The 142569-nt window shown below is 30.5% G+C and overlaps 17 protein-coding genes across 24 annotated transcripts; 8 read left to right on the top strand and 9 right to left on the bottom strand.

The window, feature by feature from the left end:
* Positions 1-1122: 1122 nt before the first annotated feature.
* On the bottom strand, positions 1123-4293 carry LOC8282494 (probable serine/threonine-protein kinase PIX13). 2 transcript variants are annotated; one of them, XM_002523440.4, is made up of 6 exons: positions 4026-4293; positions 3330-3727; positions 2353-2488; positions 2080-2219; positions 1742-1865; positions 1123-1647 (listed from the first exon to the last, which is right to left on the bottom strand). In XM_002523440.4, exons 1-6 carry the CDS (start codon positions 4147-4149, stop codon positions 1325-1327), a joined length of 1245 nt encoding a protein of 414 aa, XP_002523486.2. In that variant the 5' UTR covers positions 4150-4293; the 3' UTR covers positions 1123-1324. The 2 variants fall into 2 exon arrangements, with proteins under 2 accessions (XP_002523486.2, XP_015577448.1); XM_015721962.3 differs by having other exon boundaries at positions 3330-3777; positions 4026-4278.
* Positions 4294-8241: 3948 nt separating this feature from the next.
* LOC112535534 (TPR and ankyrin repeat-containing protein 1-like) lies at positions 8242-13853 on the bottom strand. Its single transcript, XM_048371256.1, is given in 11 exon segments — positions 8242-8726; positions 8729-9085; positions 9349-9462; positions 9465-9654; positions 9727-9926; positions 10013-10645; positions 10980-11217; positions 11546-11890; positions 12050-12623; positions 12753-13208; positions 13390-13853. Coding segments are annotated over 11 exon segments (3747 nt in total). The 3' UTR covers positions 8242-8550.
* Positions 13854-19341: 5488 nt separating this feature from the next.
* On the bottom strand, positions 19342-22345 carry LOC8282497 (regulator of nonsense transcripts 1 homolog). Its single transcript, XM_015721943.1, has 6 exons — positions 22229-22345; positions 21601-22137; positions 20581-21210; positions 20145-20472; positions 19644-19899; positions 19342-19531 (listed from the first exon to the last, which is right to left on the bottom strand). The coding sequence occupies exons 1-6, from the start codon at positions 22343-22345 to the stop codon at positions 19342-19344; spliced, it is 2058 nt and encodes a 685-aa protein (XP_015577429.1).
* A 1024-nt stretch (positions 22346-23369) lies between these two features.
* On the bottom strand, positions 23370-24645 carry LOC8282498 (probable carboxylesterase 18). Its single transcript, XM_002523444.4, has one exon. The coding sequence runs from the start codon at positions 24570-24572 to the stop codon at positions 23451-23453; it is 1122 nt and encodes a 373-aa protein (XP_002523490.2). The 5' UTR covers positions 24573-24645; the 3' UTR covers positions 23370-23450.
* Positions 24646-36525: 11880 nt separating this feature from the next.
* LOC8283260 (2-methylpropanoate--CoA ligase CCL4) lies at positions 36526-38311 on the top strand. Its single transcript, XM_002521696.4, has one exon. It carries the CDS (start codon positions 36559-36561, stop codon positions 38203-38205), a length of 1647 nt encoding a protein of 548 aa, XP_002521742.4. The 5' UTR covers positions 36526-36558; the 3' UTR covers positions 38206-38311.
* Positions 38312-47126: 8815 nt separating this feature from the next.
* On the bottom strand, positions 47127-49179 carry LOC8281337 (2-methylpropanoate--CoA ligase CCL4). Its single transcript, XM_002521697.4, has one exon. It carries the CDS (start codon positions 48928-48930, stop codon positions 47260-47262), a length of 1671 nt encoding a protein of 556 aa, XP_002521743.1. The 5' UTR covers positions 48931-49179; the 3' UTR covers positions 47127-47259.
* A 14396-nt stretch (positions 49180-63575) lies between these two features.
* On the top strand, positions 63576-70930 carry LOC8281336 (probable sucrose-phosphate synthase 4). The gene is made up of 14 exons (XM_002521698.4): positions 63576-64020; positions 64870-64959; positions 65839-66059; positions 66287-66350; positions 66472-66671; positions 66741-67221; positions 67583-67708; positions 68125-68256; positions 68338-68514; positions 68762-68815; positions 68960-69022; positions 69288-70130; positions 70234-70361; positions 70468-70930. Exons 1-14 carry the CDS (start codon positions 63811-63813, stop codon positions 70742-70744), a joined length of 3066 nt encoding a protein of 1021 aa, XP_002521744.1. The 5' UTR covers positions 63576-63810; the 3' UTR covers positions 70745-70930.
* Positions 65718-78548, bottom strand: LOC8281338. Its single transcript, XM_015720948.2, has 13 exons — positions 78424-78548; positions 78170-78256; positions 76812-76945; positions 75973-76031; positions 75834-75888; positions 75694-75741; positions 74464-74503; positions 73113-73153; positions 72933-73037; positions 72129-72176; positions 71669-71788; positions 71356-71514; positions 65718-65971 (listed from the first exon to the last, which is right to left on the bottom strand). Exons 1-12 carry the CDS (start codon positions 78470-78472, stop codon positions 71446-71448), a joined length of 855 nt encoding a protein of 284 aa, XP_015576434.2. The 5' UTR covers positions 78473-78548; the 3' UTR covers positions 65718-65971; positions 71356-71445.
* A 1032-nt stretch (positions 78549-79580) lies between these two features.
* Positions 79581-83099, top strand: LOC8281339 (glycerophosphodiester phosphodiesterase GDPD4). 2 transcript variants are annotated; one of them, XM_002521700.4, is made up of 9 exons: positions 79581-79991; positions 80091-80177; positions 80284-80381; positions 80880-80940; positions 81452-81532; positions 81740-81832; positions 81956-82045; positions 82554-82681; positions 82772-83099. In XM_002521700.4, the coding sequence occupies exons 1-9, from the start codon at positions 79794-79796 to the stop codon at positions 82938-82940; spliced, it is 1005 nt and encodes a 334-aa protein (XP_002521746.1). In that variant the 5' UTR covers positions 79581-79793; the 3' UTR covers positions 82941-83099. The 2 variants fall into 2 exon arrangements, with proteins under 2 accessions (XP_002521746.1, XP_048227329.1); XM_048371372.1 differs by having other exon boundaries at positions 79857-79991; positions 80075-80177.
* Positions 83100-83620: 521 nt separating this feature from the next.
* LOC8281340 (putative peptidyl-tRNA hydrolase PTRHD1) lies at positions 83621-85786 on the top strand. 2 transcript variants are annotated; one of them, XM_048371373.1, is made up of 4 exons: positions 83621-83912; positions 84455-84513; positions 84783-85049; positions 85335-85786. In XM_048371373.1, exons 2-4 carry the CDS (start codon positions 84469-84471, stop codon positions 85515-85517), a joined length of 495 nt encoding a protein of 164 aa, XP_048227330.1. In that variant the 5' UTR covers positions 83621-83912; positions 84455-84468; the 3' UTR covers positions 85518-85786. The 2 variants fall into 2 exon arrangements, with proteins under 2 accessions (XP_048227330.1, XP_015576408.1); XM_015720922.3 differs by lacking the exon at positions 84455-84513 and having other exon boundaries at positions 83625-83912; positions 84713-85049.
* Positions 85787-87628: 1842 nt separating this feature from the next.
* On the top strand, positions 87629-92986 carry LOC8281341. Its single transcript, XM_002521702.4, has 6 exons — positions 87629-88034; positions 88140-88210; positions 88644-88749; positions 89109-89241; positions 91199-91348; positions 92637-92986. The coding sequence occupies exons 1-6, from the start codon at positions 87958-87960 to the stop codon at positions 92688-92690; spliced, it is 591 nt and encodes a 196-aa protein (XP_002521748.2). The 5' UTR covers positions 87629-87957; the 3' UTR covers positions 92691-92986.
* Positions 92987-96229: 3243 nt separating this feature from the next.
* Positions 96230-100113, top strand: LOC8281342 (RING-H2 finger protein ATL7). 2 transcript variants are annotated; one of them, XM_048371419.1, is made up of 4 exons: positions 96230-97143; positions 97256-97341; positions 98484-98915; positions 99609-100113. In XM_048371419.1, the coding sequence occupies exons 1-4, from the start codon at positions 96913-96915 to the stop codon at positions 99613-99615; spliced, it is 756 nt and encodes a 251-aa protein (XP_048227376.1). In that variant the 5' UTR covers positions 96230-96912; the 3' UTR covers positions 99616-100113. The 2 variants fall into 2 exon arrangements, with proteins under 2 accessions (XP_048227376.1, XP_015576380.1); XM_015720894.3 differs by having other exon boundaries at positions 96233-97143; positions 97259-97341.
* A 3184-nt stretch (positions 100114-103297) lies between these two features.
* On the top strand, positions 103298-105463 carry LOC8281343 (phytolongin Phyl1.1). Its single transcript, XM_015720892.3, has 3 exons — positions 103298-103450; positions 103701-103754; positions 103842-105463. The coding sequence occupies exon 3, from the start codon at positions 104224-104226 to the stop codon at positions 105058-105060; it is 837 nt and encodes a 278-aa protein (XP_015576378.1). The 5' UTR covers positions 103298-103450; positions 103701-103754; positions 103842-104223; the 3' UTR covers positions 105061-105463.
* A 2922-nt stretch (positions 105464-108385) lies between these two features.
* Positions 108386-110913, bottom strand: LOC8281344 (squalene monooxygenase SE1-like). The gene is made up of 7 exons (XM_048371079.1): positions 110629-110913; positions 110070-110461; positions 109804-109972; positions 109468-109689; positions 109089-109364; positions 108714-108992; positions 108386-108591 (listed from the first exon to the last, which is right to left on the bottom strand). The coding sequence occupies exons 1-7, from the start codon at positions 110863-110865 to the stop codon at positions 108490-108492; spliced, it is 1677 nt and encodes a 558-aa protein (XP_048227036.1). The 5' UTR covers positions 110866-110913; the 3' UTR covers positions 108386-108489.
* Positions 110914-117499: 6586 nt separating this feature from the next.
* On the bottom strand, positions 117500-123737 carry LOC8281346 (tRNA-specific adenosine deaminase TAD3). 3 transcript variants are annotated; one of them, XM_048371357.1, is made up of 10 exons: positions 123481-123737; positions 122524-122613; positions 122376-122427; positions 122194-122264; positions 121407-121528; positions 120491-120573; positions 119756-119855; positions 118977-119186; positions 118636-118736; positions 117500-117836 (listed from the first exon to the last, which is right to left on the bottom strand). In XM_048371357.1, exons 2-10 carry the CDS (start codon positions 122600-122602, stop codon positions 117635-117637), a joined length of 1020 nt encoding a protein of 339 aa, XP_048227314.1. In that variant the 5' UTR covers positions 122603-122613; positions 123481-123737; the 3' UTR covers positions 117500-117634. The 3 variants fall into 3 exon arrangements, with proteins under 3 accessions (XP_048227314.1, XP_002521753.2, XP_015576387.2); XM_002521707.4 differs by having other exon boundaries at positions 118977-119438; positions 123481-123736; XM_015720901.3 differs by lacking the exon at positions 123481-123737 and having other exon boundaries at positions 118977-119438; positions 122190-122264; positions 122524-122549.
* A 1117-nt stretch (positions 123738-124854) lies between these two features.
* On the top strand, positions 124855-126426 carry LOC8281347. Its single transcript, XM_025157831.2, has one exon. The coding sequence runs from the start codon at positions 125114-125116 to the stop codon at positions 126254-126256; it is 1143 nt and encodes a 380-aa protein (XP_025013599.2). The 5' UTR covers positions 124855-125113; the 3' UTR covers positions 126257-126426.
* A 51-nt stretch (positions 126427-126477) lies between these two features.
* Positions 126478-133591, bottom strand: LOC8281348 (single-stranded DNA-binding protein WHY2, mitochondrial). Of its 2 annotated transcripts, XM_048371204.1 has the most exons (9): positions 133437-133553; positions 133088-133168; positions 132735-132838; positions 132543-132640; positions 132372-132464; positions 132096-132190; positions 131842-131915; positions 129239-129327; positions 126478-126940 (listed from the first exon to the last, which is right to left on the bottom strand). In XM_048371204.1, exons 1-9 carry the CDS (start codon positions 133469-133471, stop codon positions 126824-126826), a joined length of 786 nt encoding a protein of 261 aa, XP_048227161.1. In that variant the 5' UTR covers positions 133472-133553; the 3' UTR covers positions 126478-126823. The 2 variants fall into 2 exon arrangements, with proteins under 2 accessions (XP_048227161.1, XP_048227162.1); XM_048371205.1 differs by lacking the exon at positions 133088-133168 and having other exon boundaries at positions 133437-133591.
* Between the last annotated feature and the right edge of the window lie 8978 nt (positions 133592-142569).

The raw sequence follows: 142569 nt of genomic DNA, 5'->3' as shown, positions 1-142569 counted from the left end.
TTCTTTCTTAGCCTCTTCTTCTACCATGTAAGCTAAGTGAAGGAACTCAGTCCTTACACAATCCATTAAATCCAACTGGAATTCTTGAAATTTCTAAGGCAATGCCTTCAATTCTGCCCACCTCAAGGCAGTTCACTATCTTCAATTCTGCAAATTTGATTCAGTGTAATGGGTAGAAACAGATTTTCGAATTCCACCAACAGATGAACATATTATTGGGATTTTACTAGAAACCTATGAAGAATATGATTTTCTAACATCTAGGTAAGAGATATCAATGGAGTTGGCAGTGAGAAGAGGTATTGGATCAATTTGAACAAGATAAGTTACTTCAAGAACTTTAAGATCTATGTAGAGTGTGTAGCCAAGAAGTGCATCACAAGAGTCACTGTTTGAATATGGTTTTGCTGTGGATTTGAAGGTTACAAATGCTAGCACATCGATAAAAATCAAAGAGAGAAAGAATGAGTCTTGAACCTTGCATCTTTAGGTTCATAAAATGAAGGTCTTTCTTGCTTAAAGAAAGAAATGCTAAAACCAGTGTGATTTTACTTGCCCAAAAGAAAAAACAAAGGAAAGGGAAATCTTTTTAGCTTTGGAGCAGCCAGGGAAGAGAATGCAATTGGTTTTGAAGGTTTTTAGGATTTGGGTTTGCTGCTATTTCCTAAACCCATGATAAAAGCACATTCAAAATAGAGAGACTGGTATAATCTACAATAAAGATGGAAGCTTGCAACCAAAATGATGAATTTTGTTTGGCCAAAGGAGATATTGAATGGGGATTGCATTTTCTTTTGTTTCTTCTTCTCTGTGCAGTGACTTCCTACAAATGGAATAGTGAGAGAGGCAAATTAGATGAGTCTGACTATTTTATTTTTTTTTAAATAAATATAGAGTCAGTAAAAAACACAGTAATTTAAAAATCAGGCGCTCGGATTGTATTTTACAAATAAAATTAAAAATTAGAATTTTCTATAAAAAAAAAGTTGATAGAATTATTTAAAATTGTTAAGAAATTTTTAGGTAATAAACCAAAAGAGTTTTCATGTCAGACATGCGCTTCACAGACTTGAGATCTGCTAACTCACAGGAAGTTTTTTGAGCGTTCTAATGAAGCCCGTGTAATTAAAATTACAGGTTTTTAGATTCATCAATAGTTTGTGTTCTCCACTTCTCATACTAGATTTCTCTTCAATTAATACATTTTGAGGCACCTGAATTTGCATGTGTTATTATTGTTTTATTCAGACATAACAATGGAAGTGCAGACTTAGATCCTAAACTCCAAAACGTAGCTGTTCAATACAGCATACTGTAAGAAATTTTATGCCTCGTCTATTCTATATGGAACTCCAATCTTTTCCAGTCTGTCGACAACTTCGCTCATCGATGGCCGTTTATAGTAAGGATCCACACATCTAAGAGCAATCCGAGCTATCTCTGAAGCCTCTTTGAAAGCATATTTCCCCTGCAACCTGGAATCCATTATATCTTTCAACTCTCTTCTGCTTGACAGATGAGGCTTGATCCAGTCCAGCAGTTTACGTTCCGCAGCTGGACGTCTTTTATCAATTGCTCTCAAGCCCGTAAGCATCTCGATCAGAACAACTCCAAAACCATAGACATCGCTCTTTATATCCACTTTTCCTGACCAGTCAACAAACCCATAAAACCATGTCATTAAGGTGAGGACTTCATGGAAAATTAAAAATACAAACCTTAAAGATTGTGCAGAAATTACCTGTAGCAATATACTCAGGGGCAGCATAACCATTAGTGCCTATAACACACTCCTCTATTTCTACTATATCAGGTGTGCATCTCCGCTTTGCCAAGCCAAAATCTGATATCTTTGCAATGTAAGACTAGAAGGAGATGAGGTTAAAATGGAATTCAAATGTGTATAAATTGCTTAATCAGAATATCTTAATATTAGAAGCTTTTGTTTCCAAGAATAAGCCTCGGTGCAATCATAAAATTGTACATTTCAAATTACAAATTCATGGGTGCGAGTTACGGAAATAGCCTCTCAGCAGAAACAACAAGAACTTATGTTATGGGATAGAGAGCTATATATACCTCATCAAGCAGTATATTTGAAGACTTGAAATCTCTGTAAATTATTGGGTCCTCAATTGTATGCAAGTAAGACAGACCTCGAGCCATTCCTATCATGACCTTAATCCTTGTTTCCCATGGAAGCAGATATTTCGAGTCCTCTGCAGAAAAAGAAAAGAAAAAAAGCAGTGCACCATTGCAGAAAGAATGGAGTACAATCAGTAGGATTCACGCGACTGCAGGCCAATGCTGGTGTATTTAGCCTAGAATTGAATGAGAGTTACAAGCTCATACTTCTGAACAAATGGTAATTCAAGCTTCCATTTTCCATGAATTCATAGACGATAAGGAAACTTTGATTTTCCTGGCAGTATCCTAACAACTTTACAATATTAGGATGAGATAACCTTCCCAAAAGATTGACCTCTGTCTGTACCAATAAATAACAACCACTTATAAGCAAGCGATTTTTGGCCAATAGACAGTTTCCATACATCATTCATCATCATATTCTAATTTAGAAATAGGCATAGTACAATGTTAAACAAATTCTTTCTTACAAAAAAAAAAAAGGTAAACAGACCATAAATAATATAACCAAACTCTTACTAGGAGAGAGAATAGTACCTCAGACTTTTTTGTCTGAAGGCTTCAGCCTAGACCACTAGACTAAAGCCTCATTGCTAACTGAGGCAGACTCGCCTATAAGGGTCATCCTATTCTAGGAACTCGCGTGACATATGACTAACGAGAGAACATGGTGAGTCTCAGGACAGGGTAAACACCACCGATCATCAGTCCTTTAGAATGCGGAGCCCGTGTCTCTCCTTCTTTCGAACACAATTATCCACGATCTATGGGAGGATTAACCTTCAAGACAACTCCTATAAATACCAAGCGACTCTTCAAACACTATTATCCTTAATCTTACTCAAATAACTAACTTAAAGCATTAGAGTAGTTCCCCAAGCACAAAGCCTGAATCGTCTCTAACCTTGTGAATTATAGGTTCTTGACATCCTATAGCTATTTGGCACTCTTGTATCGCGAACTTTACCTAGGTGAATCAGTATGCATATAGTTAAGTTATTATTCAGATTACCATTTTTTTTCCAGCACATTCGAAATGTTTAAAGGGGATAGGAATGTCGGGTTTTGAACTCTTGACTAATAGACTACCAGGCAGTTCTTCCGATCTCTAATATATTAGCCAAATGGTTCATATTGAGTATGAATTATCAAACAGAATATGAATAATCAAACAGAATTACCCGCCATTGTTGAAATCCTTGCCTGCTGCTTGCTTCCAATTTCTTAACAGCTATTGCCAGCATCTTGGCATCCTGACAAGGTATCTTATTCCTGATCCGACCCTTGTAGACGTTGCCAAAGCCTCCCCTTCCCAGAACTTTTTCCCTTTTAAAATTAAAGGTTGCCAACTTTAATTCTTCAAGGGTGAAGACCATCAAGTTAGAGTCTGCAGTTATTTCTCTATCTAGAAGCCTCATATTTTCTATTGGAAGTAATACTTCTTTGTGTTTTCTGGCATTGATGCCTAATTTAGCTGAAATTTTTTCATTTGCTTGAGATGCCCATGTTGTAAGATTTGTAGATGCCATAGAGAACCAGCTTTCCCCAGAAAAATTTCCATCCAAAAATGATGTATCCCCTGAAGACATTTGGCAGTGCTCATAAAATTGAAGATTGGCGTCTTAAATACTGGAGTGGTTTACACAGCATAAATTAGAACAAGAGAAGATCAAGGACACAAAAGCAGTGGAGCCGATTTTAGTGACATGTGTAGGAGGTGAAAACAGAGAAGTAAAGTTCTGATTGTTTTCAGATAGAATGGGAATTGAATGTTAAAGGAAGCAAACTAGCAAATGAAACAAGGCTAAGTCAGGTATTGCTGCAAGAAATTAATAAAACAGAACCCGAGAGAGAGAGAGAGATTCATAGTTCCATACCATCAAGTGGATCTGGGTCTACGATTGGTTCTGCAGCGCTGATATGGAGTGGAACTGGGTCTTGGATTGGTTCTGCAGCTGGGGATGGACTTGGACCAGCAAAACAACTGAAGAAATTTCCCATTACTAATTCTGTATGTGTGAATAAGTGGCTGTCGTGGACTGGAAATAAAAAGGTTGTTCTTTCTTTATGAAGTCTGTGCAGGGAGATAAGAGGGAAGACTTCCTTTGCTTGTCCTTCTTTTTATTTTTTTGACTTGGGGAAGACTTCCTTTTCTGAAAGTTCTTCTATTTCTGAAGTCAATATTTACATTTTCCCATATTTCCTGACGGTTAAAACGAAGTACCCGTTTAAAGAAAAAAAAAAAAGGAATATTAATTAGCTCAGGGAATCAGGCACCCTTGTTCAAGCTAAAGGAGTTAGCTCAGGATAATTTACCATTTGAGAAAGAAAAGAAATGCTAATCTTTCAAGCCTCAAATAAACTAGCCAGGAACAAAATCAGGCACAAATATAACATGGAAATTCAGAGGCTGTTTGCAATAAATAGTACATAGAGAATTTGTACTTTCTAGTACCAGAATAATTCATTTTGGTTAAGTTGTATTTTCCAATTAATACTCTATTTGTTTGCAGAAAATTTGTTTTGATTAAATATTTTTGAAGAAAGCATATTGAAGAAATTAACTTACTTTTTATTGTTTGGCTGTACATACAATAAAATTATTTGTCAGTATCTAACGTATTCTAAAAAAAAATTATTTTGAAAAAAATATTAATTTTTCTCTTAAAAAAAGACTCTTAAGATTTTTAAAACTCATTAAAAATTTTATATTCTTAATTTGTAATTAAATATAAAATATACCACAGTAACAAAGTTAAAAATCTTTTGAATGACTTGTGTTGGTCATTGAAAGTCACTAAAATTAGGCTATGTTTGGTTTGATTGAATACAGCTGATAGTTAATGGCTGATAGCTGGTAATTGATAGTTGATACATTAAATTATTTGTTAAAATTTTATTAATGATTGTTGTTAGTATATTGAATGACCATTGATGATATAATTCATCTTTAAATATATTTACTTTATTATATTATTTCTAATGATATAAATTAATAAAAATAAATTATAATAATTAAAAATATTATAATTAATTTTGTTTAACTCAATTGTATTATTATTAGAAACATTAATTATTTTAAAAGTAGAAATTAAAATTTATAATTTATTAATAAATTATAAATTTCATAATTATTTAATAACTAAGTGTAATTTTAAAATAATAACTATTTATCATAAATTATAAAGAATTAATTATATAAGATCAACTTACAATAAGTTATTATTAATAAATTTAATAAAAATAATATTTTTAAAATAAAAAATATTAATCAACTATCAATTAATAAGAAAAGAAATTAAATAAAATTAATAAAATCATCAGCTAATTGGAACTAAATTAATTTTTATGTTTTATCAAAAAAAATAAGACATAGAAAATAAAAGTACTCATGGGGATTACCTAACTAGAAATTAGGACTCAAACAAATCCCAAATTCGTTAATTAAAATACAAGCTTCAATTGTATGTCTTTTTGGTTCTCTTAATTATATATCTTTTCAAAACTATACATAGAACTCATCCAAAAAAATTATTAATGTATAAATTGACCATTAAAAGTTTTCAAAATATCTTGTGAAAGTTGACCAAGTTTCATAAAAGCAAAAGTATAATGGGTCCCCCAAGTTTTTGGCTAATTATATTCTTAAATTTTAAAATAGTCTAGTTATATTTTTAAAGTTTAAAAATAATATAATTATATTCTTGAAACTAATTATATTTATTTTAAAATATAATAACATAAAATCTAATTAATTTTAAATGCTAGAAGAAATTGTTTTAACTTTTTTCGAATCATGTTTTATTTCTTTTACGCATGAGTAAATATTAGCTCTGTCTTTTAATAAATCAAAATTCAAATATATAATTATTTTTTTTTTCAAAATTTAAAAGAATAATTAAACTATTTTAAGATTTAAGAATTTAATTATACTTTAATCAAAAGTTTAGAAGCTTATCTTTTTATCTTTCATAAACTTTTTAAAATGTGTGCAATAAATAAAATAATAAAGTGTGTTTAAGAGATATAAATTTGGGCAAAGATGATCAATTGTAGGGAGACTGGGAGAACATTCTAGCAAAGGGAAGATCGGTGATTGAGGTCTCTATAATTCTCGGCACCAATCAAGTTTATGCCAATCTCATTTACGTGAAATTGTAGCGGTTGCATGCATGCATGCCCATCTTTTGTTTTTGTTTTTATGTCATCTTTTTATTTTAAAATAAGGTAATAGAAGTGGTCAGATTTGCAAACTGAGAGGTGCTTGGGTCTTTAATATTTCTTATCTGTTGTCTATTCTGATAAATGCCTTTAAGATTCTGTAATCCTGTGATCACATCTACCATCTTCATTCTCCCTGTTGGTATTTCCAGAGAGCAAGCAACTCTGACAAAGCAGGTAATTTCTTTCCCTCTTTCATCTCCAGATGTAATGCTTGGATCCACAATTTTTGTAACTCTATAAGGAAAATATATTTCAACAGAAACATGAAGATTTAGCTCATCTTTTACACAACCATCCATTGGTTTATTTCCTGTAAACTTCTCCAATAAAAGATTTAGCTGGAAGGGTGCAAGGTGTTCTATTAGTTTGATGAATCCAACTCGAACTCCATATATGATACTCAGCTTGATAGGTTCACGAGCCTAATCTAGCTTCTATTATTTTATATATTTATAATTTATATACTAATCAATTCGAGTCAAGTCAAATTCAATCTTATAATATAAGATTGAATCAAGTTGAGCTTTTATTATCTTACAATTTTATATTTTTACAAAATAAATAGATCGAGTCAAATTCGACTGTATCGTTGAGTTGAATTTAAAATCATAAAATAAAACTCGATAAATTTAAGTCAAACTTAGAGCTTCAAGTTTTTTTTTTTTTTTTTTAAGGTTTTAGAAGCAAAACGGGCTGAAGTGCTCTAATTTGGATTGATTCCTTAAAAATAAAAAATTGAAATGAGGAATTTTATCAATAGTAATATTTAATCGATTAGGAACGAAAATGTAAAGATACAAACAATAAAAAGTAAAGAATTTTCCTTTTTCAGGTATAAGATCATTTCATTAGGTCCCTAATAGTATCATATTTTTCCAATAATTTTTACTCTTGAGATTTTATATTTAGTCGAGATTGAAATTCAGAAAGAAAATAGTGAATATCATTTTCCATTACTAAGGTTTTACAAGAAGCTTCATTGTAAAGCAAAAGGGTGCGATTCAATACATAGCCCTTTTAACTCTGAAATCACACACTACGACTATTGCTTTCTTCTAGTCTATTTCTCGCCTCTCCTTCAGCTTGGAAATTCCATTGTCTCTGTTGTTTTGCTGACAGTAGTATTTGAAGCCTCAACCTCACTGCTACGTTTTTCAGCGCTACTGTCAGCACCATCTTTATTACTTTCGGCTTCCGTCGAGGTGCAAGGCTCCATCTTTTCCTGTGCTTCTTTATCACACATCAGTAGTTTCTCCACAAGAGGCTCCATCCTTTCCCTTCTAGGCCCCAACTTCTTCACAATGTTCTGAATTTCTTTGACGTCTTCAAATACCAATTCACTGCTCATACATAGTGTATAGTTTGAGTAACAGATTAGATTCTATAGAACAAGTTTCAAACAAACTAAAGAATTCCTTTTCTTTCTGCAAACATGTAAAACCGCAGGTGGATACGTTATAATTCAGGGATAGCATAAACAATCATAAGAAATGTATAGGCTACATATTCAAACTGACCTTGAACTAAGTGCAGAATAAAGCTGCTGCAGTTCATCCAGAGCATTGTTTAACTCGTCAGAAGGAACTTCACAATCTTCAACAAAATTACTCTGACAGCATTTTCGCATTGCAGCATTTGCAACAAGAATATATTGCAGCACTACTTCCTGAAAAAGAAGAAAGGAGTGAGAAGTAGAAAATTTTCAGCAGCTGGTTTGATCGAGTTAAATCAGACAACAAAAATAGCAGTTAGCATTACCTTGAAAAGTGGAATATCAACCTGGAATTTTGCTTCATAAATGCCTTCAAAATCCAATGATTCAAGCATCAGCCAAAATTGCCTATTACTAAGATTTGCTTCTCTAACTCGGTCTTCATTCTGAAACTTTGTCTGCTCAATTATAGAAACAAAGCTCGAAGTTGACAGCAACCCTTGGTACTGCCCCCTGCCAAATGACTCTGTCCTAGCGTATCTATGATGAGTCCAGTTAGAGGAAACCAAATGGTTCTTAAGACGTAATGCCCTCAGAATACTCCCTCTATGTTGCTCAACATTCAAGTTCAAGAATATGGCATCTGGAATAGAAAACTCTGTTCCTAGATTCACAATAATTAGAGGGTTTCTAATCTTTCTTAGTGCTTCAGCAACAACCTCAATCTTTACTTTTGCTTTATCATGTTACCTTAACTTTCGTAGGGCCTCATAAAATTCCCATGGTAATAAGGAGGTGACCTCTCTCTTCCCCAGCAAATTGAAGAACAAATCAGAATAGCTACCAAAATTGATGCACAGTAGACAAATTATGACAAATAATCTCAGTACCAGCACCGGAAAGCAGTCAATGCTCAAATAATATTTTTGATCCAATTTATGGTGCCTTGCTCTTGGCAAAGGAGCTTTTCAACCAAGCAAGCCACAAAATCAATAGTGCCTTTAAGTGATTCTTCCACTTTCACATCAGGCAGAAATACTAGATTAGGGTTGGTCTTCCATGTCTTTGAAATAAGCAACTCAACCAAAGAAGATTTTGTTGTGAAGAAGGAATTCTTCAAGTAGGATACCATAATAAGGAGGCGATCGACAAGATACAGAAAACAACTTGGTGAAAATTCAGCATAATCAATATCTTCTAGAGCTTTCTGGAATTTATGAACCACTATCACCTGCCTAGAATATTCAGTTGCTTCATTTATCTGAATGAATATTTGCAATGCTACACTATTGCCAAAGCTTTCACCAATCTGCCCATAAAGGTATGATGGAAATTTTCCAGAGAAAAGAATGGTCATTAGCCATCCAGTTTCTTCCCTTGTTATAGTCCTCTAGCTAATCATCCTACTGATAATTTCCTCCAATAAATTCCTACAAAGCTCTATCTCTCTCAGATAAATCATATCATCTGTTGTTGATTTTTGCCAATCCAGAATATAGATTTGGCCTAAGAAGTTCCTTATAGGAATTTCAAGGAATTGTCACCAGAGTCGTTCATGAACTTTGATTCCGTGAGAGACTTTGAAACCTTCCAGATTTTAATTAAAAGCATACTTTGGCATAACAAGGACAAGGCCTTATCAACTGAAAACATGTAAAGTTCTTTAGATTTTCAAGAACCTTCACACCGACAGTAAGCCTTTCTGAAGACCAGTAAGTTGTAGCAGCACGAACAAACTGGTCAGCATCAATCCATATTAAATTCCCATTTCTCTTAATGTTTCGAAGATTAATGCCCTTAACCCATGCTGCATCAGGATATAGCAAAAGGTAAACAGTCTTCTCATTCTTCTATTGTTTATTGACCCCAAAATAGTTCATACAAAATTCAGTATAAGAATCTTCTTTGCTATCACCCTGTACAAACCATAGCATCTTCTCAATCTCCTCATTCCAGAAATCCCAGTAGTAAAGCAGATTTTCAACAGAAGTCTGTTCCCAGGATTTGTTGCTTTGTGCACACTTTATCAAATCACCCTCGAACATGTGCTTTGATCTACTTAGAGGTAGATACACATCGAGGATTTTCGAGCACATAACATCGTACCTCTCAGACTTCCATTCTTCCAAGAAGCATTCCAATAGCTTTTCATTTGAAACAAGTTAACCTGTTCATGTGATAAAATGTTTGCTTCCATGCAAATAAAACCATGGAAGTCACTTGAAGCATTCTTGGCAAATGTTTTAGCTTTTTCCAAAAGCTCCTCCTTCTTCGCAAAATTATTCAGGGACCAACCTTTGCTTTTCTGTACCCAAAGAGAGTTGTAAAACACATAGAATAGTATCACAGTGGATGCCTTTTCAAATAATTGTGCCATCTGTAGCAGATCAGCTTCAAGCAGAACATCACCTTTCATGTTTGCTATATTTGCTGCTTCAGAAAATTTTCTCCATTCTTTTTCCAAAAGCAGAAGTTCATCAAGGCAATCTGCATTCTTTAAGAAAGTTCGCATTAAGTTTTTGTATTGCAAAGCTTTGACAAATTTCATCATGGTCTTGGAATCCTTAAGCTTATTAAAATGAAGTGCTCCTTTCTCAAAGAACCTCTGAACCTCTTTGCTTGCGATCTCCTGCTCAATTATGCAATTATTCTCTTTCCAGAGTTGGAAATATTTGTATCCCGTTTCAAATAATTTCCCATCATCACAAACAGTTGAGCACTTTGAAAATAAGTTGCATTTAGCATATATTTCAGCTGCTTTTTTATAACATCCAGCAAGATGAAAACACTCCCCAGCTTCTTCCATTCTAGATTCACCAAACTTTTCCAAGTAAATTATACCTGCGAAGATGCAGATTAAACAATGGATTGAAATTCTGAAGCTTTACTAAAGCAGTTGTACTATACATGGTAACAAAATTGGATTTCTTAAAAATGATACCAGTGTTTATGTTGGGATTTGGTGCTTTTCTCATATGCAAAGCAACTATTTATTTAGCAACACTTCCACCAGTTACAAGTTTCAATCAAGGGTCTCATAAATGTACACTTGAGAGAGATAATTGTTCGTAATAAAATCATGCTGCTTAAGTTCTAATTAATGCATCCATATGACAACATTAAAAAGAAAATGACATCAAGCAGTCAAACTATAAGAATGTATACACATATATACCTGCTTTTTCATATTCTTTTAACTCGAAGAAACATTGGACAGCAGATTCATTCTTGCCAATGGACTCGAACATATGAGCTCCCTGAGTGAGATGAACACGTGCTATTATGGGATCTGAAACCCTCAAATTGTCAGCAGTACATCTGTGGCCTGCAGCCACTGCCCACTTTTCCCAATAAGATTCGCCTGCCCTTTCAAAGCAGAATCTTGCCTGGTCATAATTCATCTGATGAAAGAACTATAAGATAACCACAAAAATTGTTAGAATTTGCAATTCCTGGCCCTTGGCAGACAGGCTGAACAAGTAGCCCAGAGAGTTTATGGGTGCTATAATGTTGGAAAGCATATAAAAATACTACTAGTCCACACACTATAATGCTGGAAAACATAAAAGAATACTTGTCATAATTTTCCTCATAAAAGAGCTATAAGTAACCACAGAAATTGTTAGAAGTTGTGATTCCTGGACCTTGGCAGACAGGTGAGAGAGTTACATATATGGCGCCATAATGTTGGAAAGCATATAAGAATTCTGCTACTCTACTCTATGTAAACATCAAACTAACCTTAATTCCACGAGCTTTCCACTCCTCTTGACTGCTTGTGACTTGAATCTCTTCTAGAAATTTATCATCCAATTCACGAACATGGACAAGTTGTAGTTTCAACCAATAGTTAAAAACCGGACTCGATACATTCTCAAAAATCCACAACCTTTGCCTTGTGCGGGTGATGGCCACATATAATTGCTTCAGCTCGAAACACAAAGCTGTGTGTTTTCCCTCATCGAAAGTGGGAAAGGACTTCGGATGAGGGGGCACCAGAAGACCTTGTTCTTTCATATATCCATAAATGACATCCCATTGATAATTTAGAGGAGATGAACTGAAAAAGTTGTACAACAGAACATCCTAACAGAGAATAAAAGGTAGAGTTCAATGTCAAATGTGTAGGATGTAGTGTTTGAAGATAAAGAAACCATGTCAAGGAAACAATGATTGGACAGATTAGAAGAAACAACTAGATAAATACATAACCTATCTCAAGCATGAGTAACAAAGGCAACTCACTTGAAATTCCAGGCCCTTGCACTCCATTACTGTCAAGACAATTGCTTTCTCCCCTACAAGGTTAAAAATTTTGTTCTTATCTATTTCATCTCTTACCAAGATAGCCTGTTCTGCTCCAAATTCTAGGTAATTGCTTCCACTGCTTCTGAATAACGATCCTAAAGCATTCTCCTTAGTCTGAATCCAAACTGGTTGTTCCCCTTTCACATGATTTGTTTGAGGTATCAATTGGTCGATGGATGAAGGGAAGAAATGATAAAGAAGTTCAACAACACTGTTAGCTAACTTCAGAACACCAGCATGAGTTCGAAAATTTTGACTTAAATGAAAAATATCAGCAATTTTTCCTTTCTGTTTTCTCTCACACAGAAACTCTGTGTAGAAAAGAGCTCTTATGTCCTCAAATCTAAAATCAACCCCTCTTACAATGGTTTGGGCTGTATCACCTGAAACAACAAATCCTTCCTCAAAATTCTTACAAATATATTTGAAAAGTGAAATTTGTCTCATTGTCAAGTCCTGCACTTCATCTATATACACATAATCCATTTTCTCACCCTCATATGTTTCATCTCTGAGCCAATGATGAAGATCAATTACTAAATCAAACATATCAAACTCACCATTTCTTTTCTTTGTCCTTTCATATTCAAGAAAAATATCATATATTCTACCCCTATCTTGTTGGCTAAGAGCAGACAACCTGCGCAAAGAATATGTGATATAATCCTCTCGACTCAGTATATCATCATTGACACCAATGCGAGATCCTCCTTTTATATGAGAAATGATCTCCGCGAAAACTGAAGAAGGATCAAACTTCTTGGTATGCAAGGGACTGAAATAGTGCCAGTAAGATGAGCAGAACTTTTCATAACTAACTACCCTTGTTATGATAAATGTTTTTAAGACCATGGACTTTGAAGCTTTCCTCTTTCCCTCACAAAGTCCCCTCAATTCAGGGAACTTTTCAAAAAATGATCTGCCGACTGTTCCATTCAGCATCATAAGAAATTTGTTGAATGATATAACAAGAGGATATGAACTTTGTGGAAGATCAGAAAAAGAATCTGGAATGTCTGAAAATTCTAATATCTCATCAAAATCTTCCTCCTCATGGTCAGAGCTTTCTGCTGAAGAATTCCAACCACAAGTTGATCTGTACAATCAAAATGTAATTGATAAAATGTTTACCTGTGCTAGCTCATATATTTATAACAAAGCTAATAGAATTGTTTTCATGATAAGCATAACTACATCTCAGCTTTAAGTATGGTATTCAGCACAAATTAGTTAGAAACCTGAAGAGAATAAAGGAGCGCAAGATTTAACCACCTTGCCTTTTTAAGCGAGAAATGTACTGTTTGACAAAAAGACAAAGTCTAGCATTGCTTGTAACAAAGATTTGGCGCAAAATACATCCATCAGTCTCTTTTCTCAAGCTTACGCTCATGGAGGAATTGCATTCAACTTCATGAAATCCCTCCAAAGATAGATGATGAAGCTGCTCCTTTCGAAGTAACTTCATAATTAAATCAGCAGTTTTCCCGGTCCCTGATCTGGCAAGTATGAATGAGCTTCTGTTGAAACGGATGATCTCCATTTGTTCATCTGTTAGTTCAAATGGAATATCCATTTCATTTCCATCACAACCAGAAAGCAAGTGCCTTATAATACTAGTTGACATGGAGTAGAATTTCATAAGCACAAGACTGTCAACAAAGTCTTGTTCACCCGAATGGCAAGTGCTTGGATTATTCCCACTTCGGCTCTTATAGCGAGAGACATCAGCAACCCAACTCATGGGAACCTTCCAAATCCCTACAGTCAAAAGCAAAGAGGAAATGATTAAAAAAGCTAAAAGGAATGAATGACGTAAACTTGAATCTGAAGGGCCTGTTAGTAAGAATGTTGATAAATTAGAATAACTAATTAGTTTTTGTTTGTTAGAGATATGGATAAACATTCTAATGTTTAGGGATAAGATAAATTATTTCCTATCTAAGTTCTTTTTCTATACTTTAGCTAGTATATATAAGTTGTGTTTCTCCTATGTTTGATATGTATAAAAAAAGTATAAGAGAACATTTCTCTTTTTTCCTTTCTCTATAAAATTCTACATGGTATCAGAGCTTAGTGCTTGATCATGAATTTTAAGGCTGCCATGCTTGGCTATAGTTCAGCCACTTCAGAAGCTAGCAGTGGCGTGACACCATCAGGGGGAGTTTCTCAGCTACTTCCACCTGTGCCTCCTGAAAATTCTCTTCAAATCACCATTCACAAACTGAATGGCAAGAATTATCTTAAATGGTCTCAGTCCATGAGGTTGGTGATTGATGGAAAAGGAAAACTTGGATACTTGAATGGTGAGATAAAACCACAAATAACCGATGATTCGAAATATAGGCAGTGGCGCTCAGAAAATTCAATGGTTACTGCCTGGTTGATTAACTCAATGGATCTGGTTATTGGAAAACCATTCATGTTTTTGCAGACTGCTCGGGATGTTTGGGAAGCAGTTCGAGAAAGCTATTCAGATTTGGACAACCATTCACAGTTATTCGAATTAAACACCCATATGTGGAAAATGCAATAAGGTAATCAAGAGGTAACAGCTTACTATAATGATATGATGGCTGTTTGGCAGGAATTGAACATGTTTGAAGATGAACAATGGGAGAATCCTAATGACAGTGCTCGATACAAAAAGAAAATTGAAAGAGGACGAGTATTTGTTTTCTTGGCTGGTTTAAACAAAGATCTTGATGAGGTTCGTGGACGTATATTAGGAAAAAATCCTTTACCAACTATTAGAGAAGTTTTTTCAGAAGTGCATAGAGAAGAAGCACGACGAAAAGTGATGCTGAAAAATGATGAACCAAAAATAGATGCTGACGAATCTGCTCTTATAACTCGAGGTACAAACTCAGGGGGAAAGCAGAAACCCTGGTGTGATCATTGTCGAAAACCATGGCATACTCGAGATACTTGCTGGAAATTGCATGGAAAACCAAGAAGAAAACAGCAAATGATAACACCAAGTTAGGAGGAGATGTACGAGCTTTTCAAGCTAGCAATACTAATCCAGGGCAGCAGTCTTCTTTTGAATCTCTTCCTTTTACCAAGGAACAGATAAAGCACCTGTATAAAATGTTTAAGTCCCAAACTTTAGAAAAATCTGACTTGTCTTGTTCTTTTGCACAATCAAGTAATTCTTTCATTGCAGCTATAACTTGTTCCAAATCCCATAGCACTTGGATATTAGATTCAGGTGCTACTGATCATATGTCTGGCAATTCACAAATTTTTTCCTCTTATATACCTTGTGCAGGAAATCAAAAGGTTAAAATTGCAGATGGTTCCTTAGCCACTGATGCTGGGAAAGGAACAATTCCTATTTCCTCTTCTCTAGTTCTTAAGAATGTCTTACATGTTCCACATTTGTCATATAATCTTTTGTCTGTCAGTAAGTTAACCTCTGATCATAATTGTCAAGTGCAGGAAATCAAAAGGTTAAAATTGCAGATGGTTCCTTAGCCACTGATGCTGGGAAAGGAACAATTCCTATTTCCTCTTCTCTAGTTCTTAAGAATGTCTTACATGTTCCACATTTGTCATATAATCTTTTGTCTGTCAGTAAGTTAACCTCTGATCATAATTGTCAAGTGATTTTTAAGTCTTCCTATTGTAAATTTCAGGATTTAACCTCGGGGAAGATGATTGGGGGTGCTAAATTGAATGGTGGACTCTACTTCTTCAATGATGAGTCAACCTTTGGAAGGCAAGACCTGCAAACTTGTTTCAATTCTATTTCTGTTTCAAGTGACACTAAGATTATGTTATGGCATTATCGGCTAGGACATCCAAATTTTTAATATTTAAAGTATTTGTTCCCAAAGTTATTCATAAATAAAAAATTTTTGTTTTTCCGATGTGAATTTTGTGAATTAGCTAAACATCACCGAACTGTTTACCAATCGCAACCTTATAAACAGTCCAAGCCGTTTACCATGATTCACAGTGATGTTTGGGGTCCTTCTAGAGCGCCAACATTTTCTGGAAAACGCTGGTTTATCCTTTTTATTGATGATCATACTAGAGTTACTTGGGTCTTTCTTTTAAAAGAAAAGTCTGATGTTGAAAGTGTGTTCAAAAAGTTTTATAATATGGTTCAAACACAATTTCATACTCAAATTAAAATTTTTCAAAGTGATAATGGAAAGGAGTTCTTTAACAATATGTTAGGACAATTTTTTGCTGAAAAAGGGATTATTCACCAAAGTTCTTGTAGTAACACGCCTCAGCAAAACAGGGTGGCTGAGAGAAAAAATAAACATATCCTAGAGGTTGTTAGAGCTCTTAGTTTTACAACTAAAATTCCAAAGTATCTTTAGGGAGAAACAGTTTTAACAGCCATATATTTGATTAATAGAATGCCTACAAGAATTTTGAATTTTAAAACACCAATTAAAGTTTTTAGTGAATGTTTTCCCATAACTCGGCTAACTAGCAACATTCCTTTAAAAAATTTTGGAAGTGTGGCTTTTGTCCATAATCATGATCCAAAACGTTCAAAACTTGATCCAAAAGCACATAAATGTATTTTTGTAGGCTATCCTGCAAATCAAAAAGGTTATAAATGTTTTGATCCAGTTTTAAAAAAAATGTTTATTTCTATGGATGTCACTTTTTTTGAAGGACAATCATACTTTGACAAATTTCATCTTCAGGGGGAGAACACTAGTGAAGATGTCTCAACTGATTCTGGTTATGATTTAAATTCTGATTTAACTTTTGAGTTTTTTTCAAATAATGGTATTTCTTGGGAGTCTGATCATGTTTCAAAAGAAAATGGGTCGAAAAATAAAGAAAGTGTGGAAACAAATGATTTAAATATTGAAAAGTTTAAAGGTCTTGTATATTCAAAGGAACATCAAGCACAAAAAAGAGTCACCATCCTACAGCACCATCAAGAATCTAATCAGAGGTTGGATCATGAAATTTATGGTAAGTCTCCAAAACTTCCTACAAATAATCCATCTAGTCAACTTGGTCTTCCCATTGCTCTTAGGAAAGGTGTTAGGTCATGTACTAAACATCCTTCGTCAAATTTTGTATCTTACAAAAATATTTCATCATCATATTGTGCTTTTATCTCACATATGTCTAGTATGATTATTCCAAATAGTGTTCAGGAGGCTCTAAATGTTCCTGAGTGGAAAGAAGCTATTTTGGAGGAGATGAGAGCCTTGGAGAAGAATGCTACTTGGGAAGAAGTGGATCTGCCAGATGGGAAGACAGTTGTTGGATGTAAATGGGTGTTTACTGTGAAGTACAAATCAGATGGATCTTTGGAAAGATATAAAGCTCGTCTAGTAGCCAAAGGATTTATTCAAATATATGGAGTGGACTACTATGAAACTTTTTCTCATGTGGCGAAACTCAATACTATTCGAGTGCTCTTGTCTGTTGCAGCTAATCTAGATTGGTCCTTGAATCATCTAGATGTGAAGAATGCCTTTTTGAATGGTGACTTAGAAGAGGAAGTATACATGGAACCTCCACCTGGTTTTGCTCAGAAATTTGGAACCAAGGTATGTAAGCTAAAGCGATCTTTATATGGCCTTAAACAATCTCCTAGAGCATGGTTCGAGAGGTTCACAAAGTTTGTTAAAGGTCAAGGTTATAATCAAAGTCAATCTGATCATACTCTTTTCATAAAGAGTTCTATTGAAGACAAAATTTCTGTTTTAATTGTCTATGTAGATGATATAATTTTGACTGGAGATGACATAATTGAAATAAGCAGATTGAAACAAAACCTAGCCAAGGAGTTTGAAATGAAAGATCTAGGCCAGTTAAGATACTTTCTTGGAATGGAAGTGGCAAGGTCAAAGAAAGGCATTGTTGTCTCACAACGGAAGTATATTCTAGATCTCTTGAAAGAAACTGGAACGAGTGGTTGTAAACCTTCTGAAACTCCAATTGAAGCTAATTCTAGACTTGGGGAGGTAAAGAATGGTGTTCTAGTAGACATAGAAAGATATCAGAGGTTGGTTGGAAAACTGATTTACTTATCACATACTCGTCCGGACATTGCTTTCGCTGTAAGCTTGGTAAGTCAGTTTATGCATTCCCCATATGAAGAACATCTTGAAGCTGTATATTGAATTCTTTGTTATTTGAAAAGTACACCAGGAAAAGGACTTTTTTTCAAGAAAAATGAAAAAATAGGAGTTGAGGTGTACACGGATGCTGATTGGGCGGGTTCAATCACTGATAGAAGGTCAACTTCTGGATACTGCACATTTGTTTGGGGTAATTTAGTCACATGGAGAAGTAAAAAGCAGAATGTAGTTGCTAGAAGTAGTGCTGAGGCAGAATTCAGATCAATGGCACAGGGAGTGTGTGAGATTCTTTGGCTGAAAAGGGTTCTACAAGAGCTTAAAAGATCTGTAAGTTTACCTATGAAGTTGTATTTTGATAACAAGACAGCTATCAGTATTGCTCATAATCCTGTTTTACATGACAGGACAAAACATGTTGAAATTGATAGGCACTTCATAAAAGAAAAACTTGAAGAAGGAATTATTTGTACTCCATTTGTACCAATTACACAGCAGGTGGCAGATATTTTAACTAAAGGGTTATTTAGACAACAATTTGAATTTCAAGTTAGCAAGTTGGGCATGACAGATATATTTGCTCCAACTTGAAGGGGAGTGTTGATAAGTTAGAATAACTAATTAGTTTTTGTTTGTTAGAGATATGGATAAACATTCTAAGGTTTAGGAATAAGATAAATTAGTTCCTATCTAAGTTCTTTTTCTATCCTTTAGCTAGTATATATAAGTTGTGTTTCTCCTATGTTTGATATATAAAAAAAGTATAAGAGAACATTTCTCTTTTTTCCTTTCTCTATAAAATTCTACAAAGAAGAATACTGAGATTTAGATTATACTAAAAAACAAAAGAGACATACCCTTCCATAGACTTCTTCTTGCAACGATTGATAAGTTCATCACTATATGATTGGAAGACGGAATAAAGACGTGTAACAAGACATGGGATGTCCTCTAGAGGCAATATATTCCATACCTTCAGGACTTGGACGTACAGTGAATCCTTCAAAATGTCATTTGAGCAAATAATATGCAAATTTTTTACCTTGTATTGTTTTAGCATTTGTGCGAAGTTATCACAATATAAGTTTGCATTCCTTCTCTTCGGCCTCCAGCCGCAAGAAAGCCTCAGTAATAAATTGATAACTAACTTCTTCATTTAAGAACACTTCAACTTTGCAAATGATTTTTGAAAAGTGTGCTGTCTGCATTTAGGACATCATCAAGCTTATCAAGTTCTTGCTTTACCTGTAGCACAACATCAACCAATTCCTTATCCTCTTCAGCATTGTAAAAACACTTGCAATCCTTAGCCTCTTGGATAATGGATTTCCAAACAGTGCTACTATCAGCAAGAGTTCTTCCATTTCCCAAAATCCAGAAACAGTATATGTAGTGTCATCATTTAGAGAGTCATTGCTTCATATGATTAACATAAAAAGTTAAGATACGTGTTAAAAGAGAAATCATACCTTGCTCTTGTCAAAGCTACATTAATTCTCTGCAGATTGGAAATGAACTCACTTGATCCATCAGCACTAGTACGAACAGTAGACAATATTATTACATCTTCCTCACCACCTTGGAAGCCACCTATTGTATCCACTTTCAGTGAAAATCCTTCTAAGTTCTCGTACCTCCGTCCAACTTTTTCATTGATTGCAACAAATTGTGCCGTGTAGAAAGATATGATGCCAACACTAAGCTTTTGTTTCGATTTGCTCCATTCTTTATAATCAAATTAAGCAAAATCAGCAAAATTATGGTAAGTAATTATTGCAACAATAAAAACCACATCTTACTTACTAACTGTACTAATGAGTTATTAAACATCTAACATGATTATAATCCCAGAAAATGTGCTAGTCTTGCTTGTTGCAAACAGACATAAGGCTTGTATCAAAATTGAGCAATACAGAAGATCATAATCCCAAAAGAGCAATGCAGAAGTTATGAAGGAAAAGAATTACAACCTTTGAACAATATTTGCACAATTTTCATCATAGTTGCAAGTTCAGCCATATTTTTGAAGCTACATCTCAGGCTATCCAGCTCTTCATTTCCACAAGAAATATTTATAAATGAATATGGACCAAATACTGGATCAGGGAGAAAGCACTTCAAAAAACTTTTGTTTCTAACATATGGAGCATCCCAAATCTGGTTTGCATAGAATTTGAAATTAGGAAAAGAACTGATAAGAGGATGCGTTCTGTACTGCTTATTCAGAGTATGCTTTGAACAACCAAATGAAGTCAACCTTTCAAACAAACTCCTCCCAAAGCCAGCTCTAGCAGAAACCTATTAGATAAATGAAAGAAGAAAAAAAGATTAACTAATCAAATAATTTGCAACTTTTGAAATTAAAAACCTCTAATTGTGATGAAAAACCGGTTACCATATACTTACATTGCTAGTAACCGTTGCTGCTAGCTGACAGTTATCTCCAATGAGTACAGCATGCTTAAATCCTTGCAATTGCAAAGGTATGAATGATTCGCACTCTCTTAATTGTGTGGCCTCATCAATGATTAACAAGTTTAGGGGCTCTAACCCTGAAAGCAGCATGGATGAACTTGAGGCAGTGCAGAATACCAAGGAAGCAGTTCGTAAGCAACTATCCAGACTTTTGACTTGATGATTTAAATATATCTCTACAATGTCTGTATCAACTTTTGCAACACCATTATCCCCAAAATAGAGAATGCTTCCCAATGAACATGAGGAAGAGTTCTTTACCAGCTTTACAACACGAGATGCCACTCGTTGAACTGCAGTATCTGTTGCGGCACAGATGAGAGTCCTATACTTTATTCTCAAGAGAATGTAAAGCAAGATACTCAGAGTTTTAGGTTTTCCAGTCCCTGGGGGACCCCATATAAGTTCTACAGAAGACCTGTGATTGCATTGCAATTTACAAAGAATATCAACAATTACTTTTCTTTGTGATTCATTCAGCTGAGATGAGATGGTCATAATTGATTCTTTAATTTCAATGCAATTTCCTTGGCAGGTACAAAGCCTATTCTTCCCCTTATCCTGCAATATCCACATTACAATTTAGAATTACGTTGAGCATCTTCCATGCATAAGGTTTGTACAAAATTAAGATAGTTATAGAAAAATGAAACAAAAATAGAAAATAAAATTGTTGTACTGCTACATTAAGAATGATACAAAACACAGGTGAAAAATTGCACAAGAGTAAAAAATTATGAAAAAAAATAATATTTCATATGTCTAGAATTTCAACTCATCCTTTCCAAATTTGTGCTTCATGAATTTTTTATAAGAAACTATGTCTATTTCTTTGAAACATAAAACATACCATATTACAACCATGAACAGATATCATCCCCAGTCAAGTGTAATTACATACAGCTAGTATAAAGTCTACGCAAATCAAGACAAAAGTAGGACATTTCTTACCTGCATAGAAGAGCTCAAGATTTGCTTAATAACAGTCAAATTTCCATTGAATCGCAGAGATTTCCAAATCCTTTCATGTGTTCTGACATTCATCAAGAAAACTACAAATAATTTCTTCCCTAGTGAAAAACTGACATGATCATCACCTCTAAAACCTTTGACTCGAAGACAAGTTGCATTAGCGTTATCATCATCATACCCGTCACTCTCTTTAAGTTTAGCAGCCCATGCCCTTCCGTGCCATCTCAAATCGGAAATAGTTTCAGGTTTAGCTTTTGTGAAAACCAAGATATCTCCAGGCAATGTCTGGTAATAGTCTTTTCTATGTATTCCAAGCCTATTTCTCCAATAATCAACTTTGATATCATATAGCGATGTTCCACCTTGTTTAGAAGTTCCAAGAACTTGAGCATAACGTGCTCTTGATATGTTATCAAGACTTGAAGCAAGTTCAGCCCTTGTTTCTTCCAATAATGGGTATACAAACGATCCAGAATATTCTTCTACTTGTTGAAACGTGTCAGGAATCTTCTCTACCTACGCAAGTAAACAAAGGGTACACTAAGAAACTAAATTTCCATTGACGAAAAGAAAAGGTATACAGTTATGTAAATTATATAGAACTGACCTTGTCTTTGAACAGTTCTTGATCAAGAATTTCATCAAAAGACCAAGAATAAATTTCATCAATCAAACTTTCTTTCATGGCAACTCTCTGTGTGGTTCTTGAACATTCACATTCCATTATTTTGCTTTTTGTAAGTCTTCTTGGTTTCTCTTTGGCATTACCAGTTTTGTTATCTCTCTGTAGACGAGAGAAAGACAAAGTCTGTGGTAAAGGAAAGAGTAATGTAGGGAAAGTGAAAGGTTTTTATGTATATTTCCAAGAGTGGCTATTATTAAATATCCATTATATATTCTATTCTGTCTTCCGTAATTGATATGTCAACTAACTCAGACATGCTCGATCTTTCGTAACATCGGGAAATGGAAGAGGCGCCAAAGTGAATGAAAAACTGTAGACAGGAAGAAAGAGAAGGGCTTGAAGATCGTGAGAAGGTTAGTGTGCACGCGGGAGCATATATGGTGGAATCAGGAGTATTGGACTGGTAATTGTGAGGGACATTCTTATCTTCTTTTTCTATATTTTTCCTTAAATGCTTACTTACGGCGAAGATAACAAATGGGCGGATTCGGATAAAATTATTTTTCATTTTAGGTAATTTTGAGTAGATGGTCATTTCGAGTTTGGTTAATTATGATTTTTTTAGTAAGTTATAGTCTATTTATATTTGTATTTATTTATAGGATGTATATAGCACATCTTTGCTGGTCATACGACGGATGGAACATTGGTCATTCATGCCAAAATGGCTCCTGACCCTTCGAGTGTCAGTAAGAATTTTACCTTTGAAACCAGACAAAGAAACTACCGAACTCGCTCGGGCCCCTTCTGTTACCAGATACAATTCCAAAGCTTCGACTGATCCTCACACATGCTAGAAAGTAATGAGATCAGACCAGAAGGAGAGGAAGCCCAACACGATATCTTCGCCAAGAGAAGCGGTAATAGCAGCAATCGTAAGAATAACTCGGTGGGGGCAACAAGTGGCTAAAATAAGCTCCATTTCCATTGATTCCCAGCAGTAACCATATCAAATGTAAAAGATATAGGGATTGATGTGCCGGCGTAATTCAGCAGATTACTTATTTATTAACTTGGTATATATATGCGTAGTGTAGCTAAGGGTAAGACTTAGATATATATGTCTAGTAATCGCAGTATATTATTCTTGGTTCAAGTACAACCAAATTTATCTTTTTCAAATTACAAAATTGAAAAGAATGGTTCAAATATTAGTTGCTATTGCTGATTGCTTCTGCATAAAATTCTTCACTTCCTTCAAGAACAAAGAAGCCTCCGCCACTTCTGGATAAGCATAAAAAGTATGAAATGCATTCGGGTACTCCACCAAATATGCTTCTTTCCCAAATTTCTTCAATGCTTCGTAGTACCGCTTCTGCCAATCTTGTAGAGGATCAAATCCCCCGACAAACACAATCGTTGCCGGAAACTTAACACCCGAAATATCAACCAAACTATTCGGCCCGAAAACATTAGCCGCCCAGTGGTCCCTGTTCGAGCCCTCTGGCAGGAAGACCTTCCACATCCAATCTGCACGCTCCATGGTCACAAATGGAGCTCTAGTGAGCCTCAATTCAGACTCGGTTCTTTCTTCGCCTCCAAAAAATGACTGGATGACTATGTTGCCAATCAGTTTTATGTTAGAAAACTCATACTCGCTAGCCTTGACCGCTACATGATGCACCAAATTCCCACCAGCACTATCTCCAGCAATAAAACACTGTTTCAGATTGGCGATGCTTGAAATTTGCTCAATTCCTGTACTGTCTATGAACCTCATAGTATCGAAACAGTCTTCGTATTGGGTGGGGCAACGATGCTCAGGAGCAAGCCGGTAGCTGACAGAGATGATGATAGCAGAGAGTTCTCTAGCAAGCTGGTAGCAGAAGTCATTATAAGGCTTCGAGTTAGCTGACATGTAGGCAAAACCACCGCCGTGGAAGAAGAAAATAACAGGAAGACCATCATCAGTGGTGATGGTGGTGGGTGTGTAGAGGCGGAACCAAAGGTTTCGAGCTTTGTCAACGGTGATATCAGCGCTCATGACTCCTTTGATTGGTTTCTTGGAAGGAGATGCTTTTATGTCGAAGAAGCTCATGAGACAACGATTGACAATGCCATCAGAGCGACGGGTGATATCAAGACCGAAGGATAGGGCGTGTATGAAGAGCTTAACGTTCCATGGGATGTTATCAGGCCATTGTTGATTCCTTTCTGCCATTTTTTTATTCTTCTTTCTTTTTTCTTTTTTTTTCTTTTTCCTGGGAAAAATAGAAGAAAAGAAGAAGATAAAATGAAGTATGGAGATGAAATAATGGACCCACATATACAGATGAAGTAAAGTTGATAAGACATGCACAGAGGGCCATGTCCATGGCCATAACCCCTCAGATTTTTCTTTCTTTCACGGCCGAATTTTCAGACGTTAATATTATTTTTTTAAGAAAGATGATCCATGCATTGACGTGTTATGTAGATGGCGGATAATTCTTTCATAGTTTTAATTTATAAGTTGCAATTAATAAAAATTTATTTATTCAAAATTAATCAATATATATTATTCAACTTTACAATTAAAAGAAATTTCAAATTTGACTAACTGATAAAATTTTGTCTTAGCTCTTTTTAAAAATTTATTTATATATATAAAATAATAATAATTTATTTATATCTATAAATTTTATTAATTTTTAAATATATAAATACGTAATAAGTACTTTAAAATTGGACTTTCTATTTAAGTTAATAAACACAAATTAATACAGTAATTTTATAAATCACAGGTAGTTTTTCTTCTAAACAATATGAAATTTTTGTAATAAAAAATTTAGAATATTTAAATAAAAAAATAAAAAATTTGATAAATCCAATAATCTTTTTATGTTTTATTTTATTTTTAATTCTATAAATTTTAATTTTATAATTTTTATGTTTTACGAATAAAATTTATAAATATTAATTAAATGCATAAGAATTTACAATATATTAATTAAATAAAAAATAAAAAATAAACTTAGTTTTATATGTGAAGAAAAGATCTTATTAATAGAATTGGGATTCATCAATTAAAATCAAAATAATTAAAATTAATAACTTGGTTGTATTTTCAGGCATTTAAAATTAAATTCCTTCCTGAAACTTGAATTTGCATTGAAATAAAATTTGGCACTTAACATTTCAATGAGTCTGTTTAATCCTTCTTCTGGCAAAATCGTTCAAAAGCGGCAACAACTATTAATATATTTTTAATAAAATAGAAAATAATTTTTAATATATAAAAATTAAAATTTTAATTTTTAATATTAAAAATTAAAAATTTAATTTTTAATATTAAAAATTAATATTTTTCAAATTTTATTTATTTAATTAATTTAAATAAAGGTATAATAGACACACTCATATTCTTTTAATAATTTGAATTTATTTGATCCTTAAATAGAAATTTTAAATTTATTTATTAAGAAGATGTTTGATTCAAAGATTTGATATTCCCGGTAGCTGTTTTTCACTTAACAATTATATTAAAATATTTGATAAAGACTTAAGAAACAACTGCTAATAATTGATTTAGTCTCAATAAGCTGCTGATTGTATCAGCTTTATTTTAAAGCTTTTCTTATCAGCTGATAGTTAATTTGATTTTATTTATTTATTTAGACACTATTATTCTTATTAAAACTTATTATTAGTAACTTACTTTAAATTGATCTCATATAATTAAATTTTAATATTTAAAATAAATATTATTATTTTGAAATTATTTTTAATAGTTAAATAATTATAATATTTAAAATTATGGTATTTGAAATTAGAAATTTTTATTAGTAGAATTTAAATTTAAATTTTTATTTTAAAAATCTATAAATATTTTTAATAATAAATACAATTAAAGTATAAAAAAATTAACTATAATATTTTTAATTATTATAAGTTATTTTTATTAATTTTTATCATTAAATATAATATAATATAATAAAATAAAAATATTTAATGATAAATTATATCTTCAATTTATCAACAACCGTTAATAATATTCTATCAAACAGTTTAATTTATCAACCATCAACTATCAGCTATCAGACACCAAACAAGCCCTAAAATAGTTAAATTCAAATTTATTTAATTTTAAGCTACGAGTTTGAAAGGATCATTTAATCTTGTATCCGACTATTTAATAGAATATAAATTAATAAATTAGTCCTTACTATTTTAAGACATATATTAAGTACTTACGTTCACTTTTTGGCAGACTCATCCATGTTTTAGTAATCAGGGTTCTATTGAACACCTTTAGTGGTGCATCTTCATGATTTAATTTCTATTATATAATGAAATTTGTTTTGCTTAATTCGAATAACTATATTATATATAGAAAGGGACTTTTATCTTATGCCATAATATAATTTAAGTAACATTAACGAGGTCTTATAAAAATTGTATGTAAAGTTGCCAAGAAACGGCAAAAGAAAAAAGGAAAAAGAAACTATCAAACGTATTTATTCAACATTGGGAATTTTTTTAAATAATTATATAGACTCTATATTGTGACAATAATTATATTATTAGTTATTTATTTTTTGTGAGTTATTTTAAATAATTTAATTTAGAAAGTCGAAAAGATTACAAATAAAAAGACATTTATAAATTATAATTTATAATATATTTGTGACAGCCTGACATGGAGAAGCGGTACGATGAGGGCGGGAAGTGAACGCCGGGATAAAAATAGGATGCTTGAACAAGAAAGGGCTTCTAGCAGCCTTCTAGAATGACAACACTCTAAGGTACGGGAGTACATGAATAAATCAAATTGCACATCGAAATAGGATATGGAATGATTGATAACATATATATAAAAAATTGTAACTAAAGGTGCTTTTTGGTTGTTAGTTGTGAAATTGTAGAAACTCCAAAGTTAAACGTGTTTGGCTCAGAGAAATTTTATGATTGGAAACATTGTAGGAAGTTCTCGAACCCGCCAAAGGGATAAAGTCGTGAGGCCAATAAGGGCCAAAGCAGACAATATTTCATGTGATATGGTTCTATGTCGTTACAATATCAAACCATGCTAAGTTTTTTTCTTATTAAGAAAAAAAATAAATTATGTAAAAGTTTAAAAGGATAATAATATAAATGGTCATTAAATTTTATATTTAATGTTCATAAAATTTTATTTGTTTCATTTCTTTAATTTTTATTTGATTGCGATTCAGTCATTTTTTTCATAAAAGTTTGATATGTCACATTTTTTTTTTTAATTACTCTGTTTTTTATTAGTTGTTTTTGCTGTGTCAATCTTTTACCAATGAAGTAACTATAATTTAAATAAAATTAAAGTTGAATGATTAAAATAAAATAAATAAAAATTTTAAAATTAAAATAAAACTAAATATAAAGTTGGGTGACTATTTATATTATTATTCTAAAAGTTTAGAGTAATACTCTAGTTGGTTGCCATACAAATCCTGTAGCAATTAATGATCATAAAGCATAAATTTAGGTATGTATTATAGTCTAATTAGTAATCTAATAAAATGGGAATCTTAAGTTTAATGGTTTAAGATATAGAGGTTTAAAGTATTATGTATTAATATCTAACATTCAAACTAATTTCATTAAAAATAACACATTCATATTCGTTTGTTATAAATAAAAATATTCTAGCAAGAAATTTATTCAAAATTTAAACCTTAACTAGAAAATTGAGCAAATAAAATCCTCATTTCATGGTTTTACATCTCTTAGGCAAAAAATTGAGATTTTAAAGTTAAATTCATATATATAGAAAAAAGAGTAAAAAATTGAGATGTTAAAGTATTTTAAGGAATATTTTAATATAAAGAGTGAGAAGTTTTATTTAAATTCAATAGACTTTCTATATTTTACATTTTATTTTACTTTTATTTTCATAAGCATTAATGGTTTTATTTCTCTTTTCTTTTTTTAATTTACCAATAGAAAAATAAAAAATATAGTTAATCAATAACAACATCTAAAAATATAGCAAAAGAAATGAAAGTATCAAATTTAAAGAAAAAATAAAAAATTAAAATTTATAATAAAAATTATCAAAATCAACTTCCAAAAATATAGCAAAACATGCAAAAAAAAATACTACTAAAACAACATGAATAATAAAAGTAAGACCATTGGAACATAAAAAATTTTAAAAAATCATACTAAACATATCACAAATCTATATTAACTTAAAAAAGTATATAACCTAGTCTCACTATATCATTTTTCAGTGGCACTTACTTTTTAATAAATAGAATTTATAAAATTTAAAATAAATTTTAAAATATAAAATAGTTGAAGTTTGATATAATAAAGTAGCTAAAAGTTTTTCTAATAATATATATATAAATTGCAATCTTGATTTATTTTAGTATAGTTTTCAATTTGATTACCATTTATAAATATAAATGTAAATTTAATTTAAAATTTTAATTAAATTAAGATTTTTTCAAAAAAAAAAACTGTATGATTCAACACCGACACTCCAGTCTATTGACTCCAAGATTTGAGTTGGACAAATATCAGATATCTAATAACTGAAGAACATGAGATTGAAAAAAAATAAAAAACTTTATGTTAAAGTTAAGATATTTATAAAGTTTCGCAATAATAACAATACCATTGACTATATTAATTTAAACATAATGTTTAATTTTTTCTTTCTACCCTAGTGCTTAGTTAGTCATGACCTATTATATACTAATTAAGATTTTAAAAATAAATAATTTTTTATTAAATTAATATAATTAGGAAATACATTTGAAATATTTTTACACTGGTAAAAACATAATTAAATTTTATAATATATACAATAATTCATAAATAAAATAAAAACTGTATTAATAAATAACTTTATTTTAACTAATTTAAAAAATATTTATTTTATTAAATTGTTATAAAATATATTTATTATTTTTGTTGTAATTCTTGCTAATAGTAATAGTTTCATTTAAATATTGTAATTATATTATTATTATTATTATTAGTATAATTTTAAAATCGAACTCAAATTTATAAACGAGTTTGTTCATGAGTATGCTTGTTAAACTTATAAATGAGTATGTTCACGAATTTATAAACGAGTTACACTGCAAACTTATTCGCAAATTTTATAAACGAACCGAGCTCGGGCTCGAGCTCACGAGCCTGTTCGCAAACCTATTTGCGAGCCAGTAAATGAGCAAGTTTGCGAGCTAACAAACTAAATTCTTTCAAGCTCAAGCTCAGCCGGATTAAATTAACGATTCATTTTGAATAAATCTTTATCTATCCGAATTTCAAATAAGTGGCGAGACGTTTGTTTCATTTACTGTCATAATTCTAGCAGCTTCTCTCTTAGATTTGTTGTGGTGATGGCGGGACAGTTCGATGATTTTGAAATAAAAAGAAGATGGTAGCTTTGACCTTGCTCTTTTTTTTTTAGAAAGAAGACTGTTTTCTTCTTTTTATATATTAACAAAATTAATTTAGTTTCTTATGATATTTTTTAATTATTTTTATAATAAATAATTTATATATAATTCTCAAAACACATTTTTAAGTGCAAGTGTAGAGCACGTGCTAAACAGACTTAATGAAGGGCTAAAAATGACAAAACATAAAAACAGAAGGTCCAATTGAACCTAAATCGGATTTAGGGGACTAATTTCAAAAAACATAACAAATTCATAAGGCTATTTATATATTTAGCCTTCATATAAGTTTATTTTACTTTACGTTTTAATGATATGTAACGTCTAGGTTCAAATCTCAATATCCTATCTTAATATTTTTAACATTTTCAAATTTAGTAATTCATATAAATTTTTATTTCAATTTTATCAAATTTAATAATTCACGTAAAATAAAAAATATGTACAATGATATTTTATATTTAATAATTTTTATATATAAAAATTATAATTTCAATTTAGACCGGTTATAAATAAAAATAAATTTAATAATTCACGTAAAATAAAAAATATGTACAATGATATTTTATATTTAATAATTTTTATATATAAAAAATTATAATTTCAATTTAGACCGGTTATAAATAAAAATAAATCTTTTATTATTAATAAGTTATAAAAAATTTAAATCTCGTTTTAAAAGTATTTTTTTGTATAGCAATATTTATATATATAACGTTAAAAGATATATGTTATATTTTATTATTTGTATAATATAATAAGATATCTACTTATTTTATCTCTAGTTTTTATATTTTTATCGATAAAATTAAATATTAAGTCCAAAAAAAAAGTTTTAATTATTAAATTATAATCTCTTCATAATCATAAATTTTCTTTAAAAAAATAATTCATTAAAAAAAACTTACAAGAGAACAATAGGGATTGAACCTAAAATCTGTCTAACAAACAACAATGCATTTTCACCGAGCCATAATATATTTTATGTTTATATTTGTCAAGTAAAAATCTAATTATAACTATAACAAAAATTAACCAAATCAAAGAAAATTCAATTGAGTTCGGTTCTGTATGATCTCGAATCAATTAGGGTTTGTAATTTTACTCAAATTCTAATTTGACATTTTGGATTCGCTTTGGTTCAGTTTTATTTATTTATTTAAAGAATAGAATAAATTATTAATTCATAATATTTTTTGACTTAACATACTATTAATTATAAGACATTATCTTATAATTTCCTTATACTATTTTATGTAAGGCATTTATTTAATAAAAATATCTTAATACAAATTTTAATTTTTTGGAATTTGTTTTATTAACTTATAATTTTAGCTTTTAGATGTTAAAATAACCAATTAATTTTTTAGATATAGAAGTGATCAATAATTTTATAATAAAATCTAGATTCAAATTTTTATTTTGTTAATAAATTATAACTTTGGATTAATTATTTTAGTATTTTGTAGAGAAATATTTAAATATTGAAAACAGAATGACATCCTAATATAATTTGATAAAATTTAGAGACGTTAATTTTTTTTTAATTTACAAGAGTTGATTAACGAAAAAAATATAATAAAAGAGGTAATCTTAATTTCACCAAATGAGAAGAATGCTATAATTAATTATTAAAAGTAAAAGAACCTAGGTATTAGTGTAATGGGACAAAATTTAAGAAAGTTAAAATAACTAATTTTTCCTATATCTATAATCAACCTTTTTATATACAATATTTAATAAATTAATATTTCTATCAATCAATAAATTTTGGATAAATCAATATCGTTCAATAATGAATAATTGATAATATCATTTTTTAATGATTAATAAATTTTGATAACAATCCTTGTAATTATTAATTTATTAAAAGAGATATTTCAAGGACAATTAAAATATGTGCAAATAAAAATAGTTCCATTATTATTGATGTGAAAAATTAATTTTCCTATAAATATTACATATTACAATCATTTATTGAATGAAAATTAAATATTTAGTTAGAACATAAATTTAATTATATGATAAATTGTTGGTTTTAAATCTATGTAGAGCATTATACTTTGAACAATGGCAGAACTGGGACTAAAGAGGGACATGGCATTTTGATCGATGCAAATTTTATATAGATATTTAAGGGTATTTTAGAGCTTTAATGATATATATTTATATATAATATGGTGAAAATATGTGTTTTTACCTCATTTTAGTTTTTTTATCTAAATTCAGAAAATAATCGCCAAAGAGGAGAATTTGAGCTAAAAATACACTAATGGACTTTAATTGGACTACAGCTATAAAAGACTCGAGAATGAGATACGTGGGCTATCAATAGCTTGGCCTACCTTAATTCATTAAGGTCCAAAAATGGGGTTTAAGTAATCACTATGTAATTAGTGGATAAGAATCTTTTGAGTTATTTAGTTTGTTTAGAACATTGAGGGATAACTACAGTAGTTATGTGTTAAGAAAAAAACTCTAAAAAGGGAATCTCTACAAAGAGTAGAGGTTAATTAAAACAGGAGTTCTTTGGCTACTATGATTCTCTCTGAAGAAGGTTTTTACTATTCTCTGTTGAAATTTCTATAGTTCATTATCTTATACATAGAGCTGAACATGGATCTTTGTGATTCCCGCCCGAACTGAATAACCGTACCGAAAAATACTAGAAGCGAAATAACCGAAATTTTTTATAACCAAATTGAACTGATCCGATTTTTTTTCCTATTACGATATGGTACTGGTTCTTTAGTAAAAACTGCATCAGAACTGCATTCGAACCGATCTGTCTTGTACTGATCCGGACCAAACCGTAGAACCGAATTCTTTATATATATTTATTAATAATTATTTATATTATATAAATAATACCTATTAAAAATAACTATAATATTGTAAAATACTTTATACTATATAAAAATTATTTTATATTTATCATTTTATATAATTCAAGCAATTATTATCGAAATAAAAAAAATACTACATATTTAAAATAACTATAACATTATGATGTACTTTATACTCTATAAAAAATATAAGTTATATATTAATATATCATATAGTATACTGATACTACTATACATTACTCTAACACTAAATTTATAATTTACTATCTACTAACTTAACCCTAATACCTTTTCTTACCACATACTACAAGCATACACCTAACAATTTGAACACACTGTCTTCCTCTTTAAAATATATCGCCGCACCTCCTATTTTGCAATTCAGAAAGACAAAATCCTTAAGATAAATTTCTGGATAGAAAATCATAAGGAAGAAGGAAGAAATTCTCTCGTCGTAGATGTCTTCCTCTTTAGAACATACCGCCGCACCTCTCAATTTTCAATTCATAAAGACAAAATCCCTAAGGCAAATTTCTAGACAAAAAATCAAAAGGAAGAAGGAAGAAATTGGCTCGCCTAGACGTTTTCCTCTTTACCACCATGCATAATTGGCTCGCAAAAATGCAGAAGCAAGAATTAGCTCGCATAGACGTCTTCCTCTTTAGTGCTCTCTTTCTATAACTGTGTTGTCGTTGTTCAGTCCTGAATATTTTTATTTTCTTTTTTACTTTTTTATTTATATTTTTTATTGCTAGATTGTTGGTTGTAACTGTAAAAAAATATTTTATTTTAATGATTGTCATCTGTAAAATATTTTTATACTAGTAGTAACATATAGCTAGCTTAAGTTGCATCATTCTTGGAAGGATCAAAAAAGCTTTTTGAAGACGTGGAGAAAGAGGACCAATTTTCTTCATTCCTTGAAGAGCCCTTGAACTTTGAGGAAGTTTTAGTTTTCTGTTTTATGAATCTTAAATCTTTCTATTTAATTACAATGATCATTGGATTAAGTATGTTAGGTTAAGTTCTATAAGTGTTTAGTTTGGCTTTTTATTTATGTATGTACCTTATATATTTTGAGTTTAATGAATGATTTCTTTACCTTCATATGTTCATTAGTTTCATTTATTGTTATTGGTTGATTGACCATCATATCAATTTAGTAGTAATATTTATTATGAAAATCTTTAGGTTAAAAGTATTAGAAATATCATCCTTACTTCAATCTAGGGAAAAAGGTACATCACCGTCTCATTTGTTAGATTTAGGCTTAAGGGAATTAAGGGGATCAGTAAGTAAAAGCTAGACTAAATGTTATTTTATCATATAGTTTATATTAATTATTCTAGTTGCATATTTATTTTCTGATTATTTAATTTCATTTATTAAACTTAAGATAATTTTCAAAATATTAGCTTAGAGTGTTTATATTTATTTTCAGTATTTTATGTGATAGTTGGTTTTTATAATATATGCTCTACAATTTCTTGTGAGATCGACCTCGTGGTGGGCTTGTTGAACTATCATTCGGTTCATACACTTGCGAGTACTAATTTAAACACATCGCCTTTCTAATTTGGATAAATATTTAAAAATGGTATTTTATTTTTCATATAAAATTATATTTATTTGAAATACATTGGAGTTGAAATTATCTTTTTAAATACGGTTGGACTATTTTAATTTACTCCATCTAAACTTAATTTGATCTATTTATTATAAAAATTAAGCATTTTGTAGAAGAAGGTTACCCCTTTAAAGTATATATAGAAAAAGGTTACACTTTCTAAAATTTAAATAGAAAGAGGCTCTTACATTAAAAGAAGATTAAATATTTTATGTATTATAAAAGTTTTAATGTCATAACTAATTTAAGATATTTTATATTTTAAATATTTTATAGGGTCGTTATATAAATAATATTTAATATTTTATTTACTGTTAATTTAAATATATAAAATTAATATATATATATATATATATATATAGTTTGAAAATTTAATTTTGTTATAGAATTTTATTCTCTCTTAAATTTAGTCATGACTCCGTTATTAACTTCAAGTTTATTGATCAATAATTATCTTAAATTCTCAATAATTACTAAATATTTCTAATATTTGTGAATTTTTAATCCATCAAGTTTATTACTTCATTGTTCTTCAATTGATATTTTTAAGAAAAAAATTTTAAAAATATCTGTCATGTTAGAATTACAGTAAGTCATTGATTTTCTTTTCAATTATAAACTTATTAAAAATAAGAGATAATCATAGTTTGAGTTTTTCTATTAGAAAATGATAATTTAATTATTTTTTTATATTGCAGTCTAATTAGCACTTCTTCCATCAAACTTTGATATTGCTATTTTCAATTTGTACAGAAATTAAAAAATTTATTTTTTTATTAATTAATACCATTAATTTTAACTATTATTTAGTAAAATATTCTTAATAAATTTTTTAACGTGATGGAAGACAATCTAAATATCAGTAGACTTACCAATCCATCCATAACTTTTGAGATTTAAAAAAAAAAAAGAGTTATATTAAAACTCAAAAATTTTGCTTGGTAATTTATAATTTAAAAGTTAAATAAATAAAAATTAATATTTGTATTAATAAATGAAGAACCACACTCACTAACTTGTAAAATCTTAAATTCTCCGAAGTAGAATTAATAGACTTATCTGTTGTAATTTTTTGTAGTTCCGGGTCTTGCCTAATTCTTCTGGCAAACCGAATTAATTATGTAAAATTTTACCTGTTAAGATAAATTATGGCATTAGTAAAATGAGATGAGATTTAATTGAGTTAGTGAGTGTCAGACTTACTACGGGATTCGGTGGCCTTACGCCTACCCATTTCCTAGTGCCGGTCACGGGCCCACAGATCGAGTCATGACAATTTAAAAGTGGTATTTTATTTTTTATATAAAATTATATTTATTTGAAATAGATTAGAGTTGAAATTATGTTTTAAAATAGGGTTGGACTATTTCAGTTTAGCCAATGACATTTAAATTTAATTTGATCTATTTATTATAAAAATTAAGCATTTTATAGAAGAAGGTTACTCCTTTAAAATATAAATAGAAAAAGGTTACACTTTCTAAAATTTAAATAGAAAGAAGCTCTTACATTAAAAGAAGATTAAATATTTTATGTATTATAAAAATTTTAATGTCATAACTTAAGATATTTTATTTTAAAAATATATTCTAGGGTCGTTTTATAAATAATATTTAACATTTTATTTACTGGTAATTTAAATATATAGAATTAATATATATATATATATATATATATATATATATATATATATATATATATATATTTAAATTTAATTTTATTATAGAATTTTACTCACTCTTAAATTTAGTCCTGACTCCATTATTAACTTCAAATGTATTAATCAATAGTTATTTTAAATTATCGATAATTACTAAATACTTTTAATATTTATGAATTTTTAATCCATCAAGTTTATTACTTCTTTCATTTAATACTTTTAATAAATATTTTAATGTAATGCAAGACAATCTAAATATTGGTAGACTTACCAATCTATCTATAATTTTTAAACTTTCAATAAAAGAAATTTATATTGAAATTCAAAAACTTTGCTTGGTAATTTATAATTTAAAAACTAAAAATAAATAAAAATTAATATTTATATTAATAAATGAAGAATATTTTAAATTAATAATTAAAACAGAAGAAATAATTTATATTTTTAAACAGACTAAAAAAATAGCCTATCAAAATTGGAATGCAATACCGAAGAGAGAAAGGTCAAACAAAAAAAAATGGAGATATCAATGAAAAACTGAAGGCCATAAACTATTAAATGTTCAATAAATAAAACTCAATAACAAATGTATACAACTCTCTCTTTTCAGATATTAATAACTCAAAAACTTAATCGAGTGTTAATTGATTAAAATATTAAATATTTAATAACGTGTTCATTCAATTACTCCTTTATTTTAACATCAAGAAGCACAATTTTCCAATAATTAAAAAAGAAAAAGGAAGAAAATGATGCCAAATTCTGCTAATTCATCTCCTCTAACTCCATTATCCTTTCTTGAAAGAGCTGCAACCGTATACGGCGACTGCCCTTCTATCATCTACAACACCACCACCTACACCTGGTCTCAGACCCACCGTCGATGTCTTCAACTTGCATCATCTCTCTCATCCTGCGGCTTCACCCCTGGCCACGTCATCTCCGTCATTGCTCCCAACACCCCCGCGATGTACGAGCTCCAATTTGCTGTCCCGATGTCTGCTGCTGTTCTTAACAATATAAATACTCGTCTTGACGCGCATACCGTCTCAGTTTTTCTGCGTCACAGCGAATCAAAGCTCGTCTTTGTTGACTGTCTCGCACGTGATCTTATTCTTGAAGCTGTGTCTTTGTTTCCGTCTGATGTTAAACGTCCTATGCTAGTCCTCATTGCTGATGATAGTGAGGCACCAGCGTCATCGTCACTGACCGTTGATTTTTGGTGTAGTTATGAAAGTATGGTGCAGAGAGGTGATCCGGAGTTCAAGTGGGTCCAGCCGAGAAGCGAGTGGGACCCAATAGTGTTGAATTATACATCAGGTACAACTTCATCTCCCAAAGGTGTGGTACACTGCCATAGAGGGACCTTCATTATTACCGTTGAATCCTTGATTGATTGGAGTGTTCCTAAACAACCTGTATATCTGTGGACCCTACCAATATTCCATGCCAATGGATGGAGCTTTTCGTGGGGCATGGCAGCTCTCGGTGGGACCAACATCTGCATCCGTAAATTCGATGCGTCTAGTATCTACGGCTTGATCAGGAGACACAGAGTCACTCACATGTGTGGTGCACCTGTAGTACTAAACATGCTAACAAACTCTCCCAAAAAGGCACCACTCAAGAGCCCCGTTCATATCTTAACAGCCGGAGCTCCACCTCCAGCCGCTGTGCTACTCCGGACCGAGTCACTGGGCTTTGTGGTGAGTCATGGCTATGGGTTAACAGAAACGGCAGGAGTTGTTGTGTCGTGTGCCTGGAAACCAAAATGGAATATGCTCCCAGAAAATGAAAGAGCTAGACTAAGAGCAAGGCAAGGAGTGAAAATTGCAGGGTTCACAGAGATGGACGTGATTGACCCAAAAACAGGACTGAGTGTTAAAAGAGATGGGCTATCACTAGGTGAGATAGTATTAAGAGGTGGGTCCGTGATGATGGGTTACTTAAAGGACCCAGATGGGACATCAAAGTGTTTAAAAGAAGATGATGATGGGTGGTTATACACAGGAGACGTAGGAGTGATGCACCCCGATGGCTATTTGGAGATCAAAGATAGATCTAAAGATGTGATCATTAGTGGTGGAGAGAACATAAGCAGTGTGGAGGTGGAGTCGGTGTTATACAGCAATCCGGTGGTTAATGAGGCGGCTGTTGTGGCTAGACCTGATGAGTACTGGGGAGAGAGGCCATGTGCGTTTGTGAGCTTGAAAGATGGAGTAACAGAGAGAGTGAGTGAGAAGGATATAATTGAGTATTGTAGAGAAAGGATGGCGCATTATATGGCACCTAAAACGGTGGTGTTTCAAGATGAACTGCCCAAAACTTCCACTGGGAAGATACAGAAGTTGGCGCTTAGAGAGATTGCGAAGGCCATGGGAGCTTCACAGAAATGAGGTTCCATGAAATGATGCCTTTGTAATATTTATTGTTCGAAGGAAATAAAATCTAGACATACATTTGTCGCAGAATCCATAGTTTATAGAGGGACAAAGGGTCAAATATCCTGAATTTGTTTCAAGAGGTGAAATAAGTTAAATTTAATTTTTTTAACAAATAGTTCATAAAAGAAAACAAACAATACCAGAAAATAAAACATTTAAAGAAGGACAAATAATACCCATATTTGATTTCTTCACAAAATCAATAATCAACCATCACTTCCTCCATTCTACCATCACCACCATTGTTGTCTCTCCATCACTACCGCCATAGTAAACCAATCAGTATCAGTAATATTCATGTTGACTCTTGAAGAAGTAGAGCTCCATCGGCGGCAACATCAGAAAGACTGTTGATGCTATCTGGATCATGGCTATTGCATTCAGCAGTGGCTTATTCGTGCTCTTCGCCTGAAATTGAATGCGATGGCAAATGGAGTGTTATGAGATGGCGGTGATAAGAGTATAGAGGGGGCAGTAATGATTTTGAGATTGGTGGGATGGAGTTTGGTGCAGAGATGGTGGAATAGGGAGGAGGCCGTGATAAGAATTTTAGAGGATGATGGTGAGAAGTGATGGCGGTGGCTGTATTGATGTGTAATGCAGAGATTGTGGAACAGGAAGGACGCAGTGAAGAGTAGGAATTGTTAATGACAGTAAGAACCGATGGCAAATGTAAATAATGTGGTTTTTTTTTTTTAAAAAAAATTTGATTTATGTTGTTCACGGCGATTTTACTGTTCGGAAAGGAAAAAGGTTAAAATTTATACTTTTTATTATTTTATTTCGTTTATAGAAGTGAATATGTGATTTCACTTATTTATAAGTTTTAGTATGTAGTTTTTGTTTTTAGATAAGAAAATGTTGGCAGCGATTTTGAATGTATATTTAAGTGTTTTTAGAAATTACGGCACTGAAAGACATTTCAATTAAATCGAAAATATACTAACTAGTTACAGAGACTAGTGTGGAGAAAGGGAGTCGTTATCTAAATAATTTTTCTGAACATTTTTATAAATTATACTTTAATTATCAAGTATTTATGCTAAATGGATTACATTTTTTACATGCTAATGACTCTTTCATTTTTCTAGTCTAAGTAGGTTAGTCCATTGATTAAACATGATAAACCCTACCTAGGACTAAGTGGATTTTATAATTCAAGCTTAGTTCACCATCCCTTTTTAACCTAATGGGCTATAAGTTACATGTCAAAATTCAATTAAAAGATCTAGGTATATATGTCTATTTTTAGTTGTTAATCACATAGCAGTTATTTGTCCATCAAATTACAAATCATAAAATATAAAAGTAAAAAGAAAAGCGGATAAAAACTAAATCATTACAACCCTCTTACAATTAAATAACTTAGAAACAATTGAAAATAAGCTAAAATTGGCAAAAAAATGGCAAAGATCCTCAAAAATAGCAAAAACGGGCAACTAATCAGACTAACAATTGATCGGCTCTACCCACAATCGATCGACTCTAGGATCCTCTTGACAGTTTTACGCCTCCAACGCCTAAGCATCCGAGATCCATGCACAAAAAAAAACACATACAAAGTAATAAGTACACGTAGAAAACACACAAAAACATGTAATTAAACTTATTTTTGAGACAGAAATACACAAATTAACTAAAAGTAAACCTACAATAAATAAAACTTCCTAAGCATGACAATTTTCTAAAAATAGACATTAAGCTAATAATGTGAATCTAATAAAATCTATATTTAATCATACAAACATATATATTATCATCAAAGAAAAACAAACCCAGCATGTTGATTTAGTCATATAATTATCAGATTCAAGAACCAAGAACAAGAAAGTTATTAGATTCAAAACCCAAGAACATAATCATAATGGAAAGAACATCAACTTAATGAAATTATCATAATAATCCTAAATCTAGTCATATAAAGCATGTGACAGATATTAATGGGCAATTATTTCAAAATCCTAGCATGTTACTATTTCACAAAACATCCTTAACATGTTATTAATCATAGAGAAAGTAAAAAAAAAAAAAAAAGGAAGATAATGAGATTATAGTTTTGAAAACCCTCAGGTTTTCACTCTATTGTGCAGATTCTCAGTCTTAGGAGTAAAGGAGATTGAATCATAGATTGGATAGGAACTCAAAATGCCTTGACTATGTGTTTAGTTTTTTGAAGTTTGTGTATGTTGCTTCAAAACTTACTGTCGTTGTCTGCTGATGATTGCCAACCTCCTATGGCTTAGGGTTTTCTTTTCTACATATAGACAAAAAAGGAGAAAATTCTAAATGCCAGGATAAACATCCCTTTAATTATTGATAATTTTAAAAAATTATTAATAATTAAAATGAATTTATCAAAATTCTTTAATTGAATAAATATAGATTTTTAAAGTAAATGAGATAGTTATCGATAAATATCTATTTAATTATAAAAATAATTAAAAGAAAACTAATTACCAATAAAATTCTCCTTGAAAGATTATTTTAGTAATTATCGACATTCAAAATCGAAAAACATGAGAAAACGACGTGAAAATCTGAGTTTTGGGCCAACCGACAGAGCCGATCGACCCTGTGGATAGCCGATTGGTTGTATGGAGAGCCAATTGGCTCTAGGCTAGCAAATTATAAAATTCTTACAATTTAGTCCTGAATTTTTTTATTTATTCAATCTTACCTCTAAAATTTAATTTTTTTTATCAATTTAGTCCAAATTAATTTCAGAAAATGATTTTTTATTTAATTACTTGCAACCCTAGCTGGAATTTGACTATTCTCAACTTCTCGAGACCCGTGAGAAGCATTAACTTTCATCATCTGGTTTTTTGTAATTTTCTCGATATCTAGATATAGAAAACAGGTGCTTACTGAGAGGTATGTCGTTACAAATCATGAGAAAAAAGTATTTCACAGTTAAAAAGTCCTGATTTACAAGGATTCAGTTATTTTCACTCAGATAAGTCATCACTATCATGTAGCTCGTGTTTGATAATGCGAGTTTTAGAGTTTAACAATTCCTAACTTCATTGTTTGATTGCCAAATCATATTTTAAGAAGTCATTAGTTCGATAAAATTAATTTGACGGTTAAATAGAGACATTATAACTTGTTAAGTTCTAAATCCACATCATCAACACACAAACAATATGATAATAATAGTTGATCGAGAGTGAATATGGCTAAATCCTTATCAATCATAATCTTTTAACGTTGAGATATTTTTTTTATCACCATTTGTAACCACATATCTCTTTTTTTAGTAAAATAATATATATTAAAAATTGTCAAGTAGTGAAAATAAAGGTATTTTTTGTATTTATTCATAAAAAATTATATAGTAGTAAAACTGAGGGATTTAATTTTATAAAATAATTGTATTATAATTTATTCATACCAATCGTATATTCACACAATGTATAGCTATTGTTATTATTTTTTGATAGAACTATTATTATTATTTTTATAATAAATAATGATTTAATATAAGTTTGTAGACAAAATTTAGTAGAATTTTTAATATTTTATAATTATTTATCACATTCTAAAAATAATAGTTTAAATATTGTTAGATATTTTTCTTAATAAAACTTCTAATATTTTAGAATTTTATTAATCTGATAAATATAGAAAAATTATATTTTTTGTTATATATGAGATTAATACTACAAAATATAATTGATATATTAAATTCTTGAATAATTAAGAAAATTAACTTATTAGTTGATATAATATAAAAATAAAAATAAAATACTATTTTCTAGAATTAATTAATTTTTAAGTTATAATAATATAAAAAATATAATTAAAAATTCGTTTTAATGATTAAAATTACTATTTAATTAGAAAAGTAAAGTTTATTTAATAAATTAATTACAATAAACATAAAAGTACAACATAATTTAATGTGTAAAAAATAAATTTTTATATATAAAAAATATGCACATATGCGAGTAAATTTATATTTCAAAATCTTTATATATATTAATCTATTGAAGAATTTAGAGTCTGTATATATATATATTTTTTTGTTTCTTCTTGTTGACAGTAATGTATAATATAGTTAAATATAATTAACATTAGCCTCAACAATATACCTAAAATTATGGAATTTAAATAATCTTGAAAAATTTATTTAAAAAATATTGCAAAGTAAAACTATGTATTAAAAAAATGGTTCAAAGTGAAAAATAGATAAGGTTGAAATTGAAAAAGAAAAGAAGTCGCAAGAAGATATAATATTAAATAAATTATTATAAGTATGAAATTTGTTTTTTTACACTGACAAAAAGAAAAAGAGAAAAACGTAAGTCATAATCGAATTCAAATAATATTTACATAAATGTCGAAGAATTTTTATTTTCATGGTAAAAATCTTTTTTCTTTTTTTACGAATTTTTAAAAGAAAATTCTTTTATAATCTTTTTTAATATGTTTTATTTATACAGTTTTCTTTTTGAAACTGTAATATGGTGTTTGTTGTTTTTATTTCTTTTGATATTTGTTTAATATTTTTTGTTATCATAAAATAAATTTTTTAATTTAATTTTAATTATATGTATGTATTTTAAATTGTATATAATAAATTCTTTATACGTTATGATATATTTTTTAAAATGAACATCTTTATATCATCAAAATATATTAGTTACTATAAAAAATATATAAAATCATTCAATTCATAAATACCAAAAAAAAATAATAATAATAAATCTAACTCATTTGACTAATTTTACAGTAATACAAATTAAAGTAATATCCTTTTATTATCCTATAGATATACTTTTAATATCTTTCAAAAGAAATTTTGAAAAGAAGATTCATAATAATACAAGTTCAAATAATAAATTTTTGATATTTTTTAAATATATTTTGAATATTTTCTTTTGAATAAATTTTATTTTCAGAAATTTATAATAATATAAATTATAAATAAATAAATTTTAAATATCTTTTAGATATATATTTTTAATATATTTTTTAATAAAATTATATAAAATATAAAATATAAATTGACTTTTCAATAATATAAACAAAAAAAACATTCTTTCGATATTTTTTGAATATACTAGCGATACTTTTTTTAATAAAATTCTAAAGAAAAACCGTACGAATAAAAAATTTAAAAACCTAAAAAAATAAAATATTTTGACCATAAAAGTTTTTTTTTTAAAAAGTAGTGCTATATGAAATTCCTTTAATAAATTAAGATGCTCGTATCCATGGAAGATATGGACCCTGAAAAACTACTAATACTTTGTCTTCTATCAAGTAGTCAATTACCTTTGGGCAAAATGGGCTTATTTAGTATTGATATGGCATACAGATAACAAGCCCTTTATACAACTCAATAAATTTAATTTTATTTGAAAAAGATAATAAATATTTTCCATTTTTTACATGTTAATTATATATTACTGTATTTATATTACTCAAATAATTGTATAGTTATTATTTTTTAAATTAAATAATTGATATTTACTAAAACTTATACTTTTAGATATGTGCTATTTTCTATTATGATTAATTAATTACTTTGTTATTCTAGTTTCTAAATTAAAGATTTAATTCAAAAAAATTATAAAATGATCAAATTAACATATACCTTATACATATTTTATATAATAGATTTTGTAAACTATTATAAAATAATTATCTTTTTATTATTAGAATAAAGTCACCTTCATAAATTCAAGCTAACTTTTTCTTTATTTTAATCCAGTCTGTTCGGTATGTATATTTTTTCCGTACAACTTTAATAATTTATTTTCTAAAAAATTACAAAATTCAGTTTTATTTTTCAATTAATACCACTATTTTTTAACTAATGTTTTACTAAAATACTATTAATAAATATTTTAATATAATGCATAATAATCCGAATGGATAAACTTATTATTCTGTTTATAATTTTTAATATTTAAATAAAATAAATTTATTGGAACTTAAAAAATTTATAATAATTTATAATTTTAAAATAAAGTAAATAAAAATTAATTATAAATGTTTATGTTTTATTTTAATCTTGAATAGACCTTTTTATGGATTTGGTATCCACTCTGCCAGCCCAGAAATTTTCAGGTTTGGCTATCTATTTCTTAGTTTACGCTTGCAAAAATCTGAACTTGCAAAATTTAATTATTTTTTAAATGGATTTAGAGTTAGCAGCATAAACAATGATGGATTTGTGAATGAGATATACAAGTCTCCTATATTCATAGGAATCAATGGGAGAATGGCAAGAATGACATTTACTTTGAGGCTCGCCCTAACAAGTCTAGCCTGGCTAAAAAATTTAAAGAAAAATGTATATCTTTTTATAACAGGTCGGGCTTAATCAAAAGTCTAGGCCTGCATAGTTGAACTCGATTCGGGTATAGGCTTGAAAACTTCAAGCTCTATCAAGTCTGGTCCGGCCTAAAGTTTAAACAGGTCTAATCATGAAGAATATTTTAGATATTTAATTATTAATCAAACGACTAAAAAGAGAAAGTAATATTATCTAGTCGGTATTTCACCTACTTCACGTAGGATTGACTGCTCAGTGTACGAGAGGCTGAATATCTCAAATAATTACAGTTAATGAAATAAATATAAAATATATGATTATTTGACTTTTTATTTATTTATATGATTATGCAAATAATAAAGGATTGATGAGTTGGGAATGTAAAAATGAATTTAAGAAATAAGACTTAAAGTTAAATTATTGTAAGCTAAAAATGATGATGTAATATGTAAGCTAAGGATCTTTATTGCAACAAATGAATCCTGAAACAGTAACTTGAAAACTTTAGGAATTTGATTGCATAAAGTAAACAACTTGATGTAATTAAATGGTGAAAACACTTAAAAGCTTTGAACGTATTGGAAATTTAGATTAAAAATTGCTTTTATAACCTAATGATAAATGATAAAAGATAAAATTTATAGACTATAGATATGTTTTTTATATGATTAGTTGAGTTGTTCACTAGAAGATCCCTGTCTATTTATAGATTTCTATATTTATAGAATATTCTTCTAAGAGTATTTTTCATTTTCAACTTGTTCTTCAATTAATCCACACTTTGAGAGCACATATTATTATTTTTTTATATTTTACACATATTGATAATAATATAATTTTCTTGCTCACTTTCTTATGCTGTCAAAAAAATTTTGACCATATTTTACTCCATTTTTTTTTGTCTGCTCCTTTTTATAAAATTTTTAATGTTGTTTCTCACTTTATAAAAACGCTATTTCAGTTTTCAGAAGACTTTATAACTAAATTATCACCTTTCGCGCTTTATTATTAAACTAATTTCTAACCAATGGATCAAAAATCTACTCATGAATGATGAAATAGCATAAGGGTGAAAATTCATAGGCTTTCAGTGTAAACAGACGTATATATGCTTTGAACTAAAAGGAAAACACGCCCAATCAAAACCCGACAGAATGATTACTTATTACATATAAACTCTAAGTACATCAATTTTTATGTTATACGGCAATGTTTATGTCTTCATGTACGCGTGGAGATTTTTGACAAGAATTCTCGCATACACCGCTCATATATTATGTGGATCCCACTTTAAAATTAATACATAAAATAGTGGCGCATAAATGTGTTTGCCGAGAAAAAACACAACATCTCTGCCATTACGACACTTCTTACTATACACGTGGCACCTGCCATTTCCAGTAATTTTGATTCACCTTTACTAAATGTATTATATATTTCTTGGATCGCATACTAACTATAACTTTTCAATATTTGACTTAATTTAAAAAAATATTTAATAAGATTAAATACAAAAAATTGATTAAATTATTTCTATAGATATTATAAATTTTATTACTCTGATTTTAATATAAAAATAAAGTAAACAGATTTATACTATATTAGATAATATAAAAATAATAAATAATAAAAAAAATTCTAATTTAAAGAAAACAGTTATTATAAAATAAAAAATATACCTAATTTGTGAACTGAAATTAGCTCTTTATTCTTATTTTATTTTAATTAAATTTTTATAGGATTCATTACTTAAGAGAAAAATATAAATAGTAAGTTAGAACATAATAAATAAAAATTAAATTTTATAAAATAATAATGAATATTTAAAATTTGAATAAAATAAAACCCAAAAAATATTTATATACTATAATTATATAGTCAATTAGTCAATTACATATAATATTTAATTATTAAATCAATCAAATACATATTTTTATTTTTTTTATTTTATATATTTTTAAAATTTAATCGATGACATTTGATAATTATAAGATTTATATATAAACTTAACTTGTATAAATAAATAAAATGTATATAAATACTGACTCTTTTAATTAGTAGAAAATATAAATAAGTTAATAAATTATTTAGAATAATATTACTTATTTATAATTTAAAAATAAATTTTGTAATTGTAAAATATCATAATAATTTTCTAGTAAAATCCATTAATTAAAATTAACTATTATGTAAATTAATTCTGTAAATATAATTAATATTACTCTTTTTATAATTGAAATTATTATACTTGATATTTTTAAAATTAAAATCATTATTTAATGACAAATTATCTTATTAAGTTTTTTTAATATTAAATATAAATTTATTTAATTAATAAAACATTAACGCAATATTTAATTAGAGTTTATATAAAAGGTATACTTTATTTTTGACATAAAAACTAAAATTAAAATAATAAGATTAAAAATTTTAATATTATAAAATATATTAATTACTAATATATTAAAAAATAAAATTTTATTTATTTTATTAGCTTAATCAATTATATAAAATTAAATTACATAAAATCTTATATTAATTTTATCTTTATTAAGCAAATAAATTTTATATATTTTAAAAGTTGAGATCCTTCAGAATGGATTTTGCTTTTAGCTTTCATAAGGATGAAACATCACATCAAATCGATTATTGCCTGGAAAAATACAAATGGAAAGCTACAGGAATCGTGGCAAGTGAAAATCAACTCGACCGATTCAACTCTACATCCGACTCACCTTTGAAGCACCCATCGCTTTAGCAATATCTCTTAGCACGAACTTCTGTATCTTCCCAGTTGAAGTTTTGGGCAGTTCTTCTTTAAACACCACAGTTTTAGGCACCATATAATGCGGCATCTTCTCTCTGCAATATTCTATTATATCCTTCTCACTCACTTTTTCCCTCGCCCCATCTCTCAAGCTCACGAACGCACAGGGTGTCTCTCCCCAGTACTCATCAGGTCTAGCCACGACAGCCGCCTCGTTAACCACCGGATTGCTGTATAACACTGACTCAACCTCCACGCTGCTTATGTTCTCTCCACCACTGATTATCACATCTTTGGATCTATCCTTGATCTCTAGATAGCCATCTGGGTGCATCACTCCTACGTCTCCTGTGTAAAACCACCCGTCGTCTTTCAAACACTTTGATGTCCCGTCTGGGTCTTTCAGATAACCCATCATCACACAGCCACCTCTTAACACTATCTCACCTAGTGATAATCCGTCCCTTTTAACACTCAGTCCCGTTTTTGGGTCAATCACATCTATCTCTGTGAACCCAGCAATTCTCACTCCTTGTCTTGCTTTTAATCTAGCTCTTTCACTTGCTGGTACCGTGTTCCATTTCGGTTTCCAAGCACACGACACAACGAGTCCTGCCGTTTCTGTTAACCCGTACCCATGACTCACCACAAAACCCAGTGACTCGGTCCGGAATAGCACAGCGGCCGGAGGTGGAGCTCCTGCTGTTAAGATATGAACGGGTCTTTTGAGTGGTTCATTGTCGGGTGAGTTTGTTAGCATGTTTAGTACTACAGGTGCACCACACATGTGAGTGACTCCGTGTCTCTTGATCAAGCCGTAGATACTAGATGCATCAAATTTCCGGATGCAGATGTTGGTACCACCAACCGCCGCCATCCCCCACGGAAAGCTCCACCCATTGGCGTGGAATAGTGGAAGGGTCCACAGATATACAGGTTGTCTAGGAACGTTCCAGTCAATCAAGGATTCAACGGTTATGATGTAAATACCTCTGTGACAGTGTACTACACCTTTAGGAGATGAGGTTGTACCTGATGTATAGTTCAGAATCATCGGATCCCACTCGCTTTGCGGCTGGACCCACTTGAACTCCGGATCGCCTTTCTCCACCATACTCTCATACGTGCAACAAAAGTCAACCGTCGAGGAGGACGATGTTGACGATGATGCAGGTGCCTCATCATCATCAGTGATGAGGACGAGCGTAGGACGTTTAACACTAGATGGAAACAGAGAGACAGCTTCAAGAACAAGATCACGTGAGAGGCAGTCGACGAAGACGAGCTTCGATTGGCTGTGACGAAGGAGGACAGAGACAGTACGCGCGTCTAAGCGAGTATTGATGTTGTTGAGAACAGCACCGGACATGGGTACGGCGAATTGGAGCTCGTACATGGGAGGAGTGTTGGGAGCAACAACGGAAACGACGTCGCCCCGAGTGAAGCCGCCGGATGAGAGAGAGGAAGCCAACTGGAGACATCGGCGGTGGGTCTGGGACCAGGTGTAGGTGGCGGTGTTGTAGACGATAGAAGGACAATCACCGTAGACAGTTGATGCTCTTTCAAGGAAGGATAACGGAGTTAGAGGAAATGAATTTGCTGGTTTTGGCTTTAGGTGATCCATTGAGGCAGGATAATTGAAGAAGATGCGTCTCTTTTCTTTGGGTTGTTAAAGATGGATACATATGAGAATGGGTTTATGCACGTAGATAGATAAGGGCAAGTGATGAGTTTGACTTGACTGGGTCGTCAACTCTCTGCATACAGCAATTTCATAAATTTCTAAGGTGATTTGAATTTGATCGCATTGTAATAATTATCTATGATTAGATTTGTACGATTAGATTATTTGAAATTAATATTAATGAGAAATTTATAGATACAAACAGTCCATTATATTATTTATAAAAAAGGCTCAAATTAGCTTCTCACGATTAACCTCAAGTACTTGACTATGTAATCTTTTAGCTAATTTTACATAATATCTCGCTAAATGAGTTTCTTAAATCACTATTTAGAATGAAGCAAAAAAATTTAAGTTAACAGCAGCAACTGAGATAACAAATGAAGTGGGATCTACTTATAACAGTAACAATATAATAATTACCCTCCACTGCCATCTCCCTTTTTCTTTTATCACTTTTCTTTTCGTACAATACATGAATTCTAAATTAACCAATTGATTCCAATTAAATAAAATTGATCATCATCGTCAACAACCACGAAAAACAACGATACTAAAAGACGAAACAATATGGACTTGGTGTATAATCATAAATAAGTAACCTCACATTAGGAGGTGGTCCTGCATAGTAGCCATGTAAAACTGTTAAATTTCTATGCTTCACCTTTCTTAATAATTCTGCTTCTTTGCGAAATGTGCCTTCATCAATTGATGCATCAGGGAGACGGCGGATTGAGAGCACCATTCCATCTTGATATGAGGCCTTGAATACGAGTCCATATCTTCCCCTGCTCAACATATTTTCCTCATCAAATTGCCTTGTTACCTTTAATGTCTCTACATATGTTATCTTGTTATTGAACATGACAAGTTTCGGCCCTCCATTCTCCACTTCGACGACTCCTTTTCACTACCGAGCTTGTTCTTGCTGGGCTTTGCTTCTTTTCACCATTTAACCCTTCTCTCAGCCTCTTGCGACAACGTAAGATGTTGTAAATGTAGCCACAGCAACACAGTAGTAAAAGGAAACCACCAGCTACAGTAACACCAATTAATAGAAACAATCTCTTCCTTTTTCTGTTCCTTATATTGGCGCATTCTCTACCCAGTGGCTTCCCACATAATTCTCCATTCATAGCAAATACAGAGGGGTCATTAAAACAAGAGGCGAGTGATTGTGGAATCCCTCATTCAAGATTATTACTTGATAAATTTAAGTATCTCAGGCCATATATTTGTGAAAGATTTGCTGGAATGACACCATTCAAACTGTTGGAGGAAAGATTTAAGATGCTTTGATTGGACAACCTTGACAATGAGTCTGATATATGGCCTGAAAGCTGATTACCATCCAGGAAAAGAGAAATAAGAGAGGAGCATCTGTAAATCTCCTATGGGATTTCACTAGTTAAATTATTCCGGCCAAGATCAAGCTTCTTCAGATGAGATAAGCGAGAGATATCACTTGGAATGCTGCCCTTCAAATGATTCGAGCGAAGTTTAAGAACTTCAAGACTAGAACAGTTTCCAATCCCTGGAGATATCCCACCTGAAATATGATTCCAAGAGAGTGAGAGAATAACTAATGTTGGGATTCATTACAGCAAAGTCGAGTTATAATCCCTAGTTAGTACATGACAGTAAATTCCACCATTTTCGATAAATATTTTTTATATTAGAAGCTAATGAGGCTAGCAAACAGATCCGGCTTCTTTATTAAATAATTGGCACATGTGGATCATACTAACTTGTATATATTTTGGACTTCAGCTCCGTCTAAACAAGGGCTTAAAAAGCTCATTTGACAAGATATTGCGTATAATTGGCTAAAAAATTACACAGAGGGCCAATCTGTACTTCAGATTAAATTTTATGGGCTAATTTGAGCACTTTTCCTATTATTTATAAACTAAATTAATTATGTAGTGGCATATAATTTTATTTATTAATTGTTATATTTTTATTGTTGATTTATTTATTACAATTAACAACTCCTGTTACCAATAAAAATGTAACTACTAATAAATGAAATTGTATGTTACCATACAATTAATTTAGTTTATAAATGATATGGTAGAGTGAGTCTACTTAAGAATTTTTTAATATTTTTATAAAATATTAACATTAACATTATTATTATTATTATTATTATTATCATTATTATCATATTATTTATTAATCCATTATACGTAACACATGTTACTTTATTTTAATATCATAAAAATTAAAATAGGTATTAATTGTTATCTCTCTTTTCTCTCCTTTTTTATAAAAAGTATGATTCATCTATTTCACCTATGAAAATTAATTTAGGGTCTTATATATGTATAATCCTATTATTTTAAAATTTTCTTACTTTATTGATTTAAAGCAATATGTTTTTTTTTTTGAAATGATTATTAAAATTGCTAGGGTTAATTTTGCTTATTTGAGTAAAACCTAAGCTTTTCATTGCCCTAAAAGGATTAAAATATTAAAAATATATAACATATGCTAATTCCACAGTTGCTAGGTTGTAAAATTTATTTATTTATTTCTTAAAATTAAATATTTTTTTGTTGATTTTTTTATATTTTGGTTAATTTAGAGATCATATTATTTGTGGTAATGACAATACTGTGTGAGTTAAAATATTAAAGTTTTAATTTATTTATACTCATAATTCAATCAACCAACCGTTTTTATTTTTTAAAATAGAACTGATTGAATGCGAGTTGTATGCCTGTTACCATTGTTGGTTCACTATTATGAACATTAATTTGAGTCTATGAAAACAACTTTTTTTCAGGTTTGTTCTCTTGAGATTTTCTTTCTCTTATTAATTGTGTTTCAAGATACCAAGGATTTTAATTTGTGAGATTTATGAACTCCATGTTTGGAAAATGCTAAATATTTACCATTTTTGTATCTTATTTCTTGCCCATATCATGTGGAATTCACCGCTCTTAAAAAATTATCTCTTAATTTTAAAATATTAAAAAACAGTTTTACAAAAATAATAAATACAATATGAACAAAAAATTGAGACAAAAAAGAGTGCACTATTGATCATTTACTCATATCATATTAGCCAACTATAGCACTACTTATCAACAAAACTATAAGGATGCAAATGTCAAAAGTTGTTAAAGCACTTAATAGGTTGAAGGGTGATAGAAACTATTTGATTAAATTAGAGGAGTATAATGACAAAAAAACACGTAGATTAATTGCTTTTAGTACTAATTGATCAGCAAATTTTGGGAGTTTTTATTTGTGAACCCAATAGCAATAGCAGATGACTTTGACTCAGTGAGTGATGATGTCAAGTCCTAATCCTATTGTGAAAAGTTATTTCTGTTTTAAAGAATTTTAAGTATTTTAATTAATTAATAACAGATACATATCTATATAAAAGATAAAAATGTAGATTAAATATTAAAAAATAAATACAAAGAGATTTACCTAATTCTAACTAACACGATGAAATATATATTAAATATTAAAAAATAGATGTAAAGAGATCTAATTTTAATTAACATTAATGGTGTTTGAAATAGTAAATTATAATTCCATAAAATGTATGTTGACTTTAGTAAAATTAAATTACATATTATATTATAATATATATTTTTTTATAAATTTAATTATTTAAATATCAAATTTAATTTTTTATTTTATAATTTAAAGAGAAGAACTATATTAATATTTATTAAAATATGATAGATATAAAATAAAAAATATAAAAAAGTATCGACAATAGATTAAAATATAAAATAGAATAAACAAAAAGAAAAAGACAATTAATATCCCACGTTTCATAATTCAAATAACAGATAACTGCAAATTACACATATCAGTTATTAATTTTTTAATTCCTTATAAAACAATTTAACAAAATATTTTAAATGAGAAAGCCGTACAAAGTTTTCAATCAAAAACTATATATCAATTGTTTTGTATTTGTCCAATTGATATGAGTGCGATGTTTGCATCTTATTAATAGTGCTGTCCCATTTATATATATTTATTATTTTTCCTGCTCTTTCTGCCATGGCCCTAACTCAAATAAATATATATATGTCAGTAATATCAATATATACGTTTGCATATTTTTTAAATTTTTAAATTTAATTTTATTAAGAAACTTTACTCCTCCGCCACATGCTTATATATTAATTAATTTCTTTTCTTTTCTTTTCCTTTGTGTCGAGAAAACTTGTAAACCCTAATCGTTTTCCGCAAAAAATAAATAATACCTAATGATGTATAATTTATTTATTTAAATATTTTTTTATGATAGGTTAGTTTTTTAAAATGTGAAAAAAATTGTCTTCAAATTACATAAAATGTTTGTAAAAGAATGAGAAAATAAGTTAGAGACCTATTTTGTTCAAGCCTAACTTTTAGCTTAGGTAAGTTAGTAATTAATTTAGCTATTATAGCCACTATTTTATTCATCCTTATTGTCAACTGATAAGAGATCGTTATGTTATGATTTACATTCAAATTTAGCACTTTTTTAAATTTAATAAGTTTGGCCGGTCATAAAGAAAGCCCATTTGATATTGATCCAAATTCTAGAGTTCATAGATTTTTTGGCCCATATACCTATTTCTTATTTATATGCAAATTCTTAGCCCATTGACCAGGAGTTAGTTTGATAGTTCTTAAAAGATTATTGACATGTAACGAATGAAGAAGCATGAAGGTAAAAAAACAGTTAAAAAATCTTCTAAAAGCTTGAAAAAAGTTCTTACAAAGTGGAAAAAAAGAAATACAAGTGTCAGCTAAGGAGGAAATAGTGTGGAACTGAAGTATTTCCAAGAAAGAAAAAATATGTTTATAATGCGTGAACAAAAAAATTGAGCAAAAGTAGAAAGCTGAGAGAAATAAGGTCAGAAAATTAAGAAAAGTAAGGAAGTTATATTGCATGCTCTCAAGGTAGAGAATTAATTGAGGACTAAGCCAATAATGAAGAATATGACATAGCATCTCTTAAGCCATTAAAGTCTATAAATATGGAAAGACTCCCTGGTGAGCCAATTTCAACCAACCAATCAAAACAGACGCAAAGTCTATAAGCTTTATCTTTATATTTATACTTAGATTAGAAAGCTATCAGTAGATTAGATAAAAATCCTTAGATTGGAAAAATAATTCTCAATTTTAACTTATAGTATGATCGAATTACTCAAGTACATCTGTAAGTCAATTACTTTATGCAATCAAAATTTTAAAGCTTTCTAATTGTTGTTTTACCATTTACTTATTGCAAAGTTTCTTAGTTTACATAAATACATCATCACTCTTAGCTTACAGTAATTTAATTTTTAGCTTTATTCCTTAAGCTTCATTTTATATTCTCAGCTCATTAATTGCATATTTATAGCTCATAACTGCATGCTTATAGCTTTATTTTGCATCCTTAACTCATTATTGGCTTAATCTTTATCTCATTTATTAGCTCTGCGTGTTGATTTAGCGAAATTGTATGAATAAAACCTCTCTATAGTGATACTCTATATAGAAATAACCTATATATAGTGCTAAAATACTCTAGTCTCAGTGTGGGCCAGTTATAAATAAAAATAAACTCTTCATTGTAATAAGTCATATCTTAAGAAAATATTCCTCTACATAGTAATATTTGTAGATATAATTTTAACAAATGTGAATTATGCTATATTTTGTCTTACCATAGTAATGGTTTGTCTTATCAATTTTATTTGTATAATATAACAAGATATTAAAATATCTTATCTCTGGTTTTTATCATTTCACCGACAATATTTAGTATTAAGTCTAAAAAGAAAATTAGTATTTAAACTTTCATTAAATTGTAACTTTCTCATAGTGATAGACTTTATTTAGTCCCAAGTATATGAGTATAAAGATGTTTTACTATAATAATAATAATAACACTCTTTGATTTAACTTAATAAAATATACAATAAATATATCTTTTTATCTTGAATAGAAGTAAAAATTTAGAATGAATTTAAGTGTGTGTATATATATTTAATATAAATGGTCACTGAATTTTTTATTTTATTTTATTTTAGTCATTAAAATTTAATTTTATTTAATTTAGTCATTTTACAAATAAAAAAATTGGCATGTGGTAAGAACAGCTAATAAGAAAAATATAATTATATGTAAGAAAAATATAATTATAAAATATTAGTATTAAAATTCATATAAATTATCAAATAAAAAAGAAAAAATATATGTAAAACACTACTTACATATATATATATGTATATATATATAAATATATATATATATATATATATTGTTATTAATAATAATGTATTGAAAAAGTTATAATATCATATAGCTATTGATTTTATTAACAAATGATAAATTTTTTTGATTAAATTTAATAATATAATATGTGACGCATTTATTGAATAAATTTCAAATATATAATAATTTACCCTCACAACTGCATTATTTTTTAAGAAATATAAAGACTATAATAAGCCATGAAGAAAAACGAAATTACAAGCTGATTCAATCAAAGATCAGAATTAATACTATTAATTTTTAAAATAGTATTTTATCACTCGTAAAGATCATATCTGGTCCATCACGGGAAGTTGATTAATCAAAATTACTAGGAGAAGTAACAACTTACAACTGCTGGCCTCCAGTTTCCACAATTTACACCTGTGAAACTATTATTGAGCATTTTATGGTTTAATTTATTAATATACTTATATTTTATTTCTTATATAACTATATAATTATATTATATTACAAGAAAAACAAATTTTTTACTTTTATTAATTATTTATCTATCTACATTAACTATTTTATAATATATACTCATCATACATTTTAACAGAAATTTTACTCTTTATATTGTTATCATATGTTTGCTTGAACAAATTTACTTTCGTATGTTTATCATTGCAATTTTGTATAGAAAAGAAATTATTAACACATTCCTATCTATTCTAGATTAATAAATTCTTTTATAAATTAAATACCTAAAGGAATAAGAATAAAAACCTGTCAGGAGGATCCCGGAAACTATGAACCGAAAGAAGTAACGTGAATGCGAAAGAGTTTAGCCTTATGATATAGACATTCATGGTGCATTTGAACTTCCCAATTCCCCTGATGCAGTCTTATTGTAGCCATGTCCAAAGCCTTGCAAGAACTCCTATATTTATTTTGGTGATATATCTTTTTTTTTATTATTTTATTTTATTATAGTGGTTTAGTTTTAAATTAGATAGCAGATTAATCACTTATTAAAATCTAGTAGTTTAATTTGCTAGAATAATAGCATGTTTAAAACATCCAATATTAGACTGATACGTGTCTTAAACAATTGACAAATCCCTGTACTAGTCATCAAACCATTTAACCAAACTATTAATTTAACCCAAAACTAAACTTAACTTTAAGATTCAAAAATCCACTAGGCTTTGATAATAAATCTTGGTTGTTTTTTTTTTCTTTTTCTTCTCATCTTCTTTTTTCTTTTTTGTTGTTAAAATAATTTTCTCATTTTTAGCTTAATTAATCCATATTAATTACATTTTTATATTTACTTTTTATCAAAATATTTTCAAAATAAAAAATATAATGATAATAACAATAAATAAGAAAAATAGAAAAAAAGAAAGTAAAAAATAAAAAAAGAAAGAGTGTTCAACCACCAAATTAGTAATGTTTTTGCACTTGTTTGTATTTAAGCTATTATTTTCTTTCTATTTCTTACATGTCAACATGTCTATTTGAGGATGTGCGATTAGTTCCTATTTGGTGCAAGAACTTCAATATCAAATGAATGTCTAACCACCAAACTAGTTAAATCTGAATGCTAATTGCAAAATAACGGGTATGTAGAACTACAGTATATGAGTGCATTTTCTCTTAGTTGTCTACGAAGTCAGTTTATTGAAATCATGATTAGAACCCATGTAGTACAAGGAATCCTACTTCAACAAAGAATCCTAATTCCACTAAAGATCCTAATCCAGTAAGGAGTCTTGATGACATCTATTTAGGAGTTATTTGTTTCCTTGTTTATTTAGGAATATTAACCATATCTTATTCCCCCTCTTTAAGGAGTTATTTGTTTCCTTGTTGATTTAAGAATTTTGGCCGCATATCCTAGTTCTTCTAGAATTAGGATTATTTTGTTTTAAACTCTATAAATAGAGCTATGTAATTCGGCAAAAGCATATATATATATATCTTTGATTGAATAGAAAATCTTGTTTTTGCTTAAAGAGTTTCTTTAAGTGTTCTTGAGATTAAAGCTTATTGTTTAGGTTTTGATTTCACTTCTACCTTAATTTAATTCTATTAACTTGTTAGTTTCTAGGATTAATTAAGTTCATCTCATTATAGCTATTGATCTTATTTCTTTATAAATAAGGGTGATAGTTCCACAAACATCTTTTGGCAAACCTTATAAGTATCGATCTTGGCGTGTAATCTTTTCTTCCAAAGAAGGTTTACATCAAATCGACTTTTAAGAATTGGGATTCTATTCTTCGCTTCAAAGCTTCCGAATTAGCGATTCTATTATATTCTCCTAGTAGCTACCATGTAACTTTCAAATTGCCGTAGAAGCAATAAATTATGCGAATTCATCTTTCGGTGATACTATAATCAAAATTTAGATACCACAATAGTACAAATTAAAATTGAATATTCAAAATAAAAATTAAATAACAAATCTGCTCATAATCGAAATAATTAACCCACAAAATAGCATGATGATGAAATTTAGATAAAAATAACTACATGTTTACTATCATATTAAGATATCAATTATAAGGACATTTTTAGACATCATTTTTCAATTAATATACATGGAGTTAATGCGATATTGATCAAAGCTTCAACAATTACATAAATCACACACATACATATATATATATATATATATATATATTAAAAGCCTAAAAATGTAAGTGGTTGCTATGTCATAAATACAAGTGGCATATCTTTTTGTGGGAGGCTTTGGAAGTTAGGCATTGCAAAGATAAAAAGAGTTGAATGGCCATAAAAATATGATAAAAGAGTCCTAACAAAAAATGGATATTCTATGAAAATATCCAAGTGGGTTTTCTATTTTCTAGCAGCTCTCTCCCTGCCCACATTGATGTAACCTCCTCAATTCCCATTTCCATACACTGCTCTCCCTTTCTTCTTCTTCCTTTCTTTTTCTTTGTTTTCCCTTCTCTGTCCCCATTTTATATCTTCTTTTCTCCCTTTTCATAGATTCTTTGCTTTATTTTTGTTGCATGCAATTCTTCTTTAGCAACACGTTCACATTCTTCAGGCTGTGATATATAAATCGGTAACAGTAGGTACATAGTCAGCAAAGTGACGATTATTCCTGTGGGATATATAAATGATGCTGTGTTGTTGTCTTTAAGGATCTGATGCCCACAAATATGCCAGACGTTATTCAACGACCCATTTACAGTTTTAGGCATTTGCTAAGGCAATTCCATGATTTGATGGAAGTGATATGCTTAATTATAGTTCTTTGAAAGCGATTCCATGGAAGAATCACTTTTCAGTTAATGGTGCCTAATCAGTAGCATATCTGTGACACCTAATATATTCCAGAATGCAAGATTATATTCTCTTTTTCATTTTTTTATCACTTATTCTGCTTGATTAATTAGGAGGGGTATATTTTGGTAATAGAAAAGAAAGTATAAATATCAATCACTGCATGAGGTAACAGAAAATAAAATATAAATATTAATTAATAAAGTGTATAATGCATTTAATAAAACTAAAATAAAATATAGATTCTTTAAATTTACAATCTGTTGTTCCGTCGGTGCGATTGATAATTGTTGAGAATAAATTTTTTTTATATGTGTATCTTGGTGTCTAATATCTATTTTTATCTTTTATATATCAAAATGTATTTATTAATCTTCATTAATAAAAAATTTATATTTTGTACTAAAAAAGAATTTAATTATTAAATCACATAAAGTTAATTTAATGTGTTAAATAATTTTTATTTTCCTAGTCTTAATTTATATTTGAATAGCTGAATTTTCCATGATCTTCATTTCAATTCAATCCAGCTCAAACTGGAGCTATCCCTATTAAATTAGTGAGCTAAATTCGAAATGTATAATACTCGGCTTACAAAAATAATGAACCTACCATTTTATAATTTTAGTCCTTTTTTTTTAATGTAATTTTATGATTTTATTTTTCAAGCTCAATCAAATTTATTTAAACCTATTTATAAATTATTAAATTATTTTATTTAAGTAATCAATTTTATCTCGAACATTTTGAATATTTTATCAAGCCAAGGTCAAAATTTTATTCTAAAAAAAATAAAAAATAAAAATCATTTAAACTTGTCCGAAATTTAAATTTCAATTTAAAAAAATAAAATAAAGTTATTACGATCCCATATCAAAATAAAATAAAAAATACAATCATGAAAAGGGATGCAACGGAATGGGGCAACTGAACGAAGGGCCATTCCCCATCCCTGCCCGCCCAAACTAAGACAACTCTTATATATATATATATATAATATATAATATATAATTCTAATTTAATTCTATATATTTATTAGAATTATATATTTATTATAATTTATACATATATTTATTATTAATATATTATATATTTTATTATAATTTATTTATATATATATATATATATATATATATATATATATATATATATATATATATATATATATAAATTTTTATGTTACATTTTTATCTAGGACCATAGACATCTAAAAAGAATTGCATTTATAGATTTTTGTACTCTTTGGATGCAGGCAAATTTAGACTTTATTTTTCACAAATTCTTATTATTCAAACTTAGACTTTATTTTTAACAGATTTTTATTTCTACTTTTAAATTATATAAACGTTTCTTAGAATTCTAAAATCCTTATTGTTTGACCTAAACACTATACTGGGAGCCATTAAGAGAGAAAAAGAATCTAAATTAAGAACTAACTTATATTAAACTTTTTTCCTTTTGTTATTTATCCTTGTTTTCATAATTGTTAATATAAGTTAGTTCCTCTCTCCAAAATTAGATTTTAAAACTCTCTTGCTTTTAGTTGTAATTTAGTTTATGGATATTTATCTTTTGGTTTATATATATATATATATATATATATATATATATATATATATATATATATATATATATATATAAAAGCCCAAAAAGATAAGAGTTGAAAATGATTTCTATCCTTAGCTGACCTTAGTAAGATTAACTATAAAATTTTATAAATTTTAATTATTATTTATGATCATGAGAATAAATTTAAAATTAACTTAAGCACACATAATATAGCTCAAGAGATCTAACATATTAAATATTTAAGGATAAACAGTCTTCAATTAGCTAAGAAACTGAATTTATCAATTTTTAAATTTTAGATTTTCTAAATTATGCATATTTAATATAGTTAACCTGGTTAATATCTTACTAAATTTTTATCTTTTAAATAATAGTAAGCACAACTATTTTTAATATTTAATATCTTTTTTGTAAAATTAAAATTTGACTCACTATATATTATTTAGCAGCGAACCGTACGATTGCAAATTATATATTGAAGAGCATTGAATAAAGCCTAATTGTGACATAGACCTCTAGCTATTTCAAATTTATGATTATCACTACATTTTCTTTTTATATATGGTTCAATTTTTGTGCACCAATTATTTTCTCTTATTAAGAGCCAAAAGTTATTGTCTTCAAGAAAACAATTCCTTAATGACTTGTAAATATAGTATACATTTTTAGGTTCACATTATTTCTCATAATTTTCTTAAACTCATGAGAGATTTGGGATTAGTTATGCATCTTCTTTTTAATAGTTTCCGGATTAAAGGGTATTATTGATCATCAATTGAAAATTGAATCTTCTTATTTGTTTTTTTGAAGGGGAATCTTCTATTTACTATCTAAGAATATTGATGAATCTTTTTTTATTTAAATTGTTATATTTTAGTATATAGTCAGAGTTACATTAAGCTTCATAAATAAAGAAGCATCAATCAATTCTTGCAATTTCAGAAATTGCAAAAAGAGAAAGAAAAAGTGGAACATAATGTATCTTAATTTTGATTGGCTAAAAGATGATAGAGAAAGCAATGGTGAGGAACAATGAAGGGGAGGATGTGTAGGAGAAACCTTGTCAAAATTTTGACAATGGAAAGATTTGTCCTTTATTATGGGAATTAGGACAAAACTATTTAATGATGATAGGGTTTTCCCCACATGCAAGATTGCAACACTCATAGGTATAATAGAACAATGTAATGCTTTTCAAGTACTCAAAATTAAGATACCAATTGATTATTACATCAATTTTCTCTGTGACTTCTGCGAATCCCAGAGAGCTTTTTATATTTACTGGTAGTTTTCACGATTTTCCCTCAAGACAAACACACCAGCCAGAAAGAAACAAACCTTGGAAGAGAAGTAATAACAGGATATTTCCAACCAACCAATTATTAATAATTTTTTTTGTTCTGTATGTAATTATTTATATACAAAATCAATAAATGATAGATATATGATCATTTAATATTAAAATATAAAATATTTATTCATGTTTTTTTTTTTTATTAATTATGGAATAATCTCCAAACTTTTAATCCACTTTAACTAGATTTTTTTTTTGCGAAGATAGAGAAAATTGTGAGAGTTTTATGGAAATCCTTCTGCTACATATTTCTTTTTCTTTTTCTTTCTTTTGTATATTGTTCCTAGTTTACTTATGCATTTCTTGTCATTCGATTAATTAACAATCAAACTAATTCGAAGAAATAAAATATAATTAATCGCTCATTTTAAATTTAATTGTTAAAGTTTTAGTTATGAGAGTACCAACGGGCTATATGTTGCATAATATGGATAGTCATAATTTTATATTCATCATAAAGGCAAAATTTCATCTAGTGCGAAGGAGAGGATTCAAACTCAAAACCTCTCACTCCCAATAGCAAATGCTCTTGTCACTTAAGGTAGGTCTCAAATATTATAAATATCTTCTTGTTGAGGAAGTGAATTTAATAATATTGATATTTGAGGGTATATATTTATATATTAAAGATTTACATATTTATTTATACACAATTTAAATCCTGTTTTACATATGTAATTTGTCTCAAGGGTAAAAGAAAGAATTAATAAAATCAAGTCTTATATAGAAATTAGCTTATACTATCTTACTCTTACATATATTTTGTCATAATATCAAGCTAATAAATAAATAATATATATTCACTAATATTAGATAATTTAGTATGTATTAATTATTTAACCTCCAAAAATATTGAACACTGGATCCTATATTATTCACCTATTCCAATAGGGTACTTGGGTTAGAAGAATAATACCTTTCAGCATAACATTGACACATGGTCCATGAATAAAAGAAATTCTGCTTCCCCCATTCACAACTCCAACAATGGCAGGCATAATTCCCCCAATTTGTTTTTCTTGATCTTGGCATGAAGGGCATATGCCAAAGACCCTGAGCATAGGGGTGTAAATGGGTTAGTTTAGATGGGTTGAGGGTAAAATGCAAAATCAAACCAAACTAGATCTAACATAATAGATAGCCAAATCAATGAGTTCGGATTGCTTTGAATTGGTTTATATTGGCTTAGATAAGAATAGTATTTTTAATTAATTTTTAGTTTATATAGAGTGTTTGCATGACTAGATTTACAAATAATTAGACTTGTTTTTTAGCAGCTTATTTTAACAAAAAAAGATTTAAATTTGAGCTTGATTTAAAAGAATTTTTTTTATCTCAAATTTACTATGATTTTAAATCACATGAGTTAATTGAGATAACTTTTTAATTACTTTAAACAATACTAGTATTTATCTCAAACAAAATATTAAAAAATTAAAAATTGAAATTTTCATCACTACTCAGTCATCTTGTAATTACTCCAAACATATTGAATAATATTACAAAGAATGGTGCCTAATAGTTCTTTTTACAATAGATGAGATATGAGCAAATTAGCTACAATTAAATAGTATTAATATTTATTTATATAAATTACTAATTGCAGGCTGGGTTGGTTTTTAACCATTTGAAACCACAGATGAAACCGAATAAAAAGAACCAATCATTTTAATATTTGAAACCCTAAACATTGAAACAAAATCTTAAATCATAGTTTCAGGTTCGGTTGGATCGGATCAAATCGATTTATCGATTTTCTTCTAGAACCTTACCTCATATATTTAATTGTTGAATCATATATTATTACTCATTCAATCTAACAGCTGAAAAACATAATGGGCATTTCAAATTATGCTCACAATGAAATGTATATCCTATGGAAAATGGATGGTACATGTTAAGGCATTGAAGAATCTATAAGTAAAAAGAATAAGGTTGTTTAAAGTAATATGCCAATGCTAAAGGAATATGATAGGAAGAAACCAAAACTACCCAAACCAAGTTGCTAAAAAGATTCATCATTTTGACAATTCTATACATAAATTACAACACAAACAAAATAAAAGTAAATTTATATTTTTTTTCTTTGAGAAAAAAAAATTAAAAAGAAAAATTGTTGGCCTTTTAAAGTAGCTTGCCTTGTTCACGTCCAACTCGGTTTCAAAGTGCAACAAGCTCTTTAAAACCATACAAGGTTTCCTCTTCCTTCTTATCTTATGCTTCTTCTCTAAAAAGAAAACAAAATTGTGATGTTTCTACTCCAAATTAAGGTCTTTTAGCAGGAATCTACAGTACTGTAATACACAGGAGCTCCTTCATTTAAACTACAGTTTTAAAGACACAGTAGGGTTATTACAAGGAAGAGAAAAATGGCAGGAAATGATTGGATAAATGGGTACTTGGAGGCAATCTTAGATGTGGGAAACAGTCTGAGGAAAAGAAATGATGGGAAGTTGAAGATTGCCAAGTATGAAGAGAGCAAGGAAAAGGAAGACAAGTCATTTAGTCCTACAAGGTACTTTGTGGAAGAAGTTATTAATAGCTTTGATGAGTCTGATCTTCACAGGACATGGGTCAAGGTTAGCCTCTATTATTCCTCTTTAATCTTCAAAGGGTCATTTAGAAATAGAGACATTATTAATCTACATCTTCCCCATCTTCTTTTAGATTCAATGACTGTTATCTGCTCATAGTATTGGCAGCATAAGAACTTTCAGAAATGCAAAAGAACATAAAGAAAAAAAGAAAAGGTTGTAATGATGCTTTTAGGCCCCTCTTCTTTTTGTATGTCAATGATATATTATGTTATTTAGCACCTAAAAGGAAAATAGAAATCTTGCAAGCATCCAATCCCAGTTTTTCTGACAGCTTTTCTATCAGGTTTGGTTCCATTTGTGGGCCCTGTAACAACAATCTTTTTAGGGGCTAACAATCATAGTTTTTTTTCCCTTGTCAATATTTTTTCAAGTCATCAAAACAAACAGCTTGGAAATCTTTTAGCATTGAAATTAATAACTAATTGTTCAAAAAGTTGTATTTTCTTAATTTATTAGTAAGAATTTATTACAAAGTTTTTATAAATCAAACATCTGAAATACCAATTATATAATAACCGACCAGTATTTTTATTTATAAAAATAAATATAAATTTAAGCTCGAATTCTTCTATCCATCACCATTCACCAATATTGGTATAAATTTATCATTTTTATTAAGCCTTCAGTTACCTGTAATTAGAGATTTAAATTGTCAGAAATGCAAAGCTTATTTAAGCACAAGTACTGAAACGAAGAGAATAAGAATGTGTTAATACTATTTTTGAGCTTTTTTTTTTTGTTCTTCCATTTGAGTGGTTAGTGTTAAATGGGAAAGGATTGAAGCAAAGCAGTGAGTGAAAATGAAAAAAAAATGTTGAATTATGTGGGCAGGTGATAGCAACAAGGAATACTCGTGAACGCAGTAACAGGCTTGAGAATATGTGCTGGCGCATTTGGCATCTTGCCCGTAAAAAGAAAAAGGTCAGTTCCCTTCTCTCATCCACATTAATCCTATGACTTTCAATTTTTTTCTTTTTCCCTTTTTCACTTTTTTGTTTTTTCTTCTGAAGCTGCTTATTTTATTCTGGTAATTCTGTTCTTTTGCATTTTGTTTTTATATTGGAAAAGGAAAAGCTTGTCTTTTATATAGTGAACCTTTTTTTTTTTTAAATGTAAATAACTTAGGCCTCATTTCAGTTTAGGTATTTTAGAATTCATGATTAAATATAAAAATAATTGATTTTTTTATTTAAAGTTAAAAATAATTTTAAAATAATATAAATTTATAAATTTATCACTTTTTTAATTGTAAGAGAGTAAATCCATAAATATTATAAAAGTCTTATTTAAAATCTCTCGATACCATTTTAAGTAAATTGTATTTTCATCTTTTAGATTTACTATTACTATTTTATTTAACGGAAAACCCATTTGACGGTATCCGATTAACTGTCTTGGTTGGGTTTGTCCACCAAGAGGCACCTTCAGGTTTCTTATTATTGCAAAAATATAGGATTAAGTATTTACAAATTTATAATCTAATGAAAAATATTATACATAGTTCTATTAGTACTGAAGAATGAAAATAACTTGTATAAATTTTTTTATTTCTTTCAGTCACCACCATCTTGGCAGATGGTCAATATCCTGTTGATTCATTTATAGAAGGAATCATGTAAAAGGCAATCATCGAGTATTATTATGTGTACCCATCAGAATCTAGCTTTAGGAAATCAATGTAAGAGAAAACAAGATTACCAGTTCAGATTAGTCACAGAAATTAAAATTCTTGTTTGTATCCAAATTTGTGTGGGATAGAATTACATTTCATAAGGAAACAAAGGCAGTACCTATTTGCAGATAGAATGGGATGATGCACAAAGGCTCGCAAAGAGAAGGCTGGAGAGGGAGCAGGGGCGCAATGATGCTGCAGAGGATCTTTCTGAGCTATCCGAAGGGGAGAAGGAAAAGGGGGATGCCAACATTTCAGAAGCTGTCAAGGACATTAGCAGGATTAATTCGGATATGCAAATATGGTCTGATGATGAAAAGCCGAGGCGCCTATACATTGTGCTAATCAGGTTATCTTTCATGTTCACCTGAGCTAACTATAGTTGTAAGGTGCAAAACATGACTTAGAACAAAACACAGTTGACAAAATCAGAGAGACAGCTAAAGTTAATTTGTTCAACCATTCAAACATAAATGCAATGAGCAATAATTTCTAATAACATGATTGTTTTGAAGAGGAAAAGGGCATTCATATGGATATATCAATGATTTCACATTAGTTATATTTTGCCTGTAGTATGCATGGGTTGGTGCGCGGAGAAAATATGGAACTCGGAAGAGATTCTGATACTGGGGGTCAGGTAATAATTAGCATGGGAGGTAGTTGCCTTGGTACTAAGCCCGAATACTAAACATGCAAAGCTTACGAAACAAATCTACACATTTCAGTTTTCATGACTACAAATATAATTGAAACTACAGGTAAAATATGTCGTTGAACTTGCTCAAGCTCTAGCCAACACTAAAGGAGTCTTTCGTGTGGATCTATTGACTAGACAAATCACCTCACCTGAGGTTGACTGCAGCTATGGCGAACCAATTGAGATGCTCTCATGCCCACCTGATGGCAGTGGTAGTTGCGGAGCCTACATAGTCCGTATCCCTTGTGGTCCACGTGACAGGTAATCAGAACTTTCCTGCAGGTTTAATTTTTGATAAAGATATTCATCTGACTGCAACACATGCCACAGGTACATACCGAAAGAATCACTTTGGCCTTACATACCTGAATTTGTTGATGGAGCCCTCGGCCATATTGTCAACATGGCTAGAGCTTTAGGTGAACAAGTCAATGGGGGAAAGCCAACTTGGCCATACGTGGTACATGGCCACTATGCTGATGCTGGAGAGGTCGCATCACACTTGTCTGGAGCCTTAAATGTGCCAATGGTGCTGACCGGACACTCACTAGGAAGGAACAAGTTTGAGCAATTGGTTAAGCAAGGAAGGCTTTCTAGGGAAGACATAAATACAACTTATAAGATATTGAGGAGGATTGAGGCTGAAGAGTTAGGGTTGGATACAGCAGAGATGGTGGTGACTAGTACAAAGCAAGAGATTGAAGAGCAATGGGGCTTGTATGATGGATTTGATCTCAAATTGGAGAGAAAGCTCAGGGTTAGAAGGCGCCGGGGAGTAAGTTGCTTAGGACGAAACATGCCAAGGATGGTGGTATGAACACTCAAACCTTATGCTTGCGCTCTTATGTACAAATTTAACAATGGAAAAATACCTAAATAATTAGAGTTACAGCAACATCTAGAAACTAAAAACACAGAACAGAAAGTGTACTACATCAGGGAAATCTGCTTGCACTTCTTATCTTATTTCCAGCAACAGGAAATTTTCCAAAATGCTCATAGTAAGACTTCAATGAATAGATATCTTTTTCAATAGGCTCTGCAGGCATAATAGAAAATGTTTGCTCATGAAGTCTCCTTCAGTCATCCCAGTAACAATATCAGTCAGCTAATAGTACTAACCATGACTAGCACTTGCATCTAATCATATTCTAAATCCTATATGGCATCAGGTTATACCTCCAGGCATGGACTTCAGCTACGTAACAGCACAAGATTCATTGGAAGGTGATCTAAAGTCATTAATTGGCTCTGACCGAACTCAGAAGAAAAGAAATCTGCCTCCAATATGGTCTGAGGTAACTCTCTCTTCCTCAAACTCGGAATTTCCTTCTATGCATGCATCTCAACTTTCAGGTACCTAGATTATGACTTCTGACAGGAAACATTCACGGTAACTGCATAGATTATGCATGCATCTAACTTTCAGGCACCTAGAGATCACCTAGATTATGAATTCTAATAGGAGACATTCACGGTCCACAGCATAGATTATTTCAGGTACTTAGAGATTGACTAAACTATGAATTGAAACAGGAGAAATTCAAGCTCTCTGCATAATCCTTATAACTTTCGAAAATGCCTTTGCAATTGATTGCTAAAAGGAAACTATCTGCAATTTGTTTGTGAGACACCCTTATATCTTCATATAATTAATAAAGAGAGATTTACCATCAACTTCATTAGTCTTTCTAATTGTATTTCATATATGTAGGTAATGCGGTTTTTCACAAATCCGCATAAGCCCACCATACTTGCACTGTCCCGTCCTGACCCAAAGAAAAATGTCACCACATTGCTAAAGGCTTTTGGGGAGTGCCACCGCCTGAGAGAGCTAGCCAACCTGGTAAAATTGTGACTTCAGTTCTGGCATCAGACTTGTCCATCACAACAGTCAATTTGCTTAAATTATGTTTTCTTCTTGCAGACATTAATACTTGGTAATAGGGATGATATTGAAGAGATGTCTAATAGTAGCTCAGTTGTTCTTACAACTGTGCTTAAGCTCATTGACAAGTATGATTTATACGGTCAAGTTGCTTATCCCAAGCATCACAAGCAATCTGAAGTCCCTGAGATTTATCGTCTAGCTGCAAAAACTAAGGTATGGCATGTTTCCTGACAAGAATTAATAAATATCGCATGTCTCCTATCCAATTACCCCTCCCTCCTCTGTCTCAGTCCAAACTTAGCACAGTTGAAGATGAACCATTTTTATTGAAATCCAAACAGCCAAAAGTGCATCACCATGATTGTCAATCAGTTGGCTACACCTTAACTCTTTTGTATTCTCCTTGCAACATTTGAACTGCTAACAGTAATACTTTCTATGGCGGTTTTGTCTCTTGAAGGGAGTTTTCATCAATCCAGCTTTGGTAGAACCATTCGGTCTCACACTTATAGAGGTAATCTTTCAGCCTCATAATCATAGCCTAAGTGGCCTTAATTGAATCATATAATTTGGTTCATGTCCGAGCAGTACAAAATACTCTATACTTAAATAATGAATAACAGTTGTCTCACTTTCTGTTCTATTCTTTATCTTGTAGGCAGCTGCTTATGGTTTACCTGTTGTTGCTACCAAAAATGGTGGACCAGTGGACATTTTGAAGGTAACAAACAACATACTCCAAGTTTTTCAAAACTTGGATCTGTACACTTGTTCTTCATCCAGAGTTCTCTCAAGTATCGACAGTACCACATTCATAAATATTCAGCTAAAAAACTCAAAACTTGGCTACAAACTTTAAGGCCATGAGAACCCTTGCCTAGTGCCTTTAGTGTTGCACATAATCTGCTTTGGCTGTGGAATTTCAGATCTCTACTACTTTTAACTCATGATTCCAGCAAACTCACAAGAGGATTTCTTTTTACCAGGCTCTTAATAATGGCCTTCTAGTAGACCCTCATGATCAAAAGGCAATTGAAGATGCACTTCTGAAGCTTGTTGCTGACAAAAACCTGTGGTCCGAATGCCGGAAAAATGGCCTGAAAAACATCCATAGATTTTCTTGGACAGAGCACTGCTGCAACTATCTCTCCCATATAGAACACTGCAGAAACCGACACTCAACAACACGTTTTGAGATCACACCAATTCCTGAAGAACCAATGAGCGACTCTCTAAAGGACGTGGAAGACCTGTCTTTGAAATTCTCAATAGAAGGTGATCTCAAGCTTAACGGAGAGTCGGATGCAGCAACTAGACAGAAGAAACTTATAGAAGCCATTACTCAAGCAGCTTCTTTCAATGGCAATACCACTGTTACTTATAGTCCTGGTAGAAGGCAGATGCTATTTGTGATTGCTGCTGACTGTTATGATTGCAATGGGAAAAGCATGGAGACTTTTCAAGAAATTATCAAAAATGTGATGAAAGCTGCAGGCTTATGCCTAGGGTTGGGCAGGATAGGCTTTATACTGTTGACTGGCTCAAGTTTACAAGAGACAATGGAAGCTTTGAGACGTTGCCCAGTGAATATAGAAGACTTTGACGCAATTATATGTAACAGTGGAAGTGAAATGTACTACCCATGGAGGGATATGGTGGCTGATGTGGATTACGAAGCCCATGTGGAGTACAGGTGGCCTGGTGAGAATGTTAGGAAAATGGCAATTAGGTTAGCTAAGGTAGAAGATGGGGCTGAAGATGACCTCTATGAAAATAATCAGGCATGTGGTTCTAGGTGCTACTCTTATATCATCAAACCAGGAGCCAAGGTAAGAGACTGGTTAAGAATAGATATCTCTGCTATAATGTAGACCATAGAGAAATGCTCCTATCAAACAATTGCTAATGACTACTTTAATAAATGAATATCAGACTAGAAAGGTGGACGACCTCCGTCAAAGGCTCCGAATGAGAGGCTTTCGGTGCAACCTTGTCTACACACGTGCAGCATCAAGGTTGAATGTGATACCATTATTTGCATCAAGAAAACAAGCCCTAAGGTATGGAATACAGGGGAAAAAAATTAAAAAATAAAAATATCTACTAATAATGTTTCTAAAGTGAAACCAAGCAAAATTTAAACCTGCATGCTTGCATGTTCTGCAGGTATCTATCAGTTAGGTGGGGAATTGATCTTTCCAAAGTAGTTGTCTTTGTTGGAGAAAGAGGGGATACAGATTATGAAGAATTACTGGCAGGCCTACATAAGACCCTTATTATACGAGGCTCTGTGGGATATGGAAGTGAGAAGTTTCTTCGCGGTGACGACAGTTTTAAGACAGAAGATATAGTTCCCCATGGAAGCCCTAACTTAGGCTTTGTGGAGGAGACTTGTGAAGTCCAAGATATCTCTGCAGCTTTAGAGTGTCTAGGAATCAAGTGATCTTTATTCTTGATATAGTTCTCTTCTTTTTTTTTTTTTTTTTTTTTATGAAGTTATTCGTGAATACACTTGCATAAGTAATGCAAAATGCAAAACATATACCAAAGTACATCTGTACCTAAATTCAATCATGATGTGCATCTTTACCTCAATTTCAATTACATGACAAAGATAAACTTTTAGATATTCCTATTGGTATTTTGACATGACTCTTAGTCCCCTTCATAAAAGAATCATAATGGTGTGCATGGAAGAGCAATGTATGTGCAGAAGTGGATGGACAAATGCAGTACTATGAGGTAAGCAATGTGCGCAAGTGGATGGAGAACTGCGGTGCTATGAGGTGAGCAATGTTTATGACAATTTATGTGAATCCGACACAGAAGTGATGAAAAAATTTGGTACAAATGATTTATTCATTTTGCAGCAGATATCATAGAGTCAACAAGGATATCAAGGAATTATCACATAGAAGTATTCTCTTGACAAGCTATACATGCAGTTGGTATCACAAAGATGTTAACAATTTTCCAAGTCATCATATACCACCAGTTATAGTCATACTACCTTATAGGAAAGCTGCATTAATAGTTGTCCTCTTACAAAATTACCTGCACAGATTGTCAGGATTCAAGTATATGACTGATATCCCACACCTCCTTAACCAAGTTCAACTTCCAATGTTCACATCCATACTGATTTCATGCACAAAGATCCATTTCCACCTTGTATTCCATTCCACATGCACATTTAATCATATGAGAAATACCCTGCAAAAAGAAGGGGACTCCAGGATTAGAACAGGAACTTTTAGCAAAATTTAACGTCAAAGTCGTTGCAGATTGACTTTTCTGGGAATGGATAGTGGTCCCCGGACATGCAATTTCTGCAGAGCACAACAGCAAAACTCATAGCAAAATTTACCTTGAGTTTGTCAATCTGGTCTTGAAGAGATTGCAAATACTCAAATTCTCCAGCCTTATCAGATAAAAGGGCTTTATATTCCTCTTCAAGGGTTGTAGTGTCCATTGCAAGAAGCTCAGGCTAGAGTCATGAAGACATTCATGGAGAGATCATAGAGGAGAATTACAGGAGAATATAAGCAATTATAGAACTAACAGCCACTCTGAGTCCATTTCAATTCAAAAGGTTTGGATGTTCAGTGTTATCTAGCAAACCTCATCAATGAATTATCTAACTATTTTCTCGATAGTAGAGACAGTAAAACAATTGGTTCGAGCTAGAGACAACACATAAAAGTGGGACGTTACTGACTACTGTAAACCTTGGTGATTGATTCCAAGAAATAAAATCTTGGTCCAAATAATTAGCATGCACAAACACATGTATCCACAAGCATACAGAGGCCGAGCAAACAGCTAACCTTAAATTCTTTTGCACTGCACCTCACTTGCTCAATAGATTGCTTCACCTGGATTGACACAAGCCATCAATCATACAACAACTACAAAGGAAAAACAAAATATCCAGCATACATTTCTCTTTCTCCTGGAAGTAGTAGCTCTCTTCTAAGGACTTGGGAATACATCAATGTTAAGAGAAAGTGTATTGGAAACTTCATAAAACACTTAGCAAGAGCTCGGGGACATTGCAAAACATGGCCAGATAATGCATGCCAGGAAAACAGTCAATAGTTGCATATCACAATTCTTTTCCCCACCAGACGTAGAAGAAAAATGACTTCAAAAAATTTCTTTGCAACAAGAAATATTGATAATATAAATAGAAAACAAGATATTGGGACAGATAAATTCCTTAAGGAAAATCTCATTTATTTCTCTGGGGCCTTAACCTTGGACATAGTTTAGGTACCTTTATCAGAACATCATTGACTTAAACAAGCTAAAAATTGACGGATTGAAGGAGTAAAAGATAAACTTGATTTTTGCGGGATATTAACATTGCACAAAATTATACTATAAAAACAAAAAAAAGAAAGGAAGAGTTCAATCAACCAAATAAGCAGACAACCTAGTTCCATCTGATGGATATATATGAAATCCATCAGCATATTTTTTCTAAAAAGAAAAAAGATACAGAGACAGAGAGAAGAAGCAAACTGCCAGACTTAAGTGAAGGTCCAAATATTAGAATATAAATGCCATGCGGTAGAGACATTTCACATTGACATATATAATCAGTGCAGAGGAAGTTGTAGCTAAGCAACCTTGCTATTCTCAGTAGCAAGTTCAGATTTCATTCGTCCGACTTCATCAAGCTTAGCTTTGGCACAATCCACCTTGGCCATTAGTTTCTTCCTTGCATCATCACCCTGATATTCCAAGGATTGATTAGAACATTGCAACTCTTCTTTTAGTGTTTGCATTGGTGGAAGGATTTTGTTTACCATATTGTCCATTCTGAGGCGGCTATCAATGGGGGACCTCCCTGAAAGATAAGACCAGTGAAATGCAAATTATAAATATTCCACTTTCAAAACTACAGACAGTGAATAATTTCAGGATATAACAGAAGTAGTGAAAGAATATATCTTGACAAGGATTTTCTAGGAATTCATGTTATGTAGGTCCGGATTAGGATGAGGAGTTTGTTAACTAAAAAGTTTGCTTCTTGCTCTTTTTCCTTCCATCCTTAACATATTTATTCACAAAAGCAGAAAGGTCCTAACATCAAATGCCTAAGACCTTCAGGATAAAGCCAAGTCAGATATGGGTTTAGGGGTTTGTATAAGACATTCAAGGAGTATGCATGATGGTAAATATGATATTTGTCAAAAAATTCTTTAAGAACTCTCTTAAGGGTTAAAAATTATTCTCATCATGTTAATGAGGTCTCCTTGTGACCCATCAAATGAATTTCTTTCTAGCTGCTTGTGTAAAATCTCCAGAATTGACCTTCAATGATGAATTCTTTAAGTTCTTAAAGAGACCTAATGACCCACGAAAACTAAAACTATAGTGCTTGTGTCAGTTTTAGCCAAAGCTTTCAATTAAACTAGAGGAACTCTGTGCCAATTATGGTCCTCCCTTATTTAACTATTAGTCTTAAAGCTATTTGGGTGGAATCTTGACATTAGTAACTTGCAAATAAATTAACACAAGAATGTCCTTTATTATCTTTTGCTTTTGCTTTCTTGTACTTTGTAAAAGCATAATTTTCAAGCAAGAAAACGCCTACTTGGTTTTTAACACTTATAAATAATATTCAACCTTTGGCTTTGAGTTTGTGGATTTATGGATTAAACAATTAAGGAAATTGAAAATTTGAAGTCAGAATACCTGGACTGTACTCATTGAAGCCCTTAAATTGAGCATGTTGAAAGTTTTTACAGCCTGACATGACTACTTAAACTTTGGCTTATCCTTTGCTTAGTCCATTTTAAGATATTCATGAAGTAAAACAACTCATAAGTGGCAACTTACGATATATCCCAAATTTTGGTTCTACATGCTAGAAACCTGTATTACACACTTTGATACTTCAGTAATTTCTTGTGATGCATATGCAATAGAATAATCATTCTTCCGTACCAAATCCAGAAACCTAATGATGTATCTGAGAAAAAAGAAACGCATTGAATTGGTGTTACTTTCAAACCAACATGTAGCAGAGACGTGGCAGTAACGTGATGAATGATTTACAGGATGCTATCTCTAACATATCCTATCCTTCATAAGTTAAAACGTCAAAACTAAAGTGCATGTGTTAACTGTTTCATCCTTTGCAAAGAGCCATACCTCCAGTTTCCGCTGCTTGCTCAGCATCATTATCCTTGACCTGCATAATTTCAAGTCAGAATAGTTCCAAATCCCAATGATAATATCTGCGCAAAGGTATTTGAAACCCTTAGAGATCATGTAGAATCACAGTTAAGGAGATCATCTGATAAAACTAAAGCTACATTTTGACAAGAAATATCACTTTAAGCAGTCCAAGCATTATCATGGTTGCAATACTATACAACATCATCATAAGAAACAAGCAGGAAGAGATTGAAAATACCACATATCTTCAACCCAGGAGGTTATATATTCAGCAAATCAAGGGAATTTATTCTACCCTAGGATAACATAACAGTAAAATTTCATTTTCTCCAGCGAAGCATTCAGGGAATTATATGTATTAGTGGATATTTATGTAGAATAGCAAAAACTTGCATACAAGCAGGCATAAACACGCATGCATATGGGCCAAACACTGGCCGAACAGTAAATATACTTATTATTAGTTGAAGGCTTTATCTTTAAATTTATTGGGCAATGATTGTTTTAGCCACCATAGTGATTAAGATATTTTCAAGGATGAAAGAATTTCAGAACTTGTCCAAAAAGCTACTAATGACTAAACTCTCTAGAGACTAGAAAATCATACTCTGCTTCTATCTTACCATCCAGCAATAGAAGTCTTTTTTCTATTTATTAATTTCAACTTCATCAAGCCCACTTTGGCTAAGGACTGGCTAAAATCTGAATTCATTAGAAGCATTCCAAGGAAAGGGAGCATAGAGAGATTGTAAGAGTAAAGTAGAGGGGGAATTATTTTATCATTTACTCTAACAGTACACCACCATAAGAATCCCCTAGTTTATAACTTTTGTCTGCTTATGTACATCGGGTGGTGTTGCCACACTGCTTGGGATTTGGTGGCTGGAGTTAAATTTTAGAAACAAACTTGTACAATTAGCCTAGAAGACTATGTCTTCTGGTTTGTTTGCATGGGGAAGAGTTTTATGGATCTTTAGGCCCTACTAGTACTAAAATGAAACTGTTGCGCCCATGTCCTTGTTTCATATGATTTTGTTTGCATCTGCCGTACTTAATTTGTAAGATATGGGAAATGATATGCCAAGGTTCTTCACAAGTAATGTCTTGCATAAACAGATTGTGCTACCTTTGTGCCTTCCTTTTAGTATTTTATCTTATAAGAAAAGGAAATGAAAAATAGAAAATCAGATATAGAGTACCAACCGCTTGCTCTCTCAATTTTCCGCTCGTTTTGTGAGAATTAATCCAGTCCTGGCCAAAGCAAAAGTGTGCAATAACTTGCAACTTAAAATAATACAGCATGGAATGTTAATTTTATGCAAATAGAACTTCAGGAATCAAACCTGTTGTTGCTGAAGCTTGGAATTAAGTTCATCTGCAACCTTGGCATAGTATTCACTGTTGTGGTGAATACATCAAAATTCAGTTAGTATTATCATATAGATTTAAGCTATTAATGATTGCAGTTTGTGCTTTCACTACCTCTTCAGTACGAGTTTGGCAGATAAACTGACCCTTTCTTGTTGAATAAGCTCCAGTGTCTGCAAATTAACAACTTTAGATGCTATAATAAGAATAAAAGGACATGCTTACTAGATGCTTCTTCTTGAGAAATCAAGTCTTGACCAACTTAGTCATTTCATTACAAAGTACACAGTACTTGTATACATAATATTCCTATAACTTCAACCTATCTCCATCTTAAACACCCAGTGAATTGAGGTAGTTTTAGAGCTCAAAATTTGCATTCAGAGATGCCTCATAGTTGACAGCTCACTACACCCTCGTTATCCACACAAAGTTCCAACACCATTGTAGTGGACGTTTGCGGTTACAGTACATGTGTATTACTTCTTTCTCGACAATCAAGATTTAGCCAACTCATTCATTTCCTTGACCAAAAGGAGAACTATACTGTTCAAGATACCCTCTCATGTGCAACCTATCTGTACCTCCAAATATCTAGTATCTATAGGAAGTTATAACACATAAGTACACAACATTCTCACATGTAGTTGATGCAGTTTTGAGCATCAACTCAAAACCCCACGTATGTACATAAACTAGTTCAGTGAGCTTTTTCTTCCTATCAATGTATATTTTACATTGAAATAAAACAGAGGGAAGACAGGTAGGATCCTCTTTGTGGGAAATAAAGATTTCACTATCTGAACCTTCGACTTTTTCGGTGATCAAAGTTGCAATATGGGGTTGTCCAGTGCCTAATTTGTGCCTAAATTTGACTTTGATGTTTCATGTTTTCTTCTTTTTCATAAAATTACTTCTTCAGGTTAGATTCGAGTTGACTATTCATACAATACCTGGGAAAGTGTGGAAGAATCGAACTCCAAAGAAGCAATCTTTCTCTGTTTTTCCAATATCTGTGAGCATATCTGCCCTTTAGCCTGTATCATTAGCTCAATGTCTTCTTTAAGTCTTTTTGTTTCAGATTTTGCTGCAAAAGTAATGAACTGGTTCAAAGAACATCAAGGACAAGAAAAATGACGAGAGAACTAAAATCTAAGAACATGATTCCGAGTACTATCCTTAACAAGGCTAGGATACAACACCAATGAGCCGTCTGAAAATTAGAAGTTTTATGGTTATATGATAGTGATGTCATGTCTAATATGATTTTACACTTTGGTTTGCCGCAATTTTTCCCTTGTGAAATGTCAAAATCAGATTCATTCAAATTTCAAAACAAACTATTTATTAGAACACTGACAAAAGAACCGATATTTTACAGAGAAGTGTCAGAAAAACTTTGTCTGTCGAGTCAAGCACGGCAATGAACATGTCATTCGACCTCACTAGGGTAACAAAGACGTCAATGACACATGCAAGCAATTTTTATTTGCTTGTAACTCCCTAGGTGATTGAACATCCGTTGAATGAATAGAAGTTACCCTGTTTGACACCAAACTTTGCAATGATTGCAATTTAAGAATTCCAAAAAAATAAACATAAAAATAAAATTTTACTCAACGCAAGCACCAACAGTAATTTTCACCTCACCAAACGAAAAGCGAATTAAAATCGACAATAAACATCATATATGTCATACTGATTTATACTAGTCAAGCTCACAATGCTTGCCGCAAATCACAACCAGTGTTCAAGTTCTTTCTTCTTAAAATTAAAATATCCATAGAAATATTACTCTCTTCTTCATCCGCATTAAATTCAACAGTGTAACAAAAGTGTAAACCATAAAATAAGTAAACAAATTTGATACAACAAATATTAGATGAAAAATTACAATGATAAATACAAAGTTGTATTTTTTCAGAACAATTGAAATCCAAACATTTCGAGTAATAAAGGACTGCAAAAAACACATTCAACCAATTCCATTTAGCAATCCACTCTCTCATTGAAAATCTATACAATGAAGACCTAGTTTAAGTAATTCAAACAACAACACTTTCATTTCAAATCCCTAACTATCCAAACGCAAGCTACATTCATTTATGTCCGTTCAACAAAATTCAATTTATATACATACGTACATACATATACACACACACACACACACACACACATATATATATATCATAAAAACACACATACTAATCAGAAAGCATGTCTAATTAAGTAAAACAGCATGTATGTGCTCTTATTTAAAAATAAGAATTAATCCAATAAATTAAAAGAAAAAAAAGAAGAAGAAGCAGACCAGAATTGAGGTCAGCCTCCAACGTTTGAATAGTAACGATCTGCGACTGCTCCTCAACTGATACCTTGGCTGCCTGATCTTCCACATCTAAATATAAAAAGAGAAACCACTTCTTTCGATTTAAAGCGCCACTATTATTGCGATTTTCAATCTTATATCCGTAGATATATGCAAATTCAATGCTTCGTTAGATAAGTTTCGTAGATAATTCTGATTCTAATCTATAAATACAACACAGGCGTATAGAGAGATACCGTTCATTTGAGAGCGAAGAGTCTTCATGTACTGCAAGTAGTCCTCCATCTTTCAGAAAAAAGAAAATTCAACTGCGATCGTCTCTGAGACGAGGTGAAACAGAGATTTTGGTTATGGATGTGTGCATAAATTTCATTTTGGAGGGAAATGACGAAATGAGTGAGACTGAAGCAAAGCAAAGCCCAGCCCGCAGTTGATGCTGAGGCATTGGGCCATAAATTCGGCCCAAAATCAGTAGGATGTTATAAAATTATTTTGATTGGAAAATTACTCATAAGAATTAACAAATTAATAAGTGATAGAGTATGAATAAAAATCATTTAGATTAAAGAATACCATATCAAATTATATGCTTCGTGTGTCCGATTTTGATAGATTATTCTTTTTAATTTTTTTCAAAGTTTGATCGTTTTTATTAAATACTGATAATACTTTCTATTAATTAATATAAATTTTAATATTATAATTTCAAAACATTATAATAAAATCTCCGTATAGCAATATTTTATACATAAATAATTTTTATATAGTAATAAAAATTATGTTTTAATTTAGACTAATTATAGATTATAAATTTTTAGAATTTTAATAATATTTATATATATAATCTTATAAAAATATATATTATATATTATATTTTTTATAATTTTACTTCATCTCATTAATTTTATTTATATAGCATAATAAAATAATTACGTCTTACATTCTGATTTCTACTATTTTATTACTAAAATTAAATACTATATATATAAAAAAAATTATAATATTTAAATCTTCTATTAAATTATAACATCTCCATAGTCATAAGATTTATTTAATTTTAAACGTATGATTTTAAGAAAAATTATTATTCCAATAATAATAGTTAATTTTTACTTATTTAATTTTAAAATTATAGATTATTATATAAATATTTTGATTTTTAAAATAAAAGGCTTTTTATTCAGATCTCAAAAATTATAAATAAATTGATAAATTTATTAATATTAATATTTAATATTATTTAATAAAAAATAATTAAAAATATTAATATTAGTTGAAACAAGCTGAATCAAACTCTATGTAAATTAAAAATTATTTATTAGGATTGGACGGACGGAGAAAGTATATTTTTTTAGAAGGATTTCGAAACTAAAAATTTGATTTCATTTGGTTTTCTTAAAAAAATAGGTAAAAGTATAAATCAGAGAAAAAAAATGGAGGAAGATAGTAATTAAGAAAAGAAAGCATGTTGTACTGTCGCTAACAATCGAACAGAAGGAAAAACAAGAAAGAAAGGAAAATGGATGGATCAAACTGAATAAACTGCTATTCAAATTCAATTGCATCCACCTGCCAGACTTCTCTCTTTCTGTGGTCAAAGATCCAAATGGCAATCGGTGGCAGATTCGGCGGAAGAAGACGGCTGCTACCACCACCACTCTCACAGAGTCGCATTGTTAATGGGTTCCCAATATTAAGACTAACCTCCTCTCGCAGAACATTTCGGTTGATAATAATAGGACTCGCCTTCATTGCTCTCTTGCCCCCTCTTTTCTTCCACTTCAGACTCCGTCACTTCCATCAAGTAAAATATACAAAACCCTCTCTCTCTCTCTCAATCTATCTTGCACAGTTTATGACATTTAAGCGAATTTTAATAATTGTTAGAATTTTTTATGCATAGATGCGAGTAAGAAGGTGTGGTTGGCTTAATAATCCTCCTCTTGTATGTGCTCATGGCGGTGATTCCACTCATGCTTTCCCTAATACAGTACGCATTTTTCCAGTTTGTTTCTTTTCTTTCTCTTCTATTATAAAGCTTTTTTTTTTTTTTCTACTTCATTTTATTTATTTGATTTTGAATATCACTTTGACAGATGGCTGCTTATCATTTGGCGATTCGTTCTCGAGCTGATTGTATTGAGATTGATGTTTCTCGTTCTTTAGATGGTGCTCTATTTGCACTCCATGACAGGTCTATAAGTTTTGTTCTTTTGTTCTTCTTCATCATCATTATTATTAGTGTATGTTTGGTTTTAAGTTTAAAAATGCTAGAATTCGGTTCAGTTTAGTCGAATTCTTGCGTTTGGAAAGCCCATGGTTGCTAGAACTCAATTTTGAATAATTAAAATAACACAAGGCATTTTGAAGGAAATGATGTCATGCAAAAGAAAAGAAGACATGATTTTAGAAGAATACAATTCTATTGTTTAATTTGTACTCAATGCGTGTGTCTGACCTTTCTAATATTGTTATTCCAATGTATATATAGTTTTATGTTTAACATATGGGGTTTAATTTATGTCTTGTTTTCTGCCTGAATTCAAGGAATAGTTGTTCCAAATATTTACAAATGAATACTTGGAAATGGGTAATATCATTGTTCGAGTGTGATAGATTGGTAGTCGTAGGTTCTTTATTTAAATTTAGTTTTGCACTTCTTGGAGGCTTGACTTGTGCATGACACAGGCAGGGATTTGCAGCAGATATCTGGTCATAATACTTCTAAAGTTGGGTACTTGAGCATGAAAGAGGTGAGAATTGCTGACTTGGTTATATACTGTTGACTGTGTTAAAGAAGTTCCTCTAATTGCCATGATAGCTAAATAGTCATTTTACTTAAAGAACTAATGGCAGTTGGTTGAATTCAGGTATTCATTATATTGTCTTGGCTCTTGATGTCTTGTGTTGCAATAATAATGTTCTTCAGTAGTCATGTATGTCTTCCATTAGGTTTGTACAACCATGTTTTACTTAAAATTTGCTTAATGGGAACCTACCTATTGTAACCAGCATCTGAGTTAAACTTATTAGCATAAAAATATTTGAAAAGTCATTGTTTTATGAAGATGTATAAAGCTGTTCTGATATTCTTTTTTGGCAATTATGCTAATTCACATGATCTTGTAATGAGAGAAGCATTTTATATTAACCTCAATTAATAGGAACACCTTAATGTTCAAGATTTTTTTAGGCAAAGCTATGCTTTATTTCATTTGAATTTAGTAATGTTGATTGAGACTATGCCTTAGTTTGTGGTTGTAGATTAAAGAACTATATGTGCCTCATCAGCCTGCAGAGGAGTTTCATGATCAAACAATTCCCACTATTGAAGAGGCTTTGAAGGTAATATCAGGAGATTTTCTGTCTTATCCGCAATGTCATACTTCTGATTTTGGCATATTTGTGATTTCCAATATCAGTTAAATAAAATAATAAGATATTATGGCTGGGGCATGGTTATTGTTTTTTTTTTTTTTTCTGTCTCTCATATAGTCTGTCAAAACTACTGCAATAAATGTTAATGGACTGCTGGTTCACATTTTTTTTCAGTTGATTTCAACTTCAGTACGGCAGGTAATTCTAGATGCAAAGGCTGGGCCTCCATCATATGAAAAGGGACTCGCCAAGGATATCCTTTCAGTTGTGAGATTTGTTTCCTTTTTCTATTTTTATAAATTCTCCATGAACAGAATTTGAAATTTCATTTTCAGCTTGTATTGGTCTCATGATATGTAATCCTTATACTTTGAATGTCAAAGTTTTCAGGTTGACCGAGCACAATGTAGGAATTGCCTTGTTTGGGCTAAAGGTGACAATTTAGTCAGGGATGTCATCAAACAGTCATCAAATGTTACGGTAAATCAATTGAACTTACTTATATTTCTAAGATCTTTTTTTTTCTTCTAAAGAATGTTTGGATGGGTTAGGATGTGATTGCTGTGTGGTACAGTTTCTTAATTCTGATTGTCTGGAAAAAGAACAACTGGAAGGAAGGAAATTTGGTATTCTTTTATTATCATTTCTACTGGGTTCCAGGGTGACTGGTACTGAGCTTAGACCTTGGATCATTTTATAAAGAGGGTTGTAGTGCTTATGTAGATGTTTACAAGGCACAGAGTAAGCATTAGCTATCACCTCGATATGAGGTTGCCTAAGTTAAACCTTCCTGTGCCAATGTAACAGTTTAGTTAGAACTTAATGAGTAATAACCCTGGGTAGTTTATGCCACCTTTGGATCTTTCAATAAAATTATATGTTTGATTTTTAATGTCTATTATTAAATGATAGTAACACTACACCAGATATGATATTTTCCACCAGTTTTAGTGATGCTGATTTTCGAAGTTTTCATATCTTTATATAGGCGGGCTATATCGTTATGGTGGACCCTAAAACAGGCAATAGAATGAACTTGTTGAGGATGAAGGGAGCTAGGGTGGTTGGTATATACCATCCATTAATTGACGAAAAACTAGTGAGAATTCTGCACGGGTATGATTTGCACTGTGATGCGCGGTACATTATACAGCCTTTGTAAAAGTAAAGGCAAATGTTTGATATCTGATATCTGGTTATTAACAGGAGGAACAAGCAGGTATACGCTTGGACTGTCGATGATGTAGATTCCATGCGAAGGATGTTGATTGAGCGCGTAGATGCTATCGTTACAAGCAACCCCAGTCTCCTTCAACGGCTTATGCAAGATATCAGAACTCAATGCCGCGAAGAAGGTTTTTCCCTGCCACGATGACACCTCTTATCTTTTCAGGTTGAACCTGTACTGTACTGCTACATTTGGCATCAGCACTTTCTAATTTTTATGGTATTACCAGAGATTGCAGTGTGTGGTCTTCATTTGTCATTAACTACTTGCTCAAAAGTATTCCTCCCCCTGATTTTAGCAGTTTAATCTGTGGACTAGCTGACCGATCTCCGGCTGCGGTGGTATATAAGATTAAAAAATCATCATAATGTTTATATTTATGAAACTTAAACTGGTTTCTCAAGCAGGCAAATGAAAGAAAGAGCTAGTAAATTATTAAAAGTTAAACTGGTTTCTGCATTTTGTATCTATTTTTAAAAGATGTGGTAACATAGTTTATGGATAATTCTTTTGCTTAATCTTGTAGTTATTGAAAGTAACTGTAACAACTGCAAAATATGGATTCCCATCCTTTTAATGATTGAAAATATTTGACTCGAATTTTTTCTAGTTCTTACATTTGATAATATTAGTTAAAAATAATTTTGATTTTGACAAAGGAAAAAAAAAAAAACAATATGGATGAATATAAACTTTTCACTTAAAAGAAACGATGCGTTTTGTATAAATGCAGACAAAACGACATTGCCCAAGCGAGCAAGACTCCCTAAACGCCTACAGAGGAGGGGGGAGAGGGGGAGGGGGTGGGGCGGCGGGGGAAACTAATAAATAAAATGGAAAATTCCCACACGTGCATGGAGAAATGATCATGTGCATTTCCAAACGTAATTAAAAATCCTGGTGGGTAAATCACATACGCTGATCACAAAAATGCTAGATTAAGATAAACGGCGAAGCGAATCCCACATCAGATTTATCAGCCGGATCTATTTTCTTCCTTTCTTTTATCAACTGCGCGTCTCTTCTAGCAACGGCTGCTCCTTTGCAGAGTGCAGAACCGAAGAACCTACCATTCTCTGCTGGTCTTTTTTATTACTCTTGGAATTTTTCCTATATGAGGTATATATTTCTTCTCTTTTTAGAAGAATATGTTATTTTCCTTTTTTCTCTTCATAATTGATTAGAAGTTGTAGAAAACTTTGCTCGTGAGTTGAGCATTACTGGTAGTAATTTGATTGATTTTGGTTTAGAGTTCTATCTCCTAATTCTTCTTCTTGTCTGCTGCCATATTCACCATTTCTCGTCTCTCTTGCTGAAATTTTCTGCTTCTCTAAATCTGATTTCCCACTTGCTTTCTATTCTATGTAAAGCTAGTTCTGCATGACAATCTCTGCTGTAACAGTTGTTTTCAATAATCAGGATAGTTTGTCTTGGGAAATGACTATGGCTGAAATTTCTTTTGCTATGTATTTCAGACAGTAGTGTGAATAATCATGAAAGCGATGATTAAAACATTATATTAATCTGAGAGTTCCTCAGACATTATAGTTTTAGCTTAATGTGATTAGTGGAAAAAAGGGCTTATCTGTAGTAACTTATGCAGTCAATATAAATTTCCAGAAAGCAAATCTGAATCCATTTTATCATTTTGCAATTTCCAGTTAGTAAAGATGCCATGACACATATTCAGGAACTCTATACAAGACTTCGAGTGGAAGTTGTAAGTTGAAATATGTTAGGCATTTTGTATGGAATAGCCTGGCTCTACCCTCATGATAAAAAGTGATAACTCATCTAGTGCGCTGCAGGAGTTGAACCCACTTGAACTAATCATCAAGTATAAGTTTGAAAATATTTTTAATGCAACTATGTCTTACTTTATTGCATTGACGACTCTCATTTCACCATGACTTTTTCAGTGTCAGCTTTCCTCATTTCACGCCTTACAGAAATACAATTAGGGTTAGGGATCTAACCTCTCTTTCGCAGCGGCTGACAACTCAGTCATTGACTTGGCTCAGCACAAACTCCATGAGTCAGTCCAATTCCGAGTCAGAGGCAGCTAAAGGAGAGATTCCGTCTGAGGATGTATTGGTGCAATATGTGGTGTTACGGAGAGACTTAATAGACGCATGGCCAATGGGGAGCGTGGTGACACAAGGATGCCATGCCTCTGTTTCTGCAATTTGGGGAAACAAGGATGATCCTCACACTCTTCAGTATTGTAGCCCTGAAAACATTGATTCTATGCACAAGGTGTGTGTGCATGCGTGTATACATATGAGTTTCTTCACTTCTCTCCTTTTATTTGATTTCATTTTGTCTATTTCTTATTTACAAACTGTTATTCTTTATGAAGAACTCACGCGATTAAATGCACAAATTACTTTTATTGGCTATATTTTTTAACAATTTTAGTTAGTTAACTCACTATCATTAATTCCAAGTATTAGGCCTGTTTTCTTCCAGGCTATTTGGTAAAGAATTTGGTTTAAGTTATCCCTGCTGTATACCAGAACTCTTATATTTATTTTTGGGAAGGTTACTCTTGAAGTGAAAGGAGAAGTCCAGATGCTGAACTTGGCAGAGAAGCTCACTGCTGGAGGCATTGTTCATAAGCTGTGGATTGAGCAACCTGAAAACATTCCTACCTGTCTTGCAACCAAACCTTATCCTAAATCTACTGTGGCTTTGTTCTTCAAGAAGTTAAAACTCTGCAGGTGATGTATCTATTTGCACCATCAAATGATTTGCTAAGATTCATGAATTGGCATTGTAAAATTCTGAATAGACATATCATTTTATGGGTTTGTTGCCACTTCTTTGGAACCAAGTGCTTTCAGTCCTCTTAGCTAAATCCTGAATCCTGATGTCAGGAACTGTACAGAGAGCTTTGGGCAATATTTAGAATTGTCAAGCCCAAGTCAAAATTCGAAATGACAAAAAATAATTTAAAATTTAACAGGTGAGAAACAAACCTGTTCATTTTTTAATTGGCAGTCCAATCTTTACTTCATCCAGTATTGGTTTGTTTTTGGCAAAGGATGGAGCTTAGCACCTTTAGTTAGATAAATTTAATTCATTTAGTACTGATGTTTAGAAGAAAATATGATACAATAATATATATTCTATGTGCGGCAAAAAAATCTAATAAACTAAGTAAATATTTAAACTCAAAATCATAGAAGATTTTTATTTGTCAACATTAGAAACTCCTTTTTTTATATTACAAGTGAAGGGACTTCAACTTAAAGTCTTATTTAGGTCGAAGTATACATTATTAGTAAACTAAGTCTGTGGTATAAAATATATATATATTTGAGAAAAGAGGAATTCGAAATAAAAATCCAGTTCAATATTTTGATTAAATTTATAAATAATATTTTTCCGCTATGTTTTTATCTTTACAGCGAGTGTAAAAAAATAAATATTTTAATTAAATTTATAAATAATATTTTCTCTGTTAGATGTATTTTTATCTTTACAGCGGGTGTAAAAAATTAAATATTTTAATTAAATTTATAAATAATAGTTTTTCTGTTAGGTGTATTTTTATCTTTACAGCGAGTGTAAGGAAATAAATATTTTGATTAAATCTATAAATAATATTTTTTCTCGTAGGTGTGTTTTTATTTTTATAGTGAATGTAAATGAAATAAATATTTTATATCGTATAGTTTATGGTCGTTTGCCTTTTCAAAAGTTAAAAAAAAATTATAAATAATATATTGATATTTATTTTTTAATCTCACATTAGTTAAATTTCATAATTTCTATAAAAAATCAAGACCAACTTTACAATATTGATTTTTGATTTTTATTTATTTTATAAATATTGAGGAAGATAAAACCAATCATCAAAACTAAACTATAACGTGAAAATGAAACCGTAAATAATCTATCATCACCATATATTAAAGTCACTCCTTAGATTCTAAAAAATAAATAAAAATGAGTCACTCCTTAGATAAAGGCTTATAGCATTGACGTGGTTGTCTTTGTATTTATTTTTTCTTTTATAATTTTTTATTAACCGTTAATAATTTTATATTTTTCCATAAAGATTGAGAAGTTATAAAAAAAAAAAAAAAAGTAAGATTCCTTTTTTGAAAATAAAATTGAATTAAAGAACAAAATAAATTAAGTTGCAAAACTTTGAGTGTTATTCCCTTGCAACAATGATTGGGTTTTGAACGCTTACGGAATTGAGAGCTAAATCTCTTAAAGATGGGTTTGCCATTTTAATACTCAAAAGAAATGATGCATTTCGTCTAAATGCATTTTAATCATTCAAGCACTACTCTCTCGAATAAAAAAAATAAATATGTCAAATATATATTTAAATATTTCAATTTAAACTATTTAATCATTTAACACCTCAAAACGATATAATTTTATAGACATTTTAATTTATATTATTTATAATATTTAAATATTTTAGTATATTTTATTTAATAATGTCTATTTATATTATATATAAATATTTTAAATTATAATAAAATAATATTTAAATATCTGTCAAATTAAATTAAAAATTAAAAATATCTATTGGTTATAAAAATGTAATTTTTTTAAATATTTATTTGATTAAATTAAAATCTAAAGTATTAAAGAGTTAAATAAATGATTGGAATTCGGATGTCTAATTAATAAATATTTGTTGAAATAAACTGCAACGCCACGTAATCGAAAAGTTTACACGTGAATGGAGAAACGATCATGTGCATTTCCCGACGTAATCATACATCGTGGCGGGTAAATCGTAGACGCTTATCACAAAAATACAAGATAAAAAGAAGTGGCGGGGCCCAAATCAGATATATCAGTTGGATCTATCTTCTTCTTTCTTTCGTTCTTTCTCTAACTGCTTGTCTCGTCTATGTATCTGCAATCTCAGATTGGGACTCGAATAAAATTCCAGTGTACCATAAAAATTTAACTTTTAAAAACAAACGCACATATAATATTGTAAATCACCGCTAGAAAAAAAAAAGAATTTTGAAACTTATTTTTAAATCGTTAATTTTTTTTTGTAAATCCAAGAAAGGAATCTGTCGTTGTGTTTTGTCAAGACGAAATAAATACCTTGGAAATTAAATGAACTTCTAAATTTCAGTGATTTCATTTCAAGTTTTTGTCTGTTGTGGAGAGAAGAGAGAGGGAAATGGCAGTGTCGATGATCGGAATGAATGCATGGTTCAGCAAGAAGATTGTAGATCCTCTCTATCAAATCCTCAGCAGGTTTTCTTTTCTTTTTTCCTTTTCTACTTCGGTGATTTTGTTTCTTAATTATTATTGTTATGTTTACAGAAGTTTTAGGCTGATTAGCATCTGCCTTTTTTGCAGAGGTACAGAACCGAAGCAACTAGCATTCTCTGCTGCTCTTGGGATTACTCTTGGAGTTTTCCCTATTTGTGGTATGTATTTCACGCAATAGTGTGAATTGTCAAGGTGGTGATTAAATCCGTGTATTAATCTAAAAGTTCCTCACACATTCCAGTTGTAGCTTAATGTGAATACTGGAATGGAATAGAGTGCGAAAAAAGGAGCTTATTAGCTGTAATTTTTGCGGTCAATATTACTTTCCAGAAAGCAAGTCTGTCAACTTTTCAGTATTGTGCAATTTCCAATTAGTTAATAGGCCATCACACAGTATAACTCGTAATCACGAATTTCTAGATAAGAATTCAGGCGAAAGTTATTGTAAGAGTTTTGTGTATTAGCCAATGCATACATGCTCCCCCGCAATCACTATACCTTCTGCTATAAGTTTTTCTGATCTTTAGAAATGATAAGACTCAAAAACTGCAGAATAGAATTCCTTGAAAGAACTAATCTTGTCCTTTCCAGGAGTCACCGTTTTGCTATGCGGAATGGCTATTGCGATGCTTGGGTCTCTATGCCATGCTCCAAGTGTAATGTTAGCTAATTTTGTTGCAACTCCCATAGAGCTGAGGTATTTTCTGCTTTCTAGTTCATTTTTTCACATTTATCTTTAGCATTTATTATGGATATAGGTTCTCGAATTTTCATATAAATGATTCTTGTGATCTTCTGAAATTATGAAATATATATGATACTGGCTTTGCTTCTTTTTCTGTTCCACTATTGTCCTAGTTGTGATTTTACACTGAGGTGTTCAAGGATGTTTTCTATAACTTGGTGCTTGGTTCTTCCAGCGCATACAAGAGATTTTTGATGTACATTACATGTATACGATAGTAACTTAAACTTTGATCTTATATATGCTCATTTTAGCAGCCGTGCACACCGAAATTCGTTTTCCTTTTACTGATTAAATGTTTATCTTTCAAGTCTTGTGGTGCCCTTTTTGCGGTTCGGTGAACTTATTTCTGGCGGACCTCATTTTCCATTGACATCGGATGCTTTCAAGAAGGTTTTGACAGGCCAAGCTTCACATGAAGTGTTATTAAGCATTCTTCATGCGGTAGGTAGCCAAGTTATTTAGCTTCAAGTGTATTTCATTTCTGCTATTTAACACGTACATGATCCAAGAACATATGCATATGCTGTTCTTTATTATTTACTTTATTGAATCATCATTTTGTCTTCCAAATTGGCATTTCTATTGTGGTTTAAATTTCACTATAGATGAAGATTGCTTCTGTATGTTTTTCTTAGACTACGTAACAGGATGGGGAAAAAATAATCAAATCAGAGAGCAGTTTAGAAGTTTGAAAAGTGGTGTCTAGAGAAGTTATTTACATCCTAATGTACTTCTGGTGGCTGTGGCAGTTATACATAAGATGATTTCTTTGTTCTATCTGAAACACTTTTTGATTCTGGGTATCTTATTTATTTCATGGCTCAAGCAATGTTGATACTCTGGATATGCAACATAGCAATCCTGGTTAGAAGTAAATAATTAGTAAAAGGAAGCATTTTTTTAAACTGCTGATTGAGTAATAGGATATCAATTAACCCAATGGAATAAAAAGCCATCTCCAACTTTGTGACCAAAGTTTGTGGATTGAGGGTCTTATTCTTTTATCTTGTTCAGCTCTTCAACTTGAGCTTGGGATGACTCGGATGATCCAAGTTTGGTGATTTGAGCTATCAAGAAGTTGATCCATCTTATTTGCATTTTTTTCTGCCCCTTGTAGCTTGTGATTTCTATTGTCTCCACTTTGCTTCTTATATAGAGAAGGCTAGAAAGTGAAAATTTCTGGGTAATGTATTTTTTGGTGGGTTCCAAATTCCAATAGTGTATTGTAGAAGAACAACTATGCTAGTTATGCTACTGCTCTGTTCCAAATGATTGTTGAAGATGTCAGCATGGAATAGCCATTGATTGGACCTGCATCCTTTTCAATTGGCATTTTCTGGCGTTTTGTAGTACTGCAGTCTGATGGGTTGGAGCATACTGATATTATTAGTTGAGTGATATAGTAAAGGTCTTAGGCTTGTGAAACTGGTGTATGGAGAATGGTTAAGTTTTGAATGAAGAATAGCATGATTGTTTTAGATTTAACTGTATGTGGAAAAGATGGATCTTATGCTTATCTTACATTTTATCTAATATTGAGCAGTAGGCAATATGCAATAAGATTTATCTTGTTTTTTCTGGAAAATTGAAGGCATACAGAATAATTGATTGGCTGGCACAAATTCCTTTTTTTCTTTTTTTGTGCTATGAAAATACTGCTACATTGAATAATTGGATGAGGTTGCATTTCACAGATGAAATGCGTTCTCAATATTTCTCTGGTAGAAAATCAGGAAGCAATCTGCAAATTTTGAGACTGTGGAACTGGAATTCATGAATACATGAAAGTTGAAATGGAGGATGGTGGTCCAAATTTAACATTGTACAAGAATGAGATTAGAACCTTTTAGAGAATAAGGAAATAACAATCTCAGGAGTGCAATATTCATACTTCTTGGCTCTGCTTCTTGAAATGCTTCCTGATTTCTTCATTTTGAAACTAGTAAATTTAGCTTAACATTGCATCTCTCCATTGCTACTGCCCTACTCTTGTTACCATCATACTAAATAAGGCATAATACTGGACAATAGCAGATATTCGTCCCGTTAGTCAATGAAGCTACAGGTTGATTTAATCTGACCATGCTGCCCTTACCCTGTGAGCTGTGGAGTATGGATTATCTTCCTTCTCGTCACTAAGTTTCTAATGAAAATAAAAGGGCCAAGTTCCTAATGAAAACAAAGGGGCCAAAAATGTAAAGGACAGAATGCAAGATCTGATATAGGTGCTTAGCATGCCCAAAATTTTTCAGAAGAACACTTTATACATGTTACAGCACTGCACAAGCACAAAATGTCCTGCTTCACTTTAATTTAGTGCACTTCTAAAAGAGATATTTATTGTTTTCAGTAACCTCTAATGAACATGCTGGCTAACAAGAATGGAATGCTTTTGCAGTTGATGGGATGGCTTGTTGCAGCACCCTTTATACTGGCTGCACTCTACATAATATTTTTACCATGTTTTAAGGTCTTGGTCCGCAAGTTCAGCTCTGGTCCAGGGAGTCCAATTAAATCACCCACTTCATTTACGGAAGTCAGGCTCAAGGTAAGAGATGTTTGATTGACGAATTGTAAGCATATGCATTTGCTTTGATCATCTTGCTGACAAGAAATGTGGCAATTAGCATAATGATACCACATGTACATAAAAGTTACCAAGTTGTGGTTTGTATATAAACGCTGTCAATCAGCATGTTGTATTCCATTTGTTTCCTTGTATTGACTATAATTTTACCTGGCTAGTTTTTTTCTATATCTCATTATCATTGCATGTAGTACAGACTGTTTTCTTTGAATTAGCAGCGGATTAACCCGTTGCTTTTGGGTTTCACAGACCTGAATTTGCACTTCTTTTGATGTTTGATTTGTGAATAGTGGAAAGGCATGTTAGTAGGAAAAGAGAAAAAAGCGATTTGCTCCAACTGTCAATATCTTGTTTCTGTAGTCCCAGTTGATAAACTTTTCTTCCTATTAGAATCACCCATATTATTTGCCCATTTGCACTACTGCTCCTGCAGTGATGATCTCTTTCCTCATAGAGCACGCACCTAGACCATCTAGACCATTAAAATGGAAGTTTTCATAATCATTTGTACAATGTGCTTTGAATCACCATTAGTTCTCGCATTGATTCAGAGCAATTTTATGCCAAAAAAAGGGGATGGTGGAGGGCTGAAACATGCATATTTTAGCAAAATCGTACTAGAGATGTGGAATATCTCATCTCATATGAAAAAGGATTTTTGGATTTGCTGTGCTAATAAGAGTCTCTATTTTTAACAAGCTGGATTCTAATTACTTGAAAAGTTATCTATTTTAGCTCCACAAGCATCACAGATTTGTTGTCTTGGTGGATTTGAAAACTGAGAACTTTTTCTTGGTGGATTCGAAAACTTCCTTTGAGCTCGTCAAGTCTGAAATTCTTACTTCCTAGGTTGTTATTTGATTTTTTGAAATTAGCACGTTTAATTTTAGAGTTTCTCAAACTCTACATTCAGATTCTCCAAAATGGGCGTTATATGATTGGATTTAACTCTTTAAATATATGCTATTAGTTATTTTCTCATATACTTCAATGCATGATTTGATTCATTCTTATATTCTTGCATCTCAGCGAGCGGTCGTAAGAATAAAAGAGAAGAGAATTTATCTATTTACCATATTAGTTTTTCATTTCTATTTTTGCTGTTTATCTCTCGAGTTATACTTTTTTAATTTCCTTTGCTTTTGTTTTTGATTTGGTATTGGATCTTAATTTAGATTAAGATTTTGCAGAGGAAGAATGAAAAGATAAACTTGCTTTTTTCTTTTTGTTTTTGTTTTCCTAATGATAGATGAGTTTTAGAGAAGAAGAAGAAGATGGCGAAGGTATTTTAGTTAAACACTAAGTGTAAATGACGTGGCAATTGACGGGCTCTTCATATAAGCAAAGGCGGGGCTCTTACGCTCTAGTCAGTATTCCGGTGAAAGCAAATCAATTAGAAGTAGGGGTGATAAAAAAAAGTTGAGAAAACCGAAAACCCGGTCTAAAATGAAAAAATCAAACCGAAAGAATAGGTTAATCAAATTAACGGTTTTGGTTTCAGTTTTGGGCTTTAGTTTGGGTTTTAGTTTTTCATATCAAAAAATGAAACAGTTCATATACAGCTTTTAACATATATAATATTGATGTGTAATTGTTATATTTTTTGTAATTGCTAATTATGTGTAATGTTTGTATTTGTTATATATTTAATATTAATTTATGTAAATATATTTAATAAATAAATTACTGTAGCATTAATTAATATAAATATAGTTATATCTTAATTAAAATAAATTACTTCTCTAATTAAAAATAATTTTCATTTTGAATATATTATTATTAGTATTAATTTATTGACTAATTGAAGAAAAGAAAAAAAAAATTTAAATACTAAAATTTTAAAATTTAATATGGCTTAAAAACAGAAAAATTCAGTTAATTGTATTATAAATGCCGGGTAACCGGTGCTACCGGTTTAAATTTACTGTTAATAAATTTAAAAATCGGTACACATGGTTATGTTTTTAAAAATATCCAAAGGTTCTTAAAAAAAGAGGAAAAAAAGAAACTAATAGTTTAGTTAATTGAACCGTAATCACCCTTAATTAGACATTAAAATAACAAATATCAAATATTTAACCCATGAATTATGCGATTTTACCAATCATTTATTTTTTTTCCCTTTAAGATTTTCTTGGGATCAGCAAGACTATTTATATAATTGGTCTTCCTCACTGATTAAATGGTTATGGCCATTAACCTTGCTCATCTTTTCTTCCACACTCTCTATAGTATGTTCCTTTCTCTTTAATATACTGATGCTCATTGAATCTATCCTTTATATTGATCTTGTTGTTACATTTAAGAATATTGAAAAACAAAAGTAGGCATGCTTAGTATGGAGCATTTGGTGAGTGATCAGGACTTCGAACCTATCCTTTCACATTGATCTTCTTGTTAAATTTAAAAATATTCAGAAAAGATAAACGGTCTCTTTCTTTGTAACCGAAGAAGTTCTTGGTTTCTTTTTCTTTTTTTTTTATTTGTTGCAATTACTTATAAATATAATAATAGAGAAACACCGCATTTTAATCTTTGTATGTGATTATTTTTTTTATTACAAATAAAGAGAGAAAAATCAAATTTGAGAATTTGTTTAAGTTCGGATAATTGTTATTATATTAACTTTATAGATACTAATTTTTATATATAATTAATTGCTGGAAAACCAAATATTATATGGGCAACTGATTTAGCGTCACATGATATCAATGTCACACATACATTTGAGTTATTAGATTTAGTAGATTTTATAAAATTGAATTAATTAATTAAGGAGAAGTCCAATAAATATATTTGGGTTTAGGTTCAATTAATACTAAAATGACTAGAATTAGTCACTTGATTTTGGTTGAATTTTAACATTATAAATTATTCCTATTTTTTATTTTTTTAATAGTGTAATATCTCTAATATTTTTTATCAACCGTAACTCAATAATCACTTGACGGAAATAAAAAAAGGAGTTAAAATGGATGAGCGAGTGTAGATGCCAACTAATAAAATTGAGCTTGAATAAAATTAATACTAAAATTACTGGAACTAACCGCTTGATTGATTTGACATTTATTTTTATAAAATTGTATATATCTCTCATGTTTTAGGGATACTTGTTGGATGAAATGCTTGCTAATGAGAATAAGTTATTAATTTTATTTTTTTTATTAAACAATAAAATTTTTATAGTATAATATACCATCGAATAATGACCCACCAATTAAATACATAATATTACAGTAGAAGACATTTAGTGTAGTACAAGAAATGGTGAAGATGGATATGAATGTGCCTAATAAAACAATAACACGTTTGGACAGCTGTTATGTTGAATTGCAGAATGCAAATTATTTTTTCTTACCATAAGAAATTATTTTACAGGAATATTCCAAAACAATATCTGATAAATGAATTCTTTTTTTTTTTTTTTAAATCTCTACCAAACTAGTTCTAACAAACAAAACAATGCAATATAAATTCCAGTTATTTCGTTACACAAATCACAAATAAAAATCATAATTACGTCATTTTTTGATCAGCGGTGATTTCTAATAAATTTATTTAAAAAGAAAAAGAAAACTAAATTCGTAGAACTAATTAAGCTATTTTTTGACAATAAAAATCAAATAATAAAGCTTCTAACATTGAAAATTCTGGTGGTGAAAGAGAGAAAGTTGAGAAGTTGAGGATCAAATTAATTAGATAAGGTTTATGCTTTGTGCTAAAAATAATCTCCGCATAATATCTTAATGATATGGACTTAACTTTATTTTACTCATTTTAAAAATTTAAATATTTACCTTAGGACCCATTTTGATGGACTTATTATTATCACCCAACACACAAAAACAAAATCTTGACTAAATTGCTGAATTTTGCTTCTTTCTTTTCAATAAGAGTTTGAATATATGTTGGTTAGCCGTATAGGGGGCTTGATCACTAAGTGGACTTATTATAATTTAAAAAGGTCTAATACTATTAAAAAAAGAATAAATAAATCAATAAATAATTTTGTGTTGATTGATATTTTGGCTAATTTTATTTTTTTTTAATTTAAGTAAATCAATATGATTTTAAAATTTTGTGATAGTTTATCTAATTCTTTTTACTATATTTAATATAGATTGGTATTATATATATATATATATATATATATATATATATATATATATTGAGATGTACTTTTTTATTATATTATTATTTTAATATATAGGGTGTTTATCTCAATATATATTTATTTATTTTTAACACCTAAAATATAAATTTAATATAAATTTATTTATTAATAAATTATTTTTTAATTAGATAATAATTAAAATACTAGAAAATAGTATTTTAATTATATTTTTAATATTATATTAGCTAATTAAATAATTTTTAATTAAATGATAATTTTAATTCTAGAAAATAGTATTCTTAATCATATATCTAATATTATATCAATTAATAGAATTAATGTTATAGAGTATATCCACTTACTAATATAGAATTTATTTGAAAATTTTATTTATTTTATTAAAATTTTAGCTAAAATTAATTTTATATAAAATTAATTATATAAAATTTAAATTAATTTTTATTTTATTTAAAACAAGATATGTTAGATTTGTAAATGAATTTATAAATTTTATGAATTTCTTAAAAACAATTATATGTAGTTACTATTATTTACATTTTTTTCTAAAAGAAAATATGTTGCAAATAGATACGACTGTAAGATCGACATTAGTCAGCTTCCAACTTTTTATGGCAGAGATCCAGGAGCCACCATGTGAACTATACTGCAATTCTACTGCTTCACACTATTCAATTATAAAACTGGAAAAGAAAAAAAAAAGGATAAATATATATTTCCATTTTATTTTCTTTTTCTTTTTTAATTTCTCACAGAGGGATGTTCTTGATCCCCTTTAAAATGCTTTTTATGGATCAGTAAGATTTTAGTTTATTTCTCTTAAGAAAAACATGCCAAAGAAAGCGGTGGACAAATCTATAATCTTTGTTTCACCTACCTTACCTGTCTGAACTTGTGATCTTCTCTTCTCAAACCCACATTTTATTTCTCTATTCTTTTTTTTCATGTTCTTTGATCTAATTTCATACTCCTGCTTCATTCTCTTTCTTTGCTCTCATTAATGTTTCAAGATTTCTTTTCTTTCTTCCCATTTGGGTATATAAATATATCATTACTCTCTCATTCTATCAATCAAATTTCTTACAATTTCTTGATTTTTCTGGGTCCTCTCTAAACACTTGCATTGTTAACTTTCTTTGGATAGTTTAAAGTTAATTCTCTGCTCTTGAACACCGTACAATTCATTATTACAGTATTACTGCTGGCAGCTACAGACACTATATAACACTTACCTTGCACCTCTTTCTCTCTCAATTTCTTGCTTACTCATCAAATCAATTTCTACACCTTCATTTCACATCTGGGTTCTCTTCAAAACTCGTACTTCTCTTCTGGGATTTTCTTATTTTACGTATGGGATTTATATGATTTATTAATTAGCATTATATTGGTGATGTCTCGTTTTAAATCACAGCCTCCTAGTTGTTGCTCAGAACCATCTTCTTCTTCTTCTGTAGCATCAACTGAACTAAAGCTATACCAAGCTTTCATCTTTTCTGTTCCAATCTTCTTCACTTTCGTTCTCCTCTTCTTGTTTTACTTGTTTTATCTTCGCCGCAGAAGAGTTGATTGGGCCTCACTTCGAATGAGAGCTAATTTGCAAGGCAGCGATAATATCTTTAGAGTAAGATCTTACCCTTTAGAATTTTTAATTTTTTCTAAAAATTAATGTGATCTTATATATTTATTTGAATATGTATGTGTTAATGTTCATATCTTTGTCACTTGGGGTTTAGCAGGCTGAATTGGGCTTGAAGAAAGAGGTGAGAGAGATGTTGCCCATTATTGTTTACAAGGAGAGCTTCTCTGTTAAAGATACACAGTGAGTAGGCTTTCTTTGGTTCTATTGTTAGTTTCATGTTTTAATTTTATGCTGATTTATATGCTCTTTTGGCTATTAATTCTTTTGTTAGTAGTGTTCAACTTTCAGATGTGAATCGATTTGTTCTCTTCATTTGCTATTAGTCTTGTTGAACCAAATGATTTTGTTTACTTGAGTTGCTAGTTATGTAAGCTCAATTAGCTTAACCGGAGTTTCTTAGACTTTATGCATATGATAGATGCATTTAACTTTCATGTAACCAAGAGATAATAGGAGAAAATACTCTTCGCATCGGAGTTCGACCCTCTGATCCTCTCAAAGCAGTTAACATGGAGAATCAACTGTCTTAAAGCAGTTGAATTTTGGATCTCCTCACGAGTTAGCTCCTTTGTCATAAAAAAAAAAAGATTAATTTGCATTTTCCATATAAAATTTGTCTTTGTAAAGTGTAGCTGTGTCGCTGAGAGTGATAGGCTGTTTTGCTAATGCTGTCATGACTAATTTACAGTAGAATGGACTCTTTATAGCAATGTTGCTACTTAGCTTCTACTCTAACCCATTCATTAGATTTTCCATGGAGAACTGTTTATTGATGTCATTGATGATTGTGCATCATGACTTCATCAGTGAATTAGATTTAGGCAAAAGACAAAAATTAATCTTGAGTGCTATGGCAAGTGTGTGCTGGTTGGGGGATCAAATCTTGCACTTTGGGATCAAATACCTTCTGTACATGAATCGTGATGTTACTTAAGTCTAAATTTGGTTAACAAATTATTCAAAATGTGCGCACACAATACTTGCTTGTTGAAATCTTTTTTCTTCTTCTTTTTATGGTAGTATTAACGTGAATTGATCTTGAAATTTTGCGCATCATTAAGATTCATGAAATAATTGCGGCAGCTCCAATGATGTCTGATGGCCTAGAGGATGAAATTATGTCTTATATGATCTGATAACATATGTGGTAAATGCCTTAACTTATTATCTAATCAAGTTCTGTTTCTACTTTGTTTAATCGTTGAAAGGAAAATAAAAAAACTTTGAACCTATAGTATTAAGGGGCCTTAAGTAATTCATATCTTTCATAGTTAGTATGAAATCCAGATCTTCCTGATGAGGAGCCTGTTGTATGATTGCAGATGCCCAGTATGCTTGGGGGACTACCAAGCAGAGGATAGGCTTCAGCAAATACCTGCATGTGGTCACACATTTCACATGGTGTGCATTGATCATTGGCTTGCCAATCATACTACTTGCCCTCTCTGCCGCCTTTCCCTCGTTGCACCTGCTAAAGTTCCAACTGAATCACCTAATAATCAAGTAGAAGCTGGTCAGGAATCTTTTGTGGCAGTGAGTGGTGGTGAAACATCTGCTCAATCAGGTTCAGGGCCAGGTTCTTGTGGAGAATCAAATTCTAGAGGACTCTCCGAACCAAGGAATGAAGACTCTGGAACTGCTCATAGCTCTGCTGAGGAAGAGGAAAGAAGATCCCAATCTGCTGATCAGGGGAAAGAAGTTAGAGATGAAAAGAAGGAATCTGAAGAGCGTGAAAACATCAGAGAAGTATCTCGGTAAATTGTAATTCTTTATGCACTAGCTTAGTATATCTATTAGCTACACAAATATTCTTTTTGAGGAAGTCTTTTCAAGTTTAGAAGCTGTTTATTTGAATTTGACCAACTCAAATTTCAGTTGCGAGTATCGTTAAAGTTCTGGAATTGACAGAGAACTGAGCCTTTATATACATAATAATTCTCATCCTCAATGATAGTAAGATGTAAACACCCTCAATTGTAATAAGATGTTGAACAAGTAGAAACTGCTTATATATACTAGTTTTAGGATCAGCTATTGATTTTCCGTGAGACTATATATGTAAGAGTAAACCTATGTTTTCTGGAATGTAAGGAAGCAGTGAGAATCTATTATTAACCTGTTGAATTAGGAAAACTGATCCATGCAGTTGACCCCAACTAGTTTTGAGGTTAAGGCCTTAAATGAGTTATTTTATTTTGTTTTGTTTTGTTTTTCCTCTTTTGAGCTTAGTGAGAGTTGAATCCTAACACCACTCTTAAAGTGGTCTCAACTTATCACTAAGCTAAAGTGCCGAAGGCTTTCTTGAGTTGAGTGAACCTAATATCTACAACCTGCCATTATATTGTATTTACAGAGTCCGGTTAATCAGAAAAATTCATGTTATGTAATCTTAAGAGAAGATTTCCGTATTGAAATCCTTTTCTGTTGTCTGTGGTTTTGTCTATCAGGAGCTGAAGCTCAAGGATGAAGTGAGAGAATGGAGCTGACTATGCCTTAATGGACCTATTTACTGCCTCACCTAATGCTGTCAGAATGAAAAGATTGCGGAAAACCTTCTGAAAAGATGTTGACATTGCAGATGCAAAATCCATTTCTTTTCATTAAGAAGGGAGCTTTCCAAAGGAATAGCTCCTTGATGACTATGTCAGGAAATGCGGTTGCCATTGAAAGCATAATTGGTGGATGTAGTGAGATAGGTGCAGGGCATTGCAGGTTAGCTGCCATTCTATTTGCACATCAGGTTTTCTTTTCTGTATTTATAGTTTAGCTGTGACTACTGCCTTGTGTGTATGATGTAGGTCAGGAGTGAAATTCAATAGTTAGTGAGGGAAGTGTACAATTTTCTTTAAAAGATTTTGTTGACAATTTTTGTTGCACGATATTTTCAAACTTCTTTAATCTGGCATGTCTTCAGCACATATCAATATTATAACAAGGATAGATATTAAACTATTGACCTGGTATATTGTTACATGATAGGCCTGGCCACGGTTTATGAACCGGCGATTCCGGAGCAGTTTGGAACTGGTTGGTTCTAATTTACGGTTCTGGTTTCGACAGATCCAGCAGTAAAAAGAAAAAGAGAAAGTGTTGAAAGAACATCTATAGTAATAAAGTACTAACTAAAATTAATAAGAAATGAGATAGTGTTAGAAAACTTGTGTGAAAAACAAAAGTTATGGATAATAAATAAGTTGTATATGTATATAGCAATTTTAGAAAGAAATAATAATATTTAGAGTGAGATAAAACTAGATAATAATTATAGATATATATCTAAGAGAAATAAATTTTTTTATAGATAATAAATAATTTTAAAAGGAGATAATAAATAAATTGTATATTTATATAGTAAAAATTTATAAATAATCTTTCTATGTATTGGAATCAAAATTGCCAGTTTCAGTTCCGGCCGAAAAAATAAACCGATTTTGAACCAATTTTTTTCTAATTTTAAGCTTGATTGAGCTCGGACCGATCCTATTTTAACCGGTCTAGTTTTCAGCTCGAATCAGATCGTGGCCAGATCTATTACAAGGCATGATTTATTGTCTGAAAAATTCACATTGAGTCATATAATAAGAAAGAGCTTAGTTGCTTAATCCCCTTCATTGTCCATTTTTCAATTTACATTAGTACTTAACAAAAAAAATTGACTCACCTACCATCATCTTGGTATTCCTCAACTGTTTATATCTTAAAAAAGAAACGTTTCCGTTTCACCTTATATAAAATGTTATGGCAATACAATTATTAGTTAAGGTTGCATATGGATAAGTAGAGAGATTGAGCACAAAACTTGTTATTGAAGAAAATAAAAATAAATAAAGAGATTAATCGCCATGTAAATCTTTATTTTATAATGAATATAAATAGATAATTATTTTTATTATATAATGCGATTTTACTAACATGTGTAAGTTAGATACATGCACCTAAAAGATATTCGATAATGAATTTGGAAAAGTCAATTTTATGAATAAACCAAATTTTCCATTCAAAATTTCACATAGCACCAAATAGGAAGGAAACTAGAAAAGAAAATATTTAGATGCTAAATTTTTTTTTTTTTACTTGCTGTAATTCTTATTCATCTAATGGTGCATATAATACTTATATAAAACCGCCTCTTGATTAGAATATAGTTTTATAAAAATATTATATGTCACATCATATGGACAGTAATTGAAACAAATAAAAATAGATTATATAGCATTATTTAAGTACAAACCATTATCCAAGGCATTGTCTTCCCCAATTTGTGGAGTCAAGATAAAATTATAAAATTAAAAACCCTTGTATATTTATATATTTATTTCAATTCTTATAGTTTCATCAAAATTTTATTCCTATATATATATATATATATATATATATATATATTAATTTTTGAAATATAAATTTTTTGAACATGTGTATTTAATTTTTAGTAGATAAAATTCTTATTTTGACACATCAGGTTAAATTTTTATATTAATTTTATAATTTTTTATTAATTTATTAATTAATAAGTTATATTCTTAATTAAATATTCACTCTAATTTAAAAAACATACTAATTATATTTTAATATTATATTAATTAATAAGTTATATTCTTAATTAAATATTCACTCTAATTTAAAAAACATACTAATTATATTTTAATATTATATTAATTAATAAATAATTTCTTAATAAGATAATGATATTAATTTTATCTTAAAAATAATATATTAATTATATTTTAATATTATGTTAACTAATAAATTAATTTCTTAATTAGATAATAATTTTAATTCTTAAAAATAGCATTTTAAATTATATTTATAGTATTATATTTAATAATAAATTAATTTTTAATATATAATATACGAGTAAAAAATTAATAATCTTAATTCAAAACTACAAGCATAACATATTGTTAGAAAAAGCTAATGATAAAGAAAAGGTGAACTCTACTTTTTTGATTTTTATACTTAAGTGACATTTAAAAATGAGATGAGTTTTTTAATTAATATAAACAAAATACAATTTTAAGTGACACGACCTTTATGTCCTTTTCAAGCCATAGCAATTAGATTGCCAAGAAATTTTGGACAAAGTCACATTCTATGCAAATTTGCTCAGCTGCTCGATGAATTTTAGAATGGGCCGTTTATAATAATTTTTATATATTTATTAATATAAATTATAAATTATAAATTTATTTATATAATATTTTAATATAAAATTTATATACTAAAATTTTGTAAATTTTATTGATAAAAAAGTATTAAAAGAAATTATATCTCCATAAAATTTGATATTTTATAATTCATGTAGTTGTTACTGTGTTTTCTATTTTCTTGATTACATTAATCTGTTTATATTGTTTTCAGAAATAAAAAATTTATATTATTTATTTAATAGGTTATTTTTAAAATTTTTATCAATTTATTTTAAATATAAATATTAAATTTAAAATAAATAAATTTATTTTTTAATTTATAATTTTTAAACTATAATCTATAAATCTCATATATACATGCGATGAATTTATAACTCATAATATATATGAATCTACAAGTAATTTTATAAATTTAAATTATAATATGATAATATTTAGAGAAAAAATATTGAAATTACTTCTAATTTTTGGAAATATAATTTTTTTATATTTATTCTTAATTATTTTGATTAAAATTTCTATTATTTTAATATATAGTATTTTTCTTATAAAAGTATTAACATATTCTTAAAAAATAAATTTAGTAGTGTAGTAAAAAGAGATATCAAATATAATAAAAATTATAAAAATTAAAGTAAAAATATAATAAATTTGTAATATAATATAATATAAACTAAAAATAAAATATAAAAAATGTTTCATCTATTTTTGACAAATTTATATTTAGTGTTAATTTATTTTTTGATTTATTATTTATTTAATAATATAAAATATTAATAATATATAATTAAATAATTTATAACTTCATAATTTATCAAAATACATATTTATTTTTATTTTTAATCTTATTTCTTATGTATATTTTAATATTAGATACATAATCGTTTATGTTATCGAGTCCATGATATAATAATCCGACGGGATAGAGAAAAAAAAAAGAAAAAAGAAAAAGAATAAGGCAATTATGCCACGCTGCTGAAGTAGCAAATAAGTTGCAGAAAATAGATGACTGGGTGGGTCAAACGGTCAACAGAAATTACAATAAAAAAATATCCCTTTTATTTATTTTCTCTGTATCTCTCTTTCTCTCTTAAAACTTCAATCTCTTTTCCTCAAATTTTCTCGGGTAACTAACTCAACAGGTAAATAATCATCCCTTTTTAGTAAAAGTATGTTATGATCTGTTTCAAAAATCTAACCTTTCAGTTAGTTCTTATATGTTTTGATCTTTATATTGTTTTGCTAGCCCCTAACAAGAGTGTGATTGCGATTCTTTGATTTGATGGATAGTTTACAGTATCTTTGCTGGATCTTTGACTTCATACTACCGAGTCTTGTTTTTCTTTTTGTTACCACTTTTTTAAATAGTGGCGTTTACCTTTTATGTTGTAGATTGTAGTTTTGAGTTGACTGTTGAGCTTTTGATGGAGAACCCTAAGTTCTTTGGTGCGTATCTGCTCTTTTATACAACTTATTTGCTTTGAGATAAGTTTTTTGTTTATTGGGTTTTTGCTAAATCTTACAAATTTATAGGTAGCACCCAGAAAGAGGTAGTGCTGTTTGTTAATGTTGCTGGGGTTTGAGGTCAGGCATGAGGGGCTTCTTCCTTGAATTAGCTGAAGCACTATTTGTGGACTTACCTAAAGCACTCTTTCTCGACTTTGAAGACTTCATTGAAGAACTATGTTGGTATTTATTGGATGCTCTTGATTTTGTTGCTGATGAGTTTCTTGCTTTTTGTTTGATTTTTGCATCTTATCTTCAAGAATTTCTTGGGTTTCTCTTTTTCCAATTCGCGGTCACTTAAAATGAATTATATAGATTGATGTATAGTGTAATCAAGTGGTTGAGACTAAGACTAGAAGTAAAGATTTTTGAGTTTTTTTTTAGCAGTGCTTAGTAAAGATTCACTTGAATGGGTTCAATTCAAAATACTGTTCATTATTGTTGTGTGTCTAGAGGTAATCGGACCTTATATGTTTATAGTGGGGGAGATCATGAAATTGAGAATTTGGCAGCTTTGTCATTGGAGTGTACTCCTGCATATCACAAGTGGTATTTTGAGACAATGGGAAAGAGGACTTTTGGGTTTTTAATTGAAGACGGTTATGTCTATTTCACAATTGTTGATGAAGGTCTTGGAAATGCAGTTGTACTTCACTTTTTAGAGCATGTGAGAGATGAATTTAAGAATGCTGCTAAAAAGGGTTCAAGAGGAAGTTTTTCAGGGTTGAGCTCAATCAATGTACAAGAACAGTTAGTGCCTGTCGTTCGCCGATTGATAACTTCGTTGGAACATGTGTCTGAAAGTGGCAATGATTGGAAAACTGAAACTTCCTCATCAGAAAATATGGGCCTCTCTCCATCACCAAGTGATGCAAATGGACTAATTGAAATTCATACTTCTACTAAAGCTCCTTTGTTGGGAAAATCTAACAAGCAAGAGAAGAAGAAGTCCAAGGATCATGTCATTGTAATGAGAGATATTGAGTTGGAGGAGCATAGAAAATCTACAGATAGAGGAGTTAGAGTTGATTCAACCTCGTTGGATTCTAATAACCAAGGTGGAGTAGCTTCTGCAATGTCATTACAGAAGGATATGGGTTCTATGAGAATCAGGTCAAGTGCTCAAAGCATCCGAAAGAAGTGGTGGCGGCAAGTAAGGATTGTCCTTGCCATAGATGCTGCTGTTTGTTTGATACTATTTGTAATCTGGATGTCAATCTGTGGTGGTTTTGGATGCACCCGTTGATTCTTTAACAGAAGCTAGAGAGTTTCACATCATTTTACAGACAGGGTGCTTGTCAACAGTATATAAGAATCAGTTTTTGTTGAGTGCACATGAGCAATATATCAATTTCAACCTTGCCACTAGGTTTAATATTCTGTTATGGAGGTTTGTGCTTAAAATTACATGGCGGAACCATGTCAACGGATTCTCTCAAATGTTCAACACCTTTAATACGGACATAGATGAAAATTTGCAAGTGTATCTTGATCTTCATTGGAGGGCTTTATGTTGCTTCTTGTATTTATGATATGTTTGTAATTACAGATACAATATAACATGTGTAGTATCTATCTGTCCCAATCTGTTTCTTTCCATTTGTAAAAATTAAAGTTTGAAGCATCAAATGTGTCTGATATTTTCAGCATATTCTTCTGCATAGTGGATCTTGCTTTTCTGGTGGCTTCCAACCTGTTCTGTTTCTTGATAAGTTTGTTTGTTAATTGATAGGATTACAGCATTTAAATCTCACTATTTCTATGCTCAAAGAATTGAACTGGGAAAACTGAGGCAAATTAGAAACAGGATTTGGAGATGTATACACTTGGACTTCTTAACTTTTGGTGAAACTAGGATATGAGGATTGTAAATCCACATTCATGTGTGTGATTTAGAGGTGGTTTGGATTGGGGGATTTTAAATAAGAGATTTATAAAATTCATAAATTTAACTTAAATTCATTGTTTGACAATTAAAAAAAGTAGTCTAAATCTGTAGATTTTAAGAAATTTTTTATCCTCTAAATATTTTTATTTTTAAGATTTTAATTTTTCAGCTATGAGGTGGTTTACATTCTAAAATCCTCTATTTAAAGAATGATAACTGTTATAATAATTTTTTTTTATTTCAATATTTTTCCTGACAAATTTATATTATTCTGAAATTATTATTAATTTTAAATAATTTTTTTATTTTTTATATTCAATTCAAACTGTAAAATTTTAAAAATTTATAAATTCTAGAATTCCAACCGATATTCAAAAAAAGAAAGTCACTTTAGGAAAGTGCTTCCTAAATTTTTCTTTTTAAGTTTTGAAATTTTTTTTTTTCTTAAAATCAAATGAATTGATTTTTATTTTTTAAAAGCAGGTTTGGCAAATACAATTTATGAAAAAATTTTAAAGATAATTTATTAAATTAAAAAGTTTAAATTTATGTTTTTATAATTTGAGAAACATAATAGCTTTAGAATTCAAAAAATAAATATATTTTTCATAGAAATAAAACCATTTTTTCCCCTAGAGCTTGCCTTAGTGCTGCCAAATTAGAAGGTTGAATATAGCAAGACAGGATAATTTAAAATATTTTGTTCATAACTGATGTGTCCAAATAAATATTCGCAAGTATACGAACCGAATGGTAGTTCAGGTAAGCTCACCACGAAGTCAATCTCACAAGAAATTATAGATCATATATAATAAAAACCAACTATCACACAAATTACTAAAAGTAAATATAAACACTCTAAGTCAATGTTTTGATAATGATCTTAGTTTAATAAAAGAAATTAAATAACCAGAAAGTAAATATGCAACTAGAATGATTAATATGAACTATATGATAAAATAGCATTTAGTCTAGCTTTTATTAGTAATCCTCTTAATTCTTTTAAGCTCTAATTTAACAAATGAGATGGTGATGTGTTTATTCCCTAAGTCACTCAAGCTAATGATGCAACTTAGGTTTTTTAACCAACATATGTTAAAGTAAAGATGATGTCTCTAATACTTTTAATTTAAAGATTTTCATAACACATATTACTATTAAATTGATATGATGGTCAATCAATAATAATAGATGAAACTAATGAACATATGAAAGAAAAGAAATCATTCATTAAACTCAAAATATATAAGGTTCATACATAAGTAAAAAGTCAAACTAAATACTTATGGGACTTAGCCTAACATACTTAATCCAATGATCATTGTAATTAAATAGAAAGACTTAAGATTCATAAAACAGAAAATTAAAACTCCCTCAACGTTCAAAGGCTCTTCAAGGAATGAAGAAGATTGGTTATCTTTCTCCACGTCTTCGAAAAGCTTCTCTGAATCTTCAAAGAATGATGCAATACAAGCTAGCAAGATGTCAAAGATGATGAACTCCAGAATTTTCTGCAGAGAATAGTGAAACCCTTCTTCCTCGAGATCCAGTAGCTAAAGGAACTGCCTATTCTAATTCACCTCTACTTCTTGTAGAGATTTCCTTCTTTTGAGTTCTTTTCTCCACACACAACTCTTATAGTTTATCCCTTATTGTCCTAAACAAACTAAACAACTCAAATGATAATTATCAACTAATTACATAATAATTACTTAAACTCCCCTTTTTTGGACCTTAATGAATTAAGCTAGGCCCAAACTATTAATAGCCCACGTGTCTGATTCTCGAGCTTTTAATAGCTGCAGTCCAATTACGCCCATTAGTGCGTTTTAAACTCAAATTTTTCTTTTTTGCATTATTTTCTAAATTTAGACAAGAAAAACTAAAATGAGGTAAAACACATCTTTATACCATATTATATATAGAAACAAATCATTAATACTTTAAAATACTTTTAAATATCTATATACAATTTAGATCGATCAATAACCTTGTATTTTATTATCTTTTCTTATAGGCTTGCTAATTATTTCTCTTACAATCCCTTTTACGTATTCTACTTTCATGCCAAATGAAAAGTTCGGGTCGGGTGGATGGATCAGAGTCTTTGCCCAGTGGTAAGACAAGACCTCTCACCAACTTTTTTTTTTTTTTTGGAAGACCTCTTATCAACTTAGGATGCGATGTCGGATTTCAATTTTATTATTTTATTATTGTTTATTATAAAATTAGAGATGAAAAGCAATCGAAAATTAAATTTAAAAAATTAATTAATTGACTGCTCGATTCAGTTTTTTTCTTTTATATACAACCAATTAACCGAACTGCTTTTAGTGGATTTTTTGTCGTTAACTGAAAATTGGTGATCAAATATATAATATATATATATATTTGTATATATTGGCTCAAGAGTCTGTTGACTGAATCATCATCATCCCAAGTTATAATCCTCCACCCAAATGCTTGCAGATTGCAGAATTCTTTTCTTTAACTCAATTCATATAATGAACATTTACCTTGCAAATTTAAGGATTAGCTCATCTGTTTTCTCATTGCAACATATAAATTTACATTGCAAATATGGTTAAACAATTTACATAGATTTGAAACATGCAAAGCTGACAAGATATGGAAATTTCTATTACAACACTAGAAAGAATCTGTTAGTAAGCTAGTATCAACCAGTACATTGCACTGTCAAATCTCCAACTGTTAGTTCTTCACTTGAAAAGAAAATGCTATGCTTCCATGATTCTTTGACTGTAATCCCTTTTCAATCTCTTGCTTTCAAGAAGTCTGAGATCTGGAAAATGCTGACAGGGTTTTGGAGAAGAACATATGTTGAACCCCTTCAGCCCTGATTATTGGGAAAATGATCCCGGAAGCAACCTGAAGTAAGAAACAAAAATTGTCATGAGATGGAAGTGCCAAGCCTGAGTACGAGTTTGGTTTAAGCAGAAAACAATGAATGTTAGCTAGAATTTGTTGGAACTGTAGTTAGCTATGCATACTTTTATCATTCTTGCTCCCATCCACATGCCTTTAGCTGAAGGCAATGGAAATATCAAGCGGCCAACGCCATAGATAGCCACAGCAAAAAAGTGGGCAACCAAGCTCAATGGACGAGGGTTTAGTCCCGAGAGTAAAGCGATGGGTCCATTTGAAAATACGCCTCCGAGACTCAAATAGTCAAAACAGGCTTGACGCATCTCATTTCGAGCTGGATCATGGGATGCACTGAACACCTTGTACAAGGCCCCTGCCAAAGTATTTATGGTAGATGCCACTGGCTGCAGGGTAAAGAAAAGGCATATATTGTAGAATCAGTGTGTTTTATTATCTTTCCACACAAAATCCTGACGAACAGAAAACACTAGTTGGCTTACCTTGCGAAGTGAGTAGAAGGATTTAAGGTATTCACAAAGGGCTGATGCATCAGTTAAATCATGAAGAGGCTTGAGAAGGTTTCTCAGTACCACTATATCAGAAAGTGCCACAGTCATTCCTCCACCGGTTAAAGGATGCCTCATATTAAATGCATCACCCAGAAGAAGAGCACCCGGAGTGGGATGAGGAGCTGCAGGCATGCTTCTATTAGGCATTGTTCGTATCTTTCCTTTCTCAATGGCAGAAATGAAAGCTTCTGATAGCACAGGGGGAATCTGAAAAAGGCAGGCTCCTATCATTAGTCCAGAAAATCATAGAGAAGTGAATTTGCATATATTTATATGTACTTTATTAGTATGTCAAGCAAACATCAAATACCTGGGGAGCTACCACAGATTTCAAGTAGTTGGCCATGTCGCCATTTGAAATGGAAGGTAGTTTTTGGCCAGCTGGTATGTCGACCAAACAACGAATTTCAGAGCTACTGATACGATAGAACAAGATCGGAGAAGGGTCTGCCAGAATAACATGTCCATGATTTGGATATGGCAGCTCATAATTCTCCAAGATCAAAGCAACAAAACAAGAGGGGATGTCAACCTGCATAATTTATATTTTGCCTCAGACCCCACGAAATAATTTTTTTTTAAAGTGCTGTATATCTGCAGAGTTTCTGACAAAAAAGAAAGTAAGTTCTTGAAACATAATCTTAACCTTGGGGTTGCAAAGGGAGCGTCGCAAATTTGAGAAGCAACCATCACAAACTATTGTCAGTGGAGCAGATGCAGTAAGCTCTTCACCATTTTTGGTTTTGTATTGCACACCCTTGATAGTCCCCTTTACTTCCAATAGTGATGTTACTGTTCCTTCTTCCAATCTTACACTATAAAGAAAAATATAAAGAATCAGGATTCGTCCTGCCAAAGTATTGGAAGAAGTATGTAGACTAAACGGAATATGAGGGCACAGAGGAAGATTACTTGGGTAGAGAAGCAGCTTTTTCCCTCATCCTTTGAATGAAGCGTCCATTGTGAAAGCTTCTTCCTGAAACATCTGAATCAAAGCTTTCCAATGGATAGGAAAGTTTAGTGCTCCTCCCGTTCTTGTAAAGAGCATATCCAAATACCTGTTGAGCATCAATTTCTTCTACACAATCTGCAAGCAGTATGCATACATGATGTGAATTGGAGCAAAAAAATCTGATAGCAATAGAGACTTGGACAGAAAGATTGCTAGAATGTATATGCATTTCTTGATTACCTTCAAGGCCTAACTCGATCAGTTTCAGGTAGCCACCAGGCTGCAAGAGTTCCCCTACAATTCTGTCTTGCAGACTCAAGTCTCTTTCAATCACATGCACTCTTCGTCCATCCTGCAATTTCAGGAACGAAATAGATCAGGTTAAGGATAAGCATTCCTTCTGAACTCAGTTCTACACTTATGGTAACTGCAGTCAAGTCTGATATCCTAATGGGCAAGTAGCTAGTAAGCGATTGACATATAAAGAAGAACAAGAATTAAAAAAAAAAAAAAATCCACCTTGCCAAGAGTGTAAGCAAGAGCAGAACCAGCAACACCTGCTCCCACAATAATTATATCAGTACTCATGGATTTTTCTGACAGGCTTATTCCGTTTTCATAGTAATGGCATTTTTCATCTCTGGCATTCTCCTCCCTTGAAACTCCCATTTTTCTTGTTCTTGCTGATCTATACAACAATACAAATAATAATGCAGAAGCTACGATCATTGCTCCCACAAGATATTGATATTCCATCTCTGAAAACTGAAAAGATCGGATATCTTTTCCTACTTTGTTGCTTGAGTTCTGAAATTGTAAGTAAGCTGTGCTTGAAACTGACAACCTGGGCTTGAAATATATAGTTAAATTAGTCAAAGAATTGCTAAGAACAGGTCTTCAAATGGTGGGAAAAAATTGATCAAATGGCGAAGCAAGTTTTGTAATGTGGGATGTAGACAGATGCATGGGTGAACTATTGGAATTAATAAAGCTGAAAATGCCGTCAAAAGATGTTGAAAACAAGGGGATTGAAAAATACTATTGATTTGAAATAGTAAAAATGAGAATGAGTCAATGGTGAAGAGTATTTCTTTGTCTTCTACTTTAATTCTTGAAAATAACTAAAATAAATCTTTCCTATAAAGTCCATTGGATGGTTATGTATAATTTTAATACTATCTTATTGATATTAGAATATTTTTCATTGTTATTTGATTGAAAAATTATTTATTTATTTTTATATAACTAATAAATGTATCATATATATTTATTAATTTTAAATAATTGAATATATCTGGATTATTCAATATCAAAACATAGAAACTCATTTATTATATATCATTTACTTATTTTTTGTTATATACATACGTATTAAATAGACTAAAAATCAAATAAACCTAAATATTTTTATGTTTTTTTAGATTTGTCCAAACCTTTTAATTCTAATAATTTAACTCTAATTTGAAAAATTAATTTTAATTGTATCCAGCTGGGTTAAACTAATAAATTGGTTTGTGTCTATAGTTGACGTGTTTATCACAATGATTTATTTTTTCTGATGTGAAAAGTAATAATAAAAAGAGTAAAACTTAAATTGTTTTTTTTTATTATCAATTTAAAACTTTAATTTTTGGAATGAAAAAAGTTATTTGTAGAGATATCACGAATTTGAAGGAAGATTACAGTAGCTCGCAGCTTTATAAGAGAGGTGTACGAGACATTGCCACACAAACAATGATATTATTAAGAATATTGTTCCATTTTTCTAGTTGGCAGACAATTGAGCATATATACAACATAAATTTATAATTTAATCCAATTGGATATAATTGAAATCAAATTTTCAAATTAAAATAAAATTGTAATCGTGAACGAAATTTTGAAGCTCTCCATCTAAAAAGAACAATTATATGAGATTTATAGTGCGTCATTTTCCTATCGAATTAGTAAACAAAATATATTATTCTGTTTAAAATATCGTAAATGATGATACAAGACTCCGTCCTCTGTCGTACATATCCATTTTTGGGCTTCACATATTGTTTTATTTTGAATATTACAAGTCACCATCCCTATAGACTTTTATTTTCTATTTAAAATATTTTGATATTAAAATTAAAAAAAAAAATATTTGATATCTTTTCAAGGTAGATTTGAGAAAAATCAATTTATATAAATCAAAAGAATATTATATATGTTAATGAGGATATTTATGGACTAATTAATTGACAAATATTAATTAATGATGGTGTTCTTGCTGGATTTTGTTATTACTATTGCTAGGTTTTATTACTACTATTAATTAATATTTTTATTGTTGATATTGTTATTGTTCATTGGGTATGGTGATGCTAATGAGACAGTTTTGTCCAATGTGGATATGTTAATGGGCAGAATAGGTGACAATATTTACAGGGTGTGACATTGTTGAATGTAGCTTGGTAATATTAGAAATTGATATTTATTTATTTGTTTATTAATTTATTATGAAATTAATTATGAGTTTGTTAAACTTAATTTAAAAATTAATTAATATTTCTTGTTTTTTTTATTGCATTTACACCTTTTAGGAAAGTGCAATACATTTCTTTTGATAAAAAAGGATTAAATGGGCCAAACTTACTAAGTTGTGTGCTAAATTAGCTTGCAAATGTTAAAAGAGGTGATTTGGATTTCAATGATAAATGTATGGATTCTTTTTATATACAACTAGATAGATTATCCGTGCGATACTATAGGCAGAATCTAATAATATTGAATAAATTATAAATATGTTGAACTTTAAAATATAAAATGCTAATAACGTAAAATAATTCAAAGCATTCGTTATACATATTGTTTGAAAGATATAGGCTTTCCCGACAATTTCTACATATCTTATTACATACCAAAATGAGAATAATCCATAAACTAAGAAAAATGATATTTCGCTCCGAACAAACTGAAAATAAAATTAATAAATTATGTAGCCATTTAAAACATCTTCATCAATAGTAAAACTAAATTGCTATTTTATCTAAAATTATGTGTTTGAATCCATATAAGTTTGATCATCATGCTTTGTGACTAACAATGAGGAGACATTAGAGGGCTAGAAAACGCAGTGTTTTATAGCTGCCAAGTTAATGTTATTAGGGTGAAATGGTAAATCATACAAAAGTGTGGTGTAAATGTATATTTTTTTTTTTATCTAAATTATTAAATGATTGACACATATAATATTCTTTTAAAGATTTAGAGGCTTAAGAAAAGGGTTGTAATAAAATGTAATTATCCTAATGTTACTTCTTTCATATTTTCTTGCTTCAAACTCAATCATAAAAGAATATGTAAATAGTTTTGGATATGCATTCCATTAAAGTTTTTGAAGTAGTATTTTATTATTTGGAAGTATCATACTAAAAGAATTATGCAAACATACAAATTCAGAACAAATGTTCCAACAATATAATCTCGTTTTCTATTGATAGATTAGATGACGTGATGGTTTTCTCTGTTTATATTCATTTTAATTCAATAAATATTTAAATATCATGTCAACGGGTAAAAAAAACGAATAAAGATACTAGTAACTAAAAAGAAAAATCAAATTTATTGAGTGAATTGAGATTCTTTTATATTTTAACTAATGTGAGAGATCAATTAGAATTTCAAAATAAAAGACTATAAAAATGATGTGTAACATGAACACGAGAGAATCTCAATCTTTGTTTGTTTAATAATATCATCGGACTTCATGCAGCAGTAGATCAATTAGCAGTAACAATGGCACTGATGTTGACTGCCTAATAGCTTGCAGAAACCTCCCTTGCAGCTGCTGCTGCAAAAATCATTGCATTTATGGTCATCTTGGCCTGGTATGCATCTTCCAAACTCAGAATGTTCCCTGCAGCATATCCCATCAGCTTGGGGAAGTGGTGGTTCCACACGGCCAACTGTTACATTCATGTTATAATCTACGCATAGCATTAGTGCTAACAAAAGGGCAATGTAGAAAACTCTCACTTGAGCCATTTCCTTTTTCTTTTTCTTTTCTTCTAAGAAAGTATAGAAAGTTTAGGATAAAAAGAATACTAACCCAAGGACTAGTTTTAGAAAAGAGAAAGTAAACTTTTGCTCTTTGTTTGTGGAATTGCTGTTCTTATATAGGCACCAAATTCAATCTCTTAAAAGGAAATAAGTTTTTATTATTATAATATATATATATATGACTGAATTAATTGGATTTACACTATTAATAAGAAATAATGAGGTTCCTAATTAATTCAGATTCTTATAGTATTAACACAAATTATTAACATTTCTTTCCATATATATATATATATGACACATAGACATAATATTGACATTGTACATTTATTTATATTATTATATTAATTTAAATATTAGTTAATATGTTATTTTTCTAATTAAATAATAATTCTAATTAAAAAACAGAAATATGATTAAAAATAATGCATTTGCTTTTTTAATTAAATAATAACACTAATACTAAAAATTCATATATCAATATATTTTACGAATTAAAAATACTTATATTAAAGTAATAGTGATAGCTGCACATGGACAAATAGATAACTAATATATACAAAAACTGAAATATAAAACAATTATGATACATGTCAATAACATAAGTATAATAATTCTAACATGCATTAACAATTTTGATCCATATAAATAGTGATTATGTATAAATTTTATGTTTATTATTTTACAGTTTTATTAACTAATAAGTTAAATAATAATTTTGTTCTAGAAAATAGTACTTTAATTGTATTTTTAATATTACACCAACTAATAAATTAGTTTACTGATTATAAAATCATCTCTAATTCGTATTAATTGCGTTTTTATTATTAATTATATGTAAATAATAAATATATTAGAATTAAACGACCACTATCAATTTAAAAGAAAATCAGCAGTGAAAAAATTAGGGTTCAGAGTTAAGAATTGAACTGGTTTTTAATAATACAGTGTGAATATGAGATTTACTGAAATGGAATTGTAATTTTGGCACATTTTTTAAAAAAGGAAATTGAATATGAAACCAAACAAAAAAAGGTAAAACCTATATTATATTTGTAAAATGGAATCGAACATCAAATATGTATATTTTAATAAGGAAAATGCTAACTATTCTCTAAATACAAATCTAACTAATTAGGAAGAGTTTTAATAATTATTCAAAAATGTTAATTACTAACCAATGAAGATTAGATTTTCTTTATGTACTATTACATTCCAACACAGAATAAATCATCTTTACAGGTTAGTGATACCATTTTAAGATATATGTTACCTTTTTTAGTGTTCAAGTGCAAAAAATATGTTTGTATTCATAAATTTAGTCCGACGATAAATATATATTTTGATCTGAATAATATTTTAAGTTCGAGTATTTTTTTTATTATAATTAAAAAAATAGGAAATAAGTATTTATTATTTGTTTAATAATCTATAATATATATATAATCATTTTATAAAACCACATCATGTAGAGTTTAAATATAAAAGAAATTATATGTGGATGTTGTCATATAATAATTTACTATAACATTAAATACTAATAAAATAAAATAATAATATTAAATATATTCTAATATTAAATATTAATTAAATAAAATGATATAACTAAGTGCTTCTTAAAATAACATGATAGCTAAATATAATTAAAAGATTAGTGATTATATAATCTATATTTTTATTAAATTTTAAAGTTATTGAAGTAAAATGATAATATTAAGTATTTATTAAAATAAAATACTAAATACAATTATTCTCTTATAATGTAGTATATTTATAATTAAGACAAAAAATTTAAACTAAAAATTTGAATCATAAAATTTCCAATAATTGTGCATTTGCACAAGTAAATAAAATGAGATCACTAAATGCTTATTAAAAGAAAACGATAGCTAAATATAATAAATACTAGAAATTATATAATGGCATTAATTTATTTATGGATTTTCTAATTATTTTGTATAACTATTACATTTTAAGATTATATAAATAAAATAATAATATTAAGTGCTATTAAAATAAAATAATAACTAAATAACATTATTTTTTATAATGTAATACTTTTTTTATTAAAGTAAAATATTTTAAATTAAAAATTTATATTATAAACTTATTAATGCCTTAACAAGCATATTGCTAGTTGAGTATAATTATGGAGTTCCACCCATAAATATTGGGTCAGTGCACATTTATACTCATCATTGTTACATTGAGATTTTACCAATTTTATGGTTACTTTGTCATTAGACCAATAAAAAATGAGAATAATTAATAGTACTAAAATATTATAACTAATTTGATTGTTAATTATATTACTAAATAAAAAAATTAAATGACTAAAATACTATTAAAAAACTATGTACCTGTAAACTTTACAAAAGATTATTATAATTTATAAAACGGTATAACAAATTATCATATTTGTAAAATAGTAATATTTTTGTAATTAAAACTTTTATTTATTTATATATATATAATTATTTTTATAATAAATAAGTTTAAATCTTAAGCTCAAACTTAAAATCAAGTGTAAAAAACCTTACCAAATATAAATCTAACAATTCTATTCTAATAAATTTAAGTTCATTGGGCTAAATATAACATAGAAGTACTAAATTTTATATTTTATTACAATATTAATTATTCACTGAATTTATCTCGATTTTATAGCAAATTTACAAATTCATTTCGTTATCATTCATGTAATTTAAAAATATAAGATCTAAATTTTTTAAATTTTTTAATAATAAAAAATTATTCTCATACCAAACAGATTAATCTATTAACTTATGATGATATATTGCTAATACGAGATTAATCATATTTATAAAATAATTCTTACTAATAATGTATCTTATAATAAAATAATATTGTATTATATTAGAGAGATCAAATGAAATATATTTATCAGTTAAATAATAAAATATTATAAATATTTACTTTAGTGGACTGAAACTATTAAATACACATTTATTTAATATGCGATTTTTCTTAACTCGTGAATTAAAAATAAACTTCTCTAGTATAAAATTGAATAGAAGTACAATATAATTGTACCGATTTCATTTTTTGTTATATAATTTTAAATTAACTTTAGTTCAATTGATTTAAGCTAAAAATTATTTTAATTATTTAAAAATAAAAAAAAAATCAAATTTCTATTGTGGTACTGTACTAAACTGAGCTGTCCCATTAAACCTATCGACTCAAAAAACTGATACAGTTCGGGACGGAAATTTTTACGCTATGTTATGGAGATTTTAAAATCTAGGATTTCCCGAATTGTGCTCACCCCTGCTTTTAAATTGCACAACCCTTAACAGCTATGGTTCCATAATCATACAGAGAGTGCAGAAAGGAGAGATTTAAAAATGATCAGCAATGCTTTCAGAATTGCAATACGATATCGCTACAAGGGTTCCAATGATGCATCTCTACCAAAACTGCATGCTAAAATTGAAGGAAAAAGAAAAACTTGTTAACAAGCTGAAGTTGCGATTTAGTCAGCATCATCAACCCTTTCATCTGATTCTGCCATATTAAGAACCTCTTCAGGCAGAACTACTCTGAAAACAGCATAATGATGATTCAAGCTTTTCTCTCCCTGTAGTCTATAAACACTGCCTAATGCACCAGCATTTGGATTGGGGAAAGCAAAAAATATACGCCTAATTCTTTGATGAACAAGCGCCATTGCACACCTTCAGTGAGAAAGTCATTGAATATCAACTGATTGAGCATTACAAAACATCTATGAGGGATATAAAAAAGCAACAAGAGATAGTAGAGCCTCTGAATGATTCAATTACAATTTTCAGGCAAAAGCTTGACTATTTGATGGCAGCGAATATACTTTACAGAAAGACATCAATCAAGCCCTTTTCTCAAAGCTACTAGATATTATCTTTGAACCATAATCGGCGATTATTTTACCAACCGTTTTCTAGGGTCCAGATATGGTTTTCATTTTTCACTACATATATTATGAAATAAATTAGACATGGAGCATTCACAAGCTTAGCCTGGTGGTAAGTGCATTTCCGAATTCCCCATTCCTCATACATAACTCAAAAAGAAAAAACAATAGACACATGGAGCAATATAATTATTTGTTGCTTGGTTTTTAAAGTATGTGAAGGGCAGAGTCCCTTGACAACTTTGACCAAATAATAAGCCAACTAGGGTAGCATGAGGCATGGCGCAGTGATAAAATGACCCTTTGACTAACTATTTTTCATATATTTCTGCGCAATAAATTACCTACTGCATATAAACTTCTAAAAGCCAAAAACAATATCCTCCCGCGCTCAAGCCTTTCATTATAATTGGAAAGCTGCTGCTAATGAGGTAAAGGGGAAAAAAAATTGAGAAAGAGACTTCTTGCTATGCATTCCAATCCAACCTTAAGAAGCAACAGTATTCTCATGTACAGATGTTCCCTATAAGCTGAAAATGAAGACGGTGAAGAAGTGAATACAATAGTTGCATTGACAAACTTACATAGTACATGGCTCCCAAACCATATAGATGTCGTAACCGGTGCATAGATAGGGTCTCCCCGTGTCTTTAATACGAGAATCCAATTCCTTCACATCCTCAACCTGAAATAAGATAACATGAAGCCAATCAATACAATGGAACTATCAATGCAACAAAAACTATTTTTTTCTCTAACAATTTTATATTGTTCAGTTGTGTTATAGATGATATACATGCATCCCTTAAACATAAAACAATTGCAAAGCATTTCACAGATCATAAAACCACCAGCTCCTTTTAAGGTCCCAAAAAACAAACCAGTTCCAAATGTTTCATCGTAATATAAGGTAGAATTAACTCACATTAGCAAGGTTGGTCTTTTGTCTTTTTGCTGGAGAACCTGCACTGGAGGACTGCATAAGTTCTGCTTCCAAATACTTCTCCCCAGTATGATCCAAACCAGGGAACATAAGTCTATCCCTCTCAGCAGAAGATGCAATAGCAACAACACAAGCATGTTGTAAAGGGTGACAATAACAAGAACTTGTCATGTCCAATTGTTGCCCAGACCACTGCCAAGGGTTTAAACAAGAAACAGAAAAATCTAATCTTTCAGGTCTATCATGCAAATTCTTAGGAAACATGGGTATATGACTTGCTACTGCATAGGAATCCGGGATAGAAGTAAAAGGGGGTGGCTGTTTGAAGTGGCCATTCTCAGTGTGGGAATTATTTGTGGGAACATGCCATGAAAAGATTTTATCACATCCACTTGCAATAATCTGCTGAACTGAAGGATCCACAATAACTGCAGCATTGACTACCTGTTGAAATGAGATAAATGCAATTGGACATAATAAAGAGTACTAAGGGCCACTTATGAATTTAACAGTGTAGGCTTTTGCCTAATCCAACAACAGATGTTAATGATTCTAATGCTGGAACAATCAGATAAGCCAACCCAAACTTCCCCAGCCCTCACTCTCAAGTATTATAAACCAGAAGAGGCCTCCTTCCAGTTGAGCACCCAAGTAGAAGCTCTAAAGTCAAGTCACAAGTACACTAAACCAGTATAGGCAGTGATTGATAATTAAAATTCTGCCGTAGAAGCAAACTTAGTTAAAAAATAAATTATAGTTACCGAACCATCGCCAGATTTCGCTAAGTCAATAGCCACTTTCATGAAGTTGAAAACTGATTGTGAGTCCTCTTCATCAAATCCAGCAATGCCATCAATATTGCTATAATTGGACAATATAAAATATATAAATAAAATTAGAACAGACAAAACTCATCATGATGGATGTACATGAATAATTGCTTCAAGAAAAATTCCATCAATAGTTTAAAGATAAAGCATGCACTTACGGAGCTCATAAAGTACTAGCAAGCACGACTAAATGCCAAAAATATGAAAACACCACTCCCTTCTATTGAAACATTTAGCCCTCAAATAAAAGATTTCAGGTCCATTCACAATAAAAATCTTAGATAATCATAATTTTGATCTTCCTGAAATCTTTTATTCAAGACAAGAATGAACACTTTAGAAGGATCAAGTAATGCCATTGAACAATTAAATCTCTATTTCTTTTACAATACACTTTAAATGAGAGCCTTATGTATGCCCACACACACAAAAATGAAAAGGAAGAAAGAAAGAAAGAAAAGAAAAGAAAGGGGAAAACATTGAAAAGAAGGCTCTATGGCCCTAACAAAAAGAATACAAAGTTAATATCTGCATCCTTCGTCACAAGAGTGGCAAGCAATTCACACGATACTTGGTAGTCACTGAGTAACAGAGAAACAAACAAGGCAAACAAACTAAGAATAAACAATATAGTGAAAGAGCAACCAAAGAAAAAAGAAAACTCACTAGGTTAGTGGATGAAATGATGTTGGCCAAAACTTGCATTGTTCTTCCCATTCTTCTCGAGATGTTGCAGCATATTTGCAAATCTGGAAATGGATGAAGTCCATATGTCAAACATGACTGCCTAAATTAGATAAATATATAGTCGTACTTCACCAGATCCTAAAGAAAAATCATACGGGTAACATATATAAGATAAACAATTTCAGATGGATAAGATGCTTAAAAAGGATAGCAATGCCTGATAAACATGAACTCATGCAGTCCAAACTAAACATGTATGACCTTTTCTTGCAAACATTATCTACAAAGTGGAAAAATTTCAATAACTGAGAGAATTCTCAATTCCATAGCTGCCATTATAAAGCCTTATTCAAATTCTTCTAACCAACCACCATGATGTGTCAATGAAAATCTTGACTCATTGGACCTAATTGCTTGCATAATAGAAAAAATCATGTGCTGTTGGATACAGTCAACAGTTGTAAGGAAAATAATAGACCAGTCAATAAACAAAGGTCATCAGATGATCATTTGGACACTGAGTAAAAAGAAATTATTGCTGAATCTAATTGTTTTAGCACAAAAGTTAAATTATGTAACATTAATTAGATAATGCACAGTGAGCAAATAAACATATCATGCATCTCCTTAATTCCTCGCTATCATAGGTTCTTCCAGAAAGCAAAGCAATCTATTTGTTTTGCAGTTATTGACACTAAAGTAACAGTGAATCTTACTACAGCATAGCAGTTACATGTGAAATCATACATGCTAAGCTCTTTTACAACAAGAATAGTTCAAATGTACTTCACTACAGCCAAAACGATTGACACCAGTGTGAAAGCAATCACTTATTAATATACATCTAAGAAATATACAAATATACAAAGGGAAAAAAAAAAAAAAGATAACCCACTTTTGTGATAAAAGGACTCAACTGGTAAGAATTAATTAGCTCTTGTACATCCTGACGCATGTTGTTGGACTGATTGTCATCCTCAGAAGCTAGGCACAAGATCACTGACAGCTGATTTTTCCCTATTAAAAAAAAAATTATCACCATCATCCAACAGTCATGGAACACAAGTAGGATGCTCACATTACATGAATAATGCACATCACATAAAACTGAAGAGAAAAAGAAGAAAGAACAAAATATTTACTTCCATTAACTGCAAGTACAATTTTTAAAACACACACGCCATGAAAGAGCCCCTAATAAAACTACTTAAGAGGACATATAAAAATATAGTGACATGCCAACAAAGCATTCTCCCTCTGGAAAGGAGCAAACAACTAACTAAGCAACTATGTTCCAAATTTCAATTTCAGTTTCTATTTTTCTCAATGTTTACATAAGGGGAAAACGACTTTGGATAGCACATTAAGTAAGCCTAAAAGAGTTCCTAAATTTCAATTTCTGTTTCTTTTTTTCAATGATTACTCATGATAATATTCCTAGATCAGTTATTCATATCACCAGAAACTCAGTTATCTAATGCACCAAGCCGTTACAAAACACCACCAGAAAAACCTTAAAAGAAAGTTTACATTGATACAGAAATCTCAATTCTTTTTCTGTTCAAATAACTGTACAAAAGTAAATAAAACCAGGAAAATAATAGACTCAATTGCAAATAAAAAAAAATGCAGAAATTGCAACTTTGATAACAATAAGAGAAAAAAGGTAAGAACATACCAACCTTCAACATTCCTCTTTTGTATACGCTTCACATGGCGAAGATTTTCAAGTGGAGAAATCTTGTTTAGCTGCCTAATTCCAACAAAGTTTAAACCCACTCAATTCTAATATTCAAACATGAAAACAAACAAATAAATAAATAGATAAATGCCAAAAAAATAATTATCAATAAGAGACAGTAACCTTATCAGAGTGTTTGCAACCTTAGGCTCGATCAGAGAGGCAAATGCATTCACTGCAGTGTTACACAAGAATCAATAAGCACAAGAAAATTATCAAAACAAAAATAAGTAAAAAAAAAGAATGGGATTATGGGTCATGATAATCTCACCAGTGGGTTGCTGGTTAGGAGGGATAGGTGGCTTCTCAGGAATGTGTACAATTTGCCACTCCTCTGTCTTCTTGTTCATTATTTAAATATCTAAACAAAGAATACAACAAATTATTGGGACTCAAGTACCAGAGACAGTGGAACAAGAAGAAAAATGCCAAGAAACTCGTGTTTAACCAAAATGGTGGGCTTTAGTTTTCTATTAAATGTTCTTTTCTTAATTCAGTCTTCCCCCGTGATAAAATTGTCACATGATATATAATTGTTCATTTGATAACCAGGTTCAAATTGAAACTGTACCAGGTAACAATTCCAATTTATGAATTGATTCAAAATCATGAGTATTGGACATCAATTAAAGAAAACTGACAATCTGAACTAATTTAAACAGTTATTTAAATTTATAGATTCATGCTTCAAATAATACAAACTATAAAGAAAAAGCATTTTGAAAGGGATTATTCTAGCAACTTGGATCAAAAACATTTAAATCTTCTTTTCTTCTTGGTCCAGAACATGATATCATAGAGTCAACAGACAAAGATACAGCATATCCCATTACTAATAATGTGGATGAGCTTATCCATATAAAAGAGTTTAGTGTCCTTTTCTCATCTATATTCCAAATTTACGTTTGTTTTAAAGCCCAAAAAGATGAAAAATGATTCGTTTAAACGTTACTTTTATGCTGAGGCAGGGGTCAAAAAGTTATAAAGATTTATGTCCTTAAGACTATTTTACTAATAAATAGTTTTCCATTGTCACTAAGCAAATATGAAATAAGAAATTTAGAGCTTTAAACTTTGTTGATGGACCGCAAGCAACCAGATAACGTATACGAATGCAATGGATTTATAGATTATCCTTTTTGACAGGGAAATGAAATTATATTGCAAATAGAATAGAGAAAAAAAGAGCCGATATCATCAAGCACACAGCCAGTTAAACAATACATACCTTTTGATGGTTCAAAGTAACGCCAAAGTCCTTGAAATCGTTTGTCTTCGCAAAACCATAAATTGAAAACCCGCAAGTCAGTAGAAATAGACAGTGGATTCCAACTGGTCTTTGAGGGCTACGATGACAGCAATAGAGTGGAGAAGGGGAGGACGGCGGTGGCGGCGACGGGAACTGTTGAGAGACGAGGAGGGGAAGAAGGGGAGAAAGCGCGGTGACTGAAAGAAAGAAGAAAACAGTAAGAAATAGAGATGTTAAAACTAGCTCAGTCTATTTCTTAAATTAGCATATTAATTACAATTTTATCTTAATTATTTCTAATACTAATTGTACATACATATATAATTATTAATATTACACATCATGTGTATTATATATATAATTATTATTATGAATTTATAATATAAAATATTTAATAAAATAGTATACATTTTAGTATTATTAAAAATATTTAATAATTTTATAAAACCACTTTATCCTACTGTTAAAATTTATATGTTATTTTATACTTTACAAATTTAATAGATACTTAATGTATTAATAAAATAAAATTGAAAGTATTATATATTTTTTAATTTTTTATCTTCTATTTTTATAAAAATTTATATTGAGTTATTTGAACTTTATCATAGGTATATATATAGTGAGAGTAATTTAATAATTTTTATAAAATTAGAATTATATATAAAATTATTTGATAGAATTATAAGTGAATTAAATTAATTATTAATTAATTCTTTTAATATTATAAAAAATAATCACTAATTTAATTTTATTAGAATTTAAAAAATTAAATTAATTTATATAGAATTATAATAAAATTAGTAAGAATATTTAAGTCACTTTAAAAAAATTTCTCATACTTTTATATATATATATATATATATATATTATAGATTTAACTAAACACATATTTGTTCTGAATTTATATTAATTAGTCAGTTTAATATTTTAATTTTTAATTTTATTTATCAGGTACCTAAATTTTAATTTTTTTAATATTTAAATATTTTTAAATTTTAATTTAATCTAATATACACATGAACTTTATTTTTTAATAATATTTAAACACCTTTGTTAATATACTTGAATATATTGAATAAAGATAATGTCAAAAAATATTAAAATATCACAAAAATATAAATTTCGATTGAACTGATTAAATGATAGAAACTCAAGAGTATAAATAGACATTTGACCTAATTATTTTATTTTAATTATTTCTAATATCAATTTATATACATATATAACTAGTATTAATTAATAAAATACTAAAGTCTATAGTGAAAAAGATTTAGATATTAAAATTATACAAAACTTTTCTTATCAATATTTTTAAATTGTTAATTTTAATTTAAATAATAATACCAACGTAGGACACCGGACAGGATTACTAGATAATTACAAGTAAAATTTAATCCCGTGGGTCAAACTTCTATATTTCCAAAAGAAGAAATAGTGTGGTTTAATCTCGTACATGTTGCGTTAGAATTTATGTGTGAGAATAAAGACTCTTTTCTTTGAATTCTTGGTTTCCAAACAAGTTCTTTTTCTTTTGTTTTTCTTTAAAGTCTTGGTTGTAAAAGATTTTAAATCCGTACACGAATTTGATCATCTTGAGCACCTGTTAAACATGGATCAAAACATTGGTGGTGGTGAATCCAAACCTAGCAGAACTGGTCTTGTTTGCCAGTATCAGTTTGAAGATGGATCATCCCAGTTCACTTTTCTGCATATTGAGAACGAAAATGGAGCCAACGGCGTCGATCTTTCACTTAGTTTCACGGCTGAAAATTACGTGCAACTTGTTTGTTCATGCAATGGTTTGCTCCTGTTGTCCAGTGTCGGAGATCCTGAGGTCAAATATCATGTGTTCAATCCCATGTCCAAGCAGCTTTTCAATCTTCCTCAACCTGACATCACTAGACGTGTTATTAGGTCTGGCTTGGCCTTTGATGGGCATCATCGCTATCAGGTTGTGCTTGTACATGTTGTTGGTGATGGCAAGGAAGTGGTTATTGATGGTCTAGAAATGGAGATCTTCTCTTCTGATACAGGAAAATGGAGGAGAAGCCATCCTGACAATCTCTTCTTGCCTGTTGTTGCTGTGCCAGACTTCGAGTTTTCTGAACTCAAGACGACTCCCTTGTTCTCCAATGGAGCCATTCATTGGGAGATTAGTGGATACTTGCTGGTGTACAAGGTTAACAGTGAATGCTGCGAGCTAATAGAGTTGCCAAATTCTTCAGAGGACTGGTCGTGGCAGGCAACCTTGATTTACAAGCGATGTTTATGGGAATCTCAGGGGCGAGTTCACTATACTTATAATGATTTTGATGGAATTCAGACTTGGGTTCTTCTTCATGAAGATGATCATGATTATTATTCAGATCACAGCATCTATGATCGTAAAAAATTCAGGTGGGCATTAGCACAGAGTGTCAATTATCAAGACCTGAGTTTGAAGCATCAAGAAGCTTACTTGCATCTCGGCCAGCGTGAGTGGGAGCCTTATGATGTATCTCCTTTGGCCTTCTGTGAAGATTCTGAAACCATGTATTTGCAGATCCCAGGATTCGTTGTTTCCTACAACACTAGGACAAAAGTTATGGAGAAAGCCTGCACTTACAAATTTCCAAGCATGAATTTCAACTGCTGCTCATTCTTGCCGTTTACAATTGCCGACAGTACATTTCATCAGGAAACTGCAAGCGCACTGTTGGAAGGAGTTGCTGAACTGCCCATCAAAGAAAACCTAGATACCTTTTCATTCTAAGTACAGTTTCTTTTACAACAAGTAGTATTAGCAGTAATTCTATGTATGTTGTTATTTTGGCTTCTCAGTCTCACCTTTGGTTATGAAGGGTGAATGTAACATGACAATACATCCTTATACAAGTGATATTAATCCAAAAGCTTACCTTAACAGAACAAGAGAAAAGTAAAATCATTGGTGGACATGGAAAATCACATTGCATGAATCTGTACAAGCAAATCTAAAACTGATGCTAACTTGTATTTCAGTTGCTACCAACAGGAATCAGTCCAGTTTTCGTTCTGCCTGTTCATTGGATTGCTAGTTCAACCACTAAGTCTGGGTTTTGTATACACCAGTCCAGTATTAAACGAGCAGATGAAACAAAATATTACATGGAAACCCGCAAGCAGTAAAGGACATTAGGTAGACATTTACAAAAAGCAGGCAGACACTTCAAGTAATATAAAATGTTACTGCAACGATGGCACCGTTTAAGAAAGCCCATGTCAATATGCTCTTAATCTACAAAAAAAGAAATGGGACTATCAACCATTGCAGACATCGTTCCATTGCACATGCATGGCTTCATCTATCCCACTCTAAAGTAGTCATTTGTCGATCAACTTTTGGCGGATTTCCTACTATGTTTCTGGGCGTCTTAGCAGTCAGCCGATCCCAACCCATGATATGGGGCAATGCGAACTGCACAAAAAGAACAGAATGCCAAAAGGAAAGAACAATCAGAGGAAATACATTTAGCTTAGAAATATAGATAAACAGATAAAATGGCAGATATACAACACAGAACAAGAAGAAAATTAACATGCAACCAAATATGATTTCGAGTTTTAGATACACCCATCAAGTGTCTCAAGAATTTCCAGTATGTTTAAAGTAGACATGTTTCTACGGCGAGGCCAAAGAGGTTGCTCTAATATTAAATACTTTAGATAATAACCACACCTTACCTAAGTAACAGACTAGGGACATGCACATAGGTGAAGAAGAATGAAGTCAGGTTGGTTCAATTACCATATATGATCAACCACTTTTTCTTTAATTCTTCATGTTTCTCTCTATATCAATTTTACCCACCTGTTGACTTACAAATTAAAATGGTTGGCCAACCTACAAATGTTGGTTTGAGAGGAATCTAAGAACTTCTATTTCCTGGTTTAGAAAAGCTGCAAGCCCTTGTTCTGAGGCCACATACACAGTGCACTCTCATCTTTATGTCCTTTTCATGCAAAAGAAATTTGAAATAGCAGAGAACTGTGTTTCCTCCATAAAGCCTCCTTAGAATACACAAAAGAATCCCAACGGATATCAAAATACAGTCTTAACCTGCTTAGTTCAGATGTTTAAATTCCAGAATGGCACCACTTTGGAACTCATTCGAGATATTAAGCGGCAGCCTAGCAGCGTCCTAACTTTTATTAACTTCTAAAGGATGCTTAGTGCTACAGCAATAACCTTACATTTCTACTATAACTAATTAGAAATGAATCAGTACATCATCTCCTGGTAAAGAACTAACACAGCATTTTCAGTGCATAACATAAGAATGTCTCATACTGCTACAGAGACTCACCCACTCTTTGCTCAGATGTTTATGAAAACCTAAGTTACACATAGATTTCAGGACCAATAACCATGTCTTGGTAATATTAGCCTAGCCTAACACAACAACTACTATCGACTGGACATGTAATGGGGCAGGCAACAACTCATGAAACATCATATCGTGGCCAGGATTTTATATAGGAATTACTTAGGATATTATAAAGTACCTCATAGTCCTTTAAAACTCTTATTTATGTGTCTATTTAACTAAATTAGCAGATTAACTTGTGAAGTCTAACAGTTTTTTTCATCTATATCTCAGATATGGTTGATAGGCTGGCTAAAGTTTTCAGAAGTCTATTGGTTTAGTATAGAATTCATCCTTTCAGATTTTGTTCGGCAATCCAGATACTCAAAGTATTAGAACTACTCTTGGAGTCAAATGCCATGAAGGTATAGGATTAATTTCAGTCTACAAATACTCATGTTTGTAGAGCAGTTTAAAGTTTCCAGTACTCATGCTTCTTTGGACAGGGTGAAGCAATTCCATCCAAGGTAAGAAGCTGAAGGTAAAGAGAAACTTGGTTGTGATGACGCCTAAGAATTTCTAGGTGTAGCATTAGAATCTTTTAACATTCTTTTCTACAATGTAATCTTCAATCAGATCTGAAACCCAGAAAAAATTGCAATTTTCAGCGACCCAAGGTTAATCCTAGTTGCCTGTTTGAGTTTATACCCCTTCCTAGCCAAGCAAAGAAAAGAATGAGAAGAAGAATCATTAGATCTCTTCAACAGGCTTCTATTAATGTGTTCAGGTGTTCCAAAGTATACGGTACACAAATCGAAACAGCTAGTGAGAGAAGTAATTGTTGCAAGGGGCATTTTTAAAGAGAATCACGAGAGAAAGCTCTTGTCTTCCTCTCCCACTCTTGCTTTATCTATTTTCAACTTCTAACCTACCATGCCACTGCAACTCTCCCCCAATATGACTTTTTCCCAAGACATAAACTCAATTCATTTGATAAGTGACAAGAAAGTCATCTATTGCCAATATCTGCATCCTTGATGTCAAGATTCACTAGAATAAAAAGAAATTTAACAATAACAACGAAAATGTTTTTTTAAAAAGAACAAGATGTTTACTCCAGTATTATGCAAGGAATTTATATCTATAAAGTTATTAAATTAGATCATCGACATTACCTCACCTTTCCAACATTTCTCTGTTTACCAAAGAATAAAATTCTCAGCAAGTTTCCTAATAAGTTAAAATTGTTCATTCTGATTTTAAAGAAATGGAATCTCTACAGATATCTATTGATTAAAAGAAAAGAAAAAGAAAAAAAGAGGGAGAGAGAAGATGAAAAAAAAAAAGCATCACAATTTCGACTAAATATATGAAGCACGGAGTAAATGAAATAGGTTATCATGTCATACACTGCAAGCGGTCTTCAGAACTGCAATTTCACCAGCCGTGAGAGGAACACTAAACCGGTCATTAGTTCCCAAAATGTTGTTAACAACAGCTGCAAAAGGATTCAGATTAAGGTAACCAAGAATTCTATCAAACTGAAAATGTTATGTCAAAGCACCAATTTCAAGATAAGCATTCAATGAATTGAACTTTTCAAGTTCTACCACAAACTAAAATTACAAGAGAAAAATAACAGGAAATTTATGATAGTAGAAAACAAACAAACCCATACTGCTACTGATCCAAGACAAGATTAGAGTAACATATTCATGTGTAATTGGAAGGGCTAAGATAATTTCAGCATTTGATACGATGGGGAAACATGTAAATTGTTTATTGTTTGAATTGGATGATAAACCTTTGATAAAAAAATTAATGAAGAGATTAAATTAATTGTTAGATTTGTTGATCGTTGCCCTCCCTGTGCAGGCAGACTGAAGTTGTTGCAACCTTACCAGAGAACAAGGAAAATAATGTTCCAACCATACATAATCTTAAAAGGCCAAATAAAGAGATTAGGGTTACGAATGGTCTAAAGGTGGGCTGAGATTGGATTTGGGATGACCTAAGAGCTGATTTGATGTATACGAAAAATGGAAACCAGAAAGAGAGAACTCACTGCTAGGTCTACATGCATATAAATTGAAATTGATTGATTCCATTATCAAAACCTGAGAAGCCAAAGCATTATATAGGCCGAACAGACTTCCAGACAAAGCAGATTCTTTTTTTATCCTCCAAAGAGGAATATCACCCAAGCACACAACTAGGATGGACACACTAAAGTTCGATAAATGTAAACTAAAACCTCAAAAAGCCTTGAAGCAGCAGAACTTTTGCAAGTAAGCTCACTGTGCTTCACGTTTACAAAATACAACAAAATGAGGACTTCTGAGGACTGATATAAAGCATATCTGCTTTTTTAAGAACCTAGATAAAACTTAAGGCGCAAAAACTTCAAATACCAAAAGACAGAATTTCAATAAAAAATCAAATGTCATGTAGTGCTCGAGTATTGACCACAGGTACAAGTTAGCCAAACAATTAACAAGAATAACAAACTTCCCAGAAACAGTTGCTGCATTCACAATGATAAACATAAAAAGAAAATGTTCCAGACATGCCCTTGAACCTATTTGTTATAACTATACCACAAAGATTATATGTTAATTAAGAATTACAACAAAAACGTAGTATCAATTTTCCCAGCCTATCTCGATTTCAGATTTAGAATTAATCCAACGTCTCATCTCTATCAATCTCCTTTTCTAAACTAAGTTTATGCCTTTTATGTGCAATCTAAAAGCTTTAGGTTCCAAGTCTTTGACAAATATAGTTTTACTCAGATTAACATTGGCCAATAATTTGCAAGGCACTTCCTTATATTTGAATATACTGTTCAATTGGCCATTCAATTTTCTTCTTTTTTAATTTATGAATACTAATGGGAAGGCAAGCCAGCAACTGATAAAGTTGCTTCTTTAATGACCATTTTGCTAATGGGTTTGAGGAGCGGAAACAGCCTCTTAACAAAATAAGGGAAGGCAGCATGCATATGGATGCATCTTCCCCCTAACCCCTGCACTAGCCAGGGAGCACTCTATGCACTAGGCGAGCCCTTTTATGAGAGTTAATAGGCATTCAGCATCAATATTCCTCTTCTATTTTTTTCCATTTACCTATTTATTTACTTATTGTATAAACAACATGTGATAGTTTATTAGGGAGATAAGTTCCAATCTCAAAGTACATGCCTACAATACAAACTTATAATTTGATGGGAATGTAACTTCTAAAAGAAAAGTTGACGAAACTTGTCATGAAGGTTAATTTGTTAGAATCTAAAATGCAGCCTACCCTAAAAAGTGAAAACAATGAAAAAAGAACAGATAGAACCTGACATTACACCAGGCTTCCTAGCATGGATACATGCACACATTCACTAGGATTCTTAGCCACTTCAATCAAGAGAAATGAAGAAAAAGAATGTAACCAATAACCGTGAGCATGGCATTTCATTGGAGATATTCGAAACAAATATTATGTCCCTTTGTGAAAACTCTGCAGGAAGGGATACTTCTAAATGAAAAGAACTTACAAGCAGTTCGAGGAAGTACACTTGAGTGCTAGGTATCCAACGGCTATTTTACAACTAAAGAGCTTAAGAGTGAAGCACTGTTACCAACTATTTTACATCAATTTGTTTTTTGGTTGAAAAAAGAAAAACACAAGCTGATTCGCTTCATATCAAGCTTCTTTACAATTCACAGGCACATAATATCCCCTGGCATTAATCATAATTACTACATCATATTAAGTTTAATTTCAATAATTATTGTTTTTTCCTTAATGGATCAATCACTACAATGAAGATATTTACATTTCTATGATAACAAATTCCTATGAGCAAGGTAACTCACCACATGCCATTGATGTTTCAAAATTTGAAGAAATCAATCCACAACTTACATATTAACATTGTTCCATGAACCTAAAAAGGCACATGCAGGAGAAGGAAACTGGAAAGTTCAAATTTTAGCCAAATACGACAAGAAATAGAACTTACTTAATGATATGAAATAACCACCACCTTCTGCATGCGGCTTAAGTGACAAGCTCTTTCTCACTTCACCAGCATTACTGTTTATATATATATATTGGTCAGTCAAACAGAGATATGAGAACAATGAAAACAACTGTATGATGATGCCTCAGATAAGCAGATTGAGAAGAACGGCCATTATCAAATAACTCTATAAATAATACAATTGCTTCTAAGAATTTATCTACATAAGCATAAAAATAACTCGTAACACCAACCTTGATAACATTCCAGGATCATGGAAGCAATCAAAAGAATCCTTTGGACCCAAGCTTATCAAAGATCCTACCTCTGTCGTTGATAAAGCAAAGCTCTACAAATTATCATTAGAAAGTACCATTATATCCAATAGCACTAAATGTATGAGAGAGAGAGAGAGAGGCGCTAAAAGGTTTCTTAATCAAAATCACCAGGGATAGGTTGAGGTCAGGTTTGTGGCTTCAACGATAAACAGTTAAATATTGCAATTCAGCAAAAAAGTAAAGAAACTTTACCTGCCTCTTTTCATAGTCATACTTGCGCTCACCAATGGCAGGCAAGAAAGTTAACAATATAACACCACGTCGCTCAACTTTAAGATGCCCAGACTGTACAGTATGGGAATGAAGAGAAACGTTATTGGACCCCAATAGGTGATATGAAAATGCAGAAAGAAGAAAGCTTACATCCAACTTAGAAAAAGTTGGGAGAACTGGTTGAACTGAGAGTGCAGCTTTTCCCTTGTAAACGGAATAAGGAGCATATACTCGTTGCTCAAAACTCCCTATGCAGTTTCAGATACGTAACATTAACAAATTGAATAAAAGCTTACAAAGACTCCTTGGAGAAAAAAAAGTCTGTATAGATCCTAATACTACCTTTAATAGTAAAATCCTGTCTGAAAGTTGAAATGCCGGCCCGAAATGTAAGATCATGCAATGCTGAAACATCTCTAGCATCAATAGACTTCCCAAGTGAATTCCTACTTGGGGGGAAACATAACCACCACAAAGTCAGAAACTGAAAGAATCAACAACACAAAGAATCTTATTACATAATGCAAGAATTCGAAGTCCATGTCACTCGTGGCATAATTCCATTTTTTTCAATACGCTGTCTAAAATGCCTTATTTTTTTCTAAGGTCGAAAGAATTGAATTCAAGTATAACAACTGCCACCTATTTAAAAATGAGAATTGACTAAATAGAATCCAATTTCTGCAACTTCATACTTCCCAAACACTGTATATAAGTTTGAAACAGCTTCAGTATCATCATCAAGTTCACATTTCCAAAGGATTGCTGTACACAAACTATACACACAAAATTTAAGGTAATAAGGATTTCTGTAAGCTTGCATTATTCAATTTTAAAGGCTACTATACAGATATTGAAGACAATAATTTCAATTTTACAAGTACAACCCCAGTAAAAAAAAAAAAAAGCTTTCTTCAGTACTTAAGCATTTCCAAAGGAAACGATATTATGGGAAAAAAAAAAATCTTGAAACAAAGTGTATATAAAATAAGCTAATAATGGAACTAGGGTTTCCTTTTTCTTTCTTATGTGTAAGAGTCGAACCTTGATTGTTGCAGCAATCGCGACAGCTTCATCATCTTGAGCAAGAAAGAGAGTGAATGAGGGTTTTAGAGTGACAGTGAAAAGAAGGTGAAGTGAAAGTAGAGACTTATGGGAGGGAAGGTTGGTCGGGTGCACCAATGTTGTATACTACCCATATTTAGATTACGGCACGTGCTCATTAGGCACCCGCCCACCCGCAAAAATACATGAAACCGGACAGGTTTCTTTTCCCTTTGGTGCAGCTCCATCCAAACTCGGATAAAAACCGGTTTTTATTTAAATGACTTAAAGATTTAATTTTTAAAGGCTCACCAATTTAAAAACACTTATTAAAAATATTTATTTAAACCAAACAGATTAAAAGATATAATATAAGATTTATTTTTTCAAACACTCCTATGTATTTGACAATTTTAATTCAAATTGTAAAATTAATTGTAATTTTAGTAAATTAAAAGTTTTGGTGAAAATTGATTTTAACAATACTGACCAAACTGTTAAAATATTGCTATATGAAGCCAAAGACTTTCATTTCATTTAACAACTCTATCAATTCTTTTTTAATTTATTATTAATTTTTAACTATTTTAATTTGATAATTATTGTCGATGATATTGATCTCGAGTGAGTCTTTTCTTTCAAACTCGATTCTATAAGACAATTTACGGTTAGAGCGATAACACAAACTATTCTGATGCTCTTATTAGTAGGAGATTTACAAAGAGTAGGTAAGAGAGCTAAAATTTAAAGGTTTACAATTTTATCTCTTTTATTTATATGGAGATAGGTGGGACTATCTCCCTTCCTCTCATTTGGTTGTCTTTTTTCTTTAGAAAAATGAAAAAAATATTCATATTCTTTTAGTTTTTAGTATGGTGTAATTTTTTAAAATTTTTACTGTACAAAAATATAAAGAATATTATGGTTTTTTAAATTTTTTTCAAAAATATTATATTGGTTGGTTTTTAATTTTTTATTATTTCTTTAAAAAAAACAAAGAAAATATAGAAAACAACTACACCATATTTAAAAAAATTAAAAAATAATATTTTTACAAAATAAAAGTTTACACATTAAAAACGAAAATTTATTGTTGATTTTAGGATATTTCTTAAAAGTTCCTTTTTTTTTTCCTATCAATTGTCTCCTTATATTGTGAATTCCTCACTAGTTGTAGGACTTCTATAGCCATTTGTTATGTACTCTTTAGTTTATTATCCATGTCGAGTTAGAGAAAGACCCCATTAGTTTTTTTAGTATGGGTATCTCCAACGGCTCTTTCTTTGCATTGTGTTAGTGGTCGCATGTGTTATTAGGTGAGACCTTTTAGTCTAGGGAGTGTTCACTTGATCTCTCTAATGGGAGATCGGTCCATATTTGAAGAGATTCAAAAAGTTGATCTCCTTGAGCGACCTGTTACTAATTAATAGTCTAATTCATAAGTTTTGTTAACTATTTTTCTTGATTCAATTTCTACAAAATTAGATTCGGTATTGTAACTTAAAAAAGAAAAAATTGCAATTCTTAGTGGTAAACTAGTTAGGAAATTTCTATTGATATTGTCTTTTAAAATAAAGTAATCATACTTTGTTTCAAACTACCAATAACAAATTATCAAATTATTAAATATATTTAAATATAAAATAATTTTAATTTCGGTAATCTACAATTATACGTTACGAACTAGAATAGAGAAATACTATATACACCTCTAAAACTGATGATATATATATATATATATATATATATATATATATATATATATATATATATATATATATATATATATATATATATATCCGATTTGCAAAAGAAGATTGAAAATGAAGTTTGTTCTGATCTTCCTAATACTTTTTGGAGACGAAAACTGCAAAGAAGAATTTTCCAAATCTTTTAAGAAAAAATGATTTTTCAAAAATAGGCGAACTCCCAAAAACAAGGAGAATTTCTATAAAAAGCCATCATCTTCTAAATTTCCAAAACAAAATTCCAAAAAAAATTTTAGCAAAATTACTTGCTATAAGTGTGGCAAAAAGGGTCATACTTCAAAATATTGCAAGTTTTTTAAAAAACTTCATGAAGGGAAAATCTTTGAAATCAGTTTTGAGGGGTTTTATGTACAAAATCCATCTGCCACGCTTTGGAAAAGAATCTTTTGCTTTTTTAAAGAGTCTTTTGTCTTCTTTCTTTTCTTTTTAAATGACTCTCTTTTTTTTTTCTAGTAAGAACACTTATGATCTTACTATGATCTTAGATAAAGGGAAAAAGCTAAAAAACTATCTTCCTACCGTCCAAGAACTTCAGAAAGAAATCAAAGCCATCAAAACAGAGCTCAAAGATTTGAAAGAAAAACACAAAATGATTATGTTTTGCTCCAAAGCCTGATTCTCAAACAGAATAGTAATTCTAATTCTGAAGAAGAAAATGATTTTCAAAATCTTGAAGTTTCTGAAAATGTTCCAGAAAACTTCATTAACGTTTTAAAAGAAATTACTTCAAGAAAATATTTGATCCAAATAAAACTCATTTTCCCTGGTGATTTTCAAATAGAAACTATCACTTTATTTGATACAGGAGCAGACCTCAATTGTATCAATTATGAGCTGGTTCCTAAAAGGTATCATCAAGAAACACAAGAAAGGCTTACTTCAGCTAATAGTTCAAAGATTAGGATTGCGGGTAAAACTGAAGCTGCGATTCTAAATAATAATATTGCTTTAAAAAAATATTTTTATTCTTACAAAGGATTTACAACAAACAGTTATCTTGTGAACTCCTTTCATCAATTTAATTACTCCTTTCAAAGTAGCTACTTCTGGTATTATTTTTAAAGCTAAAGATTCAAAGGTTGTTTCTCCTTTTATAGAAAAACCCAAGAAGAGAAATCTCAATCTTATTAAAGCCACTCAATTTAATATTTTGAGATAAATGCTTTGATTAAAGGAAAACAAACCTAGCTTTTCCACTTGAAACAAGATATGGGTTTGAAAAGGACCCAAAGTCAAATGCAAAATGATTTTGTCCAAAGAAAAATCTCTCATTTGCAAAAGAAGATGGAAAATGAAGTTTGTTCTGATCTTCCTAATGCTTTTTGGAGACGAAAACAACATATGGTAGATTTACCATATGAAAAGGATTTTTCTGATAAACAAATTCCTACCAAAGCAAGAACCATCCAAATGAATGAAACCCTAGAAAGCCATTGTAGAATAGAAATAAAAGATTTAAAGCAAAAGGGTTTGATTACCAAATCCAGATCCCCCTGGTCATGTGCAGCTTTCTATGTCAACAAAAATAGTGAGATAGAAAGAGGAACACCTAGGTTGGTGATTAATTACAAACCTTTGAATAAAGCCCTAAAGTTGATTAGATACCCAATTCCAAACAAAAAGGATCTTCTTCAAAAGCTTCATTCTGCTTTTATTTTTTCAAAGTTTGATATGAAATTAGGATTTTGGCAAATCCAGATTCATCCAAAAGACAGGTACAAAACTGTTTTTACAGTTCCATTTGGCCAGTATGAATGGAATGTAATGCCCTTTGGATTAAAAAATGCTCCTTCTGAATTTCAAAAAATCATGAATGACATTTTCAATCCTTATTCAAAGTTTTCCAGTGTTTATATTGATGATGTGTTGATATTTTCAAATTCTCTAGAGCAACATTTCAAACACTTGGAGATATTTTTCTATGTTGTCAAGAAAAATGATTTAGTGGTTTCAAAATTCAAGATATCTTTATTCCAAATAAAAATTAGATTTCTTGGTCACTATATCTCCCGGGGAACTATCACCCCAATTGAAAGGTCTTTAGCCTTTACTTCAAAATTTCCAGATAAAATTTTGGAAAAAACTCAATTACAAAGATTCCTTGATAGTTTAAATTATGTGATAGATTTTTATCCGAATTTGAATTGTCTAGAATATTCTTTGTAATTGGGGTGAAGTTACAAAGAATCGGGGTGAAGTTGTATCAATTACAAAGAATCAGGGTGAAGTTGTATCAATTACTTTGAATATTCTTCGACCCTTTTTAGAAATTCAGGATCTTACTGTGCAAACCACTCCTGAATTTGCAATTGATGTTGGGTCGGATCTTCTTTGCTTTTGTCAATTTCTTCCTGCATGATTTCCGTCCAGGTTCTGATCGGCTTTGAAGAAGAAGGCAAAATTTCCTTCTTTGGACTTTGGACAGGTTTTGAACTTGCTGTCGACTTTTCTTCTTTTGCTTTTGATTTTCTTGGCATTTTCACTCCTGTTTTTGAAGGAACTCTCTGGTTAGAAAGTCTGGAATTGAATTTGAATCTCCTCTTATGTATTCGATTTCAAAATCAAAAACAGAAAGAATGGCTTGCCATCTAGCAAAAATCTGTTTTGAAGCTATGTTTTGAACATCTTTTTGTAAAACTTCTTTAGCAGATTTACAATCAATCCTTAAAAGAAATTTTTGGTTTAAAAGATCGCTTTGAAATTCTGAAATGCATAAACTATCGAAAGAATTTCTTTTTTGATAGTTGAATAGTTTTTTTGTGTATCATTCTAGTGTGCAGAAGTAAACTGGACAATACATTCTTTGTTGTTTTAGATTTGCTTAAGAATCCCACCATATCCTAGATTTGATGCATCAGTTTCAACTATTTTGAATGCAGATGGATCAGCTAGGTGTAAACATGGTATTTTAGAAACTTGCTTTTTTATGCTTTGGACAATCTTTGTATGCTCATCAGTCCATGCAGGGGGGTTTTTCTTTAATCTATCATGGAAGGGCTTTGCTAAACAATTCAAATTCGGATAGAAATCCATCACATAATTTAAACTACCAAGGAATCTTTGTAATTGCATTTTTTCCAAAATTTTATCTGGAAATTTTAAAGTAAAGGCTAAAGACCTTTCAATTGGTATTCCTAACTCTTTCACCTAGTATCTTAGGTAAACCAGCTAAGAATTTTTCCTTCCAGAAAGGTTGGTTTGAATCTTCTCTAAGCATGACTCTGGTCAGGAAGGTGTGTTTGTAGGCTTGGAAATTGCTAAGCTTTTTATAGGTTAGATTGCTAAGGAGCTCAGTATTCTTATCTTTCAAAAGAGAAGGGTCTTCTATGAAGTGGAGGAAAATCGTTAGGATTAAGGTTGACACAACATCCTCAATTGGATTTCCTAGTTCATCTAAGATGGGGGTCCCTTCTATTGTGGTTTGGATAGCACCTAGGATTTGGAGTTGTTGTGCTTATGTGAGATGGTAATCCCACCATCCTTTAAGCTGGCCAGAAAATCCAGCTATAAGGAGCTCAGCAATGGCTCTATCAGAGGTACCACTTTGGGTTTTGTAAGCATTGGCTGCCATGGTCATATGTTGTAAGAGACCAAGAATGTTGTATTCTGACATTCCATCTATATTCCATTCATAGACGGAGGAGGCATTGAATCTAGATTGGGTTAGGATATTGTTCCTATTTTCTATTCCTAGATCTGGAGCAGTATTCCTAGAAGTATGCCAGGTTAATCTAGGGGCTTGTCATCCCAGTTTGTTGATGTTGGAGGGTTTGTTAGTGACACTTTCAAGCTCTGAATCATTGGATTCATCGCATTGGGTTTGATCTATAGCACTGATATTCCTACTGCTTTGAGGAGTATCTGGCACTAGGTTTTTGGAAGACTCAAAAGTTGCTAATTTGCTAAGCTGTTCTCTGACTGCTCTAGCAAACTCAGTTTGCTTTTGAAATTGATCTTGGTTAGGCTTTGAGATTTGGTAGGGTTTGAAGACTGGATTTTTGAGCTTTTTTTATTGGCTTGTCTCTTTCGGATGTTCAGTGTTGGGGATTGGAGAGGTGAAGACTATAGGAGGTTTTTGGATCTGGCTTTCTATCCTAACAAGCTGCTTCCCTATTGTGTTAAGATAGGTATTCGAGAAATTGTTCTGCTGAACAATATTCTTGACATTCTTCTCAAGATCTTCTCCTATCAATTAGTAAGGTGTAGCCTTTATTTCATTCTCTCCGTAAGAAATGGTTATTTTCCTAAGGGGAGGATGTTCGGACTGGATGGTTTGGTTTTCCCCGACCTTCCACTCCGGGGTCTTGTTTCTTACAGTAACAGGACTGATAAGCTTTTCTTTGAAAGGGTAAAAAATACTATTTTCTTTGCAATAAATCTGAAACCAATCAAAAAATTTGATTTGGACTTTATTTTGAATGCAAAATTGATAGTATCTTTCTTGAATACTGTCTTTTTCTTATAAAAAATTCTTAAAAAATCAAAGTTTTTTAGAATGGTTTTTCTTTGAATAGCAATCTTCATGTAAAAGTTTTTTATCGATTTGAAAATCTTTTGAAATCATATTGATTTCTGCTTCTAGATTTTGTGTTATTGCAGATGGTGATGGTGAAGAAGGGGTAGAGACGATCTCTATATCCTCATCTTCTTTCTTTGGTTCATTGTAGACGGGTCTGGGGATATTACTTTGGTAATCAACATTCTGTAGTATATTGTTTGAGCTTGGTATATCAAATGTTGAAAATCTGGGTTGTGTTTGAGATGGAGTTGGTTCTTTGTAAGGAGCATAAATAACATAAGGTATTTTTTATACCATTCCAATATCTATGGTCAATGTTGAAGAATCATCATCAGAAAATCTAGAAGAGTTTGATTTTCTGTTGAATGTAAGCTTTACTTTTCCATCTGGAAATTGGGTTATATTTTTTAGATTTGTATTTGGCTCTGTTTGCTTAGGTGATTAAGGTTGGATTGCACCTTCAAGGATCCATTCTTCTGGAAGAGTGATATCTTTCCATTGAATGGTTTTTGGAATAGTTGCATTGGATTTGAAGAGATCTGTTTGTAGGAATAAGGTTTCCATTGAAGAACAATGCTCTTTAAAACATTTTTATCATTTAATGAAATTGTAATGTTTGGAAAATAATTGAAAGAAATTGGTCCTTTATTGAGGCTTGACTCAACAGTACCTAACAAAGAATCATACAAATTTGTAAACCTAGTATCTCTAAGGACTGCTAAGATGGAAGTATCTAAACCTTCTCTGGTAAGGGGCTTTATTCCTACCTAGACAAGGCCTATATGGATATACTTGTAGTCTTTTTCTTTATGCTTCTGGAGGGTCTTTGGATTTAAAAGATAAATTTCTTCAAAAGGTTTTGAAATCTAAATATCTTTTTCTTCAGTTTTGATAGTAAAATCAGTTTTGAAGAGAGGAAACTTTGAAAACTCATAAATTTGTTTCTTTTGAACTTTGGGTATTTCCCAATCATCAATATGCTTTAAAAAATCTTCAATAATGATTTCCTCACTATTTACTAAACCTTTGTACCTTGAGGACTCAGAAGTAGAAGAGTTTGAGAAAGAAGAAGATCTACAGAAAAATGGTTCTAAATTCATTTTAAAATAAACCAAGATAACAATATAAACAAACATGAATCAAGCCACCAGTTTTACTGCCCTTACACCTGACGGGACTTACTACTGTGCATAAATGAACAATGTTTGTTTATCAGTGAAATGATGCAGATTAAAATGAGTTTAAAATCTTTTTTATGCAAATGATGTTTCTTTCCCGGAACCCAGATGGCTCTGATACCAAGTTATATATAAACGTTCATTCTCTTTCTATCAAAAGAAGATATATTTCTAGTCCTTTCGTAAATTCCGTAAATAATGATCAAGTTAAACCCAAATTCTTTAGTTCAGATTTTTCGGGTAAAAAACCAAGTAGGATTCCTTATTATTCAGAACTTAATCGAATCGTATGTACTGGTCATTGTAATCTCATATATCCTGCGATTCTCTACGAGAATTCTGATTTATTGGCAAAGAGGCGAAGAAATAAATTCATCATCCCATTCCAATCAATTCAAGAACAAGAAAAAAACTAATGATATGTCTTTTCCGGAACCCAAATGGCTCTGATACCAAGATATATATATATATATATATCAATAAATAATTTTTTCTATATTTTATCTATCAAACCTCTATAGTTATTTGATCATGGTGATCATACCCTGCAACTCGGTGTTGCAACTTGATTTTTTGGTGAAATCAAAGGCTCTTGCTTGGATTTAATTTTCCAAAATGACAAGTTCAAGATCTAAGGATTTGATCTTTCTATTAATTTTGTGCTAATAAAGTTTTTTCTCAAAAATACTACTACATTCTTGATTTCTTAAAAGTGAATTGTACGAATACAATTTTATTAAAGTCAAGATTGATCTCTATTTTTCGGCTTCGTGATTACTTTTTTTAGGCAAATAATTTGACAATCACGGTGGCACTATTCTTGCACGCTGCCAAAAAATAAGGAATTGAGAAGTATAAATGGAGGGGATTTGTTTGATGTTATATTTGCTGATTTTCGACGATGGATGGACAAAGTATTTCTTAAATACAATAAAAGGATATCTTTTTGATATTTTATAGGCATCCTTTTAATATATTTTTGTTATCATTAAATATATTTTTAAGTTTTATTTTAATTTTATCTTTATATATTTTAAACTGCATTTGATATATTTTTGGTATATGTGATATATCTTTTGAAAGACATTCATGTCATCGAAACACACTAACTGCTATAAAAAAAACATGTAATATCATTCAATTCATGAATATCAAACATAAAAATATAAAATAAAAACGATAAATTTACCTCATTTTATTGATTCATAGTAATACAAGTTAAAATAATATCTTTTCGGTATCTTATAGATGTACTTTTAATATCATTTTTCAGACAAAATTCTAAAAAGTAATATACTTATAGATATGAGCAAATTGCTAGTGTGTGTATATATATATATATATAAAGTAGGCCAAGTTTTTCCACGAGACTCCACTTTACAACATTTTATAAAGCTACATTATGTAAAATTCTAATAAAAGATATATGTGGCTTTGATGTGGTTATATAATAATTTATTATAACATTAAATACTAATCAAATAAAATGATAATATTAAATGTATTCTAATATTAAATACTAATCAAATAAAATTATATAATTATTTATTTATTAAAATAGAATGATAACTAAATATGATAAAAAGTTTAGTAATTATATAATGCTACTAATGTATTATATATTTACTATTTTTTTATTTTTTTATGACTATTAAATTCTAATGTTA

The sequence above is a fragment of the Ricinus communis genome, chromosome 2 (assembly GCF_019578655.1).
Source record: "Ricinus communis isolate WT05 ecotype wild-type chromosome 2, ASM1957865v1, whole genome shotgun sequence".
In the NCBI taxonomy this organism is placed as follows: domain Eukaryota; kingdom Viridiplantae; phylum Streptophyta; class Magnoliopsida; order Malpighiales; family Euphorbiaceae; genus Ricinus; species Ricinus communis.
The sequence above is the reverse complement of the archived record's forward strand: the minus strand, read 5'-3'. Positions and strand labels throughout refer to the sequence as shown.

What these genes read in the sequence shown, in the direction of transcription:
- LOC8282494 (XM_002523440.4), bottom strand. Translation starts at nt 4,149, where the DNA reads ATGGGAAATTTCTTCAGTTGTTTTGCTGGTCCAAGTCCATCCCCAGCT. An exon ending in CAAATATACTGCTTGATGAG is followed by an intron (nt 1,866 to 2,079) that starts GTATATATAGCT and finishes ATCTCCTTCTAG; the next exon opens with TCTTACATTGCAAAGATATC. An exon ending in CCCTGAGTATATTGCTACAG is followed by an intron (nt 1,648 to 1,741) that starts GTAATTTCTGCA and finishes TTGACTGGTCAG; the next exon opens with GAAAAGTGGATATAAAGAGC.
- LOC8282497 (XM_015721943.1), bottom strand. Translation starts at nt 22,345, where the DNA reads ATGGAATGTGAATGTTCAAGAACCACACAGAGAGTTGCCATGAAAGAA. An exon ending in TCTTGAGCTCTTCTATGCAG is followed by an intron (nt 21,211 to 21,600) that starts GTAAGAAATGTC and finishes TGGATATTGCAG; the next exon opens with GATAAGGGGAAGAATAGGCT. An exon ending in CAGCAACGGTTACTAGCAAT is followed by an intron (nt 20,473 to 20,580) that starts GTAAGTATATGG and finishes TTTATCTAATAG; the next exon opens with GTTTCTGCTAGAGCTGGCTT.
- LOC8282498 (XM_002523444.4), bottom strand. Translation starts at nt 24,572, where the DNA reads ATGTGGGTCCATTATTTCATCTCCATACTTCATTTTATCTTCTTCTTT.
- LOC8283260 (XM_002521696.4), top strand. Translation starts at nt 36,559, where the DNA reads ATGATGCCAAATTCTGCTAATTCATCTCCTCTAACTCCATTATCCTTT.
- LOC8281337 (XM_002521697.4), bottom strand. Translation starts at nt 48,930, where the DNA reads ATGGATCACCTAAAGCCAAAACCAGCAAATTCATTTCCTCTAACTCCG.
- LOC8281336 (XM_002521698.4), top strand. Translation starts at nt 63,811, where the DNA reads ATGGCAGGAAATGATTGGATAAATGGGTACTTGGAGGCAATCTTAGAT. An exon ending in TTGCCCGTAAAAAGAAAAAG is followed by an intron (nt 64,960 to 65,838) that starts GTCAGTTCCCTT and finishes ACCTATTTGCAG; the next exon opens with ATAGAATGGGATGATGCACA. An exon ending in GACCAGTGGACATTTTGAAG is followed by an intron (nt 69,023 to 69,287) that starts GTAACAAACAAC and finishes TCTTTTTACCAG; the next exon opens with GCTCTTAATAATGGCCTTCT.
- LOC8281338 (XM_015720948.2), bottom strand. Translation starts at nt 78,472, where the DNA reads ATGGAGGACTACTTGCAGTACATGAAGACTCTTCGCTCTCAAATGAAC. An exon ending in GAAAATTGAGAGAGCAAGCG is followed by an intron (nt 74,504 to 75,693) that starts GTTGGTACTCTA and finishes GAAATTATGCAG; the next exon opens with GTCAAGGATAATGATGCTGA. An exon ending in ACCAGATTGACAAACTCAAG is followed by an intron (nt 71,515 to 71,668) that starts GTAAATTTTGCT and finishes TTCTTTTTGCAG; the next exon opens with GGTATTTCTCATATGATTAA.
- LOC8281339 (XM_002521700.4), top strand. Translation starts at nt 79,794, where the DNA reads ATGGCAATCGGTGGCAGATTCGGCGGAAGAAGACGGCTGCTACCACCA. An exon ending in CTCATGCTTTCCCTAATACA is followed by an intron (nt 80,178 to 80,283) that starts GTACGCATTTTT and finishes TCACTTTGACAG; the next exon opens with ATGGCTGCTTATCATTTGGC. An exon ending in CTATTTGCACTCCATGACAG is followed by an intron (nt 80,382 to 80,879) that starts GTCTATAAGTTT and finishes TGACACAGGCAG; the next exon opens with GGATTTGCAGCAGATATCTG.
- LOC8281340 (XM_015720922.3), top strand. An exon ending in ACATTGATTCTATGCACAAG is followed by an intron (nt 85,050 to 85,334) that starts GTGTGTGTGCAT and finishes ATTTTTGGGAAG; the next exon opens with GTTACTCTTGAAGTGAAAGG.
- LOC8281341 (XM_002521702.4), top strand. Translation starts at nt 87,958, where the DNA reads ATGGCAGTGTCGATGATCGGAATGAATGCATGGTTCAGCAAGAAGATT. An exon ending in CTCTATCAAATCCTCAGCAG is followed by an intron (nt 88,035 to 88,139) that starts GTTTTCTTTTCT and finishes CCTTTTTTGCAG; the next exon opens with AGGTACAGAACCGAAGCAAC. An exon ending in TGGAGTTTTCCCTATTTGTG is followed by an intron (nt 88,211 to 88,643) that starts GTATGTATTTCA and finishes TGTCCTTTCCAG; the next exon opens with GAGTCACCGTTTTGCTATGC.
- LOC8281342 (XM_048371419.1), top strand. Translation starts at nt 96,913, where the DNA reads ATGTCTCGTTTTAAATCACAGCCTCCTAGTTGTTGCTCAGAACCATCT. An exon ending in GCAGCGATAATATCTTTAGA is followed by an intron (nt 97,144 to 97,255) that starts GTAAGATCTTAC and finishes CTTGGGGTTTAG; the next exon opens with CAGGCTGAATTGGGCTTGAA. An exon ending in TTCTCTGTTAAAGATACACA is followed by an intron (nt 97,342 to 98,483) that starts GTGAGTAGGCTT and finishes GTATGATTGCAG; the next exon opens with ATGCCCAGTATGCTTGGGGG.
- LOC8281343 (XM_015720892.3), top strand. Translation starts at nt 104,224, where the DNA reads ATGGGTTCAATTCAAAATACTGTTCATTATTGTTGTGTGTCTAGAGGT.
- LOC8281344 (XM_048371079.1), bottom strand. Translation starts at nt 110,865, where the DNA reads ATGGAATATCAATATCTTGTGGGAGCAATGATCGTAGCTTCTGCATTA. An exon ending in AATCTGTGGTAGCTCCCCAG is followed by an intron (nt 109,365 to 109,467) that starts GTATTTGATGTT and finishes TGCCTTTTTCAG; the next exon opens with ATTCCCCCTGTGCTATCAGA. An exon ending in CCTTCTACTCACTTCGCAAG is followed by an intron (nt 108,993 to 109,088) that starts GTAAGCCAACTA and finishes TTTACCCTGCAG; the next exon opens with CCAGTGGCATCTACCATAAA.
- LOC8281346 (XM_002521707.4), bottom strand. Translation starts at nt 122,602, where the DNA reads ATGAACAAGAAGACAGAGGAGTGGCAAATTGTACACATTCCTGAGAAG. An exon ending in TCCTAACCAGCAACCCACTG is followed by an intron (nt 122,428 to 122,523) that starts GTGAGATTATCA and finishes GTAACACTGCAG; the next exon opens with TGAATGCATTTGCCTCTCTG. An exon ending in GTTGCAAACACTCTGATAAG is followed by an intron (nt 122,265 to 122,375) that starts GTTACTGTCTCT and finishes TGTTGGAATTAG; the next exon opens with GCAGCTAAACAAGATTTCTC.
- LOC8281347 (XM_025157831.2), top strand. Translation starts at nt 125,114, where the DNA reads ATGGATCAAAACATTGGTGGTGGTGAATCCAAACCTAGCAGAACTGGT.
- LOC8281348 (XM_048371204.1), bottom strand. Translation starts at nt 133,471, where the DNA reads ATGATGAAGCTGTCGCGATTGCTGCAACAATCAAG. An exon ending in ATGACTATGAAAAGAGGCAG is followed by an intron (nt 132,191 to 132,371) that starts GTAAAGTTTCTT and finishes GATAATTTGTAG; the next exon opens with AGCTTTGCTTTATCAACGAC. An exon ending in GATCCTGGAATGTTATCAAG is followed by an intron (nt 131,916 to 132,095) that starts GTTGGTGTTACG and finishes ATATATAAACAG; the next exon opens with TAATGCTGGTGAAGTGAGAA.